This window comes from Xyrauchen texanus, chromosome 11 (assembly GCF_025860055.1).
Source record: "Xyrauchen texanus isolate HMW12.3.18 chromosome 11, RBS_HiC_50CHRs, whole genome shotgun sequence".
NCBI classification, from domain to species: domain Eukaryota; kingdom Metazoa; phylum Chordata; class Actinopteri; order Cypriniformes; family Catostomidae; genus Xyrauchen; species Xyrauchen texanus.
Genome location: NC_068286.1, coordinates 7,051,683 through 7,178,866, shown reverse-complemented (window position 1 = coordinate 7,178,866; position 127,184 = coordinate 7,051,683). Strand labels below are relative to the sequence as shown.

General features: G+C 38.4%; 2 protein-coding genes and 1 pseudogene across 2 annotated transcripts; all 3 read left to right on the top strand.

The window, feature by feature from the left end:
* Positions 1-27,750: 27,750 nt before the first annotated feature.
* LOC127652054 (microtubule-associated serine/threonine-protein kinase 1-like) lies at positions 27,751-83,683 on the top strand (annotated as a pseudogene).
* A 590-nt stretch (positions 83,684-84,273) lies between these two features.
* LOC127651297 (cysteine protease atg4da-like) lies at positions 84,274-100,426 on the top strand. The gene is made up of 11 exons (XM_052137074.1): positions 84,274-84,555; positions 87,822-88,058; positions 89,474-89,557; positions 89,992-90,165; positions 93,195-93,552; positions 94,221-94,285; positions 96,320-96,471; positions 97,911-97,989; positions 98,076-98,152; positions 98,823-98,942; positions 99,742-100,426. The coding sequence occupies exons 2-11, from the start codon at positions 87,863-87,865 to the stop codon at positions 99,919-99,921; spliced, it is 1,485 nt and encodes a 494-aa protein (XP_051993034.1). The 5' UTR covers positions 84,274-84,555; positions 87,822-87,862; the 3' UTR covers positions 99,922-100,426.
* Positions 100,427-102,737: 2,311 nt separating this feature from the next.
* On the top strand, positions 102,738-117,813 carry LOC127651298 (actin-related protein 2-A). Its single transcript, XM_052137075.1, has 9 exons — positions 102,738-102,850; positions 105,722-105,832; positions 107,000-107,215; positions 107,309-107,381; positions 111,668-111,804; positions 111,933-112,082; positions 112,920-113,065; positions 114,020-114,152; positions 116,219-117,813. Exons 1-9 carry the CDS (start codon positions 102,803-102,805, stop codon positions 116,387-116,389), a joined length of 1,185 nt encoding a protein of 394 aa, XP_051993035.1. The 5' UTR covers positions 102,738-102,802; the 3' UTR covers positions 116,390-117,813.
* The last annotated feature ends 9,371 nt before the right edge of the window (positions 117,814-127,184 follow it).

Sequence of the window (127,184 nt, the reverse complement as noted above, 5' to 3'; positions counted from 1 at the left end):
CAGATAGCCCAACAGAGGATCAACTAAACTCGGATCACGCGTCTGAGTTTAATACTGTTAGAGTCCTACAGAGGCTCTGTAATGAAGAGAAGAATTAGACCACAGGAAGTCTCACACTAATACCATTACTCTAAAAAGTACATGCCAGAAAGGGTAGATAGGATATGTTGAAGTCTGGTCTTCGATTGGTTTTTAAAAAAGATTGTGAGAGATTTAGATTGCACTGAGGTGTCAACTGTAAGTTTATTTATATATATATATATATATATTTATTTTTAAGACTAATTGTGATAAAAGTAAACCGATCAAATTTCCGATTTCCATCTTTAAAGGGACAGTCACCCAAAAATGATAATTCTCAACTTTCTTTTTCTCTGCTTTCTTCTGTGAAACACAAACGATGATATTTTGAAGGAGATCTGATGAGTTTATATTCATACAATGCAAGTCAATGGGGTCCAAATCTTTCAAGCTCCAAAAAAGGACATAAATGCATGTGTGAGTGTACAGCATGCGTCAAGATTACAGTGGATAAGAACTTATCCACTTTGGACAGTAACCCAAAATCGATCGTAAACCACTCGAGTTGTATGGATTACCTTGATGCTGCCTTTATTTCAATACAATGCAAGTCAATGGAGTCCAAAACTGTTAAGCTCCAAAAAGGACATAAACACATAAAATCTCCAGAAAAGAAAGAAAATCTAATTGGTTTGAGATGGCAAAGGGGGTGTAAATGATGAGAGAATTATCATTTTTGGGTGGACTATTCTTTTGATAATTGTGAGTTTAGCATTTTATCCAAAATATTAACACATATATGATGGGGGCATGATAATGAATTGACCCAAGTAACATGAAGGTGAAGCCTGAATAAAATGTTTTCATCTGACTCGTCAGTAGTTTATATATAAACAAAATTCTGATTGATCTGACTGACAGAACATTGACAGATGATATCAATCAAGGCCACGCTGCTGTAAATAATCAGGTGATCCGGGAAACAGTGCAGTCACCATTAGATCCTTAATCCTGTTTGAAGTATACTGTATGTGTGTGTGTGTTTGTGTATATGTGTTTGTCTGTGTGTGTGTTTGTGTGTGTTTGTGTATATGTGTTTGTCTGTGTGTGTGTTTGTGTGTTTGTGTATATGTGTTTGTCTGTGTGTGTGTTTGTGTGTGTGTTTGTGTATATGTGTTTGTCTGTGTGTGTGTTTGTGTATATGTGTTTGTCTGTGTGTGTGTTTGTGTGTTTGTGTGTTTGTGTATATGTGTTTGTCTGTGTGTGTGTTTGTGTGTGTGTGTGTTTGTGTATATGTGTTTGTCTGTGTGTGTGTTTGTGTGTGTGTGTGTTTGTGTATATGTGTTTGTCTGTGTGTGTGTTTGTGTGTGTTTGTGTATATGTGTTTGTCTGTGTGTGTGTGTTTGTGTATATGTGTTTGTCTGTGTGTGTGTTTGTGTGTGTGTGTGTGTTTGTGTATATGTGTTTGTCTGTGTGTGTGTTTGTGTATATGTGTTTGTCTGTGTGTGTGTTTGTGTATATGTGTTTGTCTGTGTGTGTGTTTGTGTGTGTGTGTGTTTGTGTATATGTGTTTGTCTGTGTGTGTGTTTGTGTGTTTGTGTATATGTGTTTGTCTGTGTGTGTGTTTGTGTATATGTGTTTGTCTGTGTGTGTGTTTGTGTGTGTTTGTGTATATGTGTTTGTCTGTGTGTGTGTTTGTGTGTGTGTGTGTTTGTGTATATGTGTTTGTCTGTGTGTGTGTTTGTGTGTGTGTGTGTTTGTGTATATGTGTTTGTCTGTGTGTGTGTGTTTGTGTGTGTCTGTGTTTGTGTATGTGTGTGTGTTTGTGTGTATGTGTGTGTGTGTGTGTGTTTGTTTGTGTGTGTGTGTGTGATTTATTATTTTGATTTATTTTATTTTTTACTAAGCGAATCAGACGTCCCAATGACTTTGACTTATTCAAAAGACTTAATTGAGCAGTAATATAAATGTTTTAATTAAGCTAAAATAATCTACCAGTGGTTGAAGCAAATCTAATTATCTGTACCAGGAGAGCAACCATCTGAAGCTAATGAGAGCGGTTCTGCATGCTTGGCACTGCCAGCGCAGGCATTATTGCGCTGTCAGCTCTCTTCATGGAAATGTTTTATTTCTAGTACAATTAACGGAGTGATGCAACAATTAGTCATTTGGATGACTTTCCAGTTGCATAATTGGTCATTTATTGCTTGATGTTGTGTTTATTGAATTTATGGACCCAAAAAGTTCACGTTCAATGTGAATTTTTTTTTTTTTTTTTTAGCTCAGTTCACTGTTTGGTCCACCTTTTAAAGAGGTCTGAGTTTGTTTCATTCAAAGAGGATGCCCTGAGACCAGAGACTTGTTATTTGCACTTCCTACCAACAGATGTCACTGATTTATGGCAATTCAGACTTGCATGTGAAGCCTCTGCTCAGTGAAATGTGTGGCCAGCGATCCTGCCAGGAATAGCATACTACAGTACTGCATATGGCAGTAAAAGTAAGAGTAGCATGGTAGTATGCCATTCCGAACTCATAGCAGAGACTGTTTAGCCTGAGAAGGAGCACTTGAGTTAAAATTAATGGGAGAAATTGGAACACCAAATATGGCGGTTGTAGAAACGGAAGTCCCGCCTTACAGGTAAAAGAGCCAATTGCCTTTTAGAGACAGACATCGGCTGTTAGTTAACTCGAGAACGGACATGCACATTAGCTGACATGAACATTAGCAAAATGACGTGGGCTGGGTTTCCCAAAAGTATCGCAAGCTTAAGTTGGTCATAGAGACCATTGGTTTAGGTAAAGGCAGCCGTGGTTGCTTCAGCAATCGCCGTTTTCATATAACATTTGCTTTTTATGACACTATCTGTTTGGTTTAGGTTTAAGGTTTAGGGTAGGGAGATCAGTTTTATTGGTTTAAAACTCGATTGAGTATTAACCTTAAAATCCTCTTCTGTTTGGGAGAACATTTAACGCTCTTTTAGCGCCACACATTGACATTTCACCGCTGAACTCCCACGATACGTGAAAGGAACTGCATAATGTTGTTTTGCAAAAATGTTGCAACAGTTTCATGATTTTCATGAGATCAGGCTGATGAATGGAGTCCTATATCGGATGCAACCGTTAAGCAGTTTGGGGTGAATTAATTACGTAAATGTAATAGGGTCAGGGATTTAAAACAAACCCGAATGTCTGAGGAATATCAGCGCTGCCTTGCAAACACTGTAATCAGCTTGTTCTGTAAGATCGAGCCAAGAGAGTTCATATGAACTCCATCATTTCCGTTCATCTGCTTCATAATTCACTTTTCTGCTTGTTTTATATAGAAAACAGCAGCAATTTTCTGAATCTGGTAAGAGCAATATAAATCGATTACTGCATGGTATTGTTCTCCATGAACGAGGATGATTCAATGTAGTTGTTCCTACGTTGTTTGTCTTTCATCAAATGGATTTTATGGCAGCAGAGCTTTTGATTACAGATTCCTCCTGGTGCTCCTTTCTTCATATGGCTGGTTGCATTCTGCTTGCCTGCAGCTTTCAGTGTGTGTGAAAGTGTGAGAATAAGTGTGACAGAACCAGTGTGCTGTTTAATGCTAACAGAAACACATTGAAATATGACATTTTCTGATAATAATTTAATGTCTGTGCTTGAGATCCCGTTTATACCTGGTATTAAGATGCGTCTCGGGTGATCTGATCACATGTGGTCAGGTGAGGCACATCTCTGTTTACACCTGGTTGTTTAAATGTGTCTCCTATGACCAGTTGTGATCAAATTTGGAGGGGAGGGATTCTGTTTCATGACGATATACATCAATCACAATGTGTTACTGCCTGACATTAAAGCGCAACAAAGTTAGAAAGGACAAAAAAGTGCAGAAAAAATTATTTCTCCCATATGCAACTGAAATTTAATCTAAGCACAAAATCAACATTATTGTTATTTTAGTGGACTACCTGTATTAACCTGAGCTGCAGATGTTCGTGCTTCTCATAAGTGTCCGTGCACATTGATTTCAGACACACTGAAGAAGATCCGTTAAATTCTCCTGTTTGTGTATGCATCTGCTTTTTTGTTTTTTTTATTTTCTTCCCAATTTGGTATGCCCAATTCCCAATGCGCTGTAGGTCCTTGTGGTGGCGTAGTGACTCACCTCAATCCGGGTGGTGGAGGATGAATCTCAGTTGCCTCCGCTTCTGAGACGGTCAATCCGCGCATTTTATCATGTGGCTTGTTGAGCGTGCTACCGCGGAGATCTAGCGCGTGCGCAGGCTTCATGCTATTCTCTGAAGCAGCCACGCACAACACACCAGGCGCCCCACCAAGAGTGAGAACTACATTATAGCGACCAGGAGGAGATTACCCCATGTGACTCCAACCTCCCTAGCAACCGCGGCAATTAAGCTAAACCTCAGTTAGGTGCAGCCAACCGGAAACATCCCTGGATGAATCTCACGAAAACATCTACAGGTCATATTTTTATGGAAACCTGTTTCTGCCACAGAAAGAGAATAAAATAGAATATATCATAATTTCTTGCAATTGCAACTTTATATTCCACTATGGAGACTTCATTTATTTATTTATTTTAATTGCAGCTTTATTTCTCTAAATCGTGACACTATTTCTCGCAATTGTGACTTATTTTCTTGTAATTGTCAGATTGTATTTCGCAATAGCAACTTCGTTTCTCACAATAATGACTTTTTCTCTAAATTGTGACACTACTCACAATTGCGACTTTATTTATTGTAACTGGCAGATCGTATTTCAAAATAGACACTTTACAATTGCGACTTAATGTCTTGTTTTGTTTAGATCATATTTCGCAATAGTGACTTAATTTGTTGTTATTGCTCCTTTATATCTCATTTATAATTGTCTTTATATGACAACTTTTCCTCTCAAATGCCACTATTTATTGTTGTTGCGACTATTTTTCCTTATTGCTTAACTTAAAGCTACACTATGTAACTTTTGTCCCTCTAGCGGTTAAAAAATAAAACTGCATGTGTCTTGTGGAAGAACATTGTTTTTGGTTGTGCATTATGTCCTTGTATTTATCTGTTAAGCTGGACATTTCACTTCAAAATCAAAAGGAAAAAAATTAAATAGGAAATTATATTTTGCATTTAAGAAAATAAAGCCTATTTTAGAACCATTAAGATTTTTGTATTTGTAAATTATCTCCATGATAATTCAACACATTCCCCTGACCATAAGACTTACATTTACTTTTGTAATTCCCAATTTCCTCAATATTGATTCTCATTAGATCCTCATTACTATAATACAGTAGAATGCATTTTTTTTGTTTATATTTAAATAATCACATTCAAATTTAAAAATATGCAATTTTTTGTTATTACAGAAATTATAATTTCATTATGGCATTATGGTAATAGGAGTTGGGTGAAATGTGGTTAATTTGACAATTAATGCATAAAAAAAAATTTTTATTTATTTTTTATTTGATTTTGAGGCAAAATATGGCCAAGACAAGTTCTTCAGATATTTATCTCACTATACATACAATATAGAGTAAAGTGGTGGCTTGAAGTTGCATCGTGATGTCAATGGACATTGTGAAAGAAAGAATTGCTTGTTTTTGCACAGTGAGGTTTCTAGGATACTGCAAATTCAGTTTGACACATTGCCCCCCCCCCCAACAATAAACAAAACAAAAAAACAACATAGTTCAAAGGAACATTTTGTCAGTCATCACATATGTTACAGATTTAATCTAAACTAAACAAGGAACCCACACCTTAGCTTGTCCACTCACACTCACACACACCCACGTACACATACAGACACAATCACACACAGCTAATCCAAACGTAGTCACAGATTCATATGGTGCCTTATATGCTCTTAATACATGCTCCATCACTCTGCTATTAAAGGAATAGTTCAGCTAAAAAAACTATAATTCTCTCATCATTTACTCACCCTCATGCCATTCCAGATGTGCATGACTTTCATTCTTCTGCAGAACTCAAACAAAGCGTTTTAGAAGAATATTTCATCTATTTTGGTCCATACACTGCAAGCGAATGGTGACCAAAACTTTGAATCTCCAAAAGCATATAAAGGCAGCATAAAAGTAATCCATATGACTCAGTGGTTAAATCCATATCTTCGTAAGCTATCCAAATCATTTTGGACGAGAATATACCAAAATATAACTCCTTATTCACTTTAAATCTTGACATCTGCAGTCTCCTTTGCGATCATGATTTCAAGCTCGATTGCTCTTCCTAGCGCCATCTAGCGCTCTGCACATGCGTCAAGCACTAGGAAGTGTAATCAAGCTTGAAATCATGATAGTGAATATATTGCAATGGCAAGATCTACATTGAAAAAGGAGTTACACAATACCTTCATAATTTACCTTCAAAATACCATAATAGATGTAATAAAATACTGCTAGGTGCCACCTAATAAAGGGTTCCTCCAATTCAGGCCTCAAGGGGTTAATAGTTCTTGCTTGAGATGAGAAAATACTGTGGTTCTCCACGGTAGTACACTATACATGTAGATCTACTAGCAGGAACAGTAGCTTATAGTGCAGATTTTAGATCTACCCCATTAGTGCATCACAGAATGTAAGCAATGGTTACTGGACTGCTTTCAGAAACCCTGAAGAGGACTAACAACACCAATCAGACATGGATGCATTTCACATAAATGATGCTCAGCCATCGCTCCAGCAGGCGGCGAATATGATATGATGGCGATGTCCTCCTGGGGATAGACAGTGGTCCATTAGTGTGTCTGGATATCTCGTTAGAGCTCCTGATGTCCAGAAGGACCGTTCACCGATCGCACGCGCCTCGGATGTGGCGCACGTGCCGCGCCGACACGTCAAGATCACTCGAGATTCATCATTTTATCTTTTCTGACTGTAAAACCCACCCACTTTTGACATTGGCTGCTGTGATTTTAGCTTTTTAATCATCATAAAATGTCAATCTTGTTTGCTTAACAATTATCTGGTGCACTTTTAATTGTTGCCAGCTGGATTTGTTGACGTGTCTCGCGCATCCCCTTCAACGCCCATTAGATGTTGATGCTCAACTATGTTTTGCACGATGATTTTCGCTACTTGACGAGATATACAATCTACAAACTGATAGAAAGTTTTAAACATTTTCTTTGTGTGTTATTTGGAAAGGTTTAAACTTTTTAAAGAGCAAAGTGCAAGGGTGTTGAAACCGAAACTAAGGCTCATTGCGTTCTAAATTTGGTTTCACCTCAGAAGAGCCTTTCTTCAGTGGTCTACAAGTGGACACCGATGTGACCGGTGAACGGACAGACCGACAGTCACGATGAGCGATGTCATGGATGACTCCGGGATTATCCGCCGGCGGAGGATGCAGGTGAGTTGCTATTCCCAAATTCTCGCGTTAAAGGAATGTTCCGGGTTTATTACAAGTCAAGGCCAGTCGACAACATTTGTAGCATAACGTTGATTACCACAAAAATAAATTCGATTTCCCCCCTTTCTTTAAAAAAAAAAAAAAAGCACAAATCTGGGTTAAGAGGCACTCACAATGGATGTGAATGGAGCCAATCTGTAAACGTTAATATACTCACTGTTTAAAAAAACAACAACAACCAGAAGATGTAAACAAAATGCGTGTTAACTTGATTTTAGTGTGATAAAATCGCTTACTAACCTTTTCTGTGTCAAGTTACACAGATCAGCCACAATATTAAAACCACCTGCCTAATATTGTGCAGGTCCCCCTTGTGCTGCCAAAACAGCGCCAACTCGCATCTCAGAATAACATTTTGATATTAAATTCTTCTCACCACAATTGTACAGATCGGCATTAACATCCACAGAACTGCCGCTCACTGGATGTTTTTGCTTTTGGCATCATTTTGAGTAAAGTCTAGAGACTGTTGTGTGTGAAAATCCCAGAAATACTCAAACCAGCCCGTCTGGCGCCAACAATCATGCCATGGTCCAAATCACTGAGATCACATTTTTCCCCATTCCAATGGTTGATGTGAATATTAACTGAAGCTCCTGACCTGTATCTGCATGATTTTATGCAATGCTGCCACACGACTGGCTGACAGGCACTTAAAGGAACAGTTCACCCTAAAATGTAAATGCTCTTACCATTTTCACACCCTCATGCCATCCCAGATGTGTATGATTTTCTTTCTTCTGCAGAACACAAATTAAGATTTTTAAAAGAATATCTCAGATCTGTCAGTCCATACAATGCAAGTGAATGGTGACCAAAATTTGGAATCTCCAAAAATCACAGAAAGGCAGCACAAAAGTAATCCATACGACTCCAGTGTTTTAATCCATGTCTTATGTAAGTGTAATCACGCTTGAAATCATGATCGTGCCTAGTAGGGGTGTAATGGTTCTCAGTAAAAAAACAGAACCGTATGGTTCACCAACCACGGTTCGGTAAGCAGTTGCTCCGCGGTTCATCTCTAATTTAATAACGCATCTTTATCTGTCACGAACCCCGCTCCTCTGCCCCATCCCCGCTTCCTCGAGCACGCACACGCGCTCCCCTTCGTCCAGCTCACGCGCACGCTCGGCTTCACCGAGCACACACACGCACTCCGCGAGCGTACTCGCTACGCTTCCGCTCCCTCGCTCCGCCCCTCGAGCTTCTACGCTCGTTTTGCTCGCTCGAGCTTGCACGCTCATTTTACTCCTACGAGCTCACATGCTCGTACACTATCTCCCCCCCTCAGGCTCACATGCCCACTTCTATCGCCAGAACATTATGTACACCTGCACTCGCGTCATCTGCACTCCTGTTCATTGTATACACCTGCACTCGTCCCTATCACCTGTCATTGTTTACACCTGCACTCGTCTCTATAAATATCACAGCACATTCGTCTCCCGCTTATTGGTTATTGTATTTAGTTTCCCGTGTCTTTGCCCCCCGCTGGTCTCGTCTAGTTTTGAACTCCTCTTGTCCTCCTCTTAGCTTGCCAGCTCCCCTTGTTCCCCTGTCTTTTACTTCCACTAGTCCCGTCTACTCGGATCCTGTTTCCCGGCTTCGACCTCCCCACTCTCGTTGACCACTCTCTCCCGGATTTGCCCCTTTACTCGACTTTGTTTCCCCGGCTTTTGACCCTACGCTACCCTGACCATTCTCCCTCTGGATTTTCCGTGCTGTACTTTTGTTTGCCTGCAAATAAACGCAGTTTTGACATACATTGTGACTGTCTCATCTTGTGTGTGTGTGTGCGGGTTACATTATCGTACAGTTTGGCGAAGAAAATAAAGCAACAAATAGACATGCACAGTTGTAAAAGCCACTAATGCACCTGTATGGATCTTTAGATGGACACACTCTGCCTGTGTTTCAAGTGGGTCAACTTTCTACAGAGAGAAGCTGTCCTATTAACTGTTAGCATGTTTAAACAGTTGATGATCACATTTCTGCAGAGAAAACAAGCCGCAAGAGAGAAGGCCCTGCATCATTTAAGGCTCCTGTCTGGGAACTTTTTTTATGCAGTCATTTACAACAGCGATAGTCAAAAAACTTTTACAAAACAGGCACTGTTTACAGACATTGCTCGACGCCAGTGCTGTATACTGGTAATACATTGATATTTTACTAGCTTTTTACTCTGACATCACCCGAGAATACATAGAGCCGCGGATGAGCCCAAAACATCTCGGTTACGTACGTTACATCGGTTCCCTGACTCGAAGGGAATGAGGCATTGTGTTTGCTAATGCATATCAGGGTTTTCCTGCATAGAGAATTACTAGGCGGCCGGCTCCGTCAAACTTCGTGCCGCCTCCGGCTGTCTACAAAATTCTGGTGGGTGTCTTCATGGAAAACACTAACAAGCGATGCACTCGGTGGATTGTCATTTGTAACTGCAAATCTCAGCGATAAGATAAAAAAAATTATCGAATAGTCGTTTAATGTAATTTAACGTAACATGAGATCATATAAAAATAAAATGATGACACGTGAGATGAGAGGAGCGCTGCAGCTCGAGTGTCTGATAGAAACACTGATCACAGCTTGGTGATATATCTTTATTTCATCCTTAAAGTTCATATAATACGGGAGCGTGACATGTAAATAATCACAAACTCCAAAACTGTCATTCTCTGTGCGGTCAGAGTCGCTTCAACCAGTCGCGGAAGAGACCCAATCTGAGCGGGAGTCGGACCTGGGAGAGATACGCCGGCTGATGCGCACTCTAACACGGATACGCTCGTCTCTCACCCCCGCTGTCTGCAGCTCACAACATGTTGCATCATTGATGAGATCATCATGATAAGATCAATCTTATGGGAAAAATAACACTAAAATTAAACAACAATTAAATGCATGCGTGTGTATATATATATATATTAGGTTTTGGATAGACTAGATTGACAAATGCTTATCAATTTATACTCTTATTGCTAAAAATGTCAAGAGTTTTCATTGACTGCATTAAAATGCCCAGACTTTGTCAACTAAAACTTGGCTAAAAAAATTAAAATAGGATATGGTTGACTAAATATGATTAAAAACTAAAAAGGACATTTGACACATGACTAAGACTAAATAAAAAACAGCTGACAAAATGAACACTAGTATTCAGTTGCCAGGTCATTAGGATTGTATTAATGGAAAGCCAACATTTACGTGATTTTATTGTCACTTTTTTGATCAGTATGGTACCACCTCCACCTCATTTTGAGCCAGAAAAACCACATGACCTAGTTGAAACCATCCATCCATCCATCCATCGTCAACCGCTTATCCTGTGTACAGGGTCGCAGGGGGCTGGAAAACCACACGACCTAGTTGAAACCATCCATCCATCGTCAACCGCTTATCCTGTGTGCAGGGTCGCAGGGGGCTGGAGCCTATCCCAGCTAACATTGGGCAAAAGGCGGGGGACACCCTGGACAGGTCGCCAGTCCATCGCAGGGCCACACATAGACAGACATACACTCACACTCACACTCACCTCCACATCCACATCCACATCCACATCCACGGCAATTTTTTGGAGACACCAATTAACCTAGCCTGCATGTCTTTTGGATGGTGGGAGGAAGCCGGAGTACCCGGAGAGAACCCACGCAGACACGGGGAGAACATGCAAACTCCACACAGAAAGGCCGGGGCAACCAGGGTTTGAACCCACAACCTTCTTGCTGTGAGGCGACAGCGCTAACCGCTGCACCACCGTGCCGCCCTCTAGTTGAAACCTCTCTACAAAAATGTCAGTATTCTGATATTGGCTATGGATTAAATGGAGAAGGATTGAAGGTGAACCACCTCTTCTCTGAAGTGAGTGGTTTGGACCTTAGGCTCATAGCCTTTTCTGGGTTTGACAGTGGCTTCTGAAAGACCGGGGCCAAACTCCAGACATGAATTGTCACTTGATAGTGCATGTGAGTCACAGACCCATTTTACTGAGCTCAGAGCCAGCAGTAGTGCGGTCTTAATGGAGAGCATGCACCATTCAACAGTCCAAAGGCTTGAAGGGGGGCCTTGTGAGGGCTTTTAGGACCAAAGTTAGGTTCCAAGTCGAGACTGTAGCAGGCCGAGGTGGAATTAAACGTCTTGCTCCTCTAAGAAACTTTATGATTAAATCATGTTTGCCTATATTGGCACCAGCTTCAGGTGCGATACGCAGATAAAGTCGCAACATAAACTTTGAGGGTTGATGGAGTGAGTCCTGTGTCTAATCGCGCTTGAAGAAATATGAGAATTTCAGGTATGGGGCAGTTTACTAGATCTTTGCCATGTGAAAGACTCCAATCAGTGAACATTTTAGTTTGTAGAGGCGTCTTGTGGACGACACTCTGGCCTGTAAAATGGTGTTCATGATTGAATGCGTCAGTTCAGGAGCCACACAGGTAGGTTTCACAGCTTGGGCTGGGGATGCCAGATTGTGCCTTGTACTTGAGAGGGGAGATCCCTCCTCAGTGGTATTTCCCATGGCGAGCTGTATAACATCTTTAACATTTCCGGAAACCATGGCTGATTGGGCCATTTCAGTGCAATTAACAGAACTGTTTCCATATCCACTCAGACTTTGCTAATGACAGAACGAAGGAGGCACACCGGGGGAAGTGCATACTTGCGTTTCGCCGGCTATACGTGGGCCAGCGTGTCATGGCAACATATATAAGCCACTACTGTTGTGTTGTCCGATTGAATCAGAATGAGATGATTCACAAAATCGGAATGAAAAGCTCTCAAAGCTAGAAAGACAGCCAGTAGCTCTAGGTGGTTGGCATATGGCCGTTTCACACCTGTTTCTAGGTGTCGAAAGTCAGGCGTCCATTACACACCGTGCCCCAACCTGTGTTGGATGCATTTGTGGTCATACTTTCTTTCTGAAAATTTGACCCAGCATAACACCCTGTTGGTAGAAGACTGGCGCTGTCCATGGTGCTAGAGCAGCCAGACAGTGGGAAGTTACCACGATGCACATGAAAATGAAATGAGTTCAGTGGAAATGTTTTTTCAGTTTGAACTGAAACAGACACCGAAGAATGGTCTGTATGTGCTCGATCATTTACTGGCTGTGGAAAAGTGTGTTTTTCGCCCAGGTGACATTAGACCAGATTTTCCATATGGCAAAGCAGCAAGTCTGATTGGCTAGTAATAACCAATTGCTGAGGTAGTTAAAAACACACACACAACGTTCATTTTCAATGGGGCGAGAGCCGCATTGATACATTTTGTGAACGTGCGGGTGCCAGAGACAGACTGAAATGAAGGACTTTAAATTGATATGAAGTTCCCTCTAACACAAATCTAAAAAGCTGCCTGTAATGCAGTGCAATTGGTACATGAAGTACGTGTCCTTCAGATCTATTGATGCAAATCAGTCCTGAGGATGGATGTGTGATAAGATCTGTTTCTGAGTTATTTTGAATGGGCACGTCGTGAGCACATGATTCAAGTGTCTCAGAACTAGAATGGGCTGAAGCCCGCACGCAGTCCTTCTCCAGAACGAGGAATTAACGGCTGTAAATCCAGTCTGTGTACGCAACACGACATATCATGTGGTCGGACCACAGATTGTGCTCGATTGTTGTAAACACCAGCAATACTAGTAATAATACTGTAGTATTAGTAAACTCAGGAGCAGTTGTGGCTCATGTGGAATTGATGGCTCAGTGTTACTGACCATGAAGGTCAGTGGTTCAATGCTCTAGCACCACCAAGATGCCACTGTTGGGCTACTGTGAGCAAGGCACTTAACTCCAGTTATGCTCGCAGTGGATTGTCCCTGTAATAAGTGCACTGTAAGTCGCTTTGGATAAAAGCGTCTGCCAAATGCATAAATGTAAATGTAGATTTAACCACTGAGGTTGTATGGATTACTTATATGCTACCTTTATGTGCTTTATGGAGCTTCAAATCTTTGTTCACAGTGTAATTACATTGTATAGACCTACAGAGCTGACAACATCAAATCTATATATTTATAGATTTAATAAATTCCTATTTTTTCATTTTCATGTGCACATAAAAAAATGGCAATATCTGTTCAAACCAAAGTAGTGACGTCATTTAAAAATCACTCCTATAATCACTTAATTGTGATATGTGAACATGAAAATGTAGTTGCATGACAGGAATGAACCTCCTGAGAAAACCTGTCTCTTTTGCAGCCTGCGCTCTGTTAACAGCAAAAAGAGTCAGGACTGGATATTTGTAGAAATATAGTTATTGACCTTTCTCTCTAATTAACACCTTGATGTGTCATGGCAAGGGCACAAGGCCAGTAATAGCTAAATAAATGGTAAATATGTCAACCCTGTTACTTTATGAGGGCATAGTTGTTGGTGTTGATGAGCCAAAAGTTGTTGATCGCTGTCCTTTTCTGGTTCTGGTTCTGCATAATGCGACGGCTCATTTTAGCTTATCGCTGCCCATTCAGCATGTTTCGCGGCCGACCCACCGGCCCACTCGGTTCTCACGAAGGCCAGTCCGCCCCTGAACGGTTCCAAACTGCATCGGCCCACCGGGAAAATGCCCAGTATGCCAGATTACCAGTCAAGCTCTGGTTGTATCCCAACATGACTATTAATATAATTTTTTTAGCTTTAGATTAAACAATGTGATTTGTTTACACCTAAACATTGTCTAAATGTCCATTCCATTGGACATTTATATATATAGTATTTCCATCATATGGAATTACTTTACAGAGCGTCCTGTAATAGTGATTATCCAAGGACCATTTTTATTCCTCTCGCGTTTATGACTAGAATTTGATTATTTATTTTCAGCACCAGGATACGCACAGAAGTTAATCTTTGCTTTGAGGTTTTGGGGGTTATTGTTTTCACCTCACCACTTCTTGCCCTTGGCAACATAAACAGGAAACAGGTCACATTATTGTCTGTACAGTGCGGAAACCATCTGCTGTTCTGTGAAGTCAAAACAAAACGTATGTGTGTATGCACTACTTTCACTTCCCCCCATTCATCCATCTGAAAATAAACAAACAATTGTCAAACTCAAGCTGATCTGGGTTTCAGAACGCCATCGTGCTCCACCCCAGACAGCTAGACATTTCACAGAAAGGTCACCACCTTTCAGCCCCTGTACTGGAAAACAAATCTAGCCTGATAACTGCTGGTCATCTGGTTTGCTGCTAGATGGACAGTGATCGCAGTAATTAATGCTCAACAGTACACGTTATGCTTGTTATAACAGTAACTAAACTCCTCTATTCAGAACCACATGCTAGTATGAAATGACTGCTGTGATGTATTTCAATGATATTTGTTGTAAATCTATAGTAACCACAAAATGAATCATGGTTATTACTATTAGTCATGTTTGCTACAATATTACTATAGTAAAACCATGGTTACTATATGGATACTACAGCATTACTGTACTAAATCCCCGGTTAATTGCATCAAAACCATGGTTTCCACCAAAAACGTCTGTCTAGCACATGTTTACGTAGATAAACAATTTAAAAACAGTAAAGATGAATGCAAAAATACAGTAAAGGCACAGAAGTAAAAAAACTGAAATTGTCATGAAAAACTAAATTATGACAACATTTTGTACTGACATTATAAGTGAACCTCAATGGGAAAATAAAGTAATAAAAAAGTATAATATGACCATTTTAAGCCTAATGAAATAATACATAATTTCGCTGTCATGTTTAGCTTTATGTCCATTTAAATGCACGATCCACACTCTGTGAGCCAGGTTTGCTGCTCTACCATCTGCCAAAAAGCCATTTGGATCTGAGACATGCAAAGTTGCAATTATGTCTGATTAAATGGATACCACAAATTGTGGTTTCTTTCAGGGATGCCAAGGAGTTTAGAGCAACCCGAGGCAGACCGATCTTGTTTTGGGAGTATTTTGGGGAAATCTGTCCACCTGGGAATTGACCCTACAGGAATAATAAAGGAAGGCAGCCTAACGATTGGATACAGCTTTATTGTGTTAAGATGTGTGTCTGTAAAGTATGCATAGATTGCACTAGCAACCATGTTGATTCTTATAAATGCTTACAAGGCATAGGCTTACTGGAAATGCTTACAGAGACACAAGTGTGCACACACACTATTCCATCACGCCATCAGAGCCCTCTGTGATGGATGCTAAGATGGAGTTCAGGGAGGGTCTGATTTGACTGGGACAAAAACAGTCTGCTTTTCAAGTCTCATTAGGCAGTTCAAATTTTAATTTTCTCATCATTTACTCACCCTCATGCCATCCCACATGTATACAACTTTCCTCCTTCTTCTGAACACAAGCAGACATTTTTAGAAGAATATTTCAATCTTCTATCTACTATCAATATCTTCTACACTTCCACATTCTTCTTCTTTTGTTTTTGGCAATTTGCATTCTTCCTGCGTATCACCACCTACTGGGCAGGGAGTAGAATTTATTGTAAAAAAAAAAAACTGAAATATTGATCTGTTTCTCACCCACACTTTTCATAGCGCTTCTGAATATATGGGTTTAAACACTGGAGTTGTATTGATTACTTTTATGCTGCCTTTATTTGCTTTAAGGAGCTTCAAAAAGTTGGTCACCATTAACTTGCATTATATGGACCAACAGAGCTGAAATATTCTTTTAAAAATCTTAATTTGTGTTCAGCAGAAGAAAGAAAGTCACACATCTGGGATGGCATGAGGGTGAGTAAATTAGAGAATTTTCATTTTTGGGTGAACTGTCCCTTTAATGCCTCAGGGAAAGAATAAGAGAGAGATACAGACTATATATCTATATGTACAGAATTTGGCCTGAGGGATATAGATAAAAATGATCAATATCAATATTTTTCTGACTTTTGATGACTTTCAAAATACACGGATCTCTGGAATATTAGACTCTGATATTTCAAGTGTGGCATTGAGCAAAAAAATATAATTTTTTTATTTAATGACTGCTAAACTATATATTTGATATTACACCAGTGCTACTTTCATGTCTTTTGTATCACAAAGACTTTCTCTTGCGTAATACCAATGCAAGATAAAAATAGTTTATCGACACCATCTTGTGATTTAAAATGGAGACCTAATGTAGCCACACGACGTAAACATTATACATGTTAACATGATTGTAATGTGATAAAATCACTTACTAACCTTGTCTGTGTAAAGTTAATTCCAATACCAGGATTACAGGGTTTTTGTTATGACAACAAAGTTGTAATATTGGATATAAGTTTGGATATGTTATTTATATTAATATTTATAATGTTTATATGTACTATTGCAGATATTATATTCAGCCTGATTTCAGGGCAGTTCAGTAATAACTCGCTTGAACTCCAAACTGTATTTCTGCAGAGTCATTTCTACACAGCCTGATTTATGAATCGCTCTCTAGCTGCCCTTTGATTGACAGTCTGTTCTGGCAGTGTATCTGTGTTATTACCCTGATCCTTCTTTTCCATGACTTGTTTCATCTCCTGCTCAAACGAGAGGGCCTTCTCTGCTCTCCGGGGATGGAGCCCAATCTGTGTCATTAGTCTCGGTTGCAGGCTGGATGTTATTTATCACTGAAGGCCTAATGAGCACAATGTTTGACAGTAATGACTTCTGTCATTATGTCAAGTGCATGTTATGGATACGTTACTTTCTGCGTTTTATATTGGTTACATTTTTGGGAGAAACTTGAAGATGGCTGCATACCAATTGGCCAGAAACAGTAGGTTGACTTTTTTTGGGGAATTAAGAGTAAATAGCAGAAGCAGGTTAGGTCACTTCAAATCACTAATAATTAGTTATTCATGCGGTGACAGTAGTGCAGCGGATTACCAGAAGATTGCTGGTTCAAAGCCCATGTTGACACCAGAGATTGGTGTAGTATCAATACCAATTGACTTAGATTGACATCAGATGTTCTTGTCCTTACACCCTCTCACTGCGCATATGGGCTTTAGTATAGATCACTCTTCAGCCCTGACCTTAGACCTAAACATACAAGACGAAAGCTGCATCCAAAGTCAAATACTTTAGGAGTATGTACTTTGCTTCTCAGCCATTAAGGAAGTATGCTCTTTTGGCATGCAAGTGTCTAATATAAATATGTTCGCTCACATACTAATTCCACCTTGTTGGCATTTTTCATTTGACCATTGTGTTTTTTTGACCTATGATGTGCTAACAACAACCATGACAACAGTTTACTCAGGTGTTGTTAAACAAGTACAATTTAACTACAGGGAACAACTTTCTGAGCACCTACATAATTGAAATGGGCCTCATTGTAAAGTGTCAAGTGGATCTCGGCTGATTCAGTAGGTCAGCTGGTTATTGTTCGCTTACTGTATCTGTAGTTTTCAGACATCCTAATCATTTGACAAACTGCTTTTATCCATGCTGTGTAGCAGAGAAGTATGCCTATTCAGAACACGCAAATGTCTAAAAAAATTAATTAATAAAACATCGTTAAGGGACAAACACAATAAAGAATCTCTCTGACCTGTTTTCACAGTTTTAGGAATAGAATTCAAAGAGGAAAACAAAAGTATATGGAAATGCAAATGCAGTGGTGTTGCAGAGAAAATAACGGCTGCTTTTTCTCACTCCCTGCAGACTGACGATAAGCAGAGAGACACAAAGAGTGCATAACACAACTCGATTTTGTACATGTACATCGGACATACCATAATGCAATTAACACAAAATAATTACCTTGATACATCTCAGCTATGATGAATATGTTTTCAATTCCTGATATTTTATTCTAGGGCTAAAAGTAAAAATGTCAACAGCATGAAAAATTGGTGTAATTTTCCATAGACATTAAAAATGATGTCTAATAATTTCCATTTTTTGTATTTTTTTTAATAAATAATATGAATATACCAAAAACCATCAATGTCAGGTGTAGTAACCAACATGCAGGTAGGTATTTTGTAAAAAAAAAAAAGTCAACAATTTTTAATGACCCTTAAGACATTTATTACATTTAAAATAAAATATCAGATATTTAGATTTTTTTATGATAAGGCACATTTTGTTCAGGTCAGGTGGAGTAACCCTAAAAAAAGAAACGTTTTCAAATTTGTGAATCAAAAATTCATGATATTTGTTCATATTTTGTACCTTGAAAAAATATTTGACAACGTTTTTAAATTAACAATTAAGTTGTGTATACTCAAGTGAACTGAAGGTGCAAGGGACGTATTTTCATATCTGATATACTAATTAAACCGCTTGACATTTTTAAAGTTATTAAATAAATGTTTTGTAGAAAATTGTATATTTTTTATTGTTTTAAATGTATGAAACCAACATAGATACAAAGATGTCCATTTCTACAATGCGTTTTAAACTGGATTTTAAAAAGATTTCTCATCTTTACCATCTCAGACAACCTCAGTGACCAATAAATAATTTTCATAAATGTATGAAAATAACATAAATACATTATTACATTTGTAAGTACTTGTTATATGCGTTTTGAAGAAGATTTCTAAACCATGTATTCTTATAATTATCTCATAATTTAAATAATTTTATTTGTCATTGACCTATAATTGAAAAATAAATTTTTTACACAGCACACACACACACACACACACACACACACACACACACACACACACACACACACATACGGCGACCACAGAGTCTATTTGTCCACTAAATCATCCATTACTTGCTCAGTGGCGCCAGTCATGCTGGCAGGGAAGCCCTTGTCACACACAATGTCATCAAAGTGAGTCACAGATGGTGAAGTCACCCCCCCACCCCACCCCCCGCACCTCCAAACACAACCCCATAGTGTACCGTCACGTGCACCAGCACAGCTTCTTTCCCGCTCTCTAACGTGCACGCCCTCTCTCCAGTGACCTTGTTTGTGCAACTGGCCAGTTTATTGTTTGGGGGATTGCTCTCCCTGAAGTGCTGTACTTCCTCTCAGACTTCTGAAGAGAAGAGCATTATGGCTCATAATGAATGGCAGTTGGCATAAGATTATTCCTGTTTGGTTTCATTCATTCATAAATATTCATTCATATTTATGTCCTGAAGCAAACTGGTATTGAGTAGTTATTGACGGTATTATTTACACTGTGTAATATAATTGCTCAGTCTTTCATTTCTATCTCTGTCTTTTCCAGAAGGATCTTCCCTTGCCGAGAAAGAGCAGTGGGTGAGTGGAGCAAATTTGCCTTACTTGATTTGATTGCTCGTTTTTTTGTCCAGATGTTGTCTATGAACACTTTAGTGCTGAGGGCTAATGTTTAAAGCACTGCCCCCAACACAATACTATACAAAGCAACACTTGTTTTTATTTCTCAATAAGCCTGGCATGCTATGTCAACACTGAGATTACTGGATGTGCTAAATGGATATTTTGTAGACTGTCCTTTCAATACTTCTGAATTCTGTTTGACCTATAACACTCAGTTCCTCAACATTTGCACCCTTTTTTGACATTGCAATAAACAGTAAAACGTTTTTGGTATACAGCACGCACACACACGCGCACACGCACACACACACACACACACACACACACACACACACACACACACACACACACACACACACACACACACACACACACACACACACACACACACACACACAAGCAGTGCCCCAACACAATCATAAACATATACTGATTACCACTGTCCCATGTCTGCCAAACATGTTGAGAGGCCCAAACATCATCTGTAGCCTGAAAATGAACATTTGGTCGGATTTTAGAAGTGAATGCACATAGCTGCATAGAAAGCTATAGGATGTCCCCTTGCTCCCTTGCTCCCTACTTAGTGAATGAGAACAGTTCAAAATGCACCTTATTTTCATCCTAACTCCATATAAAGCCTTTGAATGCAACATTTTGTATCTTTTGGATGAACCCACTGATTCTCAAATGTGAAAATTCACAGTAAATACAGTATATAGAAATGCTAATGAGTAGAACCATATTTTAAAGTGCTAACAAAATAAAATATAGCAAAATTAATATTAAAATGAAGAGAAATGACCCACAATTGTGTAAATTAGGGATGTCCCTATCCCAAGTAAGTATCGGATGGCATTTTTTAACTGATCGGAGATCGGCAGTCAGCCCGATCACCTTACTCCGATCATTTACGTCAGCTGAGCACAATTTGTGGCAGAACGTAAACTGACAAGTAACTTAGCATTAGCAACCCCGTGGCTAAAATATCAGCAGTGTGGAAATATTTTAAACTAGAAAGCGAAAACTGTACAACATCCACTTGCAATATCTGCAATACGATCATTTCGCGAGGCGGTACCAATAGAGCAGTGTTCAGTACAACCAATTTGATACGACATCTTAAAACTAAGCATGCAACACAGGAAAAGGCTGCTGCACCGAAGCAACAAACAATGGACAAAACCTTTATAAGGAAGGAAAAATATCCTTGAAAGAGCAAAAAGGCCAAAAAGATTACAGAGAAAGTGGTTGAATTCATAGCTTTGGACAACCAGCCCATCTCTGTGGTAGGAAATGCAGGTTTTTGCCATCTTTTGGAGCTTTAGGATCCACGCTATGCCATGCCGTCTCGACACTCTCGCATTTCCAGAGCTGTACGGTAAGGTTCGAGACAACATACAAGGTTATTTAAAACATAATGTGACTGCTGTTAGTTTTACAACAGACATTTGGAGCTCTGACGTTTGCCACGTCATTGCTCAGCCTCAATGCACACTGTATTGATTCCTCTACTTTCGAGTTTAAGCGTGCAGTATTGCATGACACCAGTTTCATGGGTCTCATACTGCCAAGCATGTAAAACAGGTCATCGAGGAGATGCTGAACACTTTGTTTACTTAGTTATTTTTGTAAACAAACAAAAAAACAGTCTGCATCTCTATTATCTAGGCAAATACAAGTATCGGATCGGGGCTCGGTATCGGCAGATATTTAATATTAAAAAAATTGGATCGGGTAATGGAGGAGGGAGTGTGGGCTAGTATTCTGATAAATGTCAAGTTTGCATCTAGAGATTCAAGGGTGCGGCTTATGCAATTCAAGATTTGACATTGTATTTATTGAACCCCATCTAGATTGTATAGGCATGGTCTTAAACACTCCCTCCTGCTGGCAATGCCAATCAAAAGATGGTGGCACAACCCATGTGTTTGGGTGGTGTGTAAAGATCCAAGAATTTTGGTTGAAGGTTCAGAGTTTTACGTGTGACGTATTGGGCACTCAAATTTCATTATGCCCCAGATTCTGTATTTTAGGCGATGGGGCGACCATCAATATATGGAATAAACACACAAAACAAATGTGGTCCTAACCAGTGATGATCGCCAGACAAGTTGTTTTAAGGGGATGAAAGTCGGCTAGAGTGCCCCCATTTCAGGAGTGGTGAATGGGAGCTGTGAATGTGATCTAGACGACTGGGGAATTTGGATTTGTTTGTTGGGATATGGGGCAAATATTTGCCGTTCTTGTAGGGCTCTCAGGGTGGAGCAATGGAGAGAGAAGTGTAGTTATTAATGTGTGTGATTATTAAATTTTTCAGTTTTTTGTTGTTGTTGATTTTTGTGTGTATGTGCTCATGTGTGACCACAGGGGTGCTTGTAGAGAGTCGGGTGGGGTTGGGGATTTGGAGGGGGAGGGTATGTTGATTCTGTGTATATGTTTTGCTTTTATTTGTTTAATGTGTGAATCAATAATAAAAAATGTTAATCACAAAAAAAGAGAAAAAAAGAAAAGAATTGCTGTTGTTAAGGATGGGCTGTTTTCTGGACAGTGGCACCAGCATTAGTATTCACTGTTACCTGCTAAAAGCCTCTTCATGAACACACACACAATACTGGTCCTCAAATCATATGCACATGCACACATATACCAAATGAATAGAGATATCTGGGGAGGAATTTGAAAAAAATGTGGAAATGCTTTTAGGTCCAAAACTATTTTTATATTTTATTATGCCAGCTAATAGAGCTCAGAATTATATATAATATCCACAATGCATTCACAATAATTTCGCTGGTGATATTAAATTTAGCAACACTGTGAATATTATAGTGATTTTAATGAGCTTTTTATTTGGCTCATAAAGTGTCATCAAGCTAGTTTCATGACCCGAGAAATACCAGAGATGTTTTAAAGGAGCCCTGTTTTGATTTTCCATACGTTTGAATGTATGAACACAGAACTCAGACTCAGCTCAGAGTTGTTAGCATTAGCACCGAAACATTTTCACAAATGTCATGGCATTTGTTATTTTTTAAATGTTTTAGTAAGGAATACATGCAAATATTGTTGTTTATTACCATTGTTATAACAGTCTGGAAAACTTTGTTTGAAAATGTACCTTTTGAGTAATTTCATAGACAATACATAAATATCTTGATGTGTATCTGTTAAGATTCAGATGAGGGTAGACAAGGAGTGAGGATCTAAATGCAGCTCTTTATTAAATAAACAAGGAAACACAGAATAAATCAAAACACAGGGAACAAACAAAACATCCACGAGGGGATAACAAAATATAAACACAAGAAACATCCACGGAGGGCACGGCAGGAACACCGACAAAGACAACCATAACATACAACAACCAACAACGAATGAACAAACAAGAGGGCTTAAATACACAGAAGGATAAAGATTAAATTAAACACAGGTGAGAACAATGACACTGGCAGTGATGAGGGCAGGGGATTATGGGAAGTGTAGTTCGGGACAGGTGACAGAGCAGACAACGGGGAATCGTGACAGTATCGAATATCATCCAAAGTATAAATATTTTATCTAAGAAAATGTAAATGCTATATAATATTATTACATTAGTATATATACTGTATGCTGTCTATCGATTAAAATTTTAAATCAAATTAATTACACGACATGCCGATTAATTAACTGAATTAATTGCAATTAATCGCATACATAGTTTTTGGCTGAGAAAAGCCCCCGAAAAAAGAAAATGTATGTAAATAATAAATAATAATTCAAATATTTATAAATATAATATGGACAGCCTATAATAAATGAAATATATTATGGATAAAAATTTTGATCTAAATAAATGTTGCATTATTGTGGCAGATGAATAAAGCATTAATTAGACAATACAAAGAAAATGGCTTAAGAACTCAATATATTGCTTGTTTTATTCGTTCGTAAAGTACAGATGTACTTTTTGCTTGAATTTTTCCTTTGGCAGGAAATACATACGTGTCAGGGAGCATGATTAATTGCGTTATTTGTTTATATAATTAATCGTGCTAAATTAACACATTAAATCGACAGCCCTAATATACTACAGGTGTAGTACTATATTGTTATGATACTAGTATTGATAACAAATATTATAATTCGTAAGTAAAAAATATTATATTATCATCATATTATATTGTATTATTATACAAAGTTTTTTTTAGCTAATGTAAAAATGTACTATATAATGTATATATACATTTTGTGATATACTGTATATTGAATATGGTTAAAAGGCTGAAAAAGAAGTATTGTGCTCAGTACAGGTCACTCTGTTTAATTGGGCTGAAACAGTAGATTAATCAGCAGACGATCAATATTACATTTCCAGGACTGCTGAACTGGGCTGGTTATTGTCAGCATCAGATCTTATCTCTGTCTGGACTGCCATAACTTTCACAATATCACACACACACACCCACAAATCAAAACAATCTCACAAGAAATCATTTAGCCATGTTTTCAAATGCACCACCAAATGAAAACGATTCTATGTTTGTTTTGAAATAGTTTCCCCTGATAGAAAGAAACACCCTTTAAGCCATTTCAGACCAAATAATGTCAAGACATATATTAATATAAAATTGTTTTAGCCATGTCGCTGTGGATCATATTTACCCATGTATGAATTTGACCCAGATACTCCTAAAACCTCATCTGTGTTTCTCTCTATGTGACTCTCTCATCTATATACCATCTCTCTTTCCATCATCCAGATCATTCATTATTGAAATGAACATCTTTTAATGTCTGTCTGGGGCTGGATGTGTGTGTGTGTGTGTGTGTGTGTGGATCGGGAGATGGCCCTCCACAGCAGACCCTCCAAACTGTGACATGACGCGATGTGAAGGGTCGGTCTTACAAACCCTGGCATACTGAAATAGATGTGTGGGGCTCTGTGCACACGTCAAAATGAAATCCACTAATCAGAGCGAGTTTTCTCCTTTATTTGACCTCTTGCATTGAACATTTTGAATCTACTTGGCAACAATGGCTTTGTTTGGTTGGTTTGTTTCAAAGGATAGTTGTCTGATTAAAAACAAAAATTACCGTTTTAAGCCTTTTACTGTCTTGTTGTGTAGTGAGAATCATCCAGAGTAAACAATTTATCTAATAAAATGTTATAAAATATTATTATTATTACATTAGTATTGTTATTTAATTATGTAATGTAATTATGATAAAATCTTTAATATAATATAATATAATTAGGGCTGTCAATCGATTAACATTTTTAATTTATTTCAAATTAATCGCAATTAATCACATATTTCAATATTTGTTGAGAAAGCCCCTCAAATAACATTTTATATATATATACACACACAAATTAGCAGCCTGATACGTGGATGTGCGGTTGCTACTGATTCTGATTGGTGCCATTGACCAATCAGAATCAAGTATTCCAGAGAGCCGCACAATAAAATATAATTTTACAATGTTTCATAAAAAATATAATTTTTGTTATATATTTTTAGGACTGTCAATCGATTAAAAATTGTAATCAAATTAATTACATGGTGTCCCGATTAATTAATAACGACTAATATATGAAATACTTATACATAGTTATCTTTAAATATTTAACAATTTATATATACAGGTGAAACTCGAAAAATTAGAATATCCTGCAAAAGTTCATTAATTTCAGTAATTCAACTTAAAAGGTGAAACTAATATATTATATAGACTCATTACAAGCAGAGTAAGATATTTCAAGCCTTTATTTGATATAATTTTGATGATTATGGCTTACAGCTTATGAAAACCCCAAATTCAGAATCTCAGAAAATTAGAATATTGTGAAAAGGTTCAGTATTGTAGGCTCAAAGTGTCACACTCTAATCAGCTAAACACCTGCAAAGGGTTCCTGAGCCTTTAAATGGTCTCTCAGTCTGGTTCAGTTGAATTCACAATCATGGGGAAGACTGCTGACCTGACAGTTGTGCAGAAAACCATCATTGACACCCTCCACAAGGAGGGAAAGCCTCAAAAGGTAATTGCAAAAGAAGTTGGATGTTCTCAAAGTGCTGTATCAAAGCACATTAATAGAAAGTTAAGTGGAAGGGAAAAGTGTGGAAGAAAAAGGTGCACAAGCAGCAGGGATGACCGTAGCCTGGAGAGGATTGTCAGGAAAAGGCCATTCAAATGTGTGGGGGAGCTTCACAAGGAGTGGACTGAGGCTGGAGTTACTGCATCAAGAGCCACCACACACAGGCGGGTCCTGGACATGGGCTTCAAATGTCAAGCGTCTTACCTGGGCTAAAGAAAAAAAGAACTGGTCTGTTGCTCAGTGGTCTAAAGTCCTCTTTTCTGATGAGAGCAAATTTTGCATCTCATTTGGAAACCAAGGTCCCAGAGTCTGGAGGAAGAATGGAGAGGCACACAATCCAAGATGCTTGAAGTCCAGTGTGAAGTTTCCACAGTCTGTGTTGGTTTGGGGAGCCATGTCATCGGCTGGTGTTGGTCCACTGTGCTTTATTAAGTCCAGAGTCAACGCAGCCGTCTACCGGGACATTTTAGAGCACTTCATGCTTCCTTCAGCAGACAAGCTTTATGGAGATGCTGACTTCATTTTCCAGCAGGACTTGGCACCTGCCCACACTGCCAAAAGTACCAAAACCTGGTTCAATGACCATGGTATTACTGTGCTTGATTGGCCAGCAAACTCACCTGACCTGAACTCCATAGAGAATCTATGGGGCATTGCCAAGAGAAAGATGAGAGACATGAGACCAAACAATGCAGAAGAGCTGAAGGCCGCTATTGAAGCATCTTGGTCTTCCATAACACCTCAGCAGTGCCACAGGCTGATAGCATCCATGCCACGCCGCATTGAGGCAGTAATTAATGCAAAAGGGGCCCAAACCAAGTACTGAGTACATATGCATGATTATACTTTTCAGAGGGCCGACATTTCTGTATTTAAAATCCTTTTTTTATATTGATTTCATGTAATATTCTAATTTTCTGAGATTCTGAATTTGGGGTTTTCATAAGCTGTAAGCCATAATCATCAAAATTATATCAAATAAAGGCTTGAAATATCTTACTTTGCTTGTAATGAGTCTATATAATATATTAGTTTCACCTTTTAAGTTGAATTACTGAAATTAATGAACTTTTGCACGATATTCTAATTTTTCGAGTTTCACCTGTATATAAAATAGAAAATATTCAGATAATTAAAAAGCATTACATTCTTGTGGCAGAAGAGTTCATCATTGAGAAGACAATATAAAAGCAGCTTTAGAATACAATGTATTGTTTACTTCCATATTATTGATCATAAGTCAATCATTGGCACACAGTTCACAGCAATCCATTACACAAGTGAATTTGTCAATCAGTTGGAGATTTATTATGAGGGCTTGTTTAATTTACACCTGCGTCAGACATGCTTGTGTAGCGTCTCGGGTGCGTTGCATCACAAACATAAAATGTTTAGGTCACTGTGTCAAGTTAAATATATTTTATAGTTTAAATATAGTTAAGATCCCTTAGTTCGCATTTGCGCTCCATCAAGTGTTTTGAACGCAACGCATGTTTGTATTGTTGCTGCTGAAGTGTTTTCTTCACTGTATAAACTGTGTGTTGCTCATACAGCTGAAGTTTCACTTACTGCCCTCTGGAGTAAACAGGTGGTACTACAAGCTTGCATTTCTCAGGAATCTTCCTTATATGGGGACATTGCGATTAATTGCGCTCATTTTTTTAAAGCGTTATTTTTAATCAAATTAAATCACACTGAATTAACGCATTAAATCGACAGCCCTAATTTTTTTTTATAAATGTAAAAACTAAAAAAAAAGTGTATTGTTACATTATACAACATATTAGAATATATTAGTATTAGATTAATGTAACGTTCTTGGCAGGCAATGACGCAGGAGCAGATGATGATGTGATGACGAACCCACGTGCAGTTTATTTACAAAAGTGATATCCAAGAACCTGTAACAGATACTCAGACTCGAAAGTAGTGTTAAACCCGGAGGTGTAGTTTATTGAGGGATTAAGGGAAGCTGATGAACCTGAGTGCACACCACAGTGCAATGGAGAGGAGATCACGGGAACTTGATGATGGAGCGAGGAGCTTGAACACGCCTGAGCGTTGGAGAGGAGAACTACGTAGAACGTTGCTGGAAGGAAGGAGCGAGGAGCTCTGGACGAAGACCATGAAACTTCTAGGAGTGGAAGCAGGTAAGTCTGTGATCAACGTGGGAGACCAGACAAAGAGTGACGGGAGAGTGGAGCTTATATGCTGTGAAGCTGATTGATGTGGGAACAGGTTTCAGGTGCAGGTGATTAGTATTCGGGAGAGAGAGAACGTGGAGTGTAAGTGCTGGGAGTGTCAGGAGGAACTGTGACAGAACCCTGACTTTAAAAGTGAACAAAACATAAACATGAACTTGACTAAACATGGCTTGACTATGAAACAACATTACACCAATAATCTTGACAAAGGACAATGGCAAACATGAGGGCTTCAATACATGGCATGGGGGAGCATAAACCAATGAACAAACACAACTCTAAACAAGATAATTAAATAATAAACCAATGAAAACAAGACACGTGAACATGGAGGGAAAACAGGACATCACATGACTAGAAACAGGAACTAAACTTTTCAAAATAAAAGACATGGAATCAAGACATGAACAAAAAAACATCTAAACATGACAATTAAACTAAATGAGATTATTTTACATCTGATTGATATTTAATTATATTGTAATTATATTTATATTTATGTTGTAATAATTTAATTGTAATAAAATATGATATTATTATAAGGTTATAGTATAAAATAATAATAATTGTGGATCGGTTTGATTCAACCACTATATATATATTATTTTTTTTTTAGCTGACATCAAAATGAAATCGACCAATCGGATTCAACCATTGAAGTGATTTTGTAAGGCCCAAGAAACCTGTGGGATATTACATATCCCATGTGTCACTTAGACTTCCATTACCCCTGCCACACCCCTGAGCCCTCAACACTGATACTCTTTTAATGGCCTCACACACACACATACAGTACATGCTAACAGCCCTCCTATGATTTCTCCTGTTCAGCCCCCCCCCCCACCCCACCCCTCTCGCTGCCTCTAGTTCCTGGCTTGGCATGTACCCTTGAGAGCCACCTTACCTCTCTCTCTCTCTCTCTCTCTCTCTCTCTCTCTCTCTCTCCCTCCCTCTCTCTCTCTCTCTTTCTCTCCGTATCCTCGCTGGCTCTCCATCACTCTGTTCGTGGACAGCCACACACAGAGCTCAGAGCGTGTGTGAAGGAGGACGTGAGTGTGTCATGGCGTAGTCGGCTGCTTTCTGTGATTGTGTGTAAAAGTGTGTGCTGACACACTGGGCTACTGCCACTGCTCATCACTGCATTTGCCTGCCATCCGGGCATCTTGGCTAACAACATGTTCCGTCGAACCAAAAGGTAAATTAAAGAGAAAGAATTATTGGATCACTCATGCAATTATGACTCATCAGTTAAATGCTGCTTCTTATTTATTTGATGTTCGCTTATCTGATGATGAAATTGATCATGGTTATGATGACTTTGTTCTTTTTGATGTTGACGATGATGATGATGATGGTGATAATGCACTGTTGTAGCATCATTCTCCTCCATGCAGTTTTTTGGAAGGTTGACAGTTTTGTGAGTATATTTGCACGTGTGTAGCCATGACATTCTGTCATTGTTAAGGGAATAATTTATCCAAATATGAAAAATTTATCAATATTTACTCACCCTCATGATATTGAAGGTGAATGGGGAGCTGTTCAAGCTCCAAAAAATAGTCAGTATGACTTGTGCACTATATTTCAAGCCTTCTGAAGCCATACGATAGCTTTGTGTGAGATACATGTGCACTGAAATGTAAGTTGTTATTCAGCGATAATCTTCCTCTCTGCAGAATCTTCGGAAACTCATTTGTGCTTGCGTTCATTTAAAAAAATCTGATGATGAGGGGAGTTTTATTCAGTCAATAGCTTACACTGAATTTTAAAACTTAAAAACGAATTTTTTTATTTTTTTTTGGAAAAAAAATAATATATATGGGGATTTGGAATGAAATGAAGGTGAGTAAAGGACAGTTTTTTATTTTTGGATGTACAATTCAAAATGTTTTCCAGGTTAATTATGTGGCCATTTTGTGACGGATACAGATTGATCTCACTGTGAATTTGTCAACAGTAGGTCCAAAGTTTTGCTGTTGTAATCAGTCCGTGCTTACCGAAATTCAAAGTTCTGCCCCCAGTGGTCGAAGTAAGAAGTGTTTTGAACATAAGTAGCTGTAAAAGATGATACAGTGAAGAGGAATGCATAGTTTATTAGCTCAGATAAAAATAACCTGCGGCCCAGTGATTGAGTGAGTCAGATCAGTGAGGGAGTGAGTTGTCTGACTGATTCTGTCCATGATTCAGGCTGATGACTCCTGTGATCGATTCAGACTGATTCAATTCATTATAAAGAACTGTACCAACTGACTGATTTGTTTGTTAATTGGACAGCACGTCCCATTGTACTTACTTAACGATCTTGCGTTACTGTGAAGGCAGTATTATGTTGCCAGACCTTTGACCATCCACACAAAATCTGGTCCAGATTGCAGCTTATTCTAGCCAAGAACTGCCCACTTAGACAGGACGAGACCATCTGACTAAAGTAAAACGACCAAACACAGTTTGTTTTGTTTTTACTCGCTTTTTAGGGACGGATTTATCTAAAATCTGCCGCTTCAATTAAATTTTTTTTTTTTAAAGATGATGTGGTAGTCTCTGCAAATGTACAGAAAACCCGGAAAACTTTTTTAGGAAAATGTGCATAAGTCTTGTCATGAGAAAACAAAGTGTTTACAATTTGCTGGTGGATATCTAGTTTCCTTGCTGCTACTAAGTGCCTCAAAACAAATCCCTGAGTGCTTTTTAAAGATCTGATTAAACTAACCAAGAAAACAGTCAAATCCATTGACTAGCTCTTCCTCAAAAAGGGCTCATTGTATCAACCTGATAAAAAAAAAAAAAACTTTATGTGTAAAATCCAGATAATCTGATTCGAACTGCCGATTTTTGGCTGCCAGTTTTATGTCCAATATTGGATGGTCAGTAAACTGAAGGGATGTTCTGAAACATTTTTACATTTATTTATTATGATGTTTTTGAGAATGAGTCAAGTATATACTCCCGATACTCCCTTTTAAGTCCTCGCCGATACCTGTTTTTTTATTTTTTATTCCATATCAACTTTTTTTTTTTTTTTAGCATCAAAATGGTGTCTAAATAAAAAAAATCATTCAAACTTTAATCAAATTGGACAATTAATTTTATACATAATATTGTTTTTTTTTTTTTTATCAAGGTAAGTGCTTTTATACAAAACCTCACAGCACAATCCAAAATACAACACTGGAGCTATTTTTGTCAAGTAAAGTGCTGCATAATAGAGCATCATAGATGTGAGATATTGCTTGAATATACTTACTATTGATTTATTATTTTTATATTTATTTGTAGTAGTAGTAGTATTACAATGAATATTACATTCAATTGTAATAATTCAATACAACTATACAGTATGATACATTTCTGTTGAACTGTTTACCATTTAAATATAGCTTTTATTTTATGTATTTATTTTGGCGAAGCTTTTATTTCCCAAAAATTTATTTTCAATATCGGTATTATTATTAGCTTGCATAACTAGAAGTATTTGCATTCATGTATCTTACACAGAGTATGTTTCAGAGTATGCCTTAAGTACAAATGTATGTTTTGATATTTGTCAGGGTCTCTCTGAGTTTCATGATTTCTTTTAGTATTTCATTTGAGATGAGCTGCTTTGAGCCTAAAATGCTATTATGGAAGAAACAGACGTAGAGAAATATGGCGAGGGAATATGAATGAGAGAGAGAGCGGGAAGTGGCTGAGGAGACGTCCTGGCTTGTATTTGAGAACATCACAGTGGGTTAACTGAGTTCCTCTCTTTCGCTACAACATCTGCTACTCACTCTCGCTTTCGCTCTCTTTTCTAACTTCTCCATCCAAGTGAGTCGTTCACGTGTGTTTTAACTCGTCCATCTCTCTGCCGACACATATCAAAGACTGAACAAGAGAGAGTTTGTATAAGAGACTCTAAGAGAGGATCAGATAGTCTGTCCTCAAGGACTGAGCAAAATTTTTTTTAAATGTCTCAGCACATTATTTGGCCGATATATATCGAATATTCACAATATATTTGCATTGGTTTTGCTGGCGATATGAAATTTAGCACCTTTGTGAATATTTAATGCGATTTAACATTTGTTTGTTTTTTTCGACCATTGAAAATATGTAAAATTTTACAAATTTTGGAGGCACAGTGAGAGCCCCATATCTCTAGGGTGTAACCACAGGCCCTTAATAAGTACATATAAAAAGAAAGCTACATTTTGAGCAGGGGACCTCTGGTTGAGTTGATACGGAATGACCCTCTTTGTCTCATGACTTCCAAGTATGAGAGATGTTAAGACGCATGACGCATATACATGTTTCCATTTATCATGGTATAAATAATGAGGGGAGGTTGTACTTGCTTGTTTTGATTATTGGGGGGGTTACCTCCCCCCCAGCCCTCTTGGAGTCTACGCCCTTGGTGAAATGACTTCGGAGTTCTCTAGAGATCACATAGCATTAATAAATCATTCCACACACAAATTTGCTCGACTTGAAATTACACACCAGCACTGCCTCCAAAACCTCCACTCCAGGAAATGAAAGCATAGGATGAAAAATAGCGGGATGATATTTTTGCGGCATAATCTAGTTGGTTGGAGATTTTGTAACCTGTCAGATTATTGTTAATGTTGATCCTGTGATGCTTAGTCCACAGTTTAAGTGATCAGTTTTAGATTCAGGACACAATTAATCCAGTACATTCATTCATAAAAGAGCGTCCCAGCAGGACAGCCGCTGATCAGATTTGTTCTGTTAACAATCCTGATATAAAATGCTCTAAAAGATGATTGAATTTTATATGGAATCCAAAACTCTAAAACCAGATTGAAAATCTGGGAATTGTTTCTATTTAAACTTTGAAATGAACAGAGTTAGGAGTTTAATTTTTTTTAAAGAAATTCAAAAGTTCTACTAATTTTATGTGACTAATTAAATGTAAACAAATTTGTAACATTGACCTTGTTAACTTCTATGTACAATAGGTCACATTTCACTGCTTCCATTTATCCCCCTCCTGACTTCAGACTTCTGCTAATCTTTTAATTATCAGTTTAATAATTGATTTGTCCAATATGTATCAGTTTGTCACATCCAATCAGACATTTTGGCCCAACTTTGTATGTCCAGAACAAGGGTTTTCATTCACGTTTTGGATAAAAGTTACCAGCTATAAGCTGATCTATACTTTAGTCAGTTGCATGATCTGCATGGAATCCTGAACCTAATGATTTACATTTACATTTATGCATTTTCAGACGCTTTTATCCAAAGCGACTTACAGTGCGCTTATTACAGGGACAATCCCCCCGGAGCAACCTGGAGTTAAGTGCCTTACTCAAGGACACAATGGTGGTGGCGGCTGTGGGGATCAAACCAGCGACCTTCTGATTACCAGATTACCAGTTATGTGCTTTAGACCACTACACCACCACCACTCCACCGATGATCCAGTGAGAAACTGCAAAACTGATTTGAGATCAGCTTTAGGAGCAGCACAAATGTAGAGCTTAATAGGATTTATTATCTCTGACTATTTTAATATTGTTTGCACACCATAAATCAGATAAAGATGGAACAGTATCCTTACTGTCCACAAGCAATAATTGTTCTGCTACCAAGAGTTTAAATAGATATTATAGAGAAATTGATGAATACAATCAAATTAATATGATCAGGTTTTGTATTAACGTTTCGCAGACCATTTGTCATTTGGAACAGTTGTGCACAAATCTGGAAAAATAATCTGATTAAACCGCCTCTGCTGTTCACAATTCACCTTTTTCCTGCAGAGTTGACATCAAACACGCTTGAACGGCCAATGAAGATTTTATTATTTATTGGAGCATTAGGCACCTTAAGGCATTTTCAAACAAGAGCTTTTGGTGTGGGCTGAGACTGAGTCTGACACTGTTTGATGCCAGAGTTTGGTTCCTTTGGTTGGTGTGAAAGCATAATAATTAACATACTAATTATTTTAAGTCATTGATTGTATGGGCAGCGATGCAGCAAGGTGCGTTTGATTTCGGAACCAGCATATGGATTTGTCTTGTTGAATTTAGCCTTGTTGTTATATTAGCACATTGGCTAACAATGGTTTGTTTGGTTAATGTGAAACAGAACTGTAATCAAATCAGATTGCCCTCAGTTTATATTTATTTCACATGGGAATGATAAAAAAAAATACAAAATTCACACTTTGGACAAACAACATTTTCTTGTTAGCTCTATGGTTATAGCTAAATCGGTAAGCTAGTTGAAACTAGCTTACTTTACATACAAATCAAGTGACCTGTAAATTATGATTTACATGAACATTTGACATCAAAACACCTCATTTGCATTTTCAAAAGTTAGTAGGCTTCTTATAACTTGTTGTTAAAGATGTGTTTTTCGTTTGGGCATTTCTTCAGCTTAGCTAGCTAGCTAACTTGAGAAGCAAGCAGTGGCAAGCACATTAAGTTATTGCTGTATCAACCAGATACACTCCAAGCTGATTTGCTTAAAAAACGTTCTAGAAGAGTCAGCAATTCAACTTCCAATGACAAAGAAACAGATTTCTTTCTGTAATGTCATCCTATTGAAAACCACAAATGATACCAGAGACGGTAGCTAGAAGGACATTGAGGATACTTAATTTTATGTCAGTGAGCCAGCTAACAGCAGAACATTTTTCATTGAATTTTCAGGACACCAGGACTGTTCTGGGTAAACTGGGCCACCTGGCCACCCAAGAGTTCTTTTTGTCCTTTCGTTCATTTTGTCCTTCCATACCTGCCATTAGCAGAGAAAGAGAAAATAAAGTTTTTATCTTTGCTTTCTCACATTGGCTCTTGAGTCTAAATTTATCCCAATCACCTCTTCTTGGAATATTCCTCTGAGCCTGTTCTCTCACCCATTCATCTACACACTCATCTATTCTTTTCTCCTTTGTTTTTTCTACTCTTCTGTGAATCTATTTGCAAACCAGTATCTGCTCTACTACTGACATCCTATTGCCTAGCAACCAGAATTCTTGTGACCTTACATCACCACACCCATGGCATGATGTTTATCAGGTGAATATCTGTGCTACATGTTGCATTTAATAAGTTTATCCCTTTGCAGTATGTTGTGTTTAGCATGTGAATGATTCTCTGTGCTGTATATGTTTAACAGGCAAATCTGAATGCTATTGTGTTTAATTGGTGAATCTCTGCACTGTATGTTGCATTTAATAGGCCAATCTCTGAGCTTTATGTTGTTTAAATGGTGATTCTCAGTGCTGTGAGTTTGTATATAACAGGTCAATATCTGTGTTGTTTGTTGTGTTTATCAGGATATCTCTGTGCTGGAGGGATGTGCTCGATTAGTCGTTGACTAACACTTGTGGCGGACTCAGGAAAATGTCCTTTAAAGGGGTATAAGGGAAAGGAGGCGGCGAGAACCGGCTTAGCGAAATAAATAATAGATTAATAATAAACTGAACCAAAAACACACAAACATAAACACAGAGCAGCTGCCTGTCATTCTCTCTCTCTCTCTCTCAAACTGTCATCACCGGCTGCCTTTATCCCTCGCACGCCCCCATCAGGCTGATTGTGGACCGGGCACGCCCTCCTCCACTCTATACTCCTCTTGCAATGTTGCATTAGGTTACATTTAACGTATTTCTCTGCTGTTTATTGCATTTCAAAGATGAATTTCTGTGCTGTATGTTGTGTTTAAGCTGTGAATCTCAGTGCTGTGAGTAACAGGTCAATCTTTGCGCTGCTTGTTGTTTTTATCAGGAAATCTCTGTGCTGTATGTTATGTTTAATAGGTGAATCTATGTGCTGTTTGATGTGTTTGAAAGGTGAATCTCTGTGTTTTATGCTGTATATAACTGTTCAATCTCTGTGCTGTATGTTGTGTTTAACAAGCCAATCTCTGTGCTGTATGTTGTGTTGAAAGGTGAATCTCTCTGCTATATGTTGTGTTTAACCGGCCAATCTCAGTGCTGATATGTTGTGTTTGAAAGGTGAATCTCTCTGCTATATGTTGTGTTTAACCGGCCAATCTCAGTGCTGATTGTTGTGTTTGAAAGGTGAATCTCTGTGTTTTATGTTGTGTTTAACCGGCCAATCTCTGTGCTGTATGTTGTGTTTAACAAGCCAATCTCTGTGCTGTATGTTGTGTTTGAAAGGTGAATCTCTGTGTTTTATGTTGTGTTTAACCGGCCAATCTCTGTGCTGTATGTTGTGTTTAACAAGCCAATCTCTGTGCTGTATGTTGTGTTTGAAAGGTGAATCTCTCTGCTATATGTTGTGTTTAACAGGCCAATCTCAGTGCTGCATGTTGTGTTTGAAAGGTAAATCTATGTGTTTTATGTGGTATAAAACGGTTTAATCTCAGTGCTGCATGTTGTGTTTAACACGGCAATCTTTGTGCTGTATGTTTTGTTTGAAAGGTAAATCTCTGTGTTTTATGCGGTATCTAACTGTTTAATCTCTGTGCTGCATGTTGTGTTTAATAAGTCAATCTCTGTGCTGTATGCTGTGTTTGAAAGGTGAATGTAAAGTTTAATGATATAAATTAACTTAAAACAACATAAAACATAAAGACACACAGACACACTCTGCTTCTCTCTCTCTCTCCTACTGGTGCCTCCTGCCTGTCTTTATCTGCCAGCCCCTCCCATCTAGGGCTGGGATAAACGATTATTTTTTAAACGATTAATCTAGCGATTCATTTTTTCGATGCATCGATTAATCTAACGATTCATTTTTTCAGTCCGATTCGATTTCGATTCGATTAATCGACTTGTGACAACACCGGTAATACCGGTTTCATCGGGGGTGGGGGTGTATAAAATGTAAAAAAAAAAAACATTTGCCGGGAGTTTGATTGACAGGCGATCTGATCAATCAATCATAATACAACATTTTTGTCCGACAAAGTAGTCAGGAGAGAGAAGATTAACGTCGGTGGATTTGAATTTGAATAATGGATTGTAGGCTACTGTACTGACGTCTTTCCGCGGTTAAAACAACAGTCCTTCTGATGTAGGCTACATTCATGTTTAGCCTATTTGATGCTATAAATTGACCAAGCAGTTCACGAGTGGCGCCTCTTCAGGTGCTGGTGCATTGCCGTGGTGCTAGAATGGAAGGCCATCTCCATTTTGCAAAGACGACATATCACGGAATTGTTTCCTTTTAAATTAAAGAATTCCCAAACTTTAGAGGAGTGCATGCCGCCTTGCACTTCTGATAGTCTGAGGAGCCACTCGTGTTGCTACTACTCGCCGGCGCCGCCATCTTTGTTTTGGATCCGACGAATCGACGTGCATATTTTGCGTCGACGTATTTTTTGCGTCGACGTCATCGATGACGTTGACGCGTTGTCCCAGCCCTACTCCCATCTGATTAGCACGATTCAGGGCTGGCCGTGTGTCCTCACGGCCCTGCCCCGCCCTCCTTCTCCAGGTCGAGGTAACTCCCGGCATGACGCACTCCCCTCCCTTCCTGGAGTGGGGGTGTTACCCTTCTGGCCGTGCCTGCCGGCAGGTCTTCCCCCCCTTTCTAGAGCCCTGGGAGAGATGAGGGAAGGGAAAGGGGAGAGGGAAAGAGTGAGGCGGAGCGACAGAGAGAGAGAGAGGAGAGAGATTAAATTGCTCGCCGGTTCACGGACACGCTGTGACCCGGTCCTCAACCGCTCCTCCATCCTCTGACAGATGACAGCTCGCTCCTCCCCCAGTGGACTGCAGTGAGCCCTCTGACCCCTGGCAGACAGAACCTCTCCTCCCCTTCTTGGCGGATGGCAGCAACCCCTCCGTCCCCAGGCAAACGGCCGCGGCTGCTCCTTTGGTGGACTGCAGGAGGAAAACCTCCAAGAAGGGAGGGAAGTGCGTCATGCCAGGGGTATTCCCGACCTGAGTCAGGCAATGGAGGAGTGTGACGAGGAGGAGGACGGGACCGGCCTGTGAGGACACACGGCCGGCCCTGAATCGGGCTGATCAGTCAGCAGGGGGATAAAGATGAGCTGGAGGAGCCAGCTCGAGAGAAATAGAGATGCACGTGGCCGCGTGTGTGTCCGTGTTCGAGTATTACCATTAAACTTTGTTTACTGTTTAGCCGGTTCCCGCCTCCTTGTTGCCCGTCCTTTGACAGTTACAGTGGTGCTGAAACCCGGGAAGGAGGAGGGAAGTGCTGCCGTCGAGTCTTCGCCGCTGCATCCACTGGGGATCAGCTGCGGCCTCTGCTTGGTGACTGAGGGGTTGTCTCTCTTGAGGAATATTTGTTTAAAGTTGAATATAAATTAATCACGTATTATCAATATAAATGTAAATATAGCCATTTTATTCTACAATTGTTTCTGGTGGTCAAGCATGTATCTTGCTGTGTGTGCCTGTGTAAGAATTGAATGTGCTCACATATGGTAAACTAGTCTCCTGTGTTGACACTAGAGTAGACATATGGTCAAGCCCCTCCACGGACATTTCCTGTTCACTTCTTGAAAAACAACAGACTGGAAATGTGATGGATGGTGGTGACATGTGCATTGTATTAGCCACACCTTGTTAGATCATACGTATTTAAGAGGGTGCAAACCCAGATTCTGGAGTTTCTCTGCAGAGCAACTTGCCTTATTTATCGTTGACAATAAAGTCTATCTTTTGGCATCAAAACCCCAAGACTTGGAGAGTGATTTTTCACAGAGGTGGCAGAAGCAACGACACTCTCTGTGTGTCTCTGCTCGCACTTTCCCTCTCCCCACACCTCCCCTCATCTTGCCCAGGTTCACAGGAGGTGGGGTGGACCACCGGCTGACAGAACGTCTGGAAGGGCAGTGTCTCCCCTTCAGAGATGGGGGGGGGAGTTAGTCAGACTGGTGGTGCCCCGGCCTGAATCGGGCTGGGGAGGAGTGTGATGAGGAGGAGATTGTGGCTGGCCCGTGATGCTAAATGGTCGGCTCTCAATCAGCTGATCAGTGGGAGAGCGGAAGTCGGTGATGCCAGTTCAATAGAGAGAGAGATGCATGCAGCCATTCTGCATTTTCATGTTTTCATGTTTGTTCATCTTATGTTTTGTGTCCTGTTGTTTTAAGTTCGTTTATACCATTAAACTTTACATTGACTGTTCAGCCGGTTCCCCCTGGCCTGTCCTTATATTGTTACAGTTGTGTTTAACAGAGGAATCTCTGTGCTTTATGTTGCTTTGAATAGGTGAATCTCTGTGCTGTTTGTTGTGTTTGACTGAATCTGTGCTGTATATTGCATTTGCAAGATTCCTGCGGATCCTGAAAAAGTCTTAAGATTAAGATTCAACTTTATTGTCATAGTGCAGAGTACAGAGCCAATGAAATGCAGTTGTTTTCGCATATCCCAACTAAGCTGGGGTCAGAGCGCAGGGTCAGCCATGAAACCCTGGAGCAGATAGGGTCAAGGGCCTTGCTCAAGGGCCCAACAGTGGTATCTTGACAGTGCTGGGGCTTGAACCCCCAACCTTTCAGTCAGTTACCCAGAGACTTAACCGCTGAGCTACCACTGGCCTAAATTCAGTTTCCCAAAATGTAAGGTCTTAAAAAGTCTTAAATAATACAACAAAAGTCTAAATTTGGGAGGGGAATGACCAGAATTGCAATATGACCTAATGTGATTATCAAACTAAATTAAATAAATGCATGCACTGCGTCCCTTTTCTCCAAGCACACGGGAGCTTGTGAGTGTTTCCAGCTGTTGTGGAGCAGTTCACAATCATTAAGCCATATCGTACATTTATGACAATCGATCACTAAAGATCAAATGTTAATGATGATATAGTGTCGATGAAATATGACAGCGCTTACTTTTAATTGTTTATTCAGGGCTCCAGACTGTAAAAAAATTATTGATTGCGACAATAATTTTAAATCTAGTCGTCACTGGCGACAGTCGGGTTGTGTGCGTTCATATGATGTTTCGTCATATATCATCTTGTGAGTTATTGAATATATTTTTATAACGTGCAAAGCCAGTTTGCCTCGCACCGCTTTTCACCTGTTCTGTTTCTGATGAGCTCGCTGCATCACACGCAAAAACAAACCCAGAATATATACCGTTTATTAAATATACTGTTTATTAAACCTTCGGTGAATGGGTTATCAGCTGACATCCTTTTCTTTTGCTTACTATCTTGTTTTTGAACAGCAGTCTAATTCGAGATAATCTGTGATTTGGCTACTAAAACAGCTATTTGGCTCCTTAATGTTTCAGTTTAGGAGCCAATAGCTCCTTAGTAATTTTTTTAGCCCTGATATTGTAAAACGTATATTATTGTAGGAGTGCACATTTTATACAGTATCCCTTATTTGTTTGAATGAGCAGCTGGAAACTGTGAAGTGCAAACATTTCAAAATAAGAGTCCCAGGTGTATTTCAAAGTTATAGTGCCTTTAAAGTTAAAGGTTCCCCGCTATGAATCAAATTCGCTGTCCTTTTCTGCATATCACGGCGCCGTTTTGTGGTCCATTCTGTATTAGGCTGCGGCTCATTTTAGCTTTTCGCGGCCGGCTCACTCCATTCTCCCGATGGCCAGTCCGCCCCTGATCTGCCCCAAAGTCCGTCGGCCCACAGGGAAAATGCCCGGTATGCCAGATTACCAGCCCTGGGATAGAATAGATAGTTTGTACAGTATAAAAATCATTGTCTATGGAGTGTCCTCATAATGATAGGAGTACCAACGTTTGTGTGTGTGTGTGTGTGTGTGTGTGTACCAGCACAGTAGACTGGAACGCTATTTAATAAATCGTAAAAACCATTTAATTTGATCATAATATAACTATCATTTAATCATACAGCCCCTGCTTCACTGCCCTCACAATTCTTTGAAACTGACAGGAAAAAATCTCCAGCATTTCAGATTTGCATTTACATGGTCTTCCTGGGATAATCTCACAAAAACATGTCAAAGGTTTGCTTAAATAAATTGAAGCCTATTCTTAGAACTATTCTGATTTTTTTTTTTGTATTGTAACATTATTTTCAGTACATTTAAGGACAATTTTCCCTCCAGTCAGGTTTTATACTGGGCTGTAATCTGAGCATTCATGCAATTATTTGTGACATTTGGTCTCCGTGTCCTTTATATGAGTCAGTCTTTTGTGGATCTCCTCTTTTGGAATGAGTCACTGTGTTGACGACTAACACTGAGAAGTTAAAACTCACTTCTTCTTTCCAAATGAACTGTTAACAGGTCATCAGCCATAAGTGAAGTGAAACGGTATGCTCACAAACAAAAGAACGCTTTACGTTTCTACTTTAACGGTTGCTATAGTAACAGATGACATTAGCCCACCACTGAGGGCTATTTCTGAATGTTGATTCTCCAGTCTGCTCATCTCATTAAGTGTTAAAGGTTGTGAGAAGATACATTTCCGAAAAGCGGTGCCTCAGATGGATGAAATTAAGCAGAGTAAACGTTGGTGCTTGTTAAAAAGTGTTACAGGAACTTTTATGGTGTGAAATTGGTGTGACAACATTCTACAGCTCTTATGATGTTTTGGAGCTGTTCACACCAAACGCGTCCAGACATCTAAAAAAAAGCTAGATGGAGCGCAATGAATAGAACAGAACATACGGGTCTTTAGATGCATTTTTAAAAGTTGAAATTCTTTTGAACTAGACACAGCATCTGAAAACAGAAGACACGCCACAATGGTCAAAGATGTGTCCAGTGCATCTTTACATAGAAAAACTATGGAAAAATGACTTTTCTTTAGCTAAAATCAGTCTGTTCTTACCTAAACTCAAAACACTGCCCCCAGTGGCCAAAGTGGTAAGTGTTGTTGGGCATATGTGAACGTGTGAGCTCCATTTTCCACGTTTAACTTCCACAGAGGGGTGCCAAAAGTGAGTTGTGCAGTGAGTTGTTTTCAGCTTTACAGGATGTAATACAGTGAAGAGGAATGCTTATAAACTGTATGCCCCAACCCAAATCCCAAACCTAAACTAACCATCAGTAGAGTAAAAGCATAAAATGCAAAAAAATGCAACCTCTGAAATGCGCATATTACTTATTATGCAAACGCAATAACTTCCTGGTTTCACTGAGGGATATGAGGTCTCCTACGCTGCTGACGTAGTGCACTTCCGGTCGCATCACAAAGGAAGTTAAACACGTATGCAGATGCAAAAATGGCTAATAGAGGGCGGCTGTGGCTCAGTTGGTAGAGTAGGTCAGCCACTAATCGCAGGGTTGGTGGTTCGAATCCTGGCCCACACGACTCCACATGCTGAAGTGTCCTTAGGCAAGCACCCCAAGTTGCTCCCAATGGCAGGCTAGCACCTTGCATTGGTGTATGAATGTGTTTGTGAATGGGTGACTGAGTCACAGTGTAAAGTGCTTTGAATACTGTTAAGCTTAAAAAGGCGCTATATAAGTGCAGACCATTTAATAGGAGATGCCGTTTGGTACTAGAACTGTTTGAAACAACTTGCCGACTTCCTGTGTGAGCCATGTTGGCTTTTAAATTCACAGCTCAGAATAGTTGTTAATGAAGGTCTTTGGACTGTGCCATCAGCCAATCAGTATTGTCCTGATGTCATTTTCCAGCAGGTCCATGACTTTTATATCTCAGGTGATTGGCTCAAAATGTTCTGTGCCCTGAACTGAGTGCCCATGAACAAGATTGGTGGGTGCGTGCCATGCACCAGCTCAGCAACTACCATTGAAATGAATGGGAATGCTAATGGATAGCTTTCTCCATGTATTATAGACTTCTTTGGTGCAAACAGATGCTTGCTGTCGGCACTGGCTAGTCCATAACAACAGAGATTATTTCCTCTCACAGAAAGTCCGTTCACATGCACAGTCTTACACCAACTTAATAAGCCAACAATATGTCAAATACTTATTGAGGAAAATCACAATAAATGGTTAAAGCAAAACCCATTACCTTAATTTCACTATGTAAACACATTTACCAGTGTTCTGGTGGTTTAGTCAATGAACACACGTCTGTATACCAATTTACATCAATACTGGAGGAAATCCAGACCTTTTTAAAATCTTGCGTTGTCAGAATTTTATAATGTCTATTTTTAATAATTTTGAGTCTTGTTGTACATGTAAACACACCCAGTGAGAGAATGAGTCAACAGTAGAGACAGATAGAGTTTACTAAATGGTTCTGTGCTGCTGAATGGTAATGTTTGTGTGTGTGTATGTGTGCTTGTGTGTGTTGCGGAGTAGTGGTGGCGTAGTGGGCTAAAGCACATAACTGTTAATCAGAAGGTTGCTGGTTTGATCCTCACAGCCACCACCATTGTGTCCTTGAGCAAGGCACTTAACTCCAGGTTGCTCCGGGGGGACTGTCCCTGTAATAAGTGCACTGTAAGTCACTTTGGATAAAAGTATCTGCCAAATGCATAAATGTAAATGTGATGTATAAAACAGTCTGTGATTTCCAGCATCAGAGGAGCATCAAACGGCTTTGTTTCCTCCAAGTGTGGCCGTGTGTGTGTGTGTGAGTTGCTTGCCTGTCAGTGTTGTCCTTGATTTATGGCTCACTTTGTATAGAACCGAGATCCAGCAGGGATCAAGCATATGCATGCACACACGCACTCTTGCTCTCTTAACTAACAGCAGACTTGCAGCATGAAAACTATTCTACAGCAGAAAGTGTGGTAATGAAATCTGCTTCATGCTGTCAGTCTTTCTGTTTCAGAGCGGGAACATATTATAGAGAGGCACTATCCATCCTTGTGCTCCATACAGCCATATGATGGATTTGTAAATTAATATTCATGTGACAGTAATTGTTTTGTGAGCTATAATACCTTCAGATGCCAATAAAGCTCTTTAAAGCTGAATGCCAGCAGGCAGAAAGATCATGAAAACAATACTGTAGACTTTCAAACACACTTGTATACAGTATTGTGATCCGTGTTTGTGTGTGTGTGTGTGTGTGTGTGTGTGTGTGTGTGTGTGTGTGTGTGTGTGTAACAGACAGTCTTAATGGAGTGAAACAGAGAGGGTTGACAACAAAGAGGATGGAGGACAATTAAATGTTTTTTCTCAGCTGGTCATCTTTTCTCTCTCTTGGTTGTGTAGGCGGTTAGGAGGTGAATATTACTTAGTTCTTCCTGCAGTCTGATGCTACTGCTTAATAATTCAGTAGACTTTCACTCTGCCATTTCTGCTTTTATGTGATATCTTGTCACAGAGCGTTATGTTCGTTGGGATATGAATGGTCCCCCTGCATTATGTCCCTGAGCATTTCAGATATATTTGTTTTTTCGAAGCAAATGTCACATGCTATACTCGGCATGGAAAGATTGTGCATTGAATTTGTGTACTGCATACTGCACAATATACAGTACAGTTGAAGTTAGAAGTTTACATAAACCTTAGCCAAATACATTTAAACAAATGTTTTCGCAATTCTTGACATTTAATTGTACAAACCATTCCCTGTCTTAGGTCAGTTAGGATCACAACTTTATTTTAAGAATGTGAAATGTCAGAATAATAGTAGAGAGAATAATTTATTTATTTCATCACATTCCCAGTGGGTCAGAAGTTTACATACACTTTGTTAGTATTTGGTAGCATTGCCTTTAAATTGTTTAACCTGGGTCAAATGTTTTGGGTATTCTTCCACAAGCTTCTCGCAATAAGTTGGTGGAATTTTGTCCGATTACTCCAGACAGAACTGGTGTAACTGATTCAGGTTTGTAGGCCTCCTTGCTCACACACGCTTTTTCAGTTCTGCTCACAAATATTCTGTCAGATTGAGGTCAGGGCTTTGTGATGGCCACTCCAATACCTTGACTTTGTTTTCCTTAAGCCATTTTGCCACAACTTTAGAGGTATTTTTTGGCATCATTGTCCATTTGGAAGACAATTTGCGGCCGAGCTTTAACTTCCTGGCTGATGTCTTGAGATTTTGCTTCAATATATCCACATTATTTTCGTTCCTCATGATGCCATCTATATGAAGTGCACCAGTCCCTCCTGCAGCAAAGCACCCCCACAACATGATGCTGCCACCCCCATGCTTCACGGCTGGGATGGGGTCCTTCAGCTTGCAAGCCTCACCCTTTTTCCTCCAAACATAATGATGGTCATTATGACCGTTTTGTTTCATCAGACCAGAGAACATTTCTCCAAACAGCAAGGTCTTTGTCCCCATGTGCTTTTGCAAACTGTACTCAAACTGTAACAGTGGCTTGTTCCTTGCTAAGCAGCCTTTCAGGTTATGCTGATATAGGACATGTTTTACTGTGGATATAGATACTTGTTTACCTGTATTCTCCAGCATCTTCACAAGGTCCTTTACTGTTGTTCTGGGATTGATTTGCACTATTTGCTTCAAACTTTTTGATTTGCAGTACACCTCCTATCAGAATCTAATTGGCTTATTGCCTAAATTCATGACATTGTTTTCTGAAATTTTCCAAGCTGCTGAAAGACACCGTTAACTTAATGTAAACTTCAGACCCACTGGAATTGTGATATAGTCAATTAAAAGTGAAACAATCTGTCTGTAAACAATTGTTGGAAAAATGACTTGTGTCATGCACAAAGTAGATGTCCTGAACGACTTGCCAATACTATAATTTGTTAATATGAAAACTGGAGTGGTTAAAAAATACAGTAATACAGTAATAAAAGTAAAGCAAAGGCAAGCAGCAAAACAGATGATCACACCAGTTGCAATGAACACTTTCTTATGTACTCACCTTCATGCCATCCCAGAATACCTGCAGAACACTAACAAAGATTTTTATCTCAGCTCTGTGGGTCCATACAATGCAAGTGAATGGTGACCAGAACTTTGAAACTAAAAAAAAAAAACACATAAAGGCAGCATAAATAATCCACAAGACTCCAGTGGTTTAATCCATGTCTTCTGAAGTGATTCTATCGATTTTGGGTGAGAGCAGACCAAAATGTAACTCTTATTCACTATAAACATTGAGATCATTTGTTTTCTTGGTGATCATGATAGGCTCGATTACACTTCCTAGTGCTATCTAGCGCTCTGTGCAGTTGTCAAGCACCAGGAAGTGTGATCGAACTTAAAATCATGATTATGCTTAAAGACTGCATTGGCAAGATGTACAGTGAAAAGCAGTTATATTTTGGACTGTTATTACTCTAAAATGATTGGATCGCTTCAGAAGACATGGATTAAAACACTGGAGACTTACAAATTTATTTTATGCTGCCTTTATGTGGTTTTTAGAGCTTCTAAGTTTTGGCCACCATTCACTTGCATTGTATGGACCTACACAGCTGAGATATTCTTCTTTTATGTTCTTCAGAAGAAAGGAAGTCATACACATCTGGGATGGCATGAAGGTGAGAGAATGATGAAAGAATTAAAATTTTATAGTTGAACTATTCCTTTAAATATTGCGCAATTTATTCTTCACATAATGGAAATTAACTTTCAGAGTATTGCATCATGTCATTAGCGAGTTGATTGGCTTTCGCCTCCAGCTTTGTCTCTAAAATTTTAGTGTAGTATTTGAGGTGGCCTAGCAGCCAATCGCAATGCTGATGTTTCCTGCGGAGGCTGTCAGCATCGTTGCCATGGCAGCATCTCATTTTAATTCCTTGTTTGTCCCTCATGTCTGTTTGTAAAAAAAATTTCCCCATGTGCCTCACATCATGTGTTGATGTTGTTTTCAGTTGCCGTACGAGTAACAGGAAAAGTCTGATCCTGACCAGCACATCTCCCACTCTTCCCCGCCCACACTCTCCTCTTCCTGGACACATAGGTGAGTATTCTTCTCTGATCACATGATCTGCACCTATGATGTCATGTGACATACTAGCATGTTAAAGTTAGCACAAACTACTTTCACTGTCTGTGTCTAACAGGAAGCAGCCCGTTGGACAGTCCCAGGACATTTTCCCCAAGTGCCCATTTCTCTTTTGCATCGTCTAGAAGGTAAACAAACAAACAACAGAGATCCTGCTCTTTATGAAAGGAATTGTTCACCCAAAAAAACAAATATTGGTCATAACTTACTCACCCATATGTCGATCCAAACACATACGACTTTCTTTCTTCTGTGGAACACAAAAGGAGATGTTTTAAAGAATGTTGCAATTACTGAATTCCATACAGTAGCAGTTCAAAGTGACTCACTTTAAGGCTTAAAAAAGCACCCAAAAACATTTACATTTACATTTATGCATTTGGCAGACGCTTTTATCCAAAGCGACTTACAGAGCCTTTATTACAGGGACAATCCCCCCGGAGCAACCTGGAGTTAAGTGCCTTGCTCAAGGACACAATGGTGGTGGCTGTGGGATTTGAACCAGTGTACTTCTGATTACCAGATTACCAGTTATGTGCTTAGACCACTACACCACCACCACTCCTTTATATTTTGGACTGTTATTACAAGTTGGACTGTTATTACAATTTTTTGTATTAATTACAAAAAAGTAATTAAGGTTGTCCAAAACTAGACCGGTGTGTCATAATCCAAGTCTGCTGAAGGCATAGGATCCCTTTGTATTTTGAACAGACCAAAATTTAGGTAATTATTCACTCTAAAATCAAATCATTGCTCTACTGTACTGTATACAGAGCTCAAATCAAATAGGGTGGCACGTCAATAATATTAGACCTCACTGGTTAGAGGCATGACATCATTGCGTTTGGTAGATAATTACATTTTTGCTACAGTCACTCTTTCCTGATTTAGTTAACTGTATGGCATTCGCTATGTAGTGAATATTAAATAAGTTAACAAGTAAGCAATTGTTTTAGACACGGTATATGCATGAATGTATGAAATACTGAAATGCCAAAGCTGCTTATGTTCTCTTGTGAACCTCTTGAGAACGGTTTAATGATGGAAAATGTCCAGTTGTCCATCTTATATATCTATACTGAAAGCTACTCTCTGTTGTGTAGAAGAAAGACTCTCTCTGCAATGTGCTGATGCCAATAACTGATATCGATAAACCTCATCCTAACCAGACGCGATCTGCCTGTTCACACCTGATACGACACGATGCAACACTGCAATATTCATACACTAAAATTAGGATTATTGACAATAAAACGTAGAAATCAGTGCAATCACAGACGGAACAGTGTGTTTATTGAACGCAACTCATTTTCTCACTGAAGCTCCATAACGTTTTCTATGGCAAGCTCGAGGGGATAAATACCCAATCACACATATACACTGGACAAAGTTACTTTATGAAAGTTACTTCATCCTTCTTCTGTCTGTTAAGATTGTTTATGTTCTCACGGTACTTCTGTTGTTATTTCGCCATAACAAGGGCGGAGAAAAAGTTGAAATGATCCGGGATGTCTCCCCACTACCATTCTGAACCAGTGTGTGTGTGTGTGTGTGTGTGTGTGTGTGTGTGTGACAGCGCTCCAGGCTAAAGAGAATAAGACCTCTAGCACATCATTCACCCTCAGCCAAAATTTAAGTTGTTCTGAACCAGCTAATGAGATGCCGGCTTTAATATACTGCAATAAGAATAATTTTAGGCCTGTTTGTTGACTGTCCTGCCTGGCGCGACGTCGCATTAAAAAAACTCTGATTAACATGGAAAAGATACCTTTTATAGTGTGTTGTGGCATTGCGTCACATCTGGTTAGGACACTGTGCTATATTGACCACACTATCTGATTAAAAGCTTCCGATTTCGGCACTTGCAAAATTACAGTGTGAACAATCAGTCCTAAAGATCAGATTTGAAAGACAAATTGGGTTTTTGTGCAGTGTGAATACAACCTTAACAAGAATTGTTCATTTGCCTCCTCATGGATTAGAGTTAGGCTTATAACTTATTGAAAATAAACATTTGATTTAACTGAAATATTTATTGAAATAGAGCTGTTCTGTTCATCAACACAACAATTTCAGTCTCAAACATGTTTAACATCCAGAGCAAAGCAAATAGATCTAGATCTATCTACTATCTACCCTTCAATGCTCAGACCCATAGAGATCACATCAGACCCCCTAGAGACCATTAGACATCATCAAACCCCATCAGACCTAATCAAACCCCCTAGAGAACACATCAGACCAATTAGACCTCATCATACCTTCTAGAGACCACATCAGACCACATTAAACCTTATCAGACATTGCGAGGCAAACGCCACATGATGCACGCAACAGGTGACAAAAACAAGACAGGACACCCGTGCGAGAGTTCGGCCACACACAAACCCGAATCCTCAGACCGATGTGCCCGAAAGCAAAGTGAGTGGAACGCACCTCAGCGGTCGCGCGAGACATACACAGAACATGGAGCATGAGTGTCTGGATCCCGACACAGACCGAAACAAAACCAGACAGGAAGTCAGGATCTAGACACCATGCTCCGGACATGAAACAATACAGACAGAAGAGCGCACGGCAGGGAATTCAACGAAACCCGTGCACTCACACAAAGACAGACAGTGATGCCATTAGACCTCAACGGACCTCCAAGAGACCACATTAGACCCTATTAGACCTCATCAGACCCCTGTAGACCACATAAGACCTCATCAGACCCCCTACGTACTACATCAGACAACAAAAGTCCACATAAGACCACATGAGTCCTCAACAGACTCTATTAGACCTCATCATGATCAATCCTCATTTTTGGAATTGCAAAAATCCCTGTTTTCAAACAAATTCCCAAAAACTCCACAAGTCTCCCATTTGTCAACAAACAGTTAGTCCCATCCCATCGTCACACCAATGTTTGGCTGAGCCAATGTTGCTGTGTCGGGCTAGTCAGGGTGCTCGAAAAAAGAGAGCAATGTTTTGAAAGCACCACAGAGTCACAGCTATAGTTATCTCATATATTAAGCTGAAAAACGAGAAAGTATTTTAACATTTAAATAAAAATTACACACTTCAGCTTTAAAAATGTTCAGTTAAGTCAAAGATGAAAAAGATAAAGCATGGCTTTGTTCCGGTTCAGTGGTTTGGCGAAGCTAAATTGACCTATTTTTGAAAAAAGAGAGAGAAAGAGAGGAATGAGATTCTTGAAACGGCTAACATACATTTATCACCATCACTCTTCAGTCGTTTGTCTGAAAGATGAGTGTGAAGGAGAGATGAAGGGAAGAGAGACAGACAATCGATTGATCAGTGCGTTCTTTCCTGTCTGATTCTTCCGTGCCCTCAGAGGACTAATATTGGATTTTGCTACTATAAATCTTGAGCTTAAGATACTGCGGCTGCACAACATGTATCTTCAATTCTGTCAAAGCACAGAGCTACTGCCACAGAGGAAACACAGCACAATAAAATGTAGAGCTTGACAAAGACGACACTATTGAGCTGTGGTTTACAACTGGTTTTGCTGCAGGAGCCATATTGTACATTAGACATCAAGTTGCGAGCCAACACAGTACCAAAACTGTTTTCCTAATGATTAAAAAAAAATTAGGATGATTTTTTCATTTGTATTTAAAAAAAATCCCCTGCCCTTTGCGACTCACAGACCTAAAAAAAAAAACATTTAAGTCACCAGTCTGTGTTATTTCAACTTATTTAAATAATAAGAAAAACAAAACGTGTTTGATAGTGGAATTCCTTGTTAAGAATTACACTCCCCGAGATCCTAATGATAAAGAGCCACAAATCAAACAATCGCAGCATACAAATTTCGGGTAAACAAACTCCGTAGCAACCGCCCACTTCCATGATGCACTGTGAATTAAGCGAACGAGTCGGTCTCCTACACTCTCAAACTACTTATATATTTGTGCATGTCATAATATTTACATATAATAACAAGCAATTTAATATTTCTACATAGTTTTTAATTTGATTACGTCATTTGCAATGTTTCATGGAATTGTAGTTCTTTCCCTCATGAAAGACTTTAAGTACACAGTCTTGTACTGTTCCTTCGTCATGTCTTTTATGTAGAACCACATGCTTTCTCCTTAAAGGGATAGTCCACCCAAAAAAATTATTATTTCATGATTTACTCACACTCTGGGCATCTCAGATGTGTATGACTTTCTTTCTTCTGCAGAACAAAAATTAAGAGTTTGAGAAGAATATTTCATCTTTGTTGGTCCTCACAATGCAAGTGAATGGGTGCCATCATTTTGAAGGTCCAAAATCCACATAAAGAGAGCATAAAAGTAATCCATAAGTGCTGGTTATATCCATGTGTTCAGACACAATCTGAAAGGTGTGGGTGAGAAACAGATCAAGTCGTTTTTTTGTCATAAATTCCCCTCCCTGCCCAGTAGGCGGCGATACGCACGAAGAATGTGAATCACCAAAAAAAGAAGGAGAATAAAGTGAAAGTGAAGGAAAAAGGATTGAAATATTGATCTGTTCCTCACCCACACCTATCATATCACTTCAGAAGAGACGTTTGGATTACTTTTATGTTGCCCTTATGTCAATTTTGGAGCTTCAAAATTTGGCACCCATTCACTTGCATTGTATGGACCTACAGAGCTGAAATATTCTTCTGAACATCTTCATTTGTGTTCAGCAGATGAAAGAAATTCACACATCTGGGATGGCATGGGGGTGAGTAAATGATAAGACATTTTTCATTTTTGGGTGAACTGTCCCTTTAATGTCGTGGAATGACAGTTTTAATGACCCTACTGGGAATGCTGCCCTTACTGAAATCTGCAATAAACAAGATTGCGAAAATAATGACTGTTTTCCAACAAGCTTCAAACACTGCCCTCATTTTCTATTGGGATAGCTTCACTGCACACAGTATGTGGCAATCTTCCTCTCTCTCTTTATCTCTCTCTCTTTCTTTCTCTCTGTAGGGCTGATGGCAGGCGCTGGTCCCTCGCCTCTCTGCCCTCCTCTGGATATGGCACCAACACACCCAGCTCAACGGTACAAGAGAAATGGACTAATCCGTAGACCAGTGTTGTTTCATTCATTTCTTTTTAACATTCAAAGAACTCGATTTCAATTTCAACAAATTAGATCACCCCCATCCCTTCAACAACACGCCCTCTCTCTATCTAAAATCCCGCCCTCTGAAAACATGTTGTCCAACCTGATGTCAGATAACTTGAACACACAAAATAATTGCCAGGCAGAGAGTGTTTTTGATTGGCTAAAAAAGTGAGGGCCGCTCCCCTGGCCCTGCCATTACTCAGGAGGCCTGTTTCGGTGATATCTGTCAGGATATTTTAATCAACAGCATATTTGATCCTCAGAAACTGCATGTTAGTGAATATATAAATTGGAGTCAAAATAGGGTGAAGCAAAACAAATTAAGAATTTATGAAGAGCAAATTCAGATTGGGAGTTACAGTATATTGGACCAATATCTAGTCTGTCCTGACAATTATGCACAAAGGAAGATATTAAAAATTAAAATGAAAAAAGGACATTTGTGCAATTGTTTATTAATTGTATAACATATTTTCATCACTACCACCTATTTATTTCTGAGATCAAAGTTCTCTCATATAAAACTTCTGAAGCTGAGAAAGCTTTAATAAGAATTTGTATTTTCGCAAAACACTCTCGCCGAAGATAATGAGCTCGGCTTCACATTGCACTTATGAATATTGATATCTCTGAGGTGTTACATTATCATAAAAGAATATTTAGATTTTCTGTGCTCTCATTTCTTTTAAAAAGATCCTAATCACTATTTTCAGAAAAGTCACACTCTTGTTTTCTTCAACCTCTCACACGTTCTCTTAAGCAGCCGATTGGCTGTAGCACCACCTGCCATAGAAACACAATGAAAAACTGAGGAGGAGGTGTAGACCACAGATAATAGAATGAAGCCAAGAATAACAAAAGCAGTTTCTATAAACATTTATTTTCTTCTCTACTCTTTAAAGACCCCATGAAATCAATTGTGGCTTCTAATTCTTGCTATTAGCTTTAAGGCTAATGTCTATATGCTAGTGTACTCCTGAAAGTTGACGAAACTAACTACTAACAGTCATTCTCTTGCAGACCAGAATGAATAATGACTCTACTTGTTCACAGGGGCATATACACATTTCTGGCCAATCAAATGCTTTCTACAATGTGACTATCCCTCCCCCAATATCACTTGCTTTTGACTAGCAAATCATGGTTTGGCTGTGGGACTTGAACTACAGCTCAAGCACAAGCTCTTCGATATGTCTCGTTTCAATTCCCAGGAAAGAAAATTGCGTTTGTCGAACCATTTAATGGGGTCGTTCAGCTGTATAGTTTTTTTGAGGTGGCTATGCTAATGGCTAATCACTTTCTAACCAAATCTGAGTGCCCGACGATGGAGGATGCTGGCTGAACTTTTGATTTAACTGGCAGAATGTCATTGGATAATGTGTTTTCAGAGGTATTGATGTTGAGAAAGCGATGCTTATTAGCTTACAGCATATACAGCCAAAGGAATTCGCTCACAAACACTGGATTTTCTAGTGGGAGCAAAAATGATTACCACTGGGTTGTTTCCTCCGTTTACAACTCACTTGACTTGTTTGGGTCAGTATTCTTCATTTATATGTCTGCCTTGAACTTATGTCTCGACAATGTCTCTCGCTAGAAACCACATACAACTAGGGCTCTAATTTTGTGATGGCGCTAGGTGCAGTGCTAAGCACAACAAACGTGTGCCACAGCTTTTTCTTGAAAGCGCTAATTCTGAGCACAATTTTCATGCCAGCGCAAAGAGCTAGTGGGCATGTGTGGGAGTGTTTGCACTATCTGTGGGTGTATGCGCTCAAACTGTGGGTGTATTGTATGTTAATGAAGTGGTGCTTAGCGCAGTTTGCTATTTTCCTGAGAAATAGTTCAAACGTAGATGATATCTAAGAGCTATCAATCACTAATGCTAGCCAGGATTTGTGTGTGAGTAGATCAATATGATTAATAACAATGTTGTATAGCACCTTTCTAAAGCTCAAGGACGCTGCACAGAAATTGAACATAAAACATTAAACAGAGAAGCATTTAAAAAAATATACATTACAAAACGTCTTGGAACATGTCTTGCTCTTTATTTTTACATTACTCCTTGTTTCTTGCTCTCACATATAAATACCCACACAATTCTGTCTACTGCGGTATAAACGGTGTATTTTATTGTTGTTGTCATGTTTTTAGTCTTCCAGCTCGTCTCAGGAGCGGCTGCATCAGTTGCCGTTTCAGCCCACTCTGGACGAGCTGCATTTCCTGTCCAAACACTTTGGCAGCACTGAGAGCATCACTGATGATGATGGACGCAGATCACCACATGTGCGGCCGCGCTCTCGGAGCCTTAGGTAAACACCAAAAAAATGTTGTCTGCACATTTCAGTAAACTCGCTTGAGGTACATTCATAAAGTATTCAGACCCCTTCATTTTATTCACATTTTGTTGTTGCAGCCTTATTCTAAAGTGCTTTAAATAATTTTTCACTCCACACCCCATAATGACAAAGCAAAAAACTGATTTTACATGACTGCAAATTTATTAAAAAGAAAAAATTAAATATCACAGTGACATAAGTATTCAGACCCTTTGCTATGACACATGAAATTTAGCTCAGGTGCATCCCATTACTCTGGATCATCTTTGAGATGTTTCTACACTTTGAGTCCACCTGTGGCAAATTCAATTGATTGGACATGATTTGGAAAGGTGCACATCTGTCTATATCAGGTCTCTCAGCTGAAAATGCATATCAGAGCAAAAACCAAGCCATGAGGTCAAAAGAACTGCCTGCAGAGCTCAGAGACAGGATTGTGTCGAGGCACAGATGAAGGCTTCAAAAACTTTTTGAAGAAAAACTTCATTATTCTTAAATGAAGGAAGATTGGAACATCCGGGAAGAGCTGCAATCAGCAATCAGGGGAGAAGGGCCTTGGTAAGAGAGGTGACCAAGAACCCGATGGTCACTCTGGTTGAGCTCCAGAGATCATCTGTGGAGATGCGAGAAACTTGCAGAAGGACGACCATCACTGCAACACTCCACCGATCTGGGCTTTATGGCAGAGTGGCCAGACGGGACGCCTCTCCTCAGTGCAACACACAAAAAACACACCTAAGGACTCTCAGACTGTGAGAAACAAGATTCTCTGGTCTGATGAACTGTTTTTGAACTGTTTGGCCTCAATTACAAGCATCATTTCTGGAGGAAATCAGGGACCGTTCATCACCTGCGCAGTACCATCCCAACGGTGAAGCATGGTGGTGGGAGCATCATGCTGTGGGGGTGTTTTTCAGCGGCAGGAACTGGGGACTGGTCAAGTTTGAGGGAAAGCTGAATGCAGCAAAATACAGAGATATCCTTAATGAAAACCTGGTCCAGAGTGCTCAGGACCTCAGACTGGGCCAAAGGTTCACCTTCCAACAGGACAATGACCCTAAGCACACAGCCAAGATAACAAGAGTGGCACCGGGACAACTCTGTGAATGTCATTGAGTGGCCCAGCCACTCAAGCCCGGACTTAAACCCAATCTCAGAGAGGGTCAGAATGAGGGCGAAACATTATCATGTTTTACAAATATATGACTTTTTTGTGCAAAAACATTTACTTAGTTTATAAATGAACCTCAAGGAACAGATTAAAATAATAATAAAAAACATGCATGTCATCAGCCCTTTAAATCTAGATTATTATGCAATCCAGATAATCATTTTAGGACACTTCACTTTCTCTCACTTTCCTGTACTTTACATTCTTCCTGTCTCTCCCTCTCTCTTTTTGTAGTCCAGGGCGCTCACCCTCCTGCTATGACAATGAGATCGTCATGATGAACCATGTTTATAAGGAGCGCTTCCCTAAGGTTAGAGAAACATACATACTCTCTAGCCAAATATAAGATTATCAAGTGTCTTCACATTTTCAAAATCTTGTCATTTGTGTAGCCCTGCACTTATAGCGATGATGTTGGCCAAACGTTATTTCATCACTGGACAAACATTTTGGGTGGATGTTTGGCTCTCAGTCCAAAACTTTATGTAAATTAAAAGCATTCAAAAATATGCTATTTAAATTTTATATCATGGCAATAGTTGTTGTACTACCTTCTGATTATAACATTATTACGTTTTTGTACTCACCCAAGCCAAATTTTGGACCCCTATTTCAACCCTGTGATGCAAAGTTAGAAAAGTTTGTCTGTGACCACAGCCCAAAACATATCCCCCTTGAAATGTTAATTAAACGTTGTTCATGCATTGTTTTCAGGCCACTGCTCAGATGGAGGAGCGTTTGGCAGAGTTTATCAAGTCATACTCACCCGAGAACGTGTTGCCGCTGGCAGACGGGGTCCTCAGCTTCATCCACCATCAGATCGCCGAGCTATCCCGAAACTGCCTGACCAAATCTTGTGAAGGCCTCATCACCACGGTCTACTTCTATGAACTGCAGGAAAACCTTGAGAAACTACTGCATGATGTGAGCATGTCGATATGTCAGTTTATGTGCATGATTTTCAGCTGGTATGTATTGTATATAAAGTCAAGTCTTACTTCATTAAAGTTTAAAGTGATAGTTCACCCAAAAATAATTTACTCACCCTCATGCCATCCCAGATGTGTATGACTTTCTTTCTTCTGCAAAATACAAATGATGATTTTTAAAAGAATATTTCAGCTCTGTTGGTCCTCACAATGCAATTGAATGGTGAATAGAACGTTGAAGCTCCAAAAAGCACATAAAGGCAGCTTAAAAGTAATCCATATGACTCCAGTGGATAAATCCATGTTTTCTGAAGCGATATGATGGGTGTGGGTGAGAAACAGATCAATATTTGAGTCTTTTTTTGACTGTAAATCTTCTCTTTCACATTCAGCCTACTGGTTAGGGCTGGTCAAAGGTGGAAGTTAATAGTAAAAAAGGACTTAAATATTGATCTGTTTCTCACCCACACCCATCATATCACTTTTGAAGACATGGATTTAACCACTGGAGTCTTTTGGACTACTTTTATGCTGCCTTTATGTGCTTTATTTGTGCTCTGCAGAAGAAAGAAAGTCATACACATCTGGGATGGCATGAGGTGAACTAACTAACCCTTTAATATTCAATAAGCTTATTTTTTTTCAGTTTGGTATGGCATACTGAGTGTTTAAGATATTCTACAATTAGGGGAACTTTTCTGTCCTCTAGTATTAATTTTAAGACATTTCAGTTATTAGGACAAAATATCACAGAGTCACAGAGGTTTGAAACAACATGAGAGTGACAGAATTATCAATTTTGAACGAACTGTCCCTTTAAGATCATGAGAAACATGCTTTTAATGAAAGATCATCCTCTCTTGATCTTTTTGATAGGCGTATGAGCGATCAGAGAGTTCAGAGCTCACCTTTATCACAGAGCTGGTGAAGAAACTCTTCATCATCATCTCTCGCCCTGCCCGACTGCTCGAATGCCTGGTAAGAGCCACACAGATACACTGAAATACACACGACTTGAACCAAGTGTCACTGGGCTTGGTCGTCTCCTCAGCCTACTTTCTGCGGTTGCTATGGCAACTCTGATGGGGTCGCCAAGGGTCAGGAGAAGAAAGTACAATGCGCTGAACGGCTTCAGAGTAACAAAACCCACAACTGGTATTACTAAACACAAAAGCCCCCTGGAAAAGCCTGCATTTACACTGCCAGGCTTGATACTGTAATCAGATCTTATCATCTTTAGACACATATCCAATTTTTTTGTCCTTCCTGTTCACATTTACTTCTGACATAACCGTTTATATTAATACCTTACCAAGATGCACAATGCTGACTGTCAGCATCTTTAAATGCTGTTATTTAACTTTTCAGTGCCCCAGAATTACTTGCATAGACATATATATTTTATTACAATGGATTTTTTAATGCCAAAAGAAAAAAAAAGGAGAGGATTATATGATACAGGTGTTATGACTTGGGTCAGATGACCAAATATCTGTTCTGTATCAGATTTAGAAAAACAAATGAAAGTGGCCCAAATTGGATACAAAATGTTTTAGTCTGAAATGTGTTTGTGCTGTATACACACGTGCACCAAGACCTGATGTGCACCTGATGTTGGTGAAAAAATCAGAATTGGTTGTCAGTGTCGAGAGTCCTGATATTGAATATATCAGCACTGGGACGTTTCGCTATTTGGATCACCTTGCACTTGAAACACTTGAATTGTGTCAAGCCATCATCAGTGCCATGAAATAATGTCTCTGTTTGTTCAGGAGTTTAACCCTGAAGAATTCTACCATCTACTGGAGGCAGCAGAAGACCATGTTAAAGAGGAGCAGCTGATAAAAACTGACATCCCACGATACATCATTAGCCAACTCGGTCTTACCAGAGACCCTCTGGAAGGTGAGAGAAGCAAACTCCACTGAACGAGATCTTCATAAGGAACATGTTTGTTATAAGAGGGAACAGGATGATCTTGTGTGTATTTGTCAGTATGTGTATATAAAGTGCACGCATACATTTTTATATGTTTGGATTGACAATGAAACATACAATAATAATGTATTGACAACATCTAACATGTAAACCCTTTACTGAAATGTATGTACACCTAGAGATGCACAAATGTTAATGAATTGCTGGAACATTTGCAAGGGTGTTACAATCCCATAGTGGGACTCTCATTTATCAGTAAATGATGGGAAAACTTTGTCCAAGAAAGACCTTTTTAATGGCAAACATTTGAATAAATGAAACCCAGATGGGACTAATGAATCTAAAGTCATTTGCACTCTTTGTGTTGCGTCTCAGCTCAGCAAGTATGAAATATAAGTGAATCGCTCTTGATGTTACAGTATAATATCAGTGTGTCTTTTACTCGTTTATAATTTACAATGTCAAATTAGGCATAATGTGCATTAACTGCCATTAAACATTTTTAATGAATCACATTTACAATAAATACATTACATTCAAAAGGTCATTACCGTTTCTTAAAGCGATAGTTCACCCAAAAATGAAAATTCTCTGATCATTTGCTCACCTTCATTCACCATCCCAGATGTGTGTGACTTTCTATCTTCAGCAGAACACAAGTTAAGATTTTTAGAAGTATATTTCAGCTCTGTAGGTCCATAAAATGCACGTGGATGGTGGCCAGAACTTTAGAGCTTCAAAAAGCACATAAAGGCAGCCAAAAATCCATACCTTTTGAAGCGATACGATAGGTGTGTGTGTCCTTTAATACTATAAATCTACACTTTCACTCTCACATTCACCCACTTACTGGTTGGGGCTGGTCAAAGGTGGAGATTTATAGTTATTGAAATCCCCTCTTCTAATGGCACTTCAATGCTCTGTGATACGGGCCTTGAGGGGACGGGATGTTTCCCCAACATAGACCATATCACATGGGCACCCAATCTAATAAATTACATTTTTTGTTCTACATGTGATAAAACTGTTTATATTTACAATGCTATTATTTACAGGGTGGCCTGTCCTGTAAGGGTACTAATATAAGTTACCTTAGGAAGGCAAGCTCTTACCACTTTATCTCTAGTGTTGCTTGCTCTTAGTGGAGAATACACTTTCTTTTCAGCACTGAAATACCGTTCATCTTTATAATGTCTATTTTCAAATTTAGATATCATCTGTAGTTATTTTTACTCATAATCCTTATTATCCTCACATATTATTTTTAATCTATTGAGTTGACTGATGGGAAAACTTTTTTTTTTCTTTTTCTTTTTTTTCAAATTGAATGGATGAAAACTCTGGGCATGCAATAAAGTGTATCAATATGTGGATTTGGTGTATGGGGAAGATGATAGACCTTCTTAATGACATGAATGTCTAAATTCAGTAGCACTAAAATTCAAAGAAAATATTAGTCCACCAAAATTAGCATTTAAAAAGTTTAAACATTAATGAAGAGTAGTGACTGAACCCCTCCAGATTAAAAGTACATCATCACTATGTCGTTTCAAGGAAGAAAAGGATTATTTTGTTTTCATACAATATATTCTGTCATGACCGAAAGAACTAGGTCGCGAGTACAAGCGGCCAAAATGGGCTTCCTCAGAAGGGTGGCGGTCTTCTCCCTAAGAGATAGGGTGAGGAGCTCAGTCATCCGTGAGGAGCTCGGAGGTAGAGCCGCTGCTCCTCCCTAGGGAGGTGTTTCAGGCACGTCCAGCTGGGAGGAGGCCTCGGGGAAGACCCAGGACTAGGTGGAGAGATTACATCTCCACACTGGCCTGGGAACACCTCAGGGTTCCCCAGTCAGAGCTGGTTAATGTGGCTAGGGATAGGGAAGTTTGGGGCCCCCGCGACCCGACTTCGGATAAGCGGTTGAAGATGGATGGATGGACGATATATTCTCCTCCATTTGACCAACAAAAAGGCAAGCAAAACTAGGTGCCATTTTAGTTTCCATGGCAGTACCTGAAACCTGGAGATAATAATTAGAAATAATTTATTTTCAATAAAAATAAGAGAAGTAAATAAGATTTATAGTAAAAAAGGACTTAAGTATTGACGTGTTTCTCACTCACACCCATCGTATTTCTTCTGAAGACATGGATTAAACCACTGGAGTCTTGTGGATTCAGTTGTTGCTGCATTTATGTGCTTTTTGTAGCTTCAAAGTCCTGTTCATCATTCCCTTGCATTGTATGGACCAACAGAGTTGAGATATTCTTCTAAAAATCTTTGTGTTCTATAGAATAAAGAAAGTCAGACACATCTGGGATGGCAAGAGGGTAAATGATGAGAGAAGTTTCATTTTTGGGTGAACTGTCCCTTTAACTGAACTGTAGAATGTTTTTACAAGTAATTGAACGTCTTTCATTCAGATTAAGTCAGTTTCGATGAGCCTACGTAATTTAGTTGGATTGAGTCAAGTTAATGTATTATAGTAGTTTTAACTCAACTTCATCAGGTTCATCAAACTCAGTGTACTTATATTTCTTATTTTGGTCCAACTTAATTTAGTTACTTACATTAGCACCACATAAAGTATTCATGCAGTCCCAACTCAAATGGACTCTTTTTTTGTTGTTGTGTAAAGCGAACCTTTACAGTATGAATGACATTAATTCATTATTCTGTTCTTTACCTACTATTGAGATCACGTTTGGAGGAAAAGAGTGAAGAACGAGTCAGAGAGAGGAGTAGAAGGCAGGGAAATGTAGGTCATACTGTGAGACAGTGTTGAGATTATGAAACTGGTAAAGATGAAACGCGAGCGGTTGGGAGTTTGTATTCGTGCCAGGAACACAGGGAAGGTGTTAACTCCGCTGTGAACCTGACAACCGGCAGCGTGCGCAGAGTAACGGGGCTATTTTATAAAGACATTACTGTTCTCTGCCTTCAATGCACAACTAACAGAGTATTCCAGAAAACAAATGCATTAAAACATTTATTTTTACTGTTTTGATCATTTAATTTATTAAAATGAGCTAATGCAACACAATTCTTTAATATTTCATTCCATGCAATTAATACACATTTGTAAAAAGGAAGTATACTTAATGCAATTGCATTGGAACTACATGATTTTTAATAACGGGATGTACTGTATATATGAACGGAAATGACTGATCAAGACCACCAGAAATGGGAATTTATGAGAGAGACACGTGCTCCAACACAATGGCTCCGTTCCAAAACCTAGTGATCCGCCTTTAAGTTTGCAGTACTGGAAAAACTGGTCTCTGCTATTAGCTCTGGTCACTCCAATCTAGTGTGAAATTGCCCAGATTTGACTCACCTCACTTAGCGCAGAGAGTAGCATGAGCCTCCACATGCTGTGAGTCTCTGCGGTGTCATGCACAACGGGCCATGTGATAAGATGCGCAGATTGACTGTCTCAGAAGCGGAGGCAACTGAGACTTGTCCTCCACCACCCAGATTGAGGGGAGTAACCGCGCCACCACGTGGACTTAGAAGCAGTGGGAATTGGGCATTCCAAATTAGGGAGAAAAGGAAAAACAAATTTGATGGAAGTTTGTAATGAAATAGAAATGGGTAAATCATCAAAGTATTTATGAGTATTTGATTGGAAACGTTTAGTCTAAACTTAAGTACCTTGATATCAAGGGTATATAAATAAGGTAGTAATTCACCCCATGGTATACTGTGAATTAAAGTTGCATGATATTACCATCTGCTATTATCACTGTGATACCGCCACAATGCTTTTTTTAAACATTGATTTACAAATCTTAGAAAGCTGAAAACATAAGCACACTGCGCCAAAAACGCTTTTCATCAAACCACTTATGCACAAACATACACTTAGTCCAGGTAGTACAGGTTCCCCTTTTTGCTGTTTAAACACGATTATTACATTGTAATAAAATGATTATTAACTGAACATCATCCTCACATCCAGATATGGTGAATTTGGAGAGTTATGACAGCGAAGGACCACACATTTCTGAGACAGATGACTCCGCAGAAGTGAGTCTCTGTGTGTGTGTGTGTGTGTGTGTGTGTGTGTGTGTGTGTGTGTGTGTTAGTGTTATGTGTTATGTTTATGCTGTTGTTTTACCCATACAAATAATCTAATCTGATTTTAAAGGAATAGTTCACCCGAAAATGAAAATTCTGTCATTATTTAGTCAATATCATGTCTTTTTCTTACTATTTATTAAATGAATTAGTGTGAGAGGAAAAATAGACACAACTAAATATGAATGTTTCAGATGCTTTATTTAAGCTTGCAATTTTCTTATTCTTTAACATGGACATTTTGTTTTAATTAGGACAAACTCTCACAGCAAAACTGGAGCAATTATTCCAGCAGCAGAAATTCTGGATGAAAGTGTTAGAAATGAAACAGCACAGGGAGTGAAATTATGCTGCAGTAGACTTCTTTCCTCTGTAATCATTCTCACTTTTCTCTGGTTTCCTCTCAGGGGAAACTCAGTGTCATGAAACCACCCTGTGAATCAGACTTCCAGACTATCAAACTCATCAGCAATGGAGCGTATGGGTGGGAAAACATGAACACTAAATCACTTCGAATCACTTACTAAGTAGAAGAAAGCATTTTGGCATAAAAAGAATAACACACATCAGCTTTAAAATGGTTTTGGAACCGTGCATGTGTCTTAATATGGTTGAAAATCTCTCTTTGTAGAGCTGTGTATTTGGTGAGACACAGAGAGACGCGGCAGCGCTTCGCCATGAAGAAGATCAACAAACAGAACTTGATCCTGAGGAACCAGATCCAGCAGGCGTTTGTGGAGCGGGACATTCTGACCTTCGCCGAGAACCCATTCGTGGTCAGCATGTTCTGCTCATTCCAGACTCGCCGACATTTGTGTATGGTCCTGGAGTATGTAGAGGGTAAGACATCACACACATACACACACTTTCTTTGCGGCCCCTCAGCAGTGTGGTCATAACATGTTGTGTGATGACGCACAGTTGTTTATTAATATTCATGCGTATGGATGAGAGATGCATGGCTAATATTAGTTTTATAAGCATGTTTTTATTATCAGATTCACCTTAGGATCAATCATCATGTGGTGCAGGCTGCTTAAAGGGATAGTTCACCTAAAAATGAAAATTCTCTCATCATTTACTCACCCTCATGCCATCCTAGATGTGTATGACTTCTTCTGCAGAACACAAAGATTTTTAGAAGAGTATTGTAGGTCTGTAGGTCCATACAATGCAAAAATATAAAGTGAATGGTGGCCAGAACTTTGAAGCTCCAAAAAGCACATAAAAGCAGCATAAAAGTAATCCATAAACCTCCCGTGTTTTAATCCATGTCTTCAGAAGTGATCTAATTGATTTTGGGTTAGAAAAGACCAAAACGTAAGCTTGATTACACTTCCTAGTGTTTGATGCATGTGAAGAGCGCTAGATGGCACTCGGAAGTTTAATTGAGCTTGAAATCATGATCGCCAAGGAGACTGGTGGACAATACACAATTTTTTAATAGTTTTTTAGTAGGGGTGTTGGCCCTATAGATTTTCTGATGCTCCCCACCCTGGTCGGATGTTGAATCGATCAAGCACCCACTTCCCTGGTCAGATGGCGAAAAGAGAGAACATATTGCCCCAAAGATCTCATCTTAGGCCCTGGTTGAGGTGGACGAAGTTTGCGGTTTCACGACGTAACCATTAAAATCCCCTCTATTTCTCTCCTCTAGGGGGCGACTGTGCAACTCTGCTGAAGAACATTGGAGCGCTGCCTGTGGAGATGGCTAGCATGTATTTTGCTGAGACAGTTTTGGCTCTGGAGTACATACATAATTACGGCATCGTACACCGAGATCTCAAACCAGATAAGTGAGTGAGAGAGAATATCCCCTCTGTCAAAAAAGTGTCTGCCATTGTTAAAATAGATAATGAAAACATTTGACTTGAGTTGCTTCCACTTGTAATTAAAGTTGAAGTGTAACTACTAACACTAGCGACACCAAACGGTACAGCTGCACGATTTTTTTTTTTATATATATAAATACAATATTAGCAGTTCAAAACAATGAGGCCTTCAGTGTTTCTCTTTTTTTGTGTTATTTTCTCCCCAATTCCCAATGCGCTCTAAGTCCTCGTGGTAGCATAGTGACTCACCTCAATCCGGGTGATGGAGGACGAATCTCAGTTGCCTCCGCTTGTTGAGCTCGTTACCGTGGAGACATAGCGCATGTGGAGGCTTCACCAAGCACCATATTATAGTGACCACGAGAAGGTTACCCCATGTGACTCTAGCAACCGGGACAATTGCTTGCTTAGGAAGCCTGACTGGAGTCAGAAATGAAATATAAAAAAAATTATAATATATTAAAAAAGTAATTTAATGCAATACAAAACTCCTTAAATATTTGACACTCTTTACTGTGTAATTTATTAGATATACAATAATACCGATTCGATGCAGTAAGAATGGCTGAATGCCCATAACAGACAGCATGCAGCTTATATACATTTAGACATAGCACAGATTTAACATTTTGAAGAATTTGTCTCATCTGCTTATACTTTAACAGCTGTGTTTGCTTTAATATCTCATCGAGACAGCGCAGATTTAATCCCGTCTGTTTACACTCTCGTAATTCATTAACAGCTGTGTTTACGTTAACATCGCCTAAAGAGGGGTATTTTTATTAAAAACAGCGCATAATCTTGTGCAGGAGCGCTGCATTCATCTACACCTGAGCATTTGAAAACAGCTGGCTGTAATCAAACAGTGCACAGGTTGCGAATTGAGTCCAATCTTGGTAATGAGGGTGTTTTTTTTTAGCACCGGTGTCCATCTTTATCGCTCTCTGACTCTGTCTGTACGTCTGTCATGTTCATTACATTTTTAAATGTACGGTTTACAGGCATTTACTGGAAATGTCATGGAAATTCATTGGCCAAAACCTGTGACTCTTCTCCTCAGTCTGTTGATCACATCAATGGGTCACATTAAACTGACTGATTTTGGCTTGTCAAAGATGGGACTCATGAATCTCACCACTAACCTGTATGAGGGACACATCGAGAAGGACACAAGAGAGTTCCTGGATAAACAGGTATGTAGCTCAATGTGACAAACACGCTAAACAATAACCTTAAAACAGAATGTGTAACCCATCTATCTGTGTGTATGACCGTAATGTCTCTGTGTCCTCAGGTGTGCGGCACACCAGAGTATATTGCCCCAGAGGTGATTCTCAGGCAGGGTTATGGGAAACCAGTTGACTGGTGGGCCATGGGCATCATCCTCTACGAATTCCTGGTGGGCTGTGTGCCATTCTTCGGAGACACGCCCGAAGAGCTTTTCGGCCAGGTGATCACAGGTGAGCAGAGAGAAGAGGAGTAAATGACAGTGAAAGACTTTAGTAGTATTGTTGCTCACACAGAGGTGAATCCTAAAGTGTAATCACACTTCACATGTCTTGTCCTGACGCATCTCGCTCTGAGCACTGCTGCTAATATGTTTCAGCATTGGTGCTTCCAAGCAACACCAGTGCTAATATTAGTAACAGTGGTGTTGATTAGTGCCAAAATGAACACAGATGGTGTTTTAATATACAACGTGTTTTCCTCCAAAAACCTCTTTCAAAGCATAGGTCTGGAAATACATACACAGAAGAATTTTGAAGAACTTTAAAAGTTTTGGACTGTGCAACACAGATTTGTGTACGTCTGTTTATGTAGATGATATTCAATGGCCGGATGGAGAGGACGTGTTGCCTAGTGATGCTCAGAGCATGATTTCAGACCTGCTGCAGACCAACCCACTAGTGAGACTGGGCACAGGTAAATAAAACACTCTTTTTCACACTTAAGGCTAGGTTATACTTCGTTTTTTTGCATTCTGTGCCATCTCTTGCACTCAAACCTTTATTTTGGCGTATGCACAGGGTTGTCTTGCTGTTTGAGATGTTTGATTTTCTCCATAAACGCTTTGAACTAGAACATTCTCACAAGAATTCAAATGGGTCGCATCAGTGTTGTAGTCAGAGCCACGATATTGAGGGATGCCTGGCTGATGCGTGCGTGCCCCAGATGTACAGTAGCAGATTAGATCATTGGTGCGAATGGTTCTGTGATGGCTCACGCCAAACTATCACGTGAAGACCAGGCTTCAAACGCGTCACGTTTTCAGATGATAAGCATATTAAGTGCCTATAAAGTTTTGGACAATCAGTAAATTTCCCTTGGCGGCAGAAAACTTTCAATGGATGAAGAAACCTGGCTTTGTTCTTTCCCTGCCTGTCCGCAACCCAGTCCAAACTGACCTACAACCCATTTTTGGGGCGCCACCCTTCAGTTCAGAAACTTTGCTTTAAGTGTACTTCCTGCACACTAAGACTACTTTGTGATACTTTTTTGTACCATCAACAGCAGGTGCATGTGTAGGCACATGTGCAGACAATGTACAATTGTGCAAACTGTCCGAAATACTGGGCTGCTTGCGGATAGACCGCACGTACTGTGCTGATGACTATGCAAATTTGCTTTGCAATGCGCGTGGGACGTACTGTACCAGCACGTGAAAAACCGAAGTATACTTTGGCCTTTATGCAATCTGTTAAGTCGTTAAAATGATCACAAGCCAAACCTTATCTCTAACTATAGGTCTAATAATTCATTCGGTTCTTGATGCATATATTTATGACTATATCAGCTCTGTTGGTCCATTCAATGCAAGAGAATGGTGGCTAGAACTCTGAAGATACAAAAAGCACATAAAGGCAGCCTAAAAGTAATCAATACGACTCCAGTGGTTTAATCCATGTGTTCAGAAGTGATATGATGGGTGTGGGTGAGAAACAGATCAATATTTAAGTCCTTTTTTACTATAAATTCTCCTCTCTGCCCATTAGGCGATATGCACAAAGAATGTGAATCACCAAAAACAAAAGAAAAACGTGAACGTGGAGATTTATAGTAAAAAAGGACCGAAATGTTGATTCTTTCTCACGCACACCTATCATATCACTTCTGAAGAAATGGATTTAACCACTTGAGTTGTATGGATTACTTTTATACTGCCTTTATGTTGTTTCTGAGCTTCAAAGTTCTGGCAACCATTCACTTGCAATGAATGGACCTACAGAGCTGAGATATTCATGCATATCTGGGATGGCATGAAGGTGAGTAAATGATGAGAGTAATTTTTGGGTGAACTATTCCTTTAATCCTTACCGCTAAAATATGCCGCTCACCCTCATGTCTTTTCATGCCTTTTCTTCTTTGGTGGAACACAAAAGGAGAATTTTTGCACAGTGTCTGAGCCGCAGTTTTAAAGTGAATAGGGGCTGTCAAGTTCCAAAAACAATGAAAAAAGTACCATAAATGTATCATACAAGGAGTCCATGCAATGCATGTACTAATTCCACTATAAGAGTTAGGGGCCGTTCACACTGAAAATGTTATTGCGTCCATCTGAGCCATTTCTCATTTGTTTTAAGTAATTGTAAGTGTAGATATTGTTTTCTTCTTTTTTTCCCCAACACATTAACATAGCACCTATATCTAACTAGCATTGGTTTATTTGTTTACATTGTGTGTTTGTTGACATTTGTTTTCTTGCGAATAGGTGGAGCATTTGAAGTGAAGCAGCACTCATTTTTCGCAGGACTGGATTGGAATGGTTTACTCCGTCAAAAAGCAGAGTTCATCCCTCATCTGGAATCGGAAGAGGACACCAGCTACTTCGACAGTGAGGATGCTCACATTTGCGTTAAACTCTAGCCCTTGATTCGCCATCTCTCATCATCTCTCTTTCTCTCTTTATCTCAGCACGGTCCGAGCGCTATCAGCACATCAACTCGTATGACGAGGACGACACGAACGACGATGAGCCGGTGGAGATAAGACAGTTCTCGTCCTGCTCGCCGCGCTTCAGCAAGGTCAGTCTGACACAAAACTGCTTCCATATTTCATCCGTTCTTTCACACTCTCTTCCACACTTCAGTCTTTCTTTCTTTCTTTCTCGTGGTCTAATCTCCTCTCTTTTGTACAGTTAATATACTCTCCATAAACTTTCCTTTCCCTGAACTGGCAGGAATGATTGTAAATGTGTTTGCTTTGAACACAGATGATTGATAAAGGCACTTGTGTGAAGCAGTGGCCTTTAGATGAGCTCACACACACACATACACACACTCTCGTAATGAGCATCCTCTGATCATCCCTAATGTGAATATTATGCTGAGTATTCTTCTCAAGACATGGCAACCCTCTTCTGGAGCATTAGCTCAACAAAAACCTTAGATTACATAAACAACCAGACAAGCACAATTATGTAAACAACAAAGCAATTGCATGATAAACTCATTAAACGTGAAGTGTGTAATGCTTACGATGTTACTAATTTCTCCGATCGCAGCTTAATATTTAGAGACAATTATTATATATTAATAATTTATATTATTTTTAATGTCATTATTTTTGTCATTCTGTTTGGTGCTGAGCATAGAAATTAAAATAAGAACGTTTCCAGTGGTGTGATGAGGTGAGAAAAGTTTAGCTTTATGCAAATGAGCCTTGATGCAATGCATTGACTTCTAATACAGCAGAGTGAAGACAGTGGAGCTCAAATGATTTGTCTTCTGTGAGATACTGTAGTCGAGTGTAGACAAGATGAAAGTGATGTTAATGTTACTGTGAGCGATTTTACTGTTCTATATCATTTGTGTCTGCCTGCATGCAGCGATATAAAACAAAAAATGATGTATCAGAAATGTTTGCATTCTTCTAATATTCTGGGGTTTACTCATGCATGGCTAATCGTTCATCTTGTTCATGATATGATGCATTATGCGCTGCTGTAATTTATATATAAAAGCTTACCTCTCCAGAATGCTCATTTTTAGTAGCAGGCAAACTGATTGCTTATCAAAGTGATATGATATCTTATTTTACCAATAATGTTAGGGCATCTTGTGGCTTATATGACCAACAAAACAACCACTCGGAAATCTCTATCAAACCTCTAATAGTTCCAAAATATTGTTAGGTTGGCTTGACGAACCCAACATACTCTTTGTATATGGCGTTTTAAAGAAATATTCAGGGTTAAGCTCAATTGACTGCATTTGTGGCATAATATTGATTACGACAATTTATTTTGACTTGCACTTCCTTTTCTCTTGGTTACAGTGAGGCACTTACAATGGGGCCAATCTTTAAACATTAAAATTCTTACTTTTTCATGTCAACAAACCCTGAATGACCACAAAGATGACTATTTAAACGACTGTACAGCTCAAATAATACATGAGTTTTAACAGAAGAAATAATGTAGACCAAAGACCAAAATGATCAATTATAACTCCTAAAGCTTTCAGACTACATCCACCAAACTTGGCACAGACCTTCAGACTGTTCTGACACATGTTGCTGTATCTTTTGTTACTGATCGGAAAAGTAGTTTTCGCACAGTGGATGATCAAACGTCAGAAAAATCCCATAGACTTAAATTTGCGGAATGTTCAAATGGGCCAACGGAATGTTCGTTAATTCAAACTTCAACTGTCAACAAATTAAAATGTAAACAAACACAGACACGGCCTGACACATCATGGCTTATTTTTACCAGCAATACATGCTATTTGTGTTCACATACAACGCTGATCGAGCGTTTCGCGTGGCGCGATTACATACAAAGTCAATGCAAAGACGCGAATATACGCAAATTTGCGGCGGGCGGCACGAATGAAGCAAATGGCGTGAAGTGAAATTTTTCAACTCGAGTGAGAAATTCGCATGACGCGTTGTCGCAAAACCCTATCAGCATTGAGATTGTCCGGATATCACTGATTTACTGATGTAGTAGCAGAAGAAATCTGGAAAAATGGATGAGAAATGGTTGTAGTGGTGTGTGGGCACCCGGAATGGTATGACACAACATCAACGCATCTGGGACATCCACAACAGAAACAGAGCAGCAATCGTTGTGATATCGGCCATGGATGATGGCAGAAATAAAAGTTGTCGTAGAAGCCCATCCTCCTGTCCTTTTCCGGAAGAGAAGGGGGAATACTCGTGGGTTCGCATTACTCGCGCGAACGCAAGTTTAATTACAAATTTAATCCAGCGTTCAAACTCATGTGAGCAATGCGAGGCGATTTGTTTTTGTTGTATGTGAACGCACCATTAGACTTTAATTGACAGAATGTTCAAATGGGCCAACGGAATGTTCATTAATTCAAACTACAACTGTCAACAAATTCAAATGTAAACAAACACAGACACGGCCTGACCTGTCATGGCTTTAGATTATAATACAGAATCTATCCGTCCATCAATGTTTCTGTAGGTTTTATCTAAAGGTCTACTATCTTTTTAAAACTTTCAGACAAAGGCTTTGTCAAGCCAACGTCAAAGTTTGTCTTGGCAAACTTTACCTATATAAAGTTAGAATAGAATATTAATGACTGGGAACTTTATACAAGTTTTGAATATCAATATTCACAATGGACGAGGAAATCGTTTTAGTGGTGAGTTTCTTTATATCTTTTAAAATGCACCAGAGGCTGCTTGGCAAGTAGTTTATTCAGATTGGAATTTCGATTGGAATTTCACGTGGAATTTCATTGTGCAAAAGTTCATGTGACTATACCATAAGGTTACCTTTCATGCTACATGGCACATTACTTGCAGAAATCGTGCATCCTGCAACCTTTCATTCACCTTCCCTGAGCATACGCCACATTAAAGTGTAGACAAAGCAGTCTTTGGCACTATTGTGTTTCTTTCAGGTGTACAGCAGTATGGAACATCTGTCCCAACTGGAGCAGAAGACCCCTGTGGTCACCTGTCGAGAGCACAAAGGTCACCGTGACGACAAGATGACCAAGAGAGAGAGTCTGGGGAGCTTCAGTATGAGGGATAAGAGCTGGAGAACAGGATCACCTGAGATGTACGTGAGGGAGACAGGAGAAACACGTCTGTTCATTTGATATTTCTCTATGCTAGTGCATATGAAGATGCAATTGCAGAGGTGGCAAAAAATCTAACTGCAATATACACAATTCATATAGAAATCCACATATGTTTTAAAACACTTTTTACTCGGAATACTATAGGTGATCTTATGATTAATAATGATATATTATAATAATATTTAGAGTGAATTCTTCACACTGTAACCCCACCCAATGTTCAAGCCAAATCTACGCCCTTGTCTACAATTATTTAGTGTGACTTTTAATATCATTCAAAAGAAGATAAATAATTAAGATAGCATGTTAGGTTGAATGTAGGATTGAGGAGTTGCATTTTGTAAATGTTCAAATGGAAATGCCACCTTAATTACACATGAAACATTGTAGTTTTGATCTCCAAAGGAAGCGTCTGTCGTGCTCTGAGTCTCTGTATATGGAGGGAGACTGCAGTCCTCCAATGGGCGCCCGGCGTCGGTTCTCAGCCCTGATGGACACGCACCGGTTTGCCGCTCCTCAAGAGGGTGATGGAGAGCTCGTCACACGACAGGGTGGTGCTAAAGCCTCTGGATCATTAGTAGAGGGAGTCAGTGCTCCATCATCGTCCAGTGTTAACGAACAGAGTAACGCTGAGACGGAAACAATGTCGACAAGTGCCAGTAAAGGGGCGGGTGAGTGGAAGAAACTTGAATGAAAATAATAACAATTATTATAGATGTAGTCTGGTGTAGCTGGACTTTTGTCTATCAGAATAAAGTCTAGTCCACATTTCAACTGGTTCTAGTCAGAAACCTACTTGGACAGGAAGATAATCCATAAGCAAAAAAGTCTCTTGGATCAACGCGGTACTTTATAAACACAACTTGGTTTCCAGGCAGACTAATAAAAAAACTAAACAGTTCTTATTACTCCCAGAATTTGCATAAAGCTATAAGAGCTAATAAGAGCTTGCCAGATGGAGAAAGTGCTCAGTATGCATCAGGTTATATTAGTTAAATGGACTGATTAACCCTGATCAGACTATATTTAACACCTTGCTTGCAGTTTGTGATGAGAAGTTTCAATCTGTAAATGTACATTTGGTAGACAAGCCTTCCAGACCAGGTGAGATATCAGCACCACAGGCCATACCTGCTGCAGTCTCCAGGGATACGGTTGCCATGGGTGACCCTGTCAGCCAGCGAGCGACCAAGGATCTGGTGCTGCGGCGTGCTCGTCATCAGCAACTGTCCGGCGATGGGGAGAAACGCACCTCGCGTCCCGGCAACAAGGTCATCAAATCTGCATCTGCCACGGCGCTGTCTGTCATCATACCTGGAGGTACAGTTCTGCCTCCAAACACCAGGGGGAGTTATACGTTGTTCATTAACACTGTTTTGAGATTATTGAAAAATAATGTTTTTAAAAATCTTTCACAAAATTATTTTTTTTTGTTATACTGGTTGAAAGTCTCTTCACATCAATAATATAAATGGTCTAAATGTAAAAAAAATATAAAGAATTATATATATATATAATTCCTTGACACTGTGCAGAGCAAGCGCAACCAACCAAGCATCGTGAAAACTCTTTTAGTAAAAAAAATTACTAATGACATTATATTATTGCGAAACAGTTTTTTTGTGTGTGTGTGTGTTCATGCTCATGTGGTGAGTGAGGATTTGGAGACACCACTGAAGCGATAAATAAAAAATGAATGAAAAATAATGATTTTTTTACAGACAGGTTTTTAAATACACTCTCCCTGTCTGCCATTGCTCGACAAAAGATAGCCCCTCCCCACACACCCCATTGGTCGGGCTAGTTGGGATGCAATATTTTGATATCGTCACATGGCATTTTTTGAGGAATCAACAAACCAATGACATGTTGTTGGCTGCAAATTACATTTAAAAATAAAGATAAAAAAGGTTAAAAAAAAATATTAATTTTGAAAAATGTATCTTTAGAGAAAATTAGACCTTTTTGCATTGTTACATAATATTTTATGATAATTAACGTAATCTATTTACTGTAATTCGGAAGTACTTACAGATGACCTCAATGGTAAAGTATTAATGCATCATGGTTGTATTTAGATTAAATTAAATTTATGCTGATTAAAATAGAAAATTCATTTTAATACATCACTTTATTTGCTGTAATATTGGGAAAAAATACTGTAATATGAATCTAATGAAAATTATCATATACAAGACACGGTAATGTGATTTGGGGAGGTAATGTGCATAATTAAATGTCATGAAAATATTATAATATTAAAAAATGAAATAAAAATATAATATGGTGGCATAGTGGGCTAAAGCACATAACTGGTAATCAGAAGGTTGCTGGTTCGATCCCCACAGCCACCACCATTGTGTCCTTGAGCAAGACACTTAACTCCAGGTTGCTCCGGGGGGATTGTCCCTGTAATAAGTGCTCTGTAAGTCGCTTTGGATAAAAGCATCTGCCAAATGCATAAATGGAAATGGAATTGGAATAAGAAGAATAAAATTATTTCACAATGCAAAAATATTAAGGATCCTAATAGGATTCAATTTCTCATATATATATACACACACACACACACACACACACACACACACACACACACACACACATATATATATATATATATATATATATATATATATATATATATATATATATATATATATACAGTATATACATGTTATAGATTATTTATTATATAATACATATATTAATTCTTGAATTATTCATATTTAGTTGAGCAGCACACTAGCTCTCCACTGGCCAGTCCAATGTCCCCTCGTTCTCTCTCGTCCAACCCCTCATCACGAGACTCCTCCCCCAGCCGCGACTACAGCCCCACAGTCACGGTGCCTCGGTCACCAATCACCATCCACCGCTCTGGCAAGAAGTACGGCTTCACCCTCCGGGCCATTCGGGTGTACATTGGAGACACTGACATCTATAGTGTACATCACATCGTCTGGGTGAGAAAGAAAAATAGAGAATAAGAGAAATATGATAGAACACAACATTTTAATGTGATAATCATTTTAATATAGACACTATGATTTTTTAATTGGTATTACTGTCCTCATCCAATCACAGCATGTGGAGGATGGAGGCCCAGCCCAGGAGGCGGGACTGTGTGCTGGTGACCTCATCACTCACGTCAATGGAGAATCTGTGCATGGATTGGTCCATACCGAGGTGGTAGAGCTCATTCTTAAGGTAAGATGTCAGATCAGAATCATAAGTCACAGTTCAAAATGAATAGCATAAGCCACGTTATTTTAGATCATTCATGTCCATAGTGGGACAAGGTATGAACAGAAGTTTAATAGTTGGGCTTAGGGGTTTGTTCAAATCCCTAATCCTAAGTACCCTAAGGATGAGCAATAGTAGTCATGCTTGCTTTAGCAAACATCACTAATAAATATCCAAACAGGCCTCCGTGTTTCTTGTTTTTCACTGTTCAGAGTGGAAACAAGGTGACCGTGACCACTACACCCTTTGAGAATACCTCCATTAAAGTGGGACCAGCACGCAAGTCAAGCTACAAGTCCAAGATGGCCAGACGCAGTAAGAGGACAGTCAAAGAGGGACAGGAGAGGTACAACTCTTATATCTTAAATCAAGAAAATCTTGTTCTGTTCAGTTTGAGTTTTCTTTTTTGCTGAGCAGATAAAGTCATCTCTTTTCTAACCTCTGTCTTTTCTTTCAATTGTCATCTACAGTAAGAAACGTGGCTCTTTGCTCCGCAAAATAACTAAGCAGTCCAACCTGTTGCATACAAGTCACAGCCTGTCATCTCTGAACAGATCCCTTTTGTCCAGTGAAAGTCTCCCTGGCTCACCTACACACAGTCTGTCTGCTCACTCCCCCACACAGAGCTATCGCTCAAGCCCCGAATCGTCCCACCTTGGTGAGTGGATCAAAACAGCAAAAAATAAATCTTAATTAAACCTTAATCTTACCTTAGAAAAAATAACCTTGGTTTTACTACAGTAACCATAGTTTCACCATGGTATTTTTTTAAATTTACAATAACCACAAAATGAACCATTGTTACTATATTAACAACATATTAGTGTACTCGATATTCACCGTGACCAGATCACAGCAACAACATATTCAATATTATATTGATTTTTATCAATTATTTTAAGTAGTATTAAATTAAATATTAAGAGTGGAATCAGGAAATCGGATAGGAAAAAGAGTGTAAGAAAATGCAGTCGCCAGGACAACAGTACACAATCACACACCGTCTTTACTCCTCGTGCCACTACAGCGACATCTGTTTGGTTTGTCGTATGTTTCTTTGGTTTCATCACACCGTTGGGGTGCAAATAGCTGCACCGTGTTGCAGATGTTTATTAGACCAGGGTACATAGACACTCCGTAAAAATAAACCCCTGGGACATGAAATTGAAATAAATCAAACTTTCCAACTTTATCGGTATTTTAATTTGCATTTAGGTTTAAATTAGAGATGCAATTAAAATACTTCTGTTTTACACCCTGTCTACACCGGACATGAGCATCGAATCAAAACCCATGTAACCCATTATAATCAATGATGCTGTTTACACTGGAAGTGTGCGTCTGTTGTGGCGCATCCGTCACACCGACAGTAAACGGGTGTCCCACTCCATTTTGCGTTGCACACGCTGGCGCTACTACACATATTAAACTGTTTAGAATGTTTGTGTCGATGCGTTCAATGTAGACAGCCTCAAGCTCTTGCTTAGCGCCCGACAACGGACGTGCCCAGTGTAGCCAGGGTGTTAGCGCTCTCAAGCTCACGGTTGCTGTGTTTTGGAAATGTAATGGGCAAATAAGAAGCACATTAATTATTAATAATATTCACGATTTTGGTTCATTTTAGATTGGAAACAAAATAATATAGAATATATAATAAATATTTTATATGTTGCCCTGCTCAAGTTAACCAAAAGCGGCGTTGTCTCATTTACAATAAAAGAAACAGTAAAATAGAAGAGCTCACTCACAAGCCAAAAAGAGTTGAAAAAGAGTGTAAAATTTAGCTTAAGAATCAATATAATTGGCTTTTGGTGTTTTTGTCCCAGGTGCCTCCTCTCAGAGCAGCTCTCAGGCCTCAAGTACCCCAAACTCCCCCGCAACAACCCAGCACATGCGGCCCAGCTCCCTGCATGGACTTTCCCCTAAACTACACCGTCAATATCGGTCAGCCCGCTGCAAGTCTGCAGGCAACATCCCTTTATCTCCACTGGCTCATACACCATCGCCTACCCAGTCTTCTCCACCTCCTTTGCCTGGGCACACAGTCGGGAGTTCCAATACTACCCAAACATTCCCTGCCAAACTTCACTCATCCCCACCGATCATTCGGCCAAGACCCAAGAGTGCTGAGCCACCCAGGTCACCTCTTCTCAAAAGAGTGCAGTCAGCAGAGAAACTTGGGTCACCTCTTTCAGCGTCATCTGAGAAGAAAGGCATTGGGTTGATGAGGAAGCATAGCTTGGAGGTCGGACATTCGGATTACCGTAAGGACAGTTTCCTCTGCGAGCTGGGCCTGCAAAGTCTGATTGAAATTGAAGGTGAGAATCTGGCATCTGCCCCGGCAACTTCTCCATCACCACCTGAAATGGGCATGTTGAAGCCTATGAGGAAGTTGGGCAGACAGGAGTCGCCTTTAAGTCGAGAGGCTTTGCTTGCTGGGAGAGGAAAGGAACGAGAAAAGGAGAGAACTGGCGAACCAAGCCAAGCTAGTGATTCTAAACTTGGGGTGGTCAAAGAGAAGTTCCCTCCAGGTGGAATTAGTCCACCTAGAAGTGATGAAGTGGAGAAAGCTCCAAGTGCCGAAGTTTATCAGCAGTCGCCTTCCACTCTACAAAAAGCTTGCTTGTTTAAACCCCAGACTGGGCAGCCGCTGTTCACCAAATCTTCTCCAGTAACATCAGAATCTAAACCTAGTGTAGTTGCCTCCATTCCATCAGCTCTGACCACAGTGTCTTCTGCCAAAACTACTGATCCAAAGATTGTCAAGCAAGCAGGAAATGATGAACAAGTAAGTCTTTCAAAGATTTCAAGTAAGATGACCCAAAGTCAGCAAGTAGGAACCAATACACCTTCAAGCTCTATGAGTGCATCAAGTGTTAAAATCAAAGATTCTTTGGATAAAGAATTGGGAATGGATGCTGGCAATGGAGTGAAACAAGAAATTGGGGAGACGTCAGTTGTAATCAAGCAAAGTGCACCATGTTTTGCTTCTGCAAAGACAACAGGCACTGAGATAACCAAAGCAAGTAAAGGACCTTTTGATGGCGAGGGTCTTAAAAAGGGTACATTAGATCCTCTTTCCAGAACTTCAGATGTTAGGGTGAGAACTGCCTTATCTCCAGCAAAAGGGGTTGTTCCATCTCATCCACCCCATGTGCAATGCTCTGCTTTGGGTAAACTGAGGCAGGAAAAGGGTCTCACTCCGGTCAGCTGCTACCGTGGCACATTTGATTGGGAGGACAAATGTCTCTTGGAGATTGTTGAGGAACATTCTCCATCTCCTACACCTTCTCCAACTGGACTGCCTCCTGATATTCCCAAATCTCAACCTTAGTCACCTACTGAAAGATTTGAATTGGCCAAACATTTGACCAGCGCTGAGAAATCCATAGAGCCCATTAAAGGTCTAGCTCAGGTGGGGCTTAAGGCCAAAGGTACCACAAAATCTTTGACAGTCACCCAAGCTTGTGCACCAGGGAAAACTGAGGCCGCTTCTGGGAGTCAGCCAAGCTCTAAAGGGGTGGATCAGAGCACATCTTGCGCCTCTCTGCATGTGAAGACTGCCAGCACTCCTAAGAATGGCTCTTGATCTTGTAGTATTCATAAAAATAAATGCCTTTATTTGGTGGTTTAGCAGAATTCCGTGTTTTCAAGCACTTAAACATTTAGGATCATTCCAGCCAGTGAAGACAACTATGCGGAACAAAAGAAAACAACTTATTTATTTACAACTGAATGTTATTATTTTTACATTCAGAGCTGTAAAATTATGACAGATGTATTATATATGAATGTGTCTTGAGTGTTTGTATGTGTGTGAAAATTGGTGCATGTTTTGTGGTGCTTGTGCATCAAGGTGTAAATGCAGACGGAACGTGCTTTAACAGATCAAACAATGCTGAATACTGTGAACACCAAAACAATGTCACTCCATTTTCTAAAGTGACCAACCACATTATTTCTTTAAACAAACCAAACATTGATAAAATCACTGAATAGATGACGTTTTGTCATAGCCGTAATGTTATCAATGACGTTCTGCTTCTGTGGATATTTTGGAATGTGTTTTATTTAGGAGTTTCTTAGCAAGATTAGCTTGTCTGTTAATGGCTGGCATGCATCCCTGCCGAAAAACAAACAAACAGCTGGTATCACCTTACAATAATGTTCTATTGGTAATTCTTTACAATAATGTTGTATTTGTTAACTTCAGTTTAATTCAATGTTATCTGCTGGTCTAGGCTGGTTTATGCTGGTTTTGTACTGGTGGGGCTGGTGACTAAATTTGCTCTTTTGTTTTTTCCTTCACCAGAGAAATTGTTACTTTTATTCACCAAAGTGGCATTCAACTGCATTCTAACTGTCAGATTGTCCAGTTACTCGGGTGACCTTTCTCCCCACACTTCATGTAGCACTTGCCATAGATGTGGCTGTCTTGTCGGGCACTTCTCCAATCTTACAGTCTAGCTGATCACACATAACACTTAAGATCAATAACATTCTTTTCCAATTATCTGTTGTGCAATGTCTGTGTTTCTTTGCCCACTCAAACCTTTTCTTTTGGTTTTTCTGTTTCAAAAGTGTCTTTGCAGTTCTTCCCATAAGTCCTCCTGTGTCTTCTCTTTACTGTTGTACATGAAACTGGTGTTGAGCGGGTAGAATTCAATGAAGCTGTCAGCGGAGGACATGTGAGGCATCTATTTCTCAAACTAGAGACTGATGTACTTATCCTCTTGTTTAGTTGCACATCTGGTCTTCCACATCTCTTTCTGTCCTTGTTAGAGACAGTTGTCCTTTGTCTTTGAAGACTGTAGTTACACCTTTGTATGACATCTTCAGTTTTTTGGCAATTTCAAGCATTGTATCGCCTTCATCCCTCAAAACAATGACTGACTGATTGTGACGTAATGAAGCTAGGAAGCAAGTTGCAAGTTGACAATTAGTTTATTGACAGTCAAATTGAGAAGATAGGGGAAAAGTCCGGGGTGATGGTCTAGTGGCGCAGAGTCTCCAATGGTCAGATGATCGTGGTGAGAAGAGTGAAGAGAAGTGTTGAACAGACACGGCGAATCCGGGTAACAGCAAACAGGACACGAAACAGGGACAACGAGAGAACTGGACTGGAACTCTGAAGAGCGAACAACACCGGACATCACAAACAACGATCTGACAAGGAGATGAGAGAGTGGTGAGAATTTAAAGGGAATGGGAATGAGTAACAGCTGGTGAGAGGAGTGATTGCGGCAGAGCGCTAATCATGGTACAAACAACACGCCCACACATTCACGCACCCACACAACACACACTAAGAACAAGGCACGAGACAAGGAAGAGACATAGGATTAAATACCGTGACACTGATGAGTTTATAGAGAAAGCTGATTATTTTTTTTGATTTTTGACCTAATGTTGACCTTAAGACATGCCAGTCTATTGCACACTGTGGCAACTCAAAAACAAACACAAAGACAATGTTAAGCTTCATTTAATGAATCATACAGCTTTCAACTGTATTTGATATAATGGCAAGTGGTATTCTAGTACCAAAATTAGCAATTTAGCATGATTACTCAAGGATAAGATGTTGGAGTCATGCTGCTGGATATTGGGTCTGTCTAGATTTGATTAAAAAAAAATGTAAATAGTGATGGTGTTGTTTTTTACATCAGTAATGTCCTGAATATACATTGTGATCAGTTGAATCCTACTTTGGTGAATTAAAGTACCAATTTCCTTCCGAAACAGCAAAATCTGGACATCATTCCAAACAGTTGGCCACCAGTGTGTGTGTGTATATATATATATATATATATATGGGATGCTGGCTAAACAGTAGAAGTCTGATTCACTCCTCTTACACAATTCTCTATTAATTTGTTCTCTCAGTATATTGAATTGCAAATCTTGAATGTTCATTGATGGTTTTATTTCCAAGCATTCAAACTCTAAATTGTGACACTGACTATGTTCAGAAATAATTTCTAAGATACTGCTCTCTGCTTAAAAGTGATCATTGGCCTCTCAAGTCTTCTCAAGTGTCCCATTCACAACTTGAATAATGATTCTATATAATGAACTGTGAGGGTTACAGTATTGTCTGTTTAAATGTAGAGCTTCTGCAGAAGCACAGGGTCTCCATACTAATGCAGACATCATGTGGATTTTTAATTCAGTGAAATGAGAGAATTGATTAAGGGTCTGAATAACTTTGCAAGACTCGTCTATAGAACAGTGACTATTAACAAGTGAAATCATTAAAGAGAAATCATAAGGATTTAAGTGATACATTTGGGATCAATTTCAGATTACATCCTTCATGATGTAGAGATTGATGGATCAGTACATTTATGGTGGTTTAAAATGATAAGTAGTGTGAAAATATACTCTATTTATTCAAGCATTAGTAAATGTCAACATTGTCATGGCAACTTGGACCCAGTAAAGCCTGTTGTCATGTTGGTGTCTCTGTGTTATCTTATTGTTGTTCATAAGAGGCAAAGAAAATATCAGTCAACTGTTAAAGCAATTTACACAGTCTATTTTCATAACACTAAAGGATATGTACCCTATGCAAAACATAAATGTTTCTACAGTATGCGACTGTCAATATGTTTTTTCAGCACCTATGATTTTTCAAGATCCACTTTAAAATCATTACCACTAGAACTAGGAAAAAGTTAAGAAGACAAGACCAATTTTTATACAAGCATATAGCATTACATTTATTTAAATGTAGGCAGTGTGTTTGTAGCCGATTATATTGAGCGCGTTTACATGCACATTAACATGCTTATTAAAAAAAAAAAAAAACGATAACGCATGAAAACCGCAATTTACAAGAGATTATATTTAATCAGCATATTCTCTTCTTTTGACGTAAAAAGGTGAACAGGCATGCGCATAACTCTCGCGCGCATTGGATGAGACTGTAAGAGCGCGAAATCGAGACACTTAGTCAATTTATCACAATAAACGTAATCGATATAAGATTACGCGAATGCGCGTTCACAATTCAGCTACAGAACTGCGGAACTGTTCAGAGTAAAATACAACTTTATTTAGACCAGCCAGGCAATACGATCATCCCAAAATGGCCAAGTACAGAATCGTCCTGGCCAGTATAGGTCTCACTACCATATTAGAAGATCAGAAACGAATAAACTGCAAAAATAAAAGTCTTAACCACTAATCTGTCATTTACTAATTGTTCAAAATAATTTATTTAACTCAAGACATAAGGACATTATTATTTCTGGTTATCAGTTTGTTATTTTTATAATTTCTTTTAGCACCACTGTAGCTTCTCACCACAATTGTACAGAGTGGTTATCTGAGTTACTGTAGACTTTGTCAGTTTGAACCAGTCTGGCCATTCTCTGTTGACCTCTCTCATCAACAAGACAGTTCCATACACTTTACTGACTGGATGTTTTTTTTTTGTTTGTTTGTTTGTTTTTGGGACCATTTTATACTCTATAGACTGTTTTGTGTGTGAAAATCCCAGGAGATCAGCATTTACAGAAATACTCAAACCAGCCCATCTGTCACCAACAATCACGCCGCAGTCCAAATCACTGAGATCACATTTGTTCTCCATTCTGATGGTTGATGTGAACATTAACTGAAGCTCCTGGACCATATCTGCATGATTTTATGCAGTGCACTGCTGTCACACGATTGGCTGATTAGATAATCACATGGATGATTGTTGGTGCAATTGTGCTGAGAAGAATATAATCCCAGAATGTTAATCTCAGATGCGGGTTGGCGATGTTTTGGCGGCACAAGGGGGACCTGCACAATATTAGGCAGGTGGTTTTAATATTGTGGCTGATCGGTGTATATTGGTATTAATATAAATTTTACCCTAAGTTAAGGATGAGTGAGGCATGGAAGGAATATGTTGTATTATACTGCCATCTGATGGCTAATATGGATACTGTAGTTATTTTACACTTTATTTTACCAAGAGTGCTTTAGTTATTTGTATTTCTTAATACCATACATTGATATTGATTTACAGTAGCATGATAATGCCTTTGGATAGAAAGACTCTTATATCTAATAATTCTTCCATAAATGTATCTCTCTAACAGTGCTCTCATCTCAAATATATTTTGCCATTTAATATCTTGTTTCATTGTTTGTGATTATGATTATTTATTGTATTATACATAAATACAAAGGTATATAAGAGAGTTCTTTGCATATATCAGTCAAATTGAGTAGTGACAATAACATATGCACAAAATGTCAAGATTATTTTTGGTTGAATGTTTGAACATGTCTAATGTTATATTTGAATGTTTGTCCCATACATTCACACATTAGTCATAGCTTATTTAATTTCTACTTTATTACATTTGAATCTTGTTTTACCCTTTCGTTCTCATAGAATTGGACCCTTTTCCATGCACCAAATGCACCAATTCCATGTCGTTTCAGAGAACTAACACTTCACTGGCCTGAATGTTTCCACTTTATACCATGTGACTGTTATAGTTTATTGAAAACAGGTGCAAATATTTAGGTAAGATATACTGTAAAACCTTGAGTCTTATTCTGTTGTAAATGATTTGATTTACACTGCAGAATAGATTATCAGAGTGAACTGTGTTCTGTGGAAAACAAGAATCCACACATTTAACAAGTACGTTGTCCACTTATGTGTTTGAATTTGTGTTTGTGTTATAATTCAGTTTTTGTGGTCATATTTAAGATAATGTTTTGTTTGAGAATGCACTTCATTTCATGTCAGCTTTGTTTATATATACAGGATGTGTTCTGTGTTGATCTGCGTAACTGTCCTAAACTAGGTGTAAAGACATGATATTATGGTATAATGGGAATGTCCTACAGAGGAGTAAAGCGAGAGTTTCTCAGTCTCAATTTGTAACACATATTTCACTCTCATGTGGCATTTTGGACAGTTTGTGCCGAAATTAATCTATTCTGTTCTGTACACCACTTTTACTTGCAGCAAATGTCAATCAAACTAACAGAGGTGCAGGGTGTAGTTATTAATAAAGAGATATTGTATAAAACTACATGTTTCTTTCTTTTTGATGTGGAAAATAAGACACTAAGTTGTTGACCTGCTTTATCACACTATAAGTTATGGATTATTAGTTCAGTGTTGAACTGACCTTTTGAAAAAACAGGCTGGACGCTGCTGTTATCATACTGAGTGAAGAAGACATGATTTCAATCAAATAATATATTACTAGTGCTCTGCAAACAGAATTACGAGTGTAAATAAAGCATAACACCGACCAATATCATATTCAGTGATTTTTTTTCTCTTTATTCATAAGATTGTTATATCATTCTTTTTTAAGAGATATTCAGATTACAAACCACATTTTGATTTATTTCATACAGATTTCGCAACATTACTTTATGACTGTAGAACTGAGTCAAAACAGGAAAGTATTTGAACTGGAAATATTTTGAGAATTTTCCAGATGTATGGTTTATTTTTTTCCACTTCCAAAAATGTAATATATAATGTTTGTAAGTGAAAAAATAAACCATACATCTGGATAATTCTCAAAAAAAAAATTTTATCGTGTTTTTTTTACGTCAAACGCACAATTTCAATAATTTTCAATTTTTATATATATATATATATATATAAAATGTTTGGAAGTGAAAAAAATAAACCATGCAAAAAATATATATATCTCTTTTATTGAAATTGTGTGTTTGACGTAAAAAAAATAAATAAAAAAAACACGATTCATTGACCTGGCTTAGATCGATGTCAAGGTCCTCCAATCATCAAAAGGCAACTGTCAAACTTGACCAATCACGTCACTTGTTGGGCGGGTCTAGAGAGTGTATCCTCATGACAACCGGAAGCGGGCGTATATTGCTTTATCGCTCGCTGTTTCATGCACAATTTATCTCAGCTGACAGTCAGACCGCCGTGCGATATTATTAAGAGGCTGAAACCCAATGACTTCAACTTTTATCGTTACTCGCGAGATGTCGGTGTCTGAACAGGCCTGAGATCAGTCTCACATACACCTGTCCTTGCCAGACATCAAGACAACCGCTTGGTCAGCTCGGACTATTGAAAGGAAACATGGGGAAACATCCGAAGGAAATACAGAAATGATGGGTTAATCGTGAAGGTAACGCTTTCAGTAGCTTAAATATATTCTTGCTGGACCAAATGTGTTATAAAAGCTTTTTGTAGTTCAATAGTACTGAATACATGCTGCATTGAAGGTCTTCAACTTCCATTCACTGGGTAATTATAAGGGTGTAATCCCTGAAAAGTGTTATGATGGAAAATAGGCGAATTAACATGATTCTCCAGTTTATAAATGCATGTCGATTTCCAATAAGACACATAACTGTTCTGTCTCTGTTCACACTGAATTAATACTATACTGCATACTATATTATGTGCAGTATATAAAGTATCCTGCCTACTACTTTTTAAAATACTTTTACTTTGTAAAATAGTATGCAGAAAATAAAGAACCGTAGTACGCTTCATTGGTGTCACATGACATTGCTGCCGCATGCTTAACTTATTAAATGGTGTTCTGTTACATTTTAAATTAAATTTTGCAATAAAAATGTTGGAAGTTTTGGCGGTCCAATAAAGGTAAAAATTGTGGTTAATATAATGTGACAGAATAGCATACTACCATACTCTTCTTGCCTTTGCTCTAGTAGTATGTGTACTGTGCACAGGGTGCAATTTTTCTGTAAACATAGAATACTTGAATGATTTACTACATTTGCCAAAATGTTTTGCCAATATGCTGAATCTGGAATGGCATTATACCAGTGTTGTAGTCACGTCACTAGATCTCGAGTCCGAGTCCAAGTCCTAACTGCTCGAGTCCAAGTCACAAATATTTTGTCCGATTTGCCAATTACTGCATTAGGGTTGCACTGCTTACCAGTTCTAATGAAATATTGCTATACCAAATTTTTTTTAAATATCATCTTGTTCATTTCGATACCATATTAAAGTATGTTGTCATTGGCAAAATGTAATGTAATTAGAGTGAGAGTTTTAAGATTAAATCAAAGGCCATTTGAAAATAATAATAAAAAAGCCTCTATATGGCCAAGTGACCATTAAACAGCAGAAGGATGTCATTTAATTTAATAATATACAGTCACATGCGTGGCACGACACAGTATTAATAAGAGCTGCCTCTCTGCCCTGTCATCTCTTCACACACAAAGACACACACACTACTAATGCTTGATTTTCATGCAGTGTGTGCAATAGTATCCATTCGCCCACAGATCAGTGTGTTGAGTGTATAAACGGGTGTGAACTCTCAAATTAATTCTTTCTCCATTGCAGCTCGTGAGATTTCAGCTCGCGAGTTGTGGGAAGTTTGATATAACGAACACTTCACAAACAGGAGGAACTTCAAAGATCTTTCAAAATAAAAGTCCTGATGAAATGAGAGCTTTGTTAACTGGATGCGTGAAATTGAAGACATTACTACAGAATATTAATACTACTTTATAAAAGTGTAATATTCAAAGAAGTCTCAATAATACTCATAGTAACAATAATATAACATTTAAATGGTTATATTATTAGTATTATTATCTGTAAGCAATATCACATAAGCAAATGTACTGAATATCAGCATGTTGTGATTGCAGCCTTTTTTCATGAATGCTGTAAAGGTCTGTAGTGCATCTTTTTTGTTTTTTTTACTAAAAATAATATATATATATATATATATATATATATATATATATATATATATATATATATATATAGACAGTATCTCACAAAAGTGAGTGCACCCCTCACATTTTAGTTTTTTTATATCTTTTCATGTGACAACACTGCAGAAATGACACTTTGCTACAATGTAAAGTAGTGAGTGTACAGCTTGTATTGTTATATTTGCTGTCCCCTCAAAATAACTCAACACACAGCCATTAATGTCTAAACCGCTGGCAACAAAAGTGAGTACACCCATAAGTGAAAATGTCCAAATTTGGCCCAAAGTGTCAATATTTTGTGTGGCCACCATTATTTTCCAGCCCTGCTTTAACCCTCTTAGGCATGGAGTTCACCAGAGCTTCACAGGTTGCCACTGGAATCCTCTTCCACTCCTCCATGACGACATCACAGAGCTGGTGGATGTTAGAGACCTTGTGCTCCTCCACCTTCCATTTGAGGATGCCCCACAGATGCTCAATAGGGTTTAGGTCTGGAGACATGCTTGGCCAGTCCATCACATCACCTTCACCCTGAGCTTCTTTAGCAAGGCAGTGGTCGTCTTGGAGGTGTGTTTGGGGTCGTTATCATGCTGGAATACTGCCCTGCGGCCCAGTCTCCGAAGGGAGGGGATCATGCTCTGCTTCAGTATGTCACAGTACATGTTGGCATTCATGGTTCCCTCAATGAACTGTAGCTCCCCAGTGCCAGCAGCACTCATGCAGCCCCAGACCATGACACTCCCACCACCATGCTTAAACTGTAGGCAAGACACACTTGTCTTTGTACTCCTCACCTGGTTGCCGCTACACACGCTTAACACCATCTGAACTAAATAAGTTTATCTTGGTCTCATCAGACCACAGGACAAGGTTCCAGTAATCCATGTCTTTAGTCTGCTTGTCTTCAGCAAACTGTTTGCAGGCTTTCTTGTGCATCATCTTTAGAAGAGGCTTCCTTATGGGAGGACAACCATGCAGACCAATTTGATGCATTGTGCGGCGTATGGTCTGGGCACTGACAGGCTGACCCCCACCCTTCAACCTCTGCAACACACTCATACGTCTATTTCCCAAAGACATCCTCTGGATATGACGCTGAGCATGTACACCCAACATCTTTGTTCGACCATGGCGAGGCCTGTTCTGAGTGGAACCTGTCCTGTTAAACCGCTGTATGGTCTTGGCCACCGTGCTGCAGCTCAGTTTCAGGGTCTTGGCAATCTTCTTATAGCCTAGGCCATCTTTATGTAGAGCAACCATTCTTTTTTTCAGATCCTTAGAGTTCTTTGCTATGAGGTGCCATGTTGAAATTCCAGTGACCAGTATGAGGGAGTGTGAGAGCGATGACACCAAATTTAACACACTTGCTCCCCATTCACACCCGAGACCTTGTAACACTAACGAGTCACATGACACCGGGGAGGGAAAATGGCTAATTGGGCCGAATTTGGAAATTTTCACTTAGGGGTGTACTCACTTTTGTTGCCAGCGGTTTAGACATTAATGGCTGTGTGTTGAGTTATTTTGAGGGAACAGCAAATTTACACTGTTATACAAGCTGTACACTCACTACTTTAAAAAATGTGACAAGAATTTCAGGAACCTGGTCTTATATTCAGTTTCATCCTGTCTCCTTCACTCTTTCCCCTCATGTCATCATAGCACATCTTCTGTTTCTCTCTCTTAGTCTGGAGTTGTTGCGTAGTGCTGTTGTGTACAGCCTGAAGCATGAACACCGTGTCACCCAGTGCCGTTCAATACATAGTAGGTGGTGGAGCTCACGCGGACAAGCCCACACCACAGTCCAGACGCCACATTGGCCACGGCTCATTGCCTGATGGCATCAGAGAAGATTCTGGAGAACCTGTTGAAGTGGATCGTCTTAAAGCCAAGTTCATGTCTGCCTGGAACAACGTCAAATATGGTTGGTTTTCATGCACATAGTCAGGATTATTGAGGTTTAGGAACCAGTTTTTGTGACTGACATGAACTGTTGGTTCCTAATTTCTATTTTTGAAGGCAGATCTAGAAGCATTTGTTCATCATTGACAATATTCATTCATATATTTATCCTCACTTCAATGTGTGTTTTGTTACTTTGAATAGATAATCAAGTGTTTCTATTAAGTGCAAAATGCGACTACATGAAAATGTCCCCAATCAGCACAAACATTATATCTCCAATTTCATATCTTGTGAATACTAATAAACCTTAGTCTTGTTGATATATTTTCAAAACCCTTCATCTGGTGAATATATAGGCTTTAAAAAGCTTTGTTTTTGTATGAAATATTCATAAAATATGCATTTGTGGTATAATGTTGATTACCACAATAATACATTTTGACTTGAACAATTGCAAAAATCAAGGTTACAGTTTGGCACTTACAATGGAAGTGAATGGGGAAAATTTTTGGAAGGTAAAATTATTATTATTTTTTTATAATTTTATAAAAGCACTTACATTAATTCTTCTGTTAAAACTCATGTATCATTTGAGCTGTGATGTTGGTTATATTGTAATTGTTATAGGCGTTTAGGGTTTGTTGACATGAAATCGTCATGGCAATGAAGTTGTACAATTGGCTAAATCTTCAAACAGAAAGAGTAGTAAGTGATTTTACATGTACAGCACATTGTTTACATATTGTGGATATACTTTTGAAACTGTATTTTAACGTTCACTGATTGGCTCCATTCACTTCCATTGTAAGTGCCAAACTATAACCAAGATTTTTGCTTTTTTCAAAGAAAAGGAGGGACGAGTCGAAATAATTTACGTGGTAATCAACATTATGCCACAGTTGAGGCTAACTTGTTTTGAACCCGGAATATTCCTTTAAATATAGAGCATTGTAATGAGGCAAAGTCTCTGTCATTTCAAAATAATAGTCCCCAGTGTGTTTCATGCTTGTTTTAAAAGTCCCACGTTAGCCACCGTTAGCTTCAATTGATCTGAATATTATATTGGGATTTCGGTTGAACAATGAAATGCATCTGGAATTGTATTCATTTTAGTCTTTAGTCTCTGCGTCTTTGCCCGTCATGGTAAGGAAAGACTAACAAAAATGTTTAAGATTTTACGAACTATCGACTGATTCATCGGTTCTTGGCCTTTCCCACCACCTTAATTATTGGTATAGGCAAAATCCACCATCAGTCGACCTCTGCGTGGAAGTTCTAAAATGGGGAAAGAAAATAAACTTAATTCAAAATATATACTCTAAAAACAAGTCTTGGGATCTTACAATTTTGCTTCATTTAAAAAAGATAATTATGATAAAGTTAGACATTGACTGTATCAGTAAGTTCATGTGTTGTCATCTTGTGTTTACTCAGGTTGGTCTGTTAAATCTAAAGCTACCTTCAACAAGACGTCGACTTTGAACCTCATGGGTCAGTCGTATCTGTTCAATAGCGAAGGTAAGTCATGTGATCTCCTTCACAGGCCCACTGAAAGCTGATATAACACTCTTCATGACTGTATGTAAATTGGATGGTGAAGATGTGTCAGTATGAAACACAATTCGCTGCTCATTTTACTTCTGTAATCTGATGCGTTTCTGAGTAAAACAGGATATTCAATGAGAAAAATATAGGACGGAATTTGACTATCCATCAGAATTGATCGGCTCGTGAAAAGTGTGCATTACATCCTGGAATTGATTGCGTTGTGCAGCTCAAACACAGCAATGTTGAACGTTTTCGGGGGACTCGACTGTGTGCACATTAAACATTTGCGAAAGTTGTTTTTATCATAAAAAAAAATCACACACTTCAGTTAGTCAAACAAGAGAATAAATGATATCATAATGCGATACTGTTGTATTGAGAAGGTTGTGTTCTCTCGTGCACAGATGAGGTGGATCGTTTCCGGCAGGCGTTCGTGTCCTGCATATGGCTCACCTACAGGAGGGAGTTTCCTCAGCTGGACGGGTCCGGCTTGACCACAGACTGCGGCTGGGGCTGCATGCTGCGCAGTGGACAAATGCTGCTGGCACAGGGTTTAATGCAGCACCACATGCCTCCAGGTCTGATCAATCTTTACATTTGTTTGTTGGGACATAACAGCAAACACAGTATAATCTAACAATATGTTTACTATGCAAAGTGCCTCAAACCTTTTAACCATCTTAAAATCTCTCTAATGCACAGACTGTTCTAATCTGATTACAAAGTAATGATTAACTCTAAACTTATTACTTTTTAGTACAAAACGTAGAGGAACATATTACATTTTTAATTCTTGTGATCAAAATACAGTTACTGATTTTCAATTAAGTGAATTACTTTTAAGTACATTACTTAGGTTACACATTTCTTGAATAATGTTATTAATGTAGAATACGTTTAAAATATAAATTATGTACATTTAATGTGTGGTGCGAAGTGCATTGCATACATCAATGACCGAGGAGGAAATATAGGCGTTATTTTAAATTTGTCAAGCAGAAAATAAAACATATTTATACAAAAAAAAAATAATAATGATCAAGTAACTTCAAAATAATTAGTAATGCTGTTACTTTTCCATTAAAGCAAAGTGTAAAGTTAGTAATCTGATTACAATGATAGAGAAGTAATTATGAATTTGTAGTGTATATATATATATATATTTTGTAATTTTCCAAACATTGCTTATTACATAGCAAAAGCAATGTGATTAAAGACATCAATGTTCAAAAGATATTTACATTTATTAACCATAAATAATCAGAATAAACATTATTACACCAAGTAAATGCTGTTTATGGTGTTTTAATTGTATGTGGTAACTTAACTCATTAATAAAGTATTTGATTGTGCTATTAATTTATTTACAATTATTATTTGTATATGCATATATAAAGTATGTTTGTGTGTATATGTATATATAATCATTAAAAAAATTATAAAAATATAGATTTCTTTTATTTATCTTTTTCTATTTTATTTTATTGTTTGTATATGCAGTACTGTGCAAAAGATTTAGCCACTTGCAAAAAATATTGCATAGTGAGGATGTCTTCAAAAATAATGACAAATAGTTTTCATTAATCAATTAACATCATACAATGTCCAGTCCACATAAAAAAGTCTAAATCAATATTTGATGTGACCACCTTTACCTTTAAATACACCTGGACACAGTTTTTCTTGGTTGTTCTGCAGATATGATGTCCCAAACTTCTTAATAAAACTTTTGCACAGTATTGTGTGTGTGTGTGTGTGTGTATATATATATATATATATACACTCACCTAAAGGATTATTAGTAACACATACTAATACTGTGTTTGACCCCCTTTCGCCTTCAGATCTGCCTTAATTCTACGTGGCATTGATTCAACAAGGTGCTGAAAGCATTCTTTAGAAATGTTGGCCCATATTGATAGGATAGCATCTTGCAGTTGATGGAGATTTGTGGGATGCACATCCAGGTCACAAAGCTCCCGTTCCACCACATCCCAAAGATGCTCTATTGGGTTGAGATCTGGTGACTGTGGGGGCCATTTTAGTACAGTGAACTCATTGTCATGTTCAAGAAACCAATTTGAAATGATTCGAGCTTTGTGACATGGTGCATTATCCTGCTGGAAGTAGCCATCAGAGGATGGGTACATGGTGGCCATAAAGGGATGGACATGGTCAGAAACAATGCTCAGGTAGGCCGTGGCATTTAAACGATGCCCAATTGGCACTAAGGGGCCTAAAGTGTGCCAAGAAAACATCCCCCACACCATTACACCACCACCACCAGCCTGCACAGTGGTAACAAGGCATGATGGATCCATGTTCTCATTCTGTTTATGCCAAATTCTGACTCTACCATCTGAATGTCTCAACAGAAATCGAGACTCATCAGACCAGGCAACATTTTTCCAGTCTTCAACTGTCCAATTTTGGTGAGCTCTTTCAAATTGTAGCCTCTTTTTCCTATTTGTAGTGGAGATGAGTGGTACCCGGTGGGGTCTTCTGCTGTTGTAGCCCATCCGCCTCAAGGTTGTGCGTGTTGTGGCTTCACAAATGCTTTGCTGCATACCTCGGTTGTAACGAGTGGTTATTTCAGGCAAAGTTGCTCTTCTATCAGCTTGAATCAGTCGGCCCATTCTCCTCTGACCTCTAGCATCAACAAGGCATTTTCAGCCCACAGGACTGCCGCATACTGGATGTTTTTCCCTTTTCACACCATTCTTTGTAAACCCTAGAAATGGTTGTGCGTGAAAATCCCAGTAACTGAGCAGATTGTGAAATACTCAGACCGGCCCGTCTGGCACCAACAACCATGCCACGCTCAAAATTGCTTAAATCACCTTTCTTTCCCATTCTGACATTCAGTTTGGAGTTCAGGAGATTGTCTTGACCAGGATCACACCCCTAAATGCATTGAAGCAACTGCCATGTGGTTGGTTGATTAGATAATTGCATTAATGAGAAATTGAACAGGTGTTCCTAATAATCTTTTAGGTGAGTGTGTGTGTGTATATATATATATATATAAAATATTAATTTTTTTTGACAGATGCCATAAAACATATTTGTATCTTTATTATTCAAATGCACCGTAGACTTACTTGATTTACAGCTTTCTTAAGTTTCGTTTTCTAAATTTAGGTTTTATGTAATTTCATTTTTAAAATGTATTAGTTCAGTGTAATCTCATTTAAAAAAAACAAACATTATTAACTATTTTATTTTGTGCTAAACGGTTGCCATTTGGAAAGGTGAGTTGAAACGTAAAAATGCAGCTTTTGCTCAGAACGAACGAAAATGTAAAAACATTTAGTCTCCAATCCCTTTTAGCTATGATTACATTTTATTATGTACTGTATTTATCACCATCATTATATCGGCTATCACCCACCCTGCTCTCTTGATATTAATATTGGCATTGTTCATTTAAAAAAAAAAACATAAAGTTCAACCACTGAAATCTTATATTCCAATTTATAAATTGTCTTTTATCAAGATAACAATAGTGCCATTCAATGGGCTTTGATATTTCTTGTAGTACAGATTTCAGTAATGGCAGTGTGAAAATATAACACAAGCCTTCTTTCTGCTTCTCTGTTTCATGTAGACTGGAGGTGGCCCGACTGCCACCAGCTGACAGATGTGGATTTTGAGGTGCTGAAGCCCCGCTCCCCATCCCGCCCAGCTGGCATGTCCCTGCCCTCCTTCACTTCATCCTGGATCAGCCCTGTTTCCCAGCAGGATCCCTCCTCTGGCATCAGTGAGGGTTCCAGACGGGCCCATGGGCGATGCCCTGCAACCAGCCATGACCCTCAGGTGGAGGCTCTTCACCGGAAGGTGGTATCCTGGTTTGGCGACCAGCCGTCAGCTCCGTTTGGCGTACACCAGCTGGTGGAGCTGGGAAGGGAGTCGGGGAAGAGAGCAGGGGACTGGTACGGCCCATCGGTTGTGGCACATATGCTGAGGTGAGAGAATTTTTTGCAGTTCTTTGCAGTTAATAAGACTTTTGGTAATTGTTTTGAATATGATGCTTCTAAATCTTCTTTTCAAATATATTATTGTAGTTTAAGGAGATGTTCTCTCAAAAATGCTTATTCTCTCTTTATTATGTTCCAGACCTCTATGACTTTCACGTTTTATTTACTTGTACTTTTTTGAGGGATTATTGACCTGTGTGTGTGTGTGTGTGTGTGTGTGTGTGTGTGTGTGTGTGTGTGTGTGTGTGTGTGTGTGTGTGTGTGTGTGTGTGTGTGTGTGTGTGTGTGTGTGTGTGTGTGTGTGTGTGTGTGTGTGTGTGTGTGAGCGTGTATTTATCACTTTGTGGGTACCAAATGTCCCCATAAGGATAGTAAAACCCGAAATCTTTGACCTTGTGGGGACATTTTGTCGGTCCCCATGAGGAAAACAGCTTATAAATCATACAAAATTATGTTTTTTGAAAATGTAAAAATGCAGAAAGTTTTCTGTGAGGGTTAGGTTTAGGGGTAGGGTTAGGTTTAGGGGATAGTATATAAAGTTTGTACAGTATAAAAACCATTATGTCTATGGAAAGTCCCCATAAAACATGGAAACACAACGTGTGTGTGTGTGTGTGTGTGTGTGTGTGTGTGTGTGTGTGTGTGTGTGTGTTCAGAAAAGCAGTGGATATAACCACAGAGTTTCACAACCTTGCTGTATATGTGGCTCAGGACTGCACTGGTGAGTCTCATCATAGCATATATGACAACTTGCAAAAGATCACCATGGAAACAGTTCAGTTTCCCATAGTAACATTGTAGGAGATCTTAGGGCAGTGTTTCCCAACCACTGTGCCGCGGCACACTAGTGTGCCATGAAAGATTGTCAGGTGTGCCTTTGAAAATTATCAAATTCCACAAAATAAATAAATGCATGAAAAAAAATCCGAGAAATTCACTGTTTTGAAACCATAATCGGTCACTTTTGTGATTGTGAAGAGCAATGATTAATGTGCAAATGTGAGTGATATTTTTACATGTTAAGGCTCATCACATGACTGGCGTCAGCGCTGCAGAATACATTGAAGTCTATGAAGTGACGTCACACCAAAGTGTTTTCACACACACGTTTTTGCTTCACCAATAATGTCTTTGAGAGTACTGAGCAACAAGACATATTTAAAAACTGTCCAAATTTGTGAAGAGACATTTACTGTTTCATAATTTATTTTAATTAAATATTACCTCATCGTTTACGAATTTCAGAGACCCCAGTTATTGAACTAATTTCAATTCACCAAAACTTAACAAACACGCTCAGACCTAAACATAAACGGGTCCTTTTATTACTTTCTGCTATCAAAGCAACTGCAAGCTTTTTTCCTCATCCACATGCATGTTTTCAATGTTTATTGGGCACACCTCCTGCTTTTTTATGTAGCAAACTTGTAAAATCGCCCCTCTGTGACGCTTTCTTCAACTCTTGTCATGTGGAGGGCGATGCGGCGCTTGCCGCTGGCGTTGAACGGAGCTTTGACGCCTCGACTCAAATCATGTGAAATACATTTACAATGACGAAATTATTCATAGTTGTCTATTATTGTGGTCTATGCTCTGCAATTTAAATATGCTACTGTAGGAAAATGATACTGCAGATCTGCTTTGTGTTTATAATTCTTATACTAAAGTCACTAGATTTGTTGCCATGCATTTTTTAATTAAGGAGAAGGTAAGAACATTATTGAAAATCACTATTATTGTTGTCGTTTGGTTGAAAAGATTCAGTTCAGACTGAAGGAAGACTATAGATCTGCTTTGTTCTTTTAATGCTTAAACACTATGAAGTCTCTTGGTAGATTTCGGTCATGAATGACTCAAAACGATTCACTGACTCACTCATAGCACATAAGAAGCTCATTTGTCGCCACCTAGTGACGTTTCCAGAAGGGGTCACTGAACTAATCAGATAATAACATTGAACATATTTCTAAAACAGAAGCAAGCCTCACCAAAATACTTTTTATTTTGCAGCTAATTCTGCACAGTTGTAAACTTGAATAGACTTGAATCACTAAAATAGCTGGAATTGGTGCTTTTAGCTTATTCTTAAAAAATAAATATCCCCAGAAAACATTTTCATGGAGCAGAGACTGTCTTACCTTTTTCACCCCTCGTGAGTTTGCATCCCTGTAATTTGATGTGGGATTGCAAGAACAAATCTACAAATTATAGAAGAAGCTAATTAGTTGTTTATTCATCACCCATTTAGCGCTCTTGCCACCTGTGACCTCACACAGTGTAGCCTATGTGACCTTTTTATTTTGCATAGCCGACTTACAATTAAACACGGCACTAAGACGGACAGAAAACATGGACAAGTTCTTGAAAAGGAAAAATATTGGCGATGGTTAGCCTATGTGGGTTAGCGGTGTGCCGTTGAATTTTTTTAGTTGTAAAAAGTGTGCCGTGGCAGAAAAAAGTTGGGAAACACGGTCTTCGGGTCATAGGCTAAATTCAGAATCACATACTACCCATAATACGTAGGAATTGCATTTATGATACACCTCTTACTGTTTCTACCTTTTATAGCTACACAGTATAATAGTATGCAATTTCAAATGTAGCCATAGTCAAATGTTTATTGATTCAATCTTCACCTTTGGTCTTTGCATGCTGCTATGATTTAAAAAGTAAGCTTTTGTACGTTTATCTTGTGCATGTTTGTATAAGCCTGTTAGCTCACATTTCTTTGTGTGTGTGTGTGTGTGTTGTGCAGTATATAAAGGAGATGTCATGCGATTGTGTGACTCGTCGGTGACACAAGGGTTGTCAGAGTCCAGTGGCACGGCATGGAAATCAATCATCATTCTAGTGCCAGTGCGGCTGGGTGGAGAATCATTAAACCCCTCCTACACTGAGTGTGTTAAGGTACCAGTACAAACAGATACTTTACAGGTGTTCACTTAAATCTGTGCTGCTAATAAACAGTATCTTAGTATGGAGGACTATGAGTGCATGAAATCAATTAATTTGAAATGTATAAATGAATAAATCACTGAATAAATATTGTAGCTTTTATGGTAAAATTATGTATTTAATTCCGTTTACAAATGTAGTTTGACATTTTTCTTTTTAAATCAATTTTCAAATTGACAAATATACATTTGTTTATTACATTTATATTGCTTTTATATACAAATTATGTATTCAGTCAATGTTTACAAATGTAGTACAAGATAATTGTATTTTTAAGTGGCTATTCTTTGTATTAGAAATATTTAGAAAAAAAAAAAAGCAAATGCTTCATTTTGTAAATCACTTTTTTTAAATTGACATTCAAATAGACTTTATTTTAAGTTTATACCACTTTTATATATAAAAAATGTCAGTTAATGTTCACAATTGTAGTTATCTTATTTTTAAATGGTTATTTTTTATATTTATACTGTGTACACACGTTTGTGTGTGTGTGCGTGTGTGTGTGTCGCACACACACACACAAGTATAAACCTTGGTTAATGTGAATGTCAACATATACTTATATATTTTTAACATTAAAGGGATTGTTCATGCAAAAATTAAAATTCTCTCTTCATTTACTCCCCCTCATGCCATCCTAGATGTGTTTGACTTTCTTTCTTCAGCAGAACACAAATTAAGATTTTAGAAGAATATTTCAGCTCTGTTGGTCCTTATAATGCAAGTGAATGATGACCAGAACTCCCGTGGTTAAATCCATGTCTTCAGAAGTGATATGATAAGTGTGGGTGAGAAACAGATCAATATTTAAGTAATTTTTTTACTATAAATTCTCCTCCCTGCCCTGAAGGTGGCATTATACACCAAGAATGCAAATCACCAAAAACAAAGGAAGAAGAAAGTGAAAGTGGAGATTTATAGTAAAAAGGACTTAAGTATTGATGTGTTTCTCACCCACACCTATCATATCACTTCTGAAGACATGGATTAAACCACTGGATTCATATGGATTACTTTTATGCTGCCTTTATGTGCTTTTTGGAGCTTCAAAGTTTGCGACAGCATTCACTTGCATTTTATGGACCTACAGAGCTGAAATATTCTTCTTAAATCTTAATTTGTGTTCTGCAGAAAAAAGAAAGTCAAACACATCTGGGATGGCATGAGGGTGAGTAAATGATGAGAGAATTTACTATTCCTTCAACCAAGAATAATATTTTTTTTTTATTATCGTTCATGTTAGTTCATGATACCAAATAATGTACTGTTGTTAATGAATAGAACCTTATTGTAATGTGTTCAATTACAACACAAGTGGCCTCATGTTGACAATAATGAAAGATCTGTTTGTTTGTTTGATTGTTTGTTTGTTTGTTTGTTTATTCTAGAACATTTTCAAGTTGAAATGCTGTATAGGAATTATTGGAGGGAAACCCAAGCATTCCCTCTTTTTTATTGGCTTTCAAGGTAAGTGAAAGGTCTTTTAAGCGCTACTTGTTGATTAGACAATATATTCCTTTCTGTTGTCTGATTGGCTTCTCTCTGTCTTCCAGATGAGCAGCTATTGTATTTAGACCCACACTACTGTCAGCCGGTGGTGGACGTCACCCAGGGCAACTTCTCTCTGGAGGTGAGAGGGTGCGCATGTCCACCTTTTAACCCAAAAATCAAAAGAAAAAAATAAGAAATCGTAGGTTATTTTAAAAAGAAAGGGGAAGAAGCATGTTTTTAGAAACATCAAACATGACAGTTAAGCACATTTCCCCGCACATCCTCATCACTGTAATGTGTATTGATGTTTCACTGATATGTTTTTACAATTCTGATTAGATTATCATTTCTGTAATACAGCATTTTGTATTTAAATCAGCATAAACTAAAGGAGTAATTTTACCATATTAAAATTATCAGTATCATACCAAATATTACCATGATGCATTGATGCATGACACAAGTCTGGCAATTTTGCTAAATAAATATGCTTTATTTTCTTTTAGCAAAATAAATTTTCTTATTTCCTTTTGATTTGGGGGTGGCATATGACCTGAAAATCCACAATATATTTCTGGATAAATCAAAAGCTCTAGATAATAAGTACTATTTGACCATTAAACTATTGTGAAAAATAAAAGTATAATTTTACAATTATAAAATCCATTTAAAGAAGAATACATGTAAATGTGACATGTATTCTTCTTTAAAGGGATTTTATAATTGTTGCATTATCATCTTTAACTACAAGTTTGACTATGTATAACACTGTAAGAAACTGAATCTTAAGTGCTCTTCTCTCCTTGTAGTCGTTCCATTGTAACTCGCCCAGGAAGATGAACTTCAATCGCATGGATCCCAGCTGTACGATTGGCTTCTATGCACGCACCAAGAATGATTTTGAGTCTTTGTGCTCAGCGGTCAATGCTGTGAGTGTCCTGTTAACCATAAGAAACTTTGGCATGCATTAATTACATTGGAGTATTCTGAACAGGCTACATTTTTATTCCCTGTTTTATTTTTATTTTGGTTCTCTTTCACATTGTTTTACCTTTTTTACTCTGAATATTCATTAGCAATATAAGATCTTCACTCTAGAGGTCTTCACGGGTCCAAAAATGTGTGCCCGAACCCCAAGAGACCCAGAAATGTACTATCCGGAACCAAACCAGACCCGTCTGTTATTTGTAAGTTTGGACCCAGACCCGTGCAGAACCGAGAAATGCCATAAATGTACTACCTGGAACCGATTCAGCTTCAAAAGTCCAATTGCTGTCACGCCGGCGGATGACAAACGTGACGTTTTTTTGTATCTCGCATAATACGGTAACTTCCACTGTTTGCCCTTTTGAACTATAACAACGATTGCTCATTCAGTGCCACGGCCGCTGACGTTAGAATCACTCATTTGCCGTCATCTGTGCTCTCTGAGACGTGTCTGACCATAGATTTTAGATATACAAAGCGACCGAACTCAAACCACAATATCTAAAAAAAATCGCGCCGATGCCAATAATGCACTTCGGTTTACGCCATCTGTCAAACACTGATATGGCGGAATAAATCCTACCTTCTAAATAAAAGGGCCAATCGTCAATTGGTAAAGTCATCACATCACTGCAGATGTTAAACAGACACGAGACCCGGGTCCTCGGGTTCAGGTGGACCCGTGAAGACCTCTACTTCACTCACAATAGCATGTGTTTATTTTCTTCTTCTGTTTTTCAGGCTTTATCATCCTCGAAAGTGAAGTATCCCATCTTTACATTTGTTGAGGGCAGGGGGCAGAACTATGGGCCGGAGAGTCGGAGCGGGGGTGCCGTGGACGCTCCTGCAAACATTTTCTCATGCAACGGACTGAGCAGGACTACAAAGCGGGGAAGCACAGATGAGTTTGTGCTCCTGTGAGGAGCATATAACCCCCACCACCACCCCTAAATGCTGCTGCACTGAAATGAATGAAACCGCTGTTGCTGACGTATGTTCACTGCAAAACATGATGGCTGCTTGTATACAGTCCCTCGTGCAAAGGGTGAATCTCTAGAAACCTGCAAGAACATGTTCAGGTCATATTTCACCCCAAATTCAAAGGAGAAAAAGAAGACATTAGATTTTGCATGAAGTAAACAAAGTTTATTTTTGGGACCTTTAAGATTTTTTGCATTGTGACATTATTTTCATGTCAGTTAAGCACATTTCTGCCCCAAATTATCATTACTGTAGTGCAAAACTATGCAAAAACTATCCTATGTTATTGGAATTGTGAAGTATTTATACATTGTGGTTTTGCTGACAGTAATGAGAGTTTGAGGGGAATGTACTTAAAATTTTATTAAAATATTGTCACATTGCCTAAAACGTAATGGTCCTAAAATAAGATTAGTTTTCTTTTTACATGCACATATACATACATACATGCATATATATATATATATATATATATATATATATATATATATATATATATATATATATATATATATATATATATATATATATATATATATATATATATATATATATATATATTTTAATTTTGGGTTGAAATATAAAAAAAAATTTGTGATAGTCACCTGGAATTTTGGCATGGATCCCTAATGGATCTGGAACATTCTTCTTCATTGCCATTCTTTAACTGATTCGGCAACATCGCTCTCAGGATTTACTCACCCTCATGCCATCCCAGATGTGTATGACTTCTTTCTTCTGCAGAACACAAATGAACAGTTATAGAGGAATATATCAGCTTTGTAGGTCCATACAATGCCAAAGTAATGGTGGTCAGAACTTTGAAGCTCCAAAAAGCACATAAAGGCAGCATAGAAGCAATCCATACGACTCCAGTGGTTTAATCCATGTGTTCAGAAGTGATATGATAAGTGTGGGTGAGAAACAATTTGACTATAAAGCTCCACTTTCTCTTTTACTTTCTTTTGCTTTTGGTGATTTGCATTGTCCATGCATAATGCCTCCTATTAGTCGGGGCTAGTAAAAGGTGGAGATTTATTGTAAAAAGGACTTAATTTTATCCGTTTCTCACCCACACCTATCATATCACTTCTGAACGCATGGATTTAACCACTGGAGTCGTATGGATTGCTTCTATGCTGCCTTTATGTGCTTTTTGGAGCTTCAAAGTTTTGGTCACAATTCACTTGCATTGTCTAAGTTTTGTAGGTTCATACATTCTTCTTAAATCTTAGTTTGTGTTCTGCAGAAGAAAAAAGTCACACATCTGGGATGGCATGAGGGTGAATAAATGATGAGAGAATTTTCGTTTTGGGTGAACATACATCCACGCACACTAACATGCACACACTTATTCTTTCTCTTAAACGATCCTGCTGTTATGTTGTCTTTTTGAAGGCAATTGGGTATTATATGTATTCTGCTCTAAATGGTGCTCTATAACTGTTTAACACTGGTGGATAATGTGGGAAATTAAGACCTTGTTGCTGTATGAAATGCCTAGTTTTGTAAAATTGTGTGGAGTATAAATCTTACAGCTGTGTACTTGAGCTGAATATGTTTGTTTTAAAACAAAAAGTGTGCTTTATTTAAATGTGTTATCTCTTTTAGTGTTTTCTCTTATTTAATCCTGTCTTTTTTATGTGAATCATAGCCGTAGTACCTCCTCAAGCTCCCAAGCTCTGTCTTAAGTATTTGATTTTCTGACTTTTTCTTTCAGATCAACAGAATTATTAGCAGTTACTGTTACATCCTATTGAAGCTGTTTATCTTATTTTGACAGCTTGTGGTACAATACAGTGTTCTTGATCACTGTTTGTCTGAGGATGAACCTGATAAAGCTGAACTGCTGTCATTATTTCTGATGCTGTCAGAAATTGTTGATATTTGTTTGTGTCTTTGGTCTGAACATGTACAGTATGCACTGTGGGACCAGTGAACATGAGAGCAATTTGCCTGTCCATGTGGAATTTTTTTATCACATATATAATGTGTATGTATGCCTAATAAGCAGTATTTAAATGTACATTTGAAACCATCACCGTGCCCTGAAATTCTCTTTAAAATAAAGTATGTGGTATTTTTGAAATACATATTACTATGTTTAACATAATACTACCATGGTACATACTGAAGAGGAATAAAACCGTTTTTTCCATGGTACATGTCTGAAAACAAATATTGAAATATAAAACAAATAACCATAACTACTGTATATTACTACATACAAAAACGACCTCATATATCCAAGAAAACATTATTTTCCAGTGGTAAATGTAAAAAAAAAAATAAAAAAAAATACTTCCATGGTACATATTTAAAGAGACAAACATAGCTATAACCATAACTACAAAAAAATAAAACATAGTTTAACTATTTACTGCTAATCACTATTACTACATCTATACATACAAACACACGCATAGAGAGAGAGATAGAGCGCGCGCTTTTATTCTAAAGCCTATTTTGGAGTGGGCTTATGATGACGTGAAAGGCATTTATTTTGTCTTTTTATTATGTCTTTAAACGGCAAATAAAACCTTGCGATTACCAAGTTACACGTCTGAAAAAATATTTTAATATGAATTTATTTTGGAGTGTTATGAAGGGCTGTGTGCTCCTCAGTCCTCTTTGGCAAAGCTGATATGGTTGTATGTGATATATGCAGGACTAGTATTTAATTTATTGAGCTTGGATTCTGTAGCCGTACAGACTTTTATTTTGGCGTGCTGAGAAGGGCTTGGTGCTGACTTCCGCCTGCTCGAGGACAGCAGCATCAGCGCTGGTATCAGGGCGGATTCGTCACCGACACTGTGGAAACATGGACAGTCAGGGAAGGAAAGTGGTAGTCTGTGACAACGGGACCGGGGTGAGTCTGTTGCTGGATCTCATACGGTCTGTCCCGCCCGGGTGATGTTTTTTCTGTTGGCTGTGCGTGTTTTATACGGGATTGTATGAGAGAGATGCAGCGGAACAGGAAGTATGTGCTGATGGCACCTTTTTTGACACTGAGTATCTGTGATTTTAATACGACCTGTAATATGCAAAACATACCGTACAACACACATGATCATATGCATTCAAAATATAGAGCAGGATAGCATATAAATGGATGTGATTAGCATGGACTGTACAGACCTGTCTTGTATGATTGACATTCATAAGTGGTTTATTTATTGATTAATTAGGTCGCTGACGGATTGTGCATTATTGATTATATTTGATGTATCTGCGCATATAGATGACTGAGGCATGTGGTTTTATGTGCCTATGAAAGGTGAGATAAAGATAATGTCAGAGTCACTTCCGAGTTTGCAATCTCACATCTGGCCGAGAGAGGAAGTGACACGCAAAACCGAAGAAACACATTTCATTCTCACATTTCTCTACTATAAGGTGGAAATACCAGAATTAATGATTGAGAGATTATTCAAAGAATGTGATAGGTTTACCTTGGTACATGTTTACAAAACACAGTTTTGCCATAATATAATACATGTCTTTAAAATTATTTACCATGTTAAATGCCCCCCAAAATAACGTGATATATACACACACACACACACACACACACACACACACACACACACACACACACACACACACACACACACACACACACACACACACTACCGGTCAAAAGTTTTGAAACACTTACTCGTTCTTTTTATATATATATATATATATATATATATATATATATATATATATTATATTAATGTTACTATTATATTTAAGTACATCCAAAAAATACATTTATTACATTGTATATTCAAGAAAAACCTAATATTATGGAGGACAGAACCTGCAAAAATAATAATTAAATGCATAAATAAATACATGTAATAATACGAAAATAAATAAAGGAATACATGTCTTGATAAAACAAATATAATTCGTTTTTAATTAAAGTTATTCCTGAATTTATTTTTGTAGACTTTTTTCCCTTTATTTATTATTTTCTCTTTTTATTTGAATTCTTTAAAACTTTTTATTCTTTATTTTTTTTAATTATTATTATTATTATTTATTTATGCATTCGTTTATTTTTATATTTATTTATTCCCACCTGTATTTATTTCCATATTTAAATATTCTCACATGTATATATTTTTATATTTATTCATACATTTCTGTTTCTTGTATGATAATGATGTGGGCGTGTCCTGCTCACCATTGTCTTATTATAGACTGAAGCGTGTGCTCGATTACTCATGACTTGTTTTGATGTGACGTCAGGTCATCGCCATATTGTGTAAACTAAAGCTATTTGTGGGGCTAAAAACACAAGAGCTTAAGTCAATCCAAGATTTATTAGTTATACTACAATCACAAAATAAACGGGGAGCTGTTTCTTCAACAAAACCACAAAATGAATAAGTTTCATAAATTATATGATTTAATCTTATTCTTTTCTTTTTTTTCTGCATATATAACTTCATATTTTGATGTCCGCAAATCCATAATATTGTTTTCTGTTGTTATGATTGTTCATTGTAAAATATGTTTTTCCAAATTTAACACACCTGCTCCCCATTCACACCTGAGATCTTGTAACACTAACGAGTCACATGACACCGGGGAGGGAAAATGGCTATTTGGGCCCAATTTGGACATTTTCACTTAGGGGTGTACTCACTTTTGTTGCCAGCGGTTTAGACATTAATGGCTGCGATTTATTTTGAGGGAACCGCAAATGTACACTGTTATACAAGCTGTACACTCACTTTACATTGTAGCAAAGCGTAATTTCTTCAGTGTTGTCACATGAAAAGATATAATCAAATATTTACATAAATGTGAGGGGTGTACTCACTTTTGTGAGATACTTTATATGGAAATAAATATATGCGGGAATAAATAAATATAAAAATAAATGAAAGTAAATAATTTTTTTAAAACAATGCAAATAAATGAATAAATAAAAATAAATATAGAAAATAATAAAGGAATAAAGTCATACAAGAATAAATTTAATTAAAAACGAATTATATTTGTTTTATCAAGACATTTATTTATTTATTATTTTTGCAGGTTTGGGCCTTCATATAATATTACCATGGTACATAATTAAATAAAAAACATGGCTTTGCTGTGTACACAAAATGTAAGAAGAAAAAAACAAGATATATATATATATTTCTATAACTACTAAATATTACTACATCCCAAAAAATTACTTGTATATCCAAGTCAAATATGGCTTTATCATATTTTACATAGTAAATGTAAAAACAAAGTATTAATATGCTTTATAAAAAACCAACAACATGATTTTAACATTCTGAAGAAAATATATGACTATTACTACATTACAAAAAAGACAAACATTGTATTACGTTGGAACATGTCCAAGAAAACATTATTACTATGGTAAATGTCTAAAAAACAAAAATGGTATTTTCTTATTAAAAAGTAATTGGCTGTGTGAATGAGTCATCCTGTCGGCCTGGTGTTTTCACACCAAACTAAGTACTGAGCTCACAGGAAGTGGCTTAGCTGTTTGATTAAACTTTACACAACAGATTCAGACACATGCAAATAATGTTTTCTCCAATGAACACTTGGGAAGATGTCTCTGTTTTCACTCATAGTCTTGATGTGCGCTGTGTATTATCAGCCCACAGTGCTGTGTAATATCCGTAGTATGGAATGGATTCTTATTGGTCATATTTTTAGGATGGTAACCTAACTTATGGTTCGATTATGAGTCATGTACCTCTTTCTCTTTTTGTCTTAGTTTGTCAAGTGTGGGTATGCCGGCTCTAATTTCCCAGAACACATTTTTCCGGCTCTGGTCGGGAGACCCATCATCCGTTCCACTGCCAAAGTGGGAAACATTGAGATCAAGGTAACGTTTTCTCGCTACACTGCATCCTCCATCTTTTCTTACCAACCCTACTCTGTTCCTAAACCTAGTGATCTGCCTTGCTGTCTGCTCCCTACTTAGGCAGCTGCCTTCTAAGGCAGCACCTTACCTGCAATGGAACCTAATAAGTGGAACTCTCTACATAGGCAACAAGGAGACTTGACTCGCAGTTCATTTCAATAGAATTTATCTATAGAGTTTAGCTAAGTTTCACTCTCAATATGCAGAGGCTTGAAATCCTCTTATTGCTGTTTTCTCCATATTTGTCTCCGTCTTCTCTGTTACAATGTTGAGGTGCTGTAGGATTATAGAAGGATGGTAAGTGTGTGTGTGTGTGTGTGTGTGTGTGTGTGTGTTTGTAAGACTGACTAGTTGCTGTTCTCACTCTAAACCCTTTTAGGAAAAGTTGTGCTGGTAGTAGTTTGAGATTATAATTATTATTGTAATAATGTTCACACTAATAAATCTCCATCTTGTTCTCACACTAACCTTGATGAATTGTTGTTGCTTATTGTTTGTGAGCATAAGCCGAATTGTTGTGCAGTGGAAATGCTTGCCGTTACCCAGAATTCATCAGTCCGGACAGAATTATTTGAGTGTGCTGTGTAAAATCATGTGTATTTTCGGATTGGATAAATCAATTAACTTATGAGTGCGCAAAGTGTGAATGTGAATGTTTGGAACTTTATTTAATCTCCAACTTTTATTTTGGAAAATGTTATAAAAAATGATAAATGTCAGTCTTTTAAAGGAATATTCCGGATTCAATACAAGTTAAGCTTAACTAACAGCATTTGTGGCATAACGTTGATCACCACAAAATTATTTAGCTCCTTGTTTATTAAAAAAAGCATTACAGGAAGGCATTTAAGACTTTGAACCTATGTGTTTTTAGCATTCGTGGATTGTCTCCATTCACTTCCATTGTAAGTGCCTTACTGTAACAGATTTTTTTAAAGAACAGGAGAGACGAGTCAATAATGTTTTGTGGTAATCAACATTATGTGACAAATGCAGTCGATTGAGCTTAACTTGTGTTGATATTCTCTATATATTACATTCTCTATCGACGTCAACAGCTCCAGCTCAGTTCGAAACGAAGATAATGTTCGACATTGAGTCTACTGACCTTTGACCTCTGACCTGTAGGACCTGATGGTGGGAGACGAGGCGAGCGAGCTGCGCTCCATGCTTGAGGTGAACTACCCAATGGAGAACGGCATCGTGCGGAACTGGGACGATATGAAGCACCTGTGGGATTACACCTTCGGCCCCGAAAAACTCAACATTGACTCGAAAAACTGCAAGATCCTGCTCACAGAACCGCCCATGAACCCCACCAAGAACCGCGAGAAGATCATTGAGGTGTGTGTGCGCTTATTTGGTGCATTCTGTTGAATATACTGGCTCATTAATGTTTGTGTTTATATGAATTTTGATCTTCTTGTTGCCCTGTAGGTGATGTTTGAGACCTATCAGTTCTCAGGGGTTTATATCGCCATTCAGGCCGTGCTCACACTCTACGCTCAAGGTAAATAACCTTTCAATGGAAAGTGAACAACTTAAGTAAATTATTGCCATTTCTGATGAAATGCAGGACTTGATTTGTTTTTATCCATCAGCATTTGATTGGAATGTGAAAAGTAGGCAGTGTATAAGTGAATACGTGTTTTTCCTAGATGTTTAACCCTTTAATCGGTGCCGATAGTTGCTTTTTTTTCAGTTATTGGCAAAAATGGATGCCGATAGTTGATCATTTTTATCTTTTATTATTAGTCCTCCATGTTCCTCTTCTGGAGGATTCTACAGTTACACCAGTGTTGTGTCAAAGTCTTTTCCCCCTATGTTCCCCTGGTTAGCATTCCCCGTAGCACCATTGAACATTAAACATAGGGGGAACAGACTTCAAAAAGGGGAACCAGACTTCGACAAAGGGGATACATAAGGGGAAACATGGGGGAACAGACTTCGACAAAGGGGAACAGACTTCAAAAAGGGGAACAGACATTGACAAAGGGGAAACATAGGGGGAACAGACTTCAAAAAGGGGAACAGACATTGACAAAGGGGAAACATAGGGGGAACAGACTTCAAAAGGGGGAACCAGGGGGAACAGACTTCAAAAAGGGGGAACCAGGGGGAACAGACTTCAAAAAGGGGAACAGACATTGACAAAGGGGAAACATAGGGGGAACAGATTTCAAAAGGGGGAACCAGGGGGAACAGACTTCAAAAAGGGGGAACCAGGGGGAACAGACTTCAAAAAGGGGAACCAGACTTCAAAAAGGGGAACAGACATTGACAAAGGGGAAACATAGGGGGAACAGACTTCAAAAGGGGGAACCAGGGGGAACAGACTTCAAAAAGGGGGAACCAGGGGGAACAGACTTCAAAAAGGGGAACCAGACTTCGACAAAGGGGAAACATAGGGGGAACAGACTTCAAAAGGGGAACCAGGGGGAACAGACTTCAAAAGGGAACCAGGGGGAACAGACTTCAAAAAGGGGAACCAGACTTCGACAAAGGGGAAACATAGGGGGAACAGACTTCAAAAGGGGGAACCAGGGGGAACAGACTTCAAAAAGGGGGAACCAGGGGGAACAGACTTCAAAAAGGGTAACCAGACTTCGACAAATGGAAAACATAGGGGGAAACAGACTTCAACAAAGGGGAACAGACTTCGACAAAGGGGAACAGACTTCGACAAAGGGGAACAGACTTCGACAAAGGGGAACCAGACTTCGACAAAGGGGAAACATGGGGGGAACAGACTTTGACAAAGGGGAAACATAGGGGAACAGACTTTTTTTAATCAGATGCTGCGCCCTAATGTTAGAACTATAAAACAGACATGAATGTCTCTGTCACTTTGTTGTATAAGTTTGGATAGCCTCTCTTTCTCAATTTTTAATTGAAATGAACTTTGCTTACACTATATCCATTTTAGCGCTTAATCACGCATTAGCTACATGAACTTGAATGTGTAGAAGCAAAACAAATATGTAGCTTGTCAGATAGCGTGGCTGAAGGAAGAAGCTTCTGATTGGCTGACTCGTTGAGGTAAGCATGCTTACCTTGGCCATTTGTAGTAGCGGGCATGATTTAGTTCCAATGAACGTATATTGTTGAATGAAATGCTGGTATACAATGCTTGAATCCAAGTCAAAAAAAGCATAACATAAAGTGCTTATATCTGAGGGTGGTGCCAAAGCAAATAAATGAATAATTGTCTGTGCTGCTTCACTGAGATGAACGATGACGAATTTGAACGACAATAAAAATATTGTCATTTAGAGCATTTATTGGCAGAAAATGACAACTGGGCAAAATAACAAAAAAAGATGCTGTTTTTTTCAGACCTTGAATAATGCAAAGAAAGTTCATATTCATTTATAACATAGGAAGAGTCCAGAAATCAATATTTGGTGGAATAACTCTGATTTCAATCACGGCTTTCATGCGTGGCATGCTCTACTAGTCTTTCACATTGCTGTTGGGTGACTTTATGCCACTCATGGTGCAAAATTCAAGCAGCTCGGCTTTGTTTGATGGCTTGAGGCCATCCATCTTCCTTTTGATCACATTCCAGAGGTTTTCACTGGGGTTCAGGTCTGGAGATTAGGCTGGCCATGACAGGGTCTTGATCCAGTGGTCCTCCACCCACACCTTGATTGACCTGACCGTGTGGCATGGAGCATTGTCCTGCTGGAAATAACCAATCCAATTGTCAGAGCAGAAGGAAGCACGATTTCTTCCAGGATACCCTTGTACGTGGCTTGATGCTTGCGTCCTTTACGAAGACTAATCTGCCCGATTCCAGCCTTGCTGAAGCACCCCCAGATCATCACAAATCCTCATCCAGGATCTGTGATGATAAACACGACATCTTTTTTGTTATTTTGACCAGTTGTCATTTTCTGCAAATAAATGCTCCAAATTACAATATTTTAATTTGGAATTTGAAAGAAATGTTGTCAGTACTTTATAGAATAAAACAAAAATTTACATTTTACTCAAACACATACATATAAATAGTAAATCCAGAGAAACTGATAATTTTTTACAGAGCTGTGTATATATATATATATACAAAATCATTAAGCTGGTAAATATATTAGCTATATATATATATATATATATATATTTATTTTAATTATTATAAAAAGCTTAATTTAGCAATTACTTAAAGTCGCTGTAAGTGCTCTTGAGGCTATCACATGACTGAGCCGTTGAATTAGCCACACCCTCTCATTTCAAAACCCCGCCCTCCAAAGATTATTTTGAGAACAAAACGGAGCAAACGAGCAGCCTTTGTTCCTGTGACTGTCAAATTGAACAGTGGCACTATAGCACCCTCAACTGTTAAATATTATGAATCATAGCCTCAGTGACCCACTTCAAATTCAACAAAATGAGGAGCAAAATGATTGACAGGTGAAAAGCGTTTTGTTTGCTGTTTACAAAGTCTGCAGCTGTCATGGAGACATCTGTGAGAAGGAAGTAGGAACTTTTTTTTGCATTCTTTTCCGTTAAAAAATGGCTTGAAGCCGCTTTATATAGAGAGCATTATAACGAGCCCAGTCTTCATCATTTCAAAATAAAAGTCCTGAATGTGGATTTCGGGCTTGTTTATAGATGAATGTCACGTATTATGCATCAAATCTACGTTTTTCTGGTTTAAGTGGGATTTTGGTTGCACAATAAATCATTTTGGACTCTTAGAGCCTCTCTCTGTGCCCGTTATAGTAAGGAAATACTAATAATGTTTTACAATACAAAACAATTTTTTTTTACATTCAATAAATTGATTTTAAAAACTATCAGGCGATTCATCTGTTATCAGCATTTTCCACAAGCTTAATTATCCATAACGGCAAAATCCACTATCGGTCGACCTCTAGTTTCTTCAACCTTGGGCGCTTTTAGCGTTGTGTGCTGTCGTTGAAACAGCTTTCACACTCATACTTTTTTTTATTAGTTTACGAACAGTGTCCAAAAGTGGATGTACATGCATCACAGGAGATTTTTCTTATTTTCTTTTATTTATTTATTTATTTGTTTATTTATTTATTTATTTTCTTTCCACCTCCGTGTCATTTCCAGCACATCTCAAATTCTGTATTGTGTTCAATAGAATTATATGGTGGAAATGACAATGATGGAAATAATTATTTTTATTTTATAAAATGGCCGGCTCCTTTATCTTGCTAAGGCCAATTTCATAGCTAAAATTCGATGTAAAAACACACAATTTAATTACATTTTTATAATTTGAGTAATATGGCAAAAATTAAAGCTTGATTGTGAAAATAATCGGCTCACAAGTAATATTGACCTTTTTTTTGTTTTCTTCAAACATCACTTTTCATATATTTTATCTCAAGTATGCTCTTCACTGACTCTCTTGTTGACTCGGTTAACAAGTACACTAACTTTTGTACACATCTTTTATTAGAGGCAAATTTATTTAGTGTGGTGGAAATGACACCACAACTGTGGGACAGTAAATTTTTTTTTACAAATTTAAGAATTAATAATTAATTTCCACCCAATAAATATTGAAATTTAAACTTTTTGTTTAGATTATCAAAGTTTTAAACATGTAATTTTAAGGGGTTTTCATAGTTTAATATTGGAAGACTGGGTCTGGGACAGGCCTAAAATTGTAAAATCTATTCATAAAAGGCTTTTGAGAAGTACCAAAAAAAAATGGCCTATAAAAAGTTCCAATTTGGTGTTAATGTGACCATATAACAAAAAGACAGCTTTTGAAATCTGTTAGTTGTAATACAATTGTATGGTTGTGTGTGCGTGCAGGTTTGCTGACAGGTGTGGTGGTGGACTCTGGCGATGGTGTCACTCATATTTGTCCAGTGTATGAAGGCTTTTCTCTTCCTCATCTCACACGGCGATTGGACATCGCAGGAAGAGACATCACACGCTACCTCATCAAGGTACACACCATAAATGCACACACTCTCACAGTCACTGTCAAGAGAAATCTTGACTTCAGACTTCAAATGGCATAGGGTATAGGGATGAACACTTCTGAATGTAACACACCCCTTCTCTCTGTCTCTAGCTATTGTTGTTGAGGGGTTACGCCTTCAATCACTCAGCTGACTTCGAGACGGTGAGGATGATGAAGGAGAAGCTGTGTTACGTGGGTTATAACATCGAGCAGGAGCAGAAGCTCGCGCTGGAGACCACAGTGCTGGTGGAGTCCTACACAGTGAGTTCACATGACTACACATTCACTCTGTTCCAAAACCTAGTTTGCTTCCTTTGTAAGCAGCAGTTTAAAGGGACAGTTCACCCAAAAATGAAAATTCTCTCATCATTTACTCACCTTCATGCCATCCCAGATGTGTATGACTTTCATTCTTCAGCAGAACAAAAATTAAGATTTTTAGGAGAATATCTCAACTTTATTGGTCCATACAATGCAAGTGAATTATGACCAAAACTTTGAAGCTCCAAAAAGCACATAACGGCAGCATAAAAGTAGTCCATAAAACTCCTGTGGTTTAATCCATGTCTTCAGGAGTGATATGATGGGTGTGGATCAGAAATATCAATGTTTAAGTCCTTTTTTATTATAAATCTTCACTTTCACATTCTTTGGCAATTGGCATTTTTTATGCATAGAGCAACTTCAAGTTGGTCAAAGATGGAGATTTAAAGTAAAAAAGAACTTAAATATGTATCTGTTTCTCACCCACATCTATCATATCACTTCTGAAGACATGGATTAAACCATTGGAGTCGTATGGATTACTTTTATGCTGCCTTTATGTGCTTTTTAGAGCTTCAAAGTTTTAGCCACCATTTACTTGCATTGTATGAACCTACAGAGCTGAGATATTCTTCTAAATATGTTCCTTTTGTGTTTTGCAGAAGAAAAAAATTCATACACATCTTGAATGTCATGTAGAGTAAATGAGGGGAGAATTTTCATTTTTGGATGAACTGTCCCTTAGCTTGTATTGAACAGCACATTCTTAAGTGTTTAAGAGAATGAGAATTCTAGCTAGTTTATAAGTGTATTTATTTGAGTGTGTTTTTGTAGCTGCCTGACGGGAGGGTGATTAAAGTAGGCGGCGAACGGTTCGAGGCGCCGGAGGCTCTGTTTCAGCCTCACCTTATTAACGTTGAGGGAGTGGGTGTGGCCGAACTTCTCTTCAACACCATCCAGGCTGCTGACATCGACACCAGGTCAGTGTCCATGACCGTGAGAAACGTATAGCTGCTAGGATCCAAAATGAAGAATGAGAGTCTGACGCTCTTTGATATTAGTTACATGAATGAATCAGATCAGACTTAATGACTGTTAGTGTTTACCAAAGGAAAAAAAAAATAATGTATGTTTATAGAAATTAACATGAGGGAAGCTGATTTTGTGCTATAAAACTAATTCGTATTAACACAAAGATTTGAGCTTACAGTATACAGTGTGCTGTAGAAATGTATGAGGGAAAGTGTGTATTTTAGGTGCTGTTTTAAGATGTTCACCATTTTGGCCTTCCTAATTTTATTGTAAACGTTCCTCCAGTGTGACAAATTAATTGTTATGGTCATAAAACTACAAGCAAAATTATTATAAAATACTTAAACTGCTGTTTAAAGGACTATTCTGGGTTCAATACAAGTTCAGTTCAATTAACAGCATTTGTAGCATAATGTTGATTGCCACAAAATTTTATTTCGACTCGTCCCATTGAGTTCCATTGAAGCACATACAATGGAAGTGAATGGAGCCAATCTGTAAACATTAAAATACTCACTTTATAGTCACAAGATGTAAACAACAAAGCTGTAAACCATAAAATGAAAGTAAAAACAATGACTTAACAGCTTAAATAATACACAAAGAATTAATTTAAGCATCACATTTTTGCCTTTTAAACCCTCCATAAATTGGTCCCATTCACTTCCATTGCAAGTGCCTCTCTGTAACCTCAATTTATGCTTTTTTAAAGTAAATGTTTGTGGTAATCAAAATTATGCCACACATGCTGTTGACCTTAACTTGTATTGAACCCGTAATATTAATTTTATATAGTTTTAGGAGTATAGCATGTAACCTCGGAAGACAAATTCCCAAATTCGTTACTAACTGTTTTTTGTATATACGGTTTAATATAAATGTTTCCTGTGTGTTTGTGTCAGGGCTGAGTTTTACAAACACATCGTGTTGTCGGGTGGCTCTACGATGTATCCTGGTCTGCCGTCTCGTCTGGAGCGTGAGCTGAAGCAGCTCTATCTGGAGAGAGTGCTGAAGGGAGACGTCGACAAGCTCTCGGTACAGACAACACAACACACATCTATAAATGCAATCAGCATATGATACTGACAGGTCAAGTCTTGAAGTTGCCTGTAAATTTCTACTTTACCTTGAAATTACAAGAATGTTCCTTTCAGGACTTCTCTCGTCTATAAGGTGGCAGTATTACCCGCATTACCTAAAGATGATTTACCAACAATAAAGGAAGTGCAGTCTCAGATATTAACATATTTTGTTAAGGTACATTATTCCCCCTAGAATTGAATTTCAGGGCCATTCTTTACATTTTTGATGGCATTGTTCTTTGTCATTAATATACATTGTGTGTCTGTGTGTGTATGTGTATATACATACATGCATACATACAGTTGAAGTCAGAAGTTTACATACACTTAGGTTGAAGTCATTAAAACTCATTTTCGAACCACTCCGCAGATTTCATATTGACAAACTATAGTTTTGGCAAGTCGTTTAGGACAATTACTTTGTGCATGACACGAGTAATTGTTCCAAAAACTGTTTACAGTTACAGTGGAAAATTACAGAAAATGATGTCAAGCCTTTAGGCAATTAGTTTCTGAGGCAAATTAGAGTCAATTGTACATGTAGATGTATATTAAGGCATACCTTCAAACTCGGTGCCTCTTTGCGTGACATCATGGGAAAATCAAAAGGAATCAGCCAAGACCTCAGAAAAACAATTGTGGACTTCCACATGTCTGGATCATCCTTGGGAGCCATTTTCAAGTGCCTGATGGTGCCACATTCATCTGTACAATCAATAGTACACAAGTATAAACACTATGGGACCATGTAGCCATCATACCGCTCAGGAAGGAGACACATTCTGTCTCCTAGAGATTAATGTAGTTTGGTGTTAAAAGTGCAAATCAATCTCAGAACAACAGCAAAGAACCTTGTGAAGATGCTGGAGGAAACAGGTAGACAAGTATCTATATCCACAGTAAAACGAGTCCTATATCGACTGCTCGGCAAGGAAGAAGTCACTGCTCCAAAACTGCCATAAAAAAGCCAGACTAGAGTTTGAAAGTGCACATGGGGACAAAGATCTTACTTTTTGCGGAAATGTCCTCTGGTCTGATGAAACAAGAACTGTTTGGCCATAATGACCATCGTTATGTTTGGATGAAAAATGGTGAGACTTGCAAGCTGAAGAACACCATCCCAACCGTGAAGCATGGGGGTGGCAGCATCATGTTGTGGGGGTGCTTTGCTGCAGGAGTGACTGGTGCACTTCACACTATAGATGGCATCATGAGGAAGGAAAATAATGTGGATATATTGAAGCAAAATCTCAAGACATCAGCCAAGAAGTTAAAGCTCGGCCGCAAATGGGTCTTAGAAATGGACAATAACCACAAGCATACCTCCAAAGTTGTGTCAAAATGGCTTAAGGACAACAAAGTCAAGGCATTGGAGTGGACATCACAAATCCCTGACCTCAATCTGACAGAACATTTGTGGGCAGAACTGAAAAGGCTTGTGTGAGCAAGGAGGCCTACAAACCTGACTCAGTTACACCAGTTCTGTCTGGATGAATGGCACAAAATTCCAGCAACTTATTGTGAGAAGCTTGTGGAAGGATCCCCAAAACATTTGACCCAAGTTAAACAATTTAAAGGCAATGCTACCAAATACTAACAAAGTGTATGTAAACTTCTGACCCACTGGGAATGTGATGAAAGAAATAAAAGCTGAAATAAATCATTGTCGCTATTATTCTGTCATTTCACATTCCTAAAATGGTGTCTGTAGAGGCACTAAACATATGCTAAATCCATAATTAAGCTGCAATAAAATATAATGAAATGGCAATTTCATTAGAAAGAGTTATCCAACAAAACGGCCCACTTTTTTGTGGGATTTTTGCCCCAAGTCCCAGTAACTTTTTAAGTTAAGGTAACTAGATTCAGGGAACCTTTATTTGAGTTAAGAGCCCAAAACTTGATATTTCAAGTAAGGTTTTATTAAGACGACTTGATTTTCCCATTAATGACATCATTAGGGTTTACAGTGTAGCATTGCTATTCGACTGACTGAATCTTTTGTTTCTGTTTCTGTAGAAGTTTAAGATCCGTATCGAGGATCCTCCTCGTCGTAAACATATGGTGTTTTTGGGTGGAGCCGTGTTAGCTGACATCATGAAGGACAAAGACAACTTCTGGTTGACCAGAGAGGAGTACCAGGAGAAGGGCATGCGTGTTCTGGAGAAGCTTGGGGTCACCGTTAGATAAATCGCACTCGCATACATGCACAACGTCTCGTACTTGCACTCACACTCGCAGTCACACAGGGTGGCATTTTGGCAGCGTAAACAAGCAGAGGTTCATGGCAGGTAGACATGAAAATATACTTGATGATAATCAAATACTTGAACTTCCTTGGCAACCCAAAAAAGTAGATGCTCGAAGTTTGTATGACATTCGAACTGTAACGGTTCATAAGCGCAACCTGAAAAGAAAGGGAAACAAAACTCGAAACTATCCGTTTATGCTGCCAAAATTAATCATCAAGCAGTCCCTCGTGCATCATCATATTGTTTCACATAACCGGTTTATTTTTGAATGTTGTCTGCTCTGTCTTTGCTTATCAATTAACATTGACCCTCATGAAGAGAAATATTGCTCAAAATATGGCAAGGAACGTGATTCTGCAGTGGGGTGTAAGTAGAGGGACAAAACAATACAAAAAGGTGTATTTTTAAGAATGATAAAATTAGTTGCTTTAGGAAATTGTTTTTGTAATAAGGATTAAACTCACTGCAGCCAGCTTGCTATTAAAGCGATAGGCCACCCAAAAATGAAATTTGTCTTTTATTTGCTCACACTCATATTGTTCAGAACCAGTATAACTTTATTTGTGTGCAAAGGGAGTGCAATGAGAGTGGTGACGGGGACAGAATAAAGCTTGACATTCTGCTTAATATATCTTGTGTTTCACAGAAGAAAGAAAGTCATATGAGTTCGGAGCAACATGACGGTGAGGGAACTTTAGTACACTTTTGGGTGAATTATCCTTTTAAATATAAATAATGAAAAATACAAGATTTGTGGCCATTGGTATCAAACAGACATTCCTTTCTGAAATGTCTGCTACTTTTTTTTACTGTTATGTCTTTCTATATCTTTAATTGTTGTGTTTGGGTACTTGACAAAAAATGCAGGAGCAACTGGGCTTAATTTCCCCTTACAGCATTTAATGGAAAATTAAGAGTGCTCTCATTTCAAGTCCAAATTCACGATGAGCAGTGTTAGTTGACCTCATTTTGGTACAGTCTGTAATATAGACTCTCTATTATTGTCATTCTTGCTGACCCAGGAACGTTTTTCCTAGCAGTTTAAAGGAATCTTCATAAATAATAGTATCAGTTTCACACTCCATTTGAAAGGGAAGTGGTAATATCCTGCCGCATGTTTGCTGTGAATGTTTTCTAGAGTTGCAATCTAGAACTTCACAATCTCACCAAAAGAAATAAGGAACTACATTTGCAAAAAGAATATGATGCCTATTTTTATCATTAAGGTTTTTTGCATTGCACCATTATTTTAATGACAGATTAAGCATATGTGGGGGAAAAAAGACAATTGTCATTACCACAATGGGGGAAAATGCAATTGTAATTACCGTAATGGGGGGAATGCAATTGTCATTACCGTAATTGGGGGGGTTAATTGTCATTACTGTAATGGGCTGGGGGGGGAATGCAACTGTCATTACCATAATGGGGTGAAAAATGCAACTGTCATTACCATAATGGGGTGAAAAATGCAATTGTCATTACCGTAATGGGGGGAAAAAATTAAATTGTCATTACCGTAATGGGGGTGGGGTGTGTGTGTGTGTGCGCAATTGCCATTACCGTAATGGGGTGAAAATGCAATTGTCATTACCATAATGGGGGGGTGTGCGCAATTGCCATTACCGTAATGGGGTGAAAATGCAATTGTCATTACCGTAATGGGGGGGGGTGCAATTGTCATTGCTGTAATTCTGGGGAAATGCAATTGTCATTACCGTAAAATAGCAAAAATGCATTTGTTATTAAGAATTTATACATCCTGGTAGTTTTTGTTGTCCTGCCTTTAATTTATGCTGATATACAGTAAATTCTAAGAATCATTGTATTAATGTTTTGTTTTAATGCAATTCAGTAAAAGTACTGCAGTTATATAGAACAATATTGATTATTATTGGAGTCATGTGAAGCGAATGAGAATCACCATTGAGAATAATAATTACAAAATAAACAAAACGTCTATTTGCATTACGGCAATAAGAATTTTGGGTGCATTTTTATGAAATTCACGTGGCTGTTGTACATGCAGAACTAAAACTAACAAAAGCTGCAGCAGTATTTCTGTGACCGTTTGGTTGCTGTTCTTGATTGCAGCTTTGATTTCGTTTGTGTCATCATTCCATCGCAATAACCTTGTTTCTTCTCATCATGCCTTTCAATCACAACTCGTTTGTTTAGTCTTCTAATACGTCTCAAAGTTGCTCACAATTGTTCACCTTGTCTTATTTTTTGTGTATTATAAATTTTTTGCATTCATGTTTGTTTCTTTTCTGTTGGTTTTCGGGTCAGGGAGCAAGTTTTCACTTTCTAGTTGAACTCCAACAAACGGTCTGTGAATGACGAGTGTCTACGATGCTCAGACGCTCGGTCAGACGCTTCATTCCCAGACCCAAAGACAGCAGTGATGTAAAGATAAACTCATTGTAATATGGATGACATAATAATGATGGTATTGATGATGATGATAGTAATAATTTTTGTGTTTGTACTCGTGACAGTTGTTTGGAAGGTGGATCAGAGATGTTTGTGAGTTTTACACAATCAAACTTTTCACACATGGAATTGATGATTATTGATTTCACTCACATACATTTTCCAGTGCCAAGTTTGGGTATTGTAGTTGGATCATACATTTTCATTTAGTTTTTTTGATTTCTGCATTTTCTTTTTTTTTTGTGTGTGTGTGTTCTGCCAAACCACTGATTTAAATAAAGCAAATTGATTTATAACTCAGTGCTTAACGTGAGTCTTTAAACAGACTGTTTATTGAAACCAGCATGTGAGACAAGGTCGTTTTCTTCTGTGACTTGTAACTATGAGCACAAGCAATCACTGCCCATCTTGGTTGCCATGGAGATGTGCTGTACACAAGCAGTATTTTTCTCTAGGTTCACCTCTTGGAGCTCTATATAGTTCATATATTTATATATATATACTGTATATATTAGATGTACCGTAGATATAGGTATTTACTGTATATATATATATATATACTGAACACACACGCATATAAAAATCTCTGTCCACCTAAATTACAGCTAAAGTTTATGCTGATACAGTATATAATTTGCAAGAAAATATATATATATGAATATATTAATGTAAATGTCTATCAGTCTGTCTGAATCTGTTATAATTTCTGAAATTCATGTCAATTTTCTTATTACATTTAGAAAAATAAAATGTACAATTTTAAATTGAAATTTCATATGCTTAAAATATTAATATTTAGCATTAATGTGAATGTCTATAAATCTGTCAGAATCTTTTAGAAATTCTCAAATTCATGTTAATGTTCATATTACATTAAAACAATTATAATATTAAATTATTTAACACATTTTTTATTTTCATATTACATTTTCAAAAAACTAAAATCAAACATTACATTTTAATATTATATTCTTAATTTGCAACAATATATTTTAGATTAATATATAATTTTAAATGTCTGTCAGTCTCTCTGAATCTATTAAACATCCTTTTTATTTAGAAAACAAATCACATTCAAAATGATGCTGTTAATATAATTTGCAACAAAATGTTTACATTACCTTTTCAAGTTTAATGTAAAATATTTTATTTACATTCAATTCTTTTTTCTACCTCTTTCTCTGTCGTTTGTCTCTGTTTTTGTGGACAATAAAAGTCTCATATTCTTGCTTATTCTTTTCGCTGTCCTCTTCTAAAGAAGGTCTGAGGGATACAATCATCTTGCATAGCAGTAAAGAGGTGTGTGTGTGTGTGTGTGTGTGTGTGTGGGGGTGATTGTTTTCACATTTGTTTCCGATTTTATTCATGTAAACAGGGGGGCTGTCAGACTCTGTGGGGCCTGTTTAAATTAAGGCCAGGCTTCTCTGCACACAGCAACTCACTCGCTGTACGTTACATGCTACATACTGCACAGTTTACACTGCTGTGAGTGCTGATATGTTCGTAGAAAGTACACAAAACCTGCAGATTTGGGCAAAGATTTGGAATTGAAGGGCTACAGAAATCACAGGTTTCACATTGATTAAAGGGATAGTTCACCTAAAAATTCTATTGCAGTAGTCCATATGGTTTTTGTACCATATACCCGGTCTTCTAAAGTCATATGATACCTTTGTGTGAGAAATATTTAAGCAACGATTCATAGAAAAACTTTCCCTCAGTTGTAGCTCTCAAATATCATTTAGGCTTGCACATATTCAAACATTTTACGTCAATTATGTCAAATGCGTAAGTGCGAATGAGTTTTATAGTATTTTTATAGTTCTTTTATTGAGCTTGACAGCCCCTGGCATTGCTTTCATTGTACTGAACATTCTTCAAAACAATTCTCCTTTCCATTTTTACCGAAGACAAATGATCACACAGGTTTGTAACCACGTGAAGGAGAGTAAATGAAAGAATTTTCATGTTTGTGTGCAACTTTTTCATTAAAATACTTCGTTATTACGGTTTGTGTGACACTAGTCACTTTTGATCAATAATTTGCTGAAGTAACACAGTATGTAGTTAAAGACACAACCTACAGAAAACACTGTAATCCACATAACAATGTCATATATTATATGTATATATATTCCACAATTGTACTGTAATGCACAGTGCCCGTGACTGAACTGCTCTTCTATCGGGAAGACACGCAGGCTTGAGTGAGGTTTAAGATGCCATTTATTGAATGTAAAACAGAAAGGTAATGTCTCTCTTTGGCGTAGGCCCCGTCTGGCGGTCAGAGGTAGTTGTACTCGGAACCATCATATGCTGCCGGAGATAGGAGGCAGGGGCGAGGAGCATACCCCCGTGCGGGACGGGGCTCAACAGGTGGTGGTGGGGTGATGGAGGTTGCAGTGTTAGCACACTGAAACAGCAATGTGATAGATTGTGAACAGACTTATAAAGCAATGGCTTACATGTGATTGGCTGGGAGTTACCCAGCTAATGGTGCGATGATGTACAGCTGCTAGTCTCCCCGCTAGGACTACACTGCGCTTCCATTCCTGGGGAAAATTCAGTGGAGTTGAACACATCCTTAACATTCAGCACACAACAAGCCAATGATTGACATAACTTTTTTTTAAGTTAATGTTAACTGTGTTAAGCACTGTCAAAGCAAACAGGGTCAATATTGATTTCATGTTGACTACGCAAAGTTTAAACTTTAATATGTCTTTATCCTCTTCCTCCAACAGTGCAATTGCTCAAATCAGGATCTGTTTTCCATCATGTCTGCTCATAAGAAACTGCACTCATGGCCCTGTTAAGACCATTTTACTGTGTTTCTTTCAGTACTTTAGGCTGCAGGATCCAGACAATACCAAAGACTCCAGACATGGACTAGTAAAATTCTCTGGAATCAGATTTAAAGTGCCGCATCCCTCCACAGTCTACAGAGACACACTCAGTCACATAGGCACCCCACACTAATGTAGTAAATTCATTAAAAGTTAACTCCCCTTCCCTACAGACAGGTTGCCAGATAACTGCTGCTGAAAGTAAACAAACAAGGGTGTACACACGGAAAGAGACAATGCTGGCCAATCCCTCTCTTTCCTGCAAACACAAGCATGTCTCCTTCCGAGGTCCCTGCTTAGTGTAGGAAGACTTCTCCAGAAAATCTAGATGGCTCTTTTAATCCCTCCTCTCTCTGAACATCTTCCTTTCCTTCCTCATCCTCATTCTTTTGAGTAGAGCTTCACATGTTGATATCAATGTCCTTTTAGTCTTCATTGACCTTGATGTGTCTCACACGTTCTCACACGCACACTACAAACCCCTAGTTTAAGTGTCATGCACAATAACATCCTGGTTGTGTGTTTCCTTCTGGGAGGAAACTGTGTTGCACAAACACTTGCAAATCCTTGTGATCACACGAGAGGATCCTGAATGAGGGAAGGCAGCGCCATGACGGCGCCTCCTGCAGCCTGGGAGCAGGACTGGGGTGGGGTGTTGTCACGATTTAGCTGCACGTGATCAGAAAGATGGGGTATGCGGACAGTGATGCATAAAAACAAACGTGCTTTTGCAACTGAGTTACAAACAGCTAACACCCCTTCTACACTGCAAACGAGTCATGCATCAAAGCCACAACACTCCCATTATAATCAATGAAAATGTCAGCAGACAAAATGATACTAGTAAGCTCACATTAGAATCAACAAAGCTGATAGTGGACAAATTAAAAAACTAGACAAAAGTAGATGGACATAATTAGTATGCTTCCATTTTTATAAAAAAAAAGTGAGTGAAACAACATAAATGAAGAAGAATGAATAAAGTACTACTCTCCCATTAGCAACGAATCTGTCAGAAGACAATTTGTAACAAAAGAAAAACAAACAAACTCATACAATCCAATTATCATCACCAAAGCATCAGCAGACAAAACAAGACAATGAAAGAACAAACTAGTCCGCTCACATTAATGGCAATTAAGTTGTCAGCAGACAAAACTAGACAAAAGGTGAACAAACTAGTATGCTCCCATTATCATCAACAAAGCTGTCAGCAGACAAAAGTAGAACAAACTAGTGTGCTCCCATTATCATCAACAAAGCTGTCAGCAGACAAAACTAGACAACTTTAGAACAAACTAGTATGCTCCCATTATCATCAACAAAGCTGTCAGCAGACAAAACTAGACAACATTAGAACAAACAAACTAGTGTGCTCCCATTATCATCAACAAAGCTGTCAGCAGACAAAACTAGACAACATTAGAACAAACTAGTATGCTCCCATTATCATCAACAAAGCTGTCAGCAGACAAAACTAGACAACATTAGAACAAACAAACTAATGTGCTCCCATTATCGTCAACAAAGCTGTCAGCAGACAAAACTAGACAAAAGTAGAACAAACTAGTGTGCTCCCATTATCGTCAACAAAGCTGTCAGCAGACAAAACTAGACAACATTAGAACAAACAAACTAGTGTGCGCCCATTATCATCAACAAAGCTGTCAGCAGACAAAACTAGACAAAAGTAGAAAAAACTAGTACGCTCCCATTATCGTCAACAAAGCTGTCAGCAGACAAAACTAGACAACATTGAACAAACAAACTAGTGTGCTCCCATTATCGTCAACAAAGCTGTCAGCAGACAAAACTAGACAACATTAGAACAAACTAGTATGCTCCCATTATCATCAACAAAGCTGTCAGCAGACAAAACTAGACAAATGTTGAACAAACTAGTATGCTCCCATTATCATCAACAAAGCTGTCAGCAGACAAAACTACACAACATTGAACAAACAAACTAGTGTGCTCCCATTATCGTCAACAAAGCTGTCAGCAGACAAAACTAGACAACATTAGAACAAACTAGTATGCTCCCATTATCATCAACAAAGCTGTCAGCAGACAAAACTAGACAAATGTTGAACAAACTAGTATGCTCCCATTATCATCAACAAAGCTGTCAGCAGACAAAACTACACAACATTGAACAAACAAACTAGTGTGCTCCCATTATCGTCAACAAAGCTGTCAGCAGACAAAACTAGACAACATTAGAACAAACTAGTATGCTCCCATTATCATCAACAAAGCTGTCAGCAGACAAAATTAGACAACATTAGAACAAACAAACTAGTGTGCGCCCATTATCATCAACAAAGCTGTCAGCAGACAAAACTAGACAAAAGTAGAACAAACTAGTATGCTCCCATTATCATCAACAAAGCTTTCAGCAGACAAAACTACACAAAAGTAGAACAAACTAGTATGCTCCCATTATCATCAACAAAGCTGTCAGCAGACAAAATTAGACAACATTAGAACAAACTAGTATGCTCCCATTATCGTCAACAAAGCTGTCAGCAGACAAAACTAGACAACATTAGAACAAACAAACTAGTGTGCACCCATTATCATCAACAAAGCTGTCAGCAGACAAAACTAGACAAAAGTAGAACAAACTAGTGTGCTCCCATTATCATCAACAAAGCTTTCAGCAGACAAAACTAGACAAAAGTAGAACAAACTAGTATGCTCCCATTATCATCAACAAAGCTTTCAGCAGACAAAACTAGACAAAAGTAGAACAAACTAGTATGCTCCCATTATCATCAACAAAGCTGTCAGCAGACAAAATTAGACAACATTAGAACAAACTAGTATGCTCCCATTATCATCAACAAAGCTGTCAGCAGACAAAACTATACAAAAGTAGAACAAACTAGTATGCTCCCATTATCATCAACAAAGCTGCCAGCAGACAAAACTAGACAACATTAGAACAAACTAGTATGCTCCCATTATCATCAACAAAGCTGTCAGCAGACAAAACTAGACAAATGTAGAACAAACTAGTATGCTCCCATTATCATCAACAAAGCTGTCAGCAGACAAAACTAGACAACATTAGAACAAACAAACTAATGTGCTCCCATTATCATCAACAAAGCTGTCAGCAGACAAAACTAGACAAAAGTAGAACAAACTAGTGTGCTCCCATTATCGTCAACAAAGCTGTCAGCAGACAAAACTAGACAACATTGAACAAACAAACTAGTGTGCTCCCATTATCATCAACAAAGCTGTCAGCAGACAAAACTAGACAACATTAGAACAAACAAACTAGTGTGCTCCCATTATCGATCAACAAAGCTGTCAGCAGACAAAACTAGAACAACATTAGAACAAACAAACTAGTGTGCTCCCATTATCATCAACAAAGCTGTCAGCAGACAAAACTAGACAACATTAGAACAAACAAACTAGTGTGCTCCCATTATCATCAACAAAGCTGTCAGCAGACAAAACTAGACAACATTAGAACAAACAAACTAGTGTGCGCCCATTATCATCAACAAAGCTGTCAGCAGACAAAACTAGACAACATTAGAACAAACAAACTAGTGTGCTCCCATTATCATCAACAAAGCTGTCAGCAGACAAAACTAGACAACATTAGAACAAACTAGTGTGCTCCCATTATCATCAACAAAGCTGTCAGCAGATAAATAGACAAAAGTGGGATGAAGAAACTTCCATTATTATCAAAGAAGCTGTCAGTGGACAGTACTAGACAAATGTAGAACAAGATTAGTACACCCCCATTGTTATCCACAAAGCTGTAAGCAGACAAAATGACATAACTAGAAGCTGACTTTGTTGATTAAAACAGAAGCGTTCTAGCTTTGTCTCATCTCAGTCTTGCAGTGTAGACGTGCAACAGCCTGTTATGATATATGCATTAGTGCAGTGTTACCTGATTCCTCAGCTTTAACAGTGGGAAGAGGACAAAGAAGGACTTCTGTTGAGTGGCCTAAATGTCTGCACATGCTGGAATTTGATGCTATTTGTAGTTACAGTTCCAAAGCTGGACAAGGCCTTTGGGATGCCCTCCCTGTCTATCTCACTGTCAGTCTCGCTAAAGCTCTTTTACATTCAAGAGCTCACCATTAAGATGTTTATAACTTTGCATTAAAGTGGTTGTGCATTGGCTAGATCTATTAGATAATGGTGTTGGAATATGGGACAGGCTGTCACGGCAGCACATGCAGGACGTTCAGGACACACACACAGTCACGAAGTTATTCATGCCCATTTTTTTCGGTTTGGATCAGGAATAAAACAGACATGCAGAAAGTCAATGATTCCAGTCTCTCTCAGTGTTGAGCTCCGTTGCTGTAATTCACATGTCCACAGGAATAGCGACTTCTCTGATTGGTGGAAGTCTCTGTAGGACTCTGGGTAGTGTAGTTCTTTGTCATTTGGCTATTAAGCATGATTTCTTTATGTTAAAAACAGGAGCTTTTGATAGTTCTACAGAAGCATATGCCATTTCTTAACAACCTCAGTGCTTTTATATTTTGTTTATATTTATTGCAACAAATCAATTTCTCTCTCAAGAGATTTTTTAGATCAACAGATATTATTGACGTGAGTCACATAGGGTAAAAACTTGTGGATTAACATGAAATAGTGGGATTTGCAGATTATCGTTTAATTTTGTAGCACCTGGTCAAGACAACATTTTACTGCCTGTAATTAAGACATCTATGTCCCACGGGTGAGTCCCAAATGCCTTTTCCATGGCCTTTTCAGTCATTTGTGATTATAGCATACAGATTTTGAAAAATCAAGATCGATTCAGTAATTAAACTCAAAAGAACAACTCACTCACAAATCAGACATCAATATGTCTTGCAAGCAAGCTTTACACTACACAAATGTAATATTCATCATGACTTTTGTCTCCATTACTATTTCCAGGCCTGGAAAACTCAATTTAAAACATTCCCTGATATTTTGGAGTTTTCCATCACCATGGGAACCCCGTTCTTAATGTCAAATGAAGGAATAAGTGCATGAATGTGAGTGAGACCGCACTGGCTGATTCAGGCACTTTCCTTTAATCTCAGAATGTGTTCAGGAGCATCAGACAGACATATAACTCACTCTCCTTCACATCGATACAAAAATAAAACTGCTCCTCTTTTCCCACACATCAGATAGTACTACTGCAAAAGCTTTTCACAGGAAGAGAAGGAAAGAATAGAGGACAGAGACAAAGAGAGGACATAAAACATCAGCTGACAAACAGGATCACAGTCATCATGACAACGCTGTCACAGTCCACTGATTGGCTGGGTGTTGTTTTGAAGGATGATGCGATTGGAGATATTTTGAGAATTTCACAACAACTTGCACAGTGTTCAGATGGTTTTTCTTGTTTGTTAGTTTTACTAGTTTTGTTGTGCTTAAGACAAAGGCAGAGAAAAATACATCTTTTTTGTT

Excerpts from the sequence above, each read along its gene's own strand:
- LOC127651298 (XM_052137075.1), top strand. The coding sequence starts at position 102,803 with ATGGACAGTCAGGGAAGGAAAGTGGTAGTCTGTGACAACGGGACCGGG. Across the intron at positions 107,216-107,308 it reads ACCGCGAGAAGATCATTGAG|GTGATGTTTGAGACCTATCA; the intron begins GTGTGTGTGCGC and ends GTTGCCCTGTAG. Across the intron at positions 107,382-111,667 it reads GCTCACACTCTACGCTCAAG|GTTTGCTGACAGGTGTGGTG; the intron begins GTAAATAACCTT and ends GTGTGCGTGCAG.
- LOC127651297 (XM_052137074.1), top strand. The coding sequence starts at position 87,863 with ATGAACACCGTGTCACCCAGTGCCGTTCAATACATAGTAGGTGGTGGA. Across the intron at positions 90,166-93,194 it reads GCAGCACCACATGCCTCCAG|ACTGGAGGTGGCCCGACTGC; the intron begins GTCTGATCAATC and ends TGTTTCATGTAG. Across the intron at positions 94,286-96,319 it reads TGTGGCTCAGGACTGCACTG|TATATAAAGGAGATGTCATG; the intron begins GTGAGTCTCATC and ends TGTGTTGTGCAG.